Genomic DNA, 101,645 nt, shown 5'->3' with positions numbered 1-101,645 from the left:
TCCCTCCAGGTGTTGAAGGCTTCAAAGATGAATTCAAGCTCATGAGAGAGCTCCAACACCTGTTTCAGAGAGCAGGCTCTGAGGCTTGAGCACACATTAGAACACTGAGAAGGTAAAAGTTAAGACATATGTATATGTCTTAATATACAGAGAAAACTATTTTCTCTCTTGTGTTGGAAAACCCTTCTACCCTATTTTGGATGAGAACATACATGGTATTTCCTAATATTACTTTATTTCAGTTGCTAAGGCCATAACTGTCTGATAATATCAGTATTTATTACTAGCAATTTTTCCACTATGGTGTTTATTCACTTCAGTAAGGGTGAACTGTAAGATTTTCTTCCCCATTGTAACATCTATCATATCTTTAAACGTTATGTCAGTATTTGAAACAATGCCAGAAAACTCTTCAAGACGGTTGTCATTCCATGTCTATCTAATGCATATTTCTTAGCATGTTCACTATGATATTTATACACTTTCTGTTCATTTTACTCTGGCTCTGACTACAAAAAGGCAAGGAAAATCTGAATTGCTGCACTCATTCAGATGGCAATATTACAGATCCAAAACTGGGTAGTACGGAGATCTCCTTCTTGTCCTTGTGATCCACATGTGCAACCGGTTTTTATCATCTAAAGTGAATCTCTAATGGAATCATTCATTCAATACTGTAATGGCTTACCTGGGCCTTCATGTATATACTGATACTTATTTTTCTCTACCCTATCTCCTACTTGTGAATATAAAACATCCAGGGCAATGTGGTATCTATTATTAAAAAACCCCAATTGTTACTTTTCCTCTAAGTAAGTAAATATGTAAACTTCTTTTTTCTACTTCAGATACCTTAATTGTTTTACAGATAAATGTAATGGAAACAGAACACATGTCTAAAAAAAGTTTAATACTGGCCTAAATCTATTTATGAATGTGCATGGACAGAATATATAAATGTATCCTCAGAATATATCAATAAATTCTAGCAAGGCAGGGTGATAAAAGAATCACCTGAATAAAGTATACCACATATTTTAGTCCTCCACAAATAGTGCATTATGCAAGAAATTTCTTGTTCAGTTCTTTTCCCCTGAGAGGACTAGGTAGAAAGAAAATGTAGGTTGAGCCTTGATACTTTTAACAAAACCAATTTGGTAACTTCTCTGCTGTGTACGAAGTTTGTTAATTTTTAAGTGTGATGCTGAAAATAGCATTTTGATTTTAGTGCCCTTTGGCTACATGGGAAAGAAGAATTTATTTTTCTTTGTAATTTCCCATTACTAACAACCAGGAAAAATACGGCAAACCAGAAATTTATCAGCTACCTTGTAACAATCAAGAAGGAACAGATGACAACAAATTTCCTTACATAATACTGCTGAGTTAGGTAAAATAACTACTGAATTAGAGAAAGAAATGTTGCCTATTGTCTTACAATAAAAATACAACATGATGAAGCAGTAGTAGTTCCAAATTATTCATTTTTTCACTTCAGCTCCTCATGAGATATCTGCAGGTTTTTACCATATGTAAAAAAGTGGTCTTTACGTATCTTCTACCAGCTTGCACTTCTTCCAGCCAAGGATCCACAACTGTTCTCAGCTACCCTAGGTTAGTGTTGTGGTCTAGACCCAGCTGGCATTAAGCCCACGAACCATTTGCTCACTCCCCTCCAGAGGGATGCAGGAGAGGGTGAAAGGGTAAAAGTGAGAAAACTTGTAGGCTGAGATAAAGACAATTTAACAGGGAAAGCATCAGCCAGCCACCACAAAGTGAACAAGGCATTCATTCATAGGCAGGCAGGTGTTCGGCCAACCCCAGGAAAGCTGGGCTTCATCATGTGCAGCAGAGACTTGGGAAGACAAACACGTGTCACCCCAAATGTCCCCCCCTTCCTCCTTTCTCCCCCAGCTCTACATGTGAGCATGATGCTGTATGGTGTGGGATATCCCTGTGGCCACTTGGGGTTGGCTGTCCCAGCTGTCCCCTCCCAAACCTTGTGCACCCCTATCCTCTCGTTGGTGGGGGGGTGAGAAGAGGAAAATACCTTGATACTGTGTAAGCCCTGCTCAGCAATAACCAAAACATCTCTATATTATCAACACTAACCTAAGCCACAGCACAAAACAGTGCCCTTTTCACTGCAAACACCGAGTTCAGAACGTAAGGACCTTCCCAACAAGACAAAGATTTCACACAAAGTCAAAGCGTTCAGACAAAGTTGATGTTCTTTTACAGTATCACTGAACAGTACCATCTAGATTAGGAAATGTCATTAATTATCTCCCTAACTGCATTGGGAAGCCTAAACCTAAGTCTGCAAAACAAGGTCATCAGGGACTGTTTTCCCCCACAGGGATTGTTATAAAGCAGGGTAACTCATCACAACAAAGCAGAAGGTGGGTCTTATCAAGAGCTTGCCTTTAAAAATGCCACGGGAGAGTAGACATAGAACAGGAAGAAGTAGAAAGCATTGGAGAAAAGACTGCACAAGCAGCAAAAAGAGTAAGGAGCATTCAGAAGTTATGGCAATGGGAGTAATACTAGGAAGACTGAAGTATAGTATAGCAAGCAAGAGAGCAGGAAAGAAAAGGAAACTACCCAGTGAGTGGCACATCTGTGTTCTCTGAAAAACTGTGCAGCTCCATGGAAGAGCCTTATGAGGTTTCCATGAAGTACAAAAGTAATTCCTTTAACATAATGTAGCTTACGGACAGATAGAAATACTGTCCAGACCTCACTGGAGAAGGAATTTCCCACAATCAAATGTAAAAACAGCTCTGGATGCTGAATTTTTTTTTTTGTTTCTATTACTGAAAAAAAAAATAGAGATCAGATGTGAGAGTTAAAGGAAACTGAGACAGTAACAGTAAAAGTGAGCTGCCTCTCAGCCAGCCTGACCTGCACAGCTGATGGTGGCCACATGAAGCAAGACTGTGAGTCAGAAGAACAAGAAATGATGTGACATTTGACACCTGGCAAGACGAAAAGAAGAATCCTGGAGGACCCGTGCATCCATCACTTATTCATGACACTGTGCCTACTGAAAACCATCCCTAACATGGAAACTGCAGCAGGACTTTCACGTGTACTGGGATTTACTCCACATAACTAGCAGCCATTGTGCTAAACTTCTCCTGAGGGAAAGGAAAAGGTAAGATTAAGACAATTACATAATTTCAGCATATTTTAACGCTCTGCCATGGTACATAGTTAGCTGAGATTCCAGTATGATCAAGCATGGGAGGTAAATACTTATTATTTATAAATGATACGCAGAACAGCATATTCCTATGGACTATTTGCAAGATATAGTTTAGGATACAAAAATGAGTGGCACATAGCTCCTGATAATTTCTATTGCATGTAGCTAGTTTTAAGCATGGCAGAAAATCCACAAATCTTGAAAGAACTGCTGCATCCACGAGATTATAAAGGTTAAGGAAAATATGTAGTAAATGGAAACAGTCACATGACTGGAATTTGCAAACTTTTACTTCATTTATTTTAAAGGTATTTGCACTTACATTGTGTATTTCAGTATTTCTGCAGCACCCTTGCTGTTGTGTTGCAACATTGGTTCATTGTTAGGTCAAAGCTTATGTATCAGCACAGCAAATGAAAGCAGAATTGAATTTCTAGTTTGTTCCTTTTCCTTTCTAACTGGGATTTTTTTCCCAAGATATGTCAGTTTCTTTTCTTCTTGCTAGGCAGCTGTTCACATACTTTTCTCTGTATGCAAAGAAATTGCTCTGAAGTCTTATGCAAACAGTGTAAATACAGAGGCCTAAGCATTCACAGCAGTACAAAGGGTGAAGAATGCCACTCTAAACTTCTTCATTCTTTTGTCAGTGAACAGCTTTGAGTTAGCTCTTACCAGATAACTGAAATTAACTGTTTCTGCACTGCCAGGCCCTGACACTGCAATATTTATATGTATTCTTAATGTTACCAAGGTGAGCTGTCACATTGTCTTCAGTGGAGTCACTCAGGTATTTAAATCTACACAAAGAATATTTCAGGGATAAAGCCCTATTTGCAGAAACCTGGGTAGCTAATAAGCTCAGCAGCTACAGAACATCTGCCTGCTCTGCTGTCTGCAGTGAATTTCCTAGCTGATACATTTTTAATTCAAGCTGGAAGGCAGAGACAGGACTTCCACCAACTCTTTTCCATTTGCACTGCTCTGTGTAAAGTGAGTGATGCCCGTCCTGCCAGCAGAGCAGCAAAGTTTAAGAAACACAACAACAGAAATAACAGACTTGGTATTCTTTTTGTCAACTGCTTTTGTCTTTTTGAGCCTTTGAGCTGATGTCATCAAGCTTCTCTTTAAACTCTACAGGCTGGAGTCTTAGCAGCACACAAAAGGGATTCTTGGGTAACCAGATCTGGAACTTTCAGGAATCCACTGAAGGTTAAAGCAAAAGACAAAGAATTGACAATAATCCATTATGTTGTAGTAGAAAACTGCAGCGGCCAATAGCATTTGCTCAATCCCTTTTATTAATCCTTTTTCTGAAGTTTCTCACCCCCTTCTGGAGCTGCTGGTGGTGTTTGTGCAGATATGCAGTGAGCCAGGTAAGTCAGGTGACAGGTAGAGCTGCAAACTTGCACTAAACAATCAGAGCAGTATGTCAGCTTTCAGCCAGAGCAGCACCTACAGCCAGCTGACTGCCCTGCTGCAGAACTAATGCTACCATAAATGTGGTTGTATTCGAGAGAAAAGAGAGCAAAAGGAGATCACAGCAGCCTGGAATCAGGCTGAACTGCCAGAGAGGCAGGTCTTCAGTGCTATCTCATTCTTGTGGATGCTAGGGAATGGGGAAAGAAAAACTATTTCAGTTGTCGGCCTTTTTCAGGGTTTTTTTTTTTTTTTGTGCAAATGGCTTTAGAAAAGCATTCATAATTAGAGAACAGGATTTCTTCACACAAGACAGCTGTCTGTTTAATGAGTGTAATTTTTAATTTTCTTTCTCTCTCCCATCCTTATGCCTCTTACTACTCTCAAAGGTGCTTTCCTTCTTAACTGCACTTTCATAAAAATTTACTGCTAATTAATGACCTCTTTTGAATCTTTATGTTGCAGTTAAAATTTGCTAAATTCTGGAAATAATTACACAAGCTCCGGGCTGGATCCCTTTTCTCTTTAGGCAAGGAGGCAGTGGAGGTAGGACAGTGTGTGTTCCACTTCCTCCTGACAAGGCTGCTGCCTTGTGCAAGCCTCCCCTCCTGCCCTCTGTTTGAAATGGGGGTAATTTCTACACCACACCAGCTTCCCTGCTGCAGTAATCATTGCTGCAGCTAGACAACCAACCACATCACTGTCATTGCCTCCTCAGTCTTCATCCCCAATAGGTCTACTTTCCTCATCTCTCACAGGATTTCACTACACATTTCAAAACACTTATTTAAAACCCCACTTAACGTTTTCCAAACAGCACTTCTTTGACTCAACCACCAAGCCACAGAATCACAGAATGGTTCAGGTCAGGAAGGAGCACAGTGGGACATCTGGTCCGAGCACTCTGCTCAGGTAGGGTCGTCCCACAGCACATGGCACGGGATTGTGTCCAGATGGTTTTTGAGTGTCTCCAGTGAGGGAGACTCCACACCTTCTCTGGGTAACCTCTGCTGCACCGCGTGGTTACCCGCACAGTAAAGAAGTTCTTCCCCATGTTGAGCTGGAATTTCCTGTACATCAGTTTCTGTCCGTTGTCTCTTGTCCTATTGCCTGGCTCCATCACGGAGAGCCTGGAAACATCCTCTTGTCACTCCCGCTTAGGACACTTATCGACAGTGACGAGGTCTCTTCTCCAGGCCCAGCTCCCTCAGCCTGTCCTTGCTGAGAGCCGCTCCGGTCCCTTAATCTTTGCTGCCGTCCGCCGGACATGCTCCGGGACACTCCAACCCACCGGCAGCGCGCCCCACGGGCCGAGCCCCCGCGCACCTCAGCGGGCCGGGCAGCAGCCCCGGGGTCAGGGGGCCGCGGTGGGGTGGCGGTGTCGCGGTGCGGCAGTGCGGTTGGGTGGCGGTGTCGCGGTGGGGTGGCGGTGCGGCGGGCTGCCGGGGCGGCGGTGTGACAGTGTGGTGGGGTGGCGGTGCGGCGGGCTGCCGGGGCGGCGGTGTGACAGTGTGGTGGGGTGGCGGTGCGGCGGGCTGCCGGGGTGGCGGTGTGACAGTGTGGTGGGGTGGCGGTGCGGCTGTCTGCCAGGGTGGCGGTGTCGCGGTGTCACCGCCCGGGCCGCGGGGGGATGCGGGGACCCCACCGGGGGGGAGGGCGCGTCACGTGAGCGCCGTGCCCGCACATGGCGGCGGTCACATGACCGGGGCGGGCGCGCGCGGCGGTCACATGACGCGCGGCCGGCGCCGCCTGACGTCTCGGGGCAGCCCGGCCCATGGCGCCCATGGCCTCGCTGCTGCTCGGCGCTCTCCTGGCGCTGCTCCCGCTCTCCGGGGCGGCCGCCGCGGCGCTCCCCGACTCCTACAAGGACCTGTGCAGGTGGGCGGCCGCTGGGACGCGATGGGGCGGCTGGGGAAGGGCTGTGCGGGGGGTCCGGGGAGGGCGGGGGTGTCTCTCGGTGCCCGTGCCGCTCCTGCCGTCCGCGGGAGCGCAGCAGCGGGGCTCGGCAGCGCGGGCCCGGCCGCCCGGGCTATTGGTCACCGGTTCCGGGAAGGGTCAGGCCGGAGATGTCCGGGAGAAGCGGCGGCCGTGTCCCCGGGCGTGAGGCCCAGGCTGGTCCGTGGCGAACGCGCGGCAGGGCTGGGAGCCTGGAGGGGCGGCGGAGGGGCCGGTGCCCTCCGCGGGCTTTCTGCATGGATCTCTGCAGACACGGGAAATGTGCGGGTGAGAGGATGAGTAGACTTGCTCTGGGCAAGTTGGCTGTGGTCGGTCTAGTCTGAAAAACACAAAGTGTTGTTGGTTTGGAAGGGATGTCGCTTGAGAGTTGGCTTTTTGCTAAGGATACCACCATGTCCCATTCAGTTACTTACAAGTGAGTTAAGAAAGCTTTGGGAAACTTAGCACGTGGAGATTATCACCATTATTCATGTCTTGACATTTTTCTACTCTAATTTCAGCCGTGAATTTAATGTAGCTGCAATATCTTGCCAGTCTTAATTTCTTAATTATTTAGACAGACTATGCAGGGTACATACGAGAACACATTATTTTAATGAATGTCACCGCAAAGGCACCAGTGTAGCAGAGTGAATGCAGCACTAAGGGCAGAGGTTGGAGTAACTGGGAGAATGGGCTGTCCACCTGGTAGAATCTGGGATGTGCTATTGTTAAATGATGAAAAAAGGGGGGGGAAAGTGGGTTGGCTTGCAAGAATAACCCATGAGGGTGGCAAAAATTGGTTTCGTGGTTTTGTCAGATGACCACCCTAATTGCAAAGTTGACACAGAAATGAGAAACTATTGTGTAGCGTCTGGAAGGAATGTAGCTGCTCTGATGAGTGAATTTTGTTGGTGGTGTTTTTTGTTTTTTCTTTTTCTTAAAAAAACCCCTCTCCCTAAATTATTTGACTGTCAAGCAGTTCCTACTCTGAGGGTAATGTTAAATCCTGTCAGTGTCTGTCTTGGCTTTGTTGTGTGTCTATGACTAGAGGAATATTTGAGAGTGCTATGGAGAGAGCTGCAGTCTTATTTCAGATGCAAATTACTTAAACTGGTTTCGTTATGTTATTGGCAAATGAAAATGGTTTGCACATAGATAGCACAATCAGTAGGTTTCCTTTTAAGATGGACTGCTTCAAAAACATATTTGCTGTTGTGCCTTGGTGGGGAAAAAATTGCTTTGAAGGACTTATGTCCACTAATCCATGATGGATAAAAGAAAAAATACGAACTTGAGGTCGGATAGATGGGAAGTCCCCATGGAGTTCAGTGGTAAAGTTTCTTCTTGGGTGCAGTTGCCAAAAAGCTATACCAAGTGAAGAATGATGCAGGCAATGCAAATATACTACTGGTGGATTTCTTAGCCAAAAGTTACAATATCAGTGTGCAGAACAAGGCCCTGACTAACCTATTTTTGTACTGGCTTAAAACAAGGTTTTTATTTGTTTTATAGCTGTTAGGAAAACAGTGTCCTGGGTTTTGTGTGCTGTAGTAGTGCCGGTGAAACTGCAGCAGCTGTTGTGCCTGGTGTGTCAATGTCAAAAGGTGGGCAAAGAAAGAAATTGCTGGGCATTAGAAGAGGCACTGGCTCTCCTTGAAGTAAGAGCAGGAAGGCTGTTTTGCAGGGAGAAGGAAAGGTGTCAAAACTGTTTTGCGCAAGAACTGTGGCATGAGGCTACTTAAAATGGAGTTGGAGGTTTTCATTGTTTGTTTTGTGTAGCCTTACTGCTGGTATGCTTGGATGGTCTCATGAAAGAAGAAAACCTTTCATTGTCTGAAACTTTGTCTAATGGCATGGTTTCAGTCACTGATTTTGTTATGCTTTCTTCTTTGTTCTTGTGTGCTCCGACAGCTGACTGTGGCTGTCATGTGACTTGCAGTTTGAGTTCTTTTTTTATCTTCTGTGTAGAGGTTTCTCTGGGATTGCTGCTGTATGAGTACCTGGAAAACAATACAGGGAACTGGTTGGATATGGGAAATTACTGGCCAGTTTGGTCTTTCTCAGTTGTTCTTCTCCTAGTATCTTTCATGTTACAATACAAGAAAAAATCTGGAATTAGAGTTAATTTTGCGACACGTTATTTAAGTCCATCTACTTCAAAAGAAATTCTGACAGTTTGTGTTCACCTTCCACATAACACTGCAAAAGTTGCTGTGTAACTTTCTTTCTAAAAAAATGCAGAATATGTTTTGAGTGTGATGGCAGAGCAGCAAATACAAACTGTCTCCTTTGTGGGCTGTTTTACCTGAAAATCTATGCTGGATGAGAGGTAATTTAATGACCGGTGATGTTTTTGCCTCTGGCAAGAATAGGAGCTGGTGTGTAACTTCAGTGATTTTTAAACTTTTAGATGTAAGGGAATCTCAAACTGCTGTACAACATAGGATTGCTGTTACACAGACTTCAAATTTTAGGGTTGTAAGTCAACTCTATTTTATGTTAAATGGATAGTTTTTAATAACACAACTCCTACAGCTGACTGTACCTACACTTCTGTTCATTCAAAACTGTATTTTCAGCCTTTGTTGTGAAACCACAACTGTGCTCATCTGTGCTTCTTGAAACCATTGAAACACCAAGTGTTCTGCTTGGCCTTGGTGAAGAAGCACATGCTGAGTAGAGAGAGGTGACCTTTGGATGCAGTCATTCAGCTCTGTTAGGTGCTTTGACATATTTAAGTGGGAGATGTCATAAATAAGATCTTGCTGGACTTATACACCGATGTGAATGGTTGTGTCACGTGCCTGGGAAGCTGCCACTGTAATGTATGAATGTGGTTTTTCAGCACATGAGCCACCTCCTACAGCTCTTGCGTACTTAAAGTTCAGATTGCTACCCCTTTTCTTAAGCATTCTGTAAAATGGTGTAGTAGATGTGGTTTAGAGTGCAGCATGAAAGACCAAATGTCTTCTGGATGCAAAAAGCAGAAGAGCTTGTCTTGTAGCTGTAAGGCTGTCATGCATGATGCACACGCAAGAAAACTTGCCTAAAGATACTCAGTGTGCGTGGTAGTTGGAAAAGGGGACGGGTGAGCTAGAGCAGAATTAAGCATTAGTAGGGATGCATTAAAAAGCTCTTGAGGCATAGTGATGGCTATACTGTATGCCTTTCAAACTCTCATTTTCTGTAAGGAGGGCTTGCTTTGTCATAGAGATTTCTTTACCATACACATTCGTGTGAAAAAGGTGGTCACATCTAGTAGTGATTTCAGTGGTAAGTGATGTGCAAGCTTCAAATTTACAGTGGCCATCCTGGAAATTGTTCCTGATCTTGTCTGCATGAGATTGTGCTGGTTGAAACTGCTGGTAAAGAGCTTTGGGTGCTTGTTTAATCTCTGCAGTGTTGTGATAGCTGAGAAGCATCTGGGCACAAAATCATGTGGATGCATAATCACATGTGCATCTGCTTTCCAGCTCTGTGGTTGTAGGTTGCCTTGTCTCTCTGCCAGGTCATCTGTATAACACCCCCTCAGCAAAATGAGCTATTTCAGTGCATTCCCCAGAGAGGAAAGGCGACTGTGCTTTACAGCTGTTTGGAGCAGGGTGCACTGTTCTTCCCAGCAGTCATCCCTCGGCTAACAGTCTGAGAACCAAAAAGCCTGAACTATTGTTGGAGATTGGTGACAGTAGTCTCTCTGGCACTGCTGATTTGAAGTGGTTCCCTAGTGCTCAGACCTCAAAGAGGCTCTGACGTTGGGATGTGCTTGCTGTGATGGGAGTTAGCCTGCTGCACCTTGCTTGACTTCAGTGCCTCAGCTTCTCATCACAAAGTAAACTAGGCTTGCTTTTCCCTTTCTGATGTTATTTTTTTCATATTGCTTCTTCACTTTGTTAAAAAAACCCCCCAGAGTTCTCATCTGATGTTACAGCTTGCTGAAAAGTAGATTCATTTTCTTTTTTGTGTGATTGCTGGGTAGCTGGAAAGGCTGACCTGCAGGCAAGGTTATTGCCAATGACTCGTTTGGACCTTGCTTGCACAACTGTGTTTGACAGTGGTCTGAGCTGGCCCTGCCTCCTTCTGTGCCTCCCATTGCTGGTGCATGGCCAGAAACCACTGTGAGCCAGACAGGGAACTGGCCAGGCTCAGTCTCCCCTCCACACACATGCACATGCACCTGTTGTTTTTGCTGAGTTAATTTTGAGAGAGGACAGTCCCTGGGCCCAGCTTGTGTCAGGTGCTTGGGCCGGCAACCGAAGACAGGCAGAAGACAGGAGAGCCTGCCCTGAGGGGATTGATGTGGGTGTATTTCACCCCTCTAATTGTGGGATAGTTCACAGTTTGTTTATCAGAAAATAAGCCTCATGTTGTGGTTTCAGCAAAAATAACTCTTTGACAGTTTTATTCAGGGCAGACAGTGTATTTGAGCCCTGACCTTGAACTGCTCCAGAAATGGCTGTTTGAATGGTTTAATCTTTGAGGTCATACCTGTACTGAGCCCCCTGGATCAGAGGATGCATCACACCCCACCTCATGATCGTGGTTGTTACTTTTTAAAGATGCTGATATAACAGCTCCCTAAACTAGCTCAACTGCACTGAAGCAGGATAACTTAAGCCCTTCAAACAAGATAACTTCATCTGGCCCTGGCAAAGAGATGATTACATCAGGCATCACCACTGGTGGAGGTGAGTGCTGAGCAAGCTGGAAGAAGCCAGTCCATGTGACTCACATGGTCAGGATGGGCAATGTGATTACCAACAGATTGTTTCCATTATGGATTGCAATAGAGGTGAGCTTGTATCTTACTGGAAAGTAGAGCACATGCAACTTGAAGGTACTGATTTAATGCCAGGAGTCTTACTTGTTGAGAAATAATTCTTGCTTTTACTGTGAAAGTACTTTGCATCTCTCTGAGAACAGCTGCTTAAGGCTACATCCAGGCTGCTGTTACTCACAATGAATAAATCCCACCTTGCTCCTCCCACACATTAAAAAAAAATAGTCTCTGTAACATCCATGAAAGTAGTACTACTCTGAAACTGCACTAGATTTTTCACTTCTGTGTGCCCCTGAAGTTGCGGTTTGGAACATGATTGAACATATTTCTTTTGTGCAGACTGTTTTGAAGGATTCCTCAACCTTCCCTGTCCAGGGGCCTGTGGCAGGGCAGAGGGAAGGTCTGGCTTCAGTGGCTGCTTTGCTTCTGTTCTGTAAGCTGCTCATCTTGTTTCTCTTTTGCATCTGGCCTGTGGGTGAACTGACTTGAAGATGCTGATTTCCTCTGTTTCATAACATGGAACTGGGAAAGCAAAACCTTAATCTCTGAGTGATAATTCTGTTGTGTGAAGGACTTAAATTCTTGTCCCATTCACAAATAGATTTTAACTTGTAAGGTCTCTATAAAAACCAGCAACATACTGAAGAACTCCCCAGCTTTATCAAAAACTTGTTCCATAGCACTGTATGTTACCTTTGTCATCTTCCAAAACCAGTCAAAAAAAAGCCCTTGAGAAATTTTCAGTTCTCAGTTTGAGAAATGCTAACTTTCTGTGGCTTCATTGTGAAGAAATTTGGTTTGAATTGAAATGCATTTTCTCCTGGATGTAAAATCAGCTTTAGTTTTAATCTCATTCTGTTTTCAGAGCCCTTGAAGATAGTCAAGTTCTTCTAACTTATATTTTGTATGTTGAGAACCTTTATTCCATTGCTGAACTTTGGTTATTGTACTGTAGCTAAATTCTCATCATCCTCCTGCATGGATATTGCCTTTATCTACTTCAGAAATGCAACAGACTGAGAGAATTAATCATTATGATTGTAAAAGGTCATGTCTACCTGCTTATGAGGAAAGAATAATGGCAAGTATTTGTCTAGGATTGAGACACAGTCCTTGAATACATACTTTTATTGGTGTTTTGGGTATGACTTAATACCTGGCAAGTTATTTTTGACCCTTATATCAGGATATAAAGCCTCAAATATAATAGTATACTAATATATAAAGATTTTCTTTGTTTTTTGAGTTCACAGAGAATGCTCCTGTATTTGTCCCTAACTAGTTCCAGCCATTAGCAGTGTGAAATGAACATAGCTGCTGTAGTACAGGGAATCCAAGAGCCCTGTAGTCAGTAATTAAAATGGAAAAGTATGTGATATCTTACTGCTGGATCTTTCATTGGATGTGGGATGCACTGGGTTTGAGAGGATTCTCTGAGGATTTAAAATTTAAAATAAAGAATAAAGTAGCTGAACTGTTGTTGCCCCTTTCTCATCCATGGACTAGAGTTCAGAGCTGAACAAGAATGGTTTCTTCTCATGGGGGATTTGGAGTATGATAATGCTGAGTGATGCAACACATGTGACCTAGAGACTAAGGCAAACAAACCTGATGGGTGAAGCTTCTTATCAGCTGAGATTTCTACATTAAGACAAATGCTTCTGTGGGCCAGATAGGTGCACTAAATTTTGTGTGAGTTCTAAATAACAGGGATGCCTAGTAAGTCACGGTGGTGTCCTCAGTTTTCTCATGTGTTGATGAGTCTGTATTAATCCTACTGAAGTTTCCACTTGGAACAGAAGAGCAGCTGGGGAATCTGTTATGTTGCAAAAATCAAGTCCAGAGGATGCAGGCTGCTGCCAGTGCCAGAAGAGGGGTAGCTGAGCCAAGGTAACAGCAAACATTTATTGAGTTGTGCTTTTTTAGCAGAGCTTGGCCAGAGCACCCTGATAGTAAGCCAGGCTGTCTAAAGAGCTCCTGGCTCTAAACTAGATGACCCGGGCCTGCCTCAGAACTGAGCAGTGCTGTGTCATGCGACTGACCACATTTCACTGCAGTCATACTGCCTGCTGTGAGGGGAAGGAATCCTTGCTCTGCCTCTGAACTGTGCTGCATTTGGTTTTTTTCTGCTGTTACTCAGATTTATGCCCGGTTATATTTCACCTGAGCTTCGTGTTCCTTTTCCAGTTTTTAGACAGCTGGCTTTCTGATATGCCTGTAGCTAGGTAGTGTGATCTTTCACTGAGTGCCTTGAGGATAGCTCTGCTTGGTTTCCAGCTTTTCACATAATGTATAATGCCTAAAGGTGCAGCCAGGCCCTAAAAAGCAGTGTCAGCATTTTTTGGTCTTCACTTCTGCCACTGTTGTTGGGCAGAACATTAAGGTGCAGTAGTGTCCAGCCTGCCAAAGACATCTGAGAAATTTATCAGGCTTTATCAAGGATAACATATCACAGGTGATGATCCTTAGGGTGGCCTTCACAGAGGTTTGATGGGGAAGAATGGATAATTAGATGTTCAAGAAAGGGGAAAAATGGACTCAATCTTACATTCCACAAGTGGTTAAATCTGTTTTGCTCTTAGTCCCAACGAAAAAGAAAGTATTTCTGGTATTTACAAATACAGAACATGAATAGGAATTTGAGTTTGTGGTGTTCTTAGCCTTAAACTTGGTTATTTCAGGGACTGGTGTCTAGATGATATGAAATTGAGATAACTTGAATACCAACTGACAGGCATTTTTGTCTTTTCAGTTACACTTGGGAAGCAATTGATGCAGACAAAGAGGTGCTTTATAAAATAAATTTCTGTTCTGGTGTTGAAGAGTGTGAAAGGACAAGTGCAGTCTGTGCATATGACATCAAGAAGAATACCAGCGTGTCTGTAGGTAAGTAAACAAGTGTCTTATATGTAGTTCAGAGCCATGTTAATGGAAGATCTTATAACTATTGCAAAGTTTGATGTGTTGGAAAGATTCCCCTCCCCCCCTTCTTGGAACTGTGTAAAACTTTATTTTGTTGCAGATTTACCAGGGAAATTTGGTAAAACATGATCTGGTTGTAGGTAATGACTTTACAGGACAGTGAAATGTGTCGTATGCTCTAGGTAACTGTAATCTAGTGTGAAAGTATGCAAGGCTACCTCCAGTAGAATAAGTGCATTTACTTGTGGCAGGGTATGGACTGTGCACAACTTGGTGAATACTGAACACAGGCTAGAGCTTGAAATACAGCTGTAAAGTATACTCAGCCTAGCTTGATGTAATATCAGGTCTTTGTTAAGAGCGGGTTACTCTCTGTAATGCAATCTTGGGAGTAGTGTCTGGGGTGTCATCTTCAAGTTGTTCCACACAGAAAGGAAGCTAATTACATGCAGTTCTCTGGTTATGGTTACACTTGTCAAATCTGATGATGGCTTCAGTTGTTCACAGATGTCCTTGGTATTCTGAGGGGAGGCGGACTTGTGCATGCTGATCTAAATATGAAACTGGCATATTCCTATACACATACACACGATTTCATTGGTCAGAAGCACTTTGTGCTCTGAACAGTATTTTTTCATGAGTTCATGTTATTTATTTTCATGGATGTTCGTTGCTTTCAAGGTTACTTATGTGTTTTGGCTAACAAAACAATAATATATGAGTACTGTTCAAGAGGCTTTCTCATAGTTGACTGTAACTTCTAATAGAGTAAAGTAATAATGTTCTGAAGAGCAATGTCTCTTCAGACTGCTTCATAGTATCTGCAGATCTGAAGTCTGATTTAATATGCTTGCCAATCTTGGCAACCATTGACAGACAACTCTTAAAAGAATCTATGAGTCTTCATTGAATTGCTTGAGCTTGAACTTCCAGAATATGGTGAGGAGGAAGGTGTTTCTCATCTGTATGTCAATGCACAGAAGTTAGCTTCCATTCTCCCCACACCTTTCTATTAACAGTAGAAATACTTTCGTTTCAGTCTGTGGTCAATCGGTGCTTTTCAAACAAACAGTTAATGTTGGGACCCAGGCTTACAGAATCACTGAGTGCATGGATAAAGGTATATTGACGCTCCAGAGTTCTCTGGGATGACTGGTTAGATTGCATTTGTATCCAAACTGCAACCGCATGGAGTGTAGCATCTTCTCTGAGGAGTTTGGCATGTTAGAGCACTTGATGCTGTTATTCTTGTTGTACATTTCAGGAATGAAACACATTTTTATTTCCTGCTGATGAGGGTCTCGGCTCATATGCCATTGACGCTTCAGCTGCCTGTGGATTAGAAAAGAAAGCAGCATCTGAGCGTCTGTTTTAACATGCTGCTTTGGGTGAGACTGAAATGTGGCAGGTGGAGTGAGATTGAGGAAGTCTGTTCTCCCCAGGGAAGTGTGAGAACTAGAGGATTTTTGTAGGTTTTGTTCCACACGTCTTGTGGAAAGAGGAAGGGAGAAAAGAGCTGGGTGATGACTGAGCAGCATCAAATATTCCTCTATATGCAAACCTTGAGTTCCTGAGTGCCTCCGTGCTACTGAGTGGAAGATGATTTAGCAACAGATACACAGTGGTCTTGCTGAGGCAATTTGAAATGACTTTCAAAGGTTAAGCCATGAATCTTGTTCAAGTGGGATATGTTTTTAACTATCCTGCAATAAAGTGAGAAATCAAGATGAGCAGTTAACATTGTCACTGAATTTTGCTTTGTTCTGCTGGTCAAAATTTCTAAGTTTTGTTCTTGCTCATGCTTCTAAATGCCGTGGAGCTTCATCACCATCACACTGAGTTTAGATCATGCCAATGGGTTATCAAGCTTGTTTGTTAAAAAATTTTTTAAAAAATTGCTCCTAGTGAGAAAAGAGGAATCTCTCTGATCCAGTTCTAGGCAGGCGTAGACTCCTGGTTACCTAAACCAGCTAAACCGCATCCTTGTCTTCAAGCAATCCAAATGACATGAGGTTACCTGTATGCCAAAGCTGTGGGCAGATGAAGGACTTTTATTTGGGGGAAGAAGGGCAGTTTGTCAACTGATAAATTTTGTTAAGTTGTAAGCTTTCTTCATATATGGGCTTAATCAGTTCTCTTCTTCATTCTTGCAGAAAAAATAAATCAATGCAAGCAATTGTGTTGTGTTTTAAATATTAGCTGTGCAAGGCATGACAGCTGTTGGACTGCTTGTTGCTCCCAGCTTTGATGGGTGTTAAGGCCATATGCTCTGTGGCATAATCAGTCTGTATCCCAGGGAAGCCTTGTGGCTAATCTTAGCTTTGTGTCAGTGGTGTACCAGGGTTTGCGTGGAGACCCCAAAGGCCTCTACTCTGCACTCTTATTGATTAATCCTAGAAATTTTCTAGGGTAGGCAAATGTTTAGCTCATGAACATCAGTGAGGATGGAAATGACATGGTAGTTAGTTAACTTTTTAACTTACTGTGATACCAGGTGACTCGTGTGCCATGTGCTTGGACTGCTCCTAGAAAATGGAAATATTACTTTAAGTGTCTGTTAACCTGATGATGAAATGTGCCCTTTGTCCAGCTGCTGTAGGATGAGTGGACATGAAATGATAGCTGCCACCTAAGCTAAAGTTTCAAGTTCTCACGCTTTCCTGGGGAAGTGTGAGAAGACAAAAGTCTCTAGTTCTCACACTTCCCTGGAGGCAACAGACTTCCTCAATCTCACTCCACCTAAATGCCGCTTTCTTCTGGACAACTGATTAGGTATCTTCCATGATTGCCTTTTTCCTGCTCAGTAACTAAACAGATGGAGTCAATGAGCAGAAGGTGTTGTGGACAGTGCCTTTGATACTGATTTAGCACAACTGTGTAATATGAAGTATTTGGTGCTAATTTTTGTGAACAGTACCAGCTGATACGTAGCGTGTTGCTTTGTGGAAGCAACATGTCTCTGAAGTCATGAGGAAACGTGAGTGATGATTGTAGAGGGAGCTTGATGTTACAGCGAAAGTGGTTGCAGCTCTGGAAGGAAGCTGATCGATCATGTGAGGGGTTGACATTCCTTGCCCTGTGAGCAAGGGTGTGATGAGGTATGTGCCACTGAAGAGACTCTTACTAAAACTTTTAGCAAGTTCCCAAATTAATTGTAAGCATGCAAGGGGGAAGAGAGCATATGTGTTGGCCTGTAGTAAACTAGATATACTGGCTGAACTTATTTCTTCTTGGATATTACTTTAACTTAGAAAATTGGAATCAGCTCACAAGTGCCTTTAACGCAATGTACTGTTTTTAGCACAGAGAGAAGCTAGTGCTTACAGAGCACTAAGTCTTCAGATGGTGCTGCCATAAGTTCCCTGCTAAATGGGAGCTTGTAGTTGTATACGTTTATAACTGGAGAGGTTTTAAGGCATGTGCATACTGTTACTATATACATCTCTTGCCTAGAAAGTTGGGTTGGCTTCCTTCTGCTAATCTGGAAGAAAAAAGGACACCTTGACAATATCTTTTAAGCAATCATGTGATAAGTAACAGTGGTGCTCTCAAAGCAGTATATAGTTCTTAGCTGTAAGACAGCTGCATGGCACTTTGGTTAGCATCAGTGCTGGAAGCTGTAGAACCTGAAGATGGCCTTTTGATAACACAGGAAATAAAAAAGGCACAAATCATGTATCATCTTTCTCCCCAGTTTTTTGACTTCTGTTCCTCTTCTGTTTTCTAGGCTATATTACATGGGTGCCAGTGTAGTTTTGCTTGCCTTGAGTAAGGAGGTAACAGGTGGGCAAAGTTCCTACAAACGTGTTTTTTAAAATGTAACAATATTTGGCCTAGGTGCAAAGCTGCTATTATCTGGAATGATTACAGATTTGACTTGCTTTCTGCCTAGTGTAGACTAGGCAGAAAGCAAGTCAAAGACTTGCTAGAAAGTCCAGAAGACTATAAACTAAAATGGAAAGGGGGAAGCTGATCCATGCTCACACTCTATAGCATTTTCTGTAGTTCAAATTAAACTCCTTGGAGAATTAAAATCTACTTCTCAGAAAACAAAACAAACAAAACAGGCTGGAGTTATCGTGTAAGATCTAAAAGCAATTGGTGTTTAATATTAACCAAAATGGGCTTGAGTAGGAACATTTCCATGGCCTGAGCTGGTGCTCATTGTGACTTGAAATGTGTTCCACCTTTCCCCTTCATGTCAAGTGCTGGGGAGGAGAACAGTGTGCAGTGACAAAGCACTGACCCTACTCTTCATGCAGCATGTGAGCTGTGCTAAAGGGGATGGGAGATGTGGGGGATTTGCACTGAGGCAGTGGATCTGTGCTGAGTTTGTCTGCAGACAGTGCCAGTGCATAGGCAGCAGTGTGTTCTTCATTAAGTAGATTAAAGCTGAAGTGGAGCCAGCAATGTGCACCTGCAGCCCAGAAAGCCAGCTTTATCAAAAGCAATGGGGCCAGCAGGTCGAGGGAGGTGATTTTGCTCCTCCTTTCCCTCTGGTGAGACTGCACCTGGACTGCTGCTTCCAGTTTGGGTGTCCTCAGCACAGGAAGGATATGGACCTGTTGGAGCAGGTCCAGAGGAGGGGCACAAAAATGCTCACAGGGCTGGAGCACCTCTCCTATGAAGACAGAGTGAGAGAGTTGAGGTTGGTTAGCTTGGGGAAGAAAAGACTCCAGGGAGACCTTATTGCAGCATTCCAGTGCCCAACGAGCTTATAAGAAAAATGAGGACAGACTTTGCAGGGCCTGTAGTTCTCAGACAAGAGGTAATAATTTTAAACCAAAGGAGGGTAGATTCAGACTAGATACAAGGAATAAATTTCTTTATGATAGTGGTGATGAGGCACTGTAATAAGTTGTCCAGAGGGGTTGTAGATACCCCTTCCTGAAAACGTTCAAGGTCAGGCTGAACAGGGCTCTGATCAACTAATGTATTTGAAGATGTCCCTGCTTGTTGCAGAGGGGCCCCTTCTAAGCAAAATTATTCTATGATAGACTCTCTCTCATCTTGTGCTGCTGCTATTATTATAAATGGTATAAAGGCTGAGAAACTGATAAATAGAAGCTGGTAGGAGGAAGGAGTGAATTGTGACTGAAACTAGTTGGTAACAGCTTTCCTTGTTCCTAAGGAGGTGACTAGGTTGTAGTAGCACCTGCTGTTTTATTTTTATTTTAAAAAGTGTTTGCTAAAACCCTTTAAGAAAGTAGAAGTGTGATTAAAGATGTCAAACACTATCTTAACTTGGATCTGCTCTTCCAAATCAGAAAAATCCACAAAGATCTTCAGTTATACTGTCTTCAGGTGGACTGGTATGTCTTGTGCTGCTCAGTGGTTGAAACTAGACCCTGTCGAGTTTCGATGAAGGTGTTGTATTATAACACCCTTTTTCCCCCCTCCCTTCTCATTTTTAAACCCTAGGTGACTTAGCCTTGCAAAAAGTCTCTGAAAGTCTTCTGGAGCTCAACACTACACGTAACTGCTTGCAGCAAGGTAGCGAACACCGCGTTCAAAGCAATATTAACTTCCTGTGTGGGAAGACACTGGTAAGTCTAAATAACGTGCTGTTGTCTTAAATGGAAATGACAAGTAGTTCTGACTTGCTTTTTGAGGAGACTTGCTGTACTTTTGGGTGTACTTATTACTGAGCTTCATAGCTTAAAGAAGAACCAGTTACTTTTACTGTTAAGTTAAGGTCATGATTTATCGTGGCTTTCAAAATTCAGTCCTGGTAGAAAATTGTTGCAGGTCTGCAGCTTAGCTCTGGTTGTTGGATTCTTCTTTCTCTTTAATGTTTTTACATGATTGTCATTGTAGTATTTTATTAGCTCAATAAGGAGGAATGAGTCAACAGTGTACAGGGTACCATAACAGTGCAAGCTGTTGTTTAATTGTTGGCTGTGCCTTAGCTGTGGAGCTGGCATGACTGTTTAATAGAACAGTGTTGAGGAAAATGACTGACCTCTGTAATGGGGCAGCATAGTTGACAACAGCAAGCCTTAGGCTTGACCTGCTCATTGTTGAACTAACAGTGCTTATACAGCCAGCTGGGCTTCTGAGGAAATAGTTGTTTGTGAGAATGTGTTTGAAGTGTGATTGGAGATCCCCGAAAAGTTTCTGGGGGCCTGTGTGCATGCAGTTCACTTCAAAGTGCTTTTGGAGTTACACCCTCCCAACACTTAACAGATGCGAGAGCTCAGTACAGGCTGTGATCGGTTCACGTGTTTGTATCTGGGAGAGTATTTATTGGTGCTGCTGTTGGCACTGACAATGCTATTGCACACCCCCTCTTGGAAATCCAGCCAAATCAAAACAGAGTGCCAGTGCAGCAGAGATTGGAATGCTTCTTGTTCTATTTCAGCAGATGATAAAACTAGATCTTTAAACTGAAACAGATCTTTAAATTAAAAATTATTGCTGAACTTCAACTGTAACACCAGATCATAGTGATCTTCAGACTTCTTCTGGTTAGCTCAGTTCTAATACCTGTTCATCTCATGACATAGTAAAAGGATTTTGTAATAGTGTCTGGAACAACTTGTTTCGTCCCCTTTTATGGCAGCTTTAAATGAGAGAGGGAGTCAGTTTAAGTATGCTAAGCTGCTTCTAGCTGCGGTGATGGAGGGCTAAGTAAAAAATTGTTGTGTGAGAGACATACAGTTGAACATCCAGTTCTGAACCATGGTAGAACCCCCATCTTGAAATATATAGAAATGTGTATAACATGAGCCTGTGAAAAAAGGTGGCTAAGGTCAGGGATGTTCTTTCTGTGTAGCAGAAGAGGCTGCTAATCAGTTGGTTCTGTAGGATAAAAGGGAACTGATAAACCATATTGCCTCACTGTGTTAACCTATTTATATGCTTTTCTGTCAGTGTCTTCCTTTGTAGTAAGCGGATATAACTGGTGCTTCTGTCATTATCAGCTGGCATAGTGAGCACTTCTAAAAGATGGAATACAGTTACTACAGCTTAGTACTGGCACATGTTAAATATTGGTGCATATGCAGACTAAGGATTTGGCATCCTGCCTCTTCCTGAGTTACCCAACAATGCTGTTATATAACGATCTTGCTGTTAACAAGTGCCATTAAGAAACTGTATGCCCTTGTTCTGTGATGTGCTGTATTTTGTTTTTATTAATCTCTTGAATAAACTTCTTAATATCTGCAGGTGTAAAATAAAACCAGTCTATTTTTCAAAGCATTATTTTTTCTTACTTAAATAGGGTACCCCTGAATTTGTAACAGCAACAGAGTGTGTGCACTATTTTGAGTGGAGGACCTTTGTGGCTTGCAAGAAAGACTTGTTTAAACCTGTGAAAGAGGTAATCTATGTACTATGCATGAAGAAATTACTGTTCACATACATGACAATTTTACTCTAATTACCTGCCCCCACCCCAAATTAATCTGAACAACGTCCATAAAACCTATGTTTTTCATAGGTATGTAAACCATAAATGGTAGAAGTTGGTGGAGCTGAGAATTTTAAATAACTCTTGAAACTTTTCTGTGCATTGGGTAATAAAGTTTATAGTAAAACTCTTCTAAAACCTGGAGCAGAAGAGTCTAACTTTGGATGCCTCCTTTTAATCAGCATGTCTAGCTTTGAGCTTCCAAAAGTAAAAAAACTTTTCCACATACTAACTGGGCTTCATATATGCCTATTCATAATTTCCCCCTACTTTTGTATCATGGTTTGCATGTAATTCTTTTGTTGTTGTTCTAGGTCCCTTGCTATGTGTTTGATGATGATTTCAAGAAACATGACTTGAATCCGCTCATCCAAGTTTCAGGACAGTACTTGGTGGATGATTCTGATGATGATTCATTGTTCATAAATGTCTGCAGGGACATAGGTTTGCATTGTTGCTTACATCACCTGTCAGTGTGTAAATTTCTCGTAGTGTGGTTCTTTGCTACTGTCTCCATTAAAGTTGTCCTATGTCCAAAGATGAGTATTTCAAGACTTGGATAATTATTTCAAACTCCCTACCTTCCAAGTATTGAGGCATTCAGAGGTTTGCCCCTTCTGGATGCACCGGTACAGTTTAAGTCACATTTTCTAAATGAGAGAGTGCAACTTGTCTTGTATCTGTGTTTGCTTGCTGCCAAGTAGGATCAATATTGTTGTCACAGGGCTTCATGTGCTCTAAATTTATTACTTTGGACTCCAGGTGGTTGCCCAGTTCCTGATGAATGTCCTGAGGTGCATCTAAAATACTGTTTAAGTGCTTGCCTCAGTACTGGTGCATAGCTGGCACTTTCCTCTCAGCAGAGAGCTGTATGTATAAGGAATTAAACCAGCCAAATCATATATTGAACCATGCTGAAAAGCTTCGTTTAGCTGTATACTCTCACTGTGATTTTTACTCTGCAGTTAAATATGTGTTTTGTGCCCCTGTTAAGGGTTTAATACTTGTAGTTTTAGTGAGAGGTCTATTCTTTTAAACAGCTCACTAGTATAAAAGTTTCTGCTGACAGCTTTGAATTAAATGGTTAATAAGAAACAAAGTTACGTGGTTGTGGGGAAAAAAAAGAAATATTTGGCACACTTTCAGAAGTTTTCAAAGCCCTATGTATCCAGGAGCTGTACTATCAACTAGGAGCAGCTGCTTTGTCAGGAAGGATGAATTTGCTGTCCCCAGCTAGGGCAGCACGAATTACCACAAGCACTCCACGTTTTGTCTTGTCAGTTTGACATTCAAATGTAGCCTGCTTTTGAGAACTATTTTTGAAGAACCAAGAGATAAAATGGCAAGATACTTCAGGTAGATCAGGGCTTAGAAACTGAGTCCTATAACTTCTTTTCTATGTGCTATAACCAGGAAGTTCAAGTGGAGAGACCAGAAAGTGCCCTGCTGGCAGTGCTGCTTGCTTGCTACATGACGGTCTGGCATATGATGTTGGCCGTCCAAAGGAGCAGCTGAAGCTTCAAGACAAAGACAGGTATGCAATTTTTGTGGTAATACTTCTGTGGACACTCCAGTCATCTGGCCTGGAAGCAAAGCTCTTGGTAACAGATGAGTCTCCTAAGACTTAACATTAATACCTCTTCAGTGTTGAAGTGTTAGCAGACAGCTCTTCAAAAATACTGTCAGAGCAGTCTGTCAGCATTCTGTGGTACTCCATAATAGATCAAATTTTCTCCTTTGTTGTGAGAGGCTCCTTTTTACAGAATTGCAGAACTCTTAGAAGCAAGGGGTGATTGGTGCTCTGGGCCCACAAGCAGTAGAGTAAGATTTGGTACTGTCTGCCTGCTGTCTGAGGGCCCACAGGGTAAATGCATTTGGCTCACTGTGGGTTTGTGCACTGCTTTTGGCTCACTCTACTCTCCAGAAGTACTTTAAAAGTTGAGAATAGGACCAGATGTTTTTGTTTGTTTGTTTGTTGTTTTTTGTGTGTGTTTTGTTGTTGTTGGGGTGGTTTTTTGGTGGTTTTTTTGTTTGTTTGTTTTTTTGGTTTTTTTTTTGGTGTTTTTTTTGGTGGGTTTTTTTGTTTTGGTTTGGGTTTTTTTGCATTAATGAGTTCTTAACAGAAGAAATAGATAAGCAATTCAAGACATAGTGTTCCTTGTGCCTTGTGGTGGTAAAGCTGGAGTTATTAGAAACTTTTCTTGATGATGCTCCTGATGCCTTTTGTGTTGTAAGTATAGCTTGATGTAAAAAAACCCCAAACCAATAAAACAACAAAATACCCCCTAAACAAATAATAAAAAAAAAAAAGAACAAACCAACCAAAAATCCCCCTAAAAACCACCCCACCACCAAAAGCTCTACCACGAACAAAACCATAAACAAACAAAAAACCATGTTAAAACACCATCCAAACAAATGTGGCTCAGGGAACTTACTTAACATGCTGATATTTGTGAGCTTCAGATCATCTGAGCCTGCTTGCCTTGTCTGTAGCATCAATAGCACCCGTGTTGATTTCTGCAGTTCTCTTATTTCAGATGCCAGCTGAAGAAAACAAGCAGAATAAGTTAATAACAGGGAGGATCTAACCTATCTGTGGTGAAGTTGAGGGTTTAATTTCAGTTTACAAATGAAATTTAGTCCCTTGTTGCAGGGCTTATCCCCAATGTGAAACAAGTGACTGAGGTGTTCTGTACCAGGGCAGTAGCTTACATCTGAGGAAACACAAGCTTATTTTCACACTGAAGTGCAACTATTAGTACTCTAGAAAAGTGCTAGGCAAGCAAGCTTACCCCTGCTAGGATTGAAGAGCTCTTTGGTGCTTCAGGAATAATCACTGTATGTGTTCTATCCGACTAGGGTGGCCTGGGAAGGAGTAAGGTGATGGGATATCTGTGTCCTGAGGTACAGAGAGGCCAGCTAGAGGTGTGGCTCATCTGAAGCCAGAATGTCACTGCCCTGGGAGCTATTGTCTTATGCATGTTAAACTGCATAGAATAATAATGCTTAGCTGGAAGTTGTGATCTTCAGTTCTCTCATCCAAGTCATCTTGCTATTTGTCTCTCCCTGTCACATAGTGTTTCATTCTTCTGCTTCACCTGATCTGACCCAGTGCCTTGCTTCTGTCAGTTTGCTGATGAGTTCATTTTGCTGTTAATTCTGGGGGCAGAATGGAAAGAGTTTATATGCAGAGATGATAAAGTACAGGAATGTGGCAAAACCTGAGTGGGTATTGCTTTCAAAAGTTGCAAGAACATTTGCCACATCTGCTCTCCAGCAGTAGTTTTGAGAGCAAAGCTGCAATTATCCTGTGTTCCTGTGATTATCAGCTAAATTCTCGCTACAACATGAGTCATAAGGCATTCAGCATAGTCTTAAGTAGAAGACCAGAAGATACTGTATTAAGTAATTTTGCTGGGACTATTTTAATTTCTTTTTTTAAATTAACTCTAAGATTAAAGGAATGAGGATCCCCATAAAAGCTGCTTTCGGGGGTAGGGCTACCTTGGTGTGTTCTGCCTGTCTAGCAAAGATTGAACGTTTAAAGAATATCCTTCTTCTGTATAGTGTGGTGTCTTACTTGTCTTTGTGGTTTACTGTTTTCTATTTCTAGGCTTGTATTGAGTTATGAGGGAGAATACAAGTATGATGAAGAAAGGCCAGGCTTCTGCCTAGGCCACAATCCAGCAGTGACAATCACTTTTGTTTGCCCATCAAAGAGGGGAGAAGAGGTAACTTCAATATTTCACTTCGTGTTAACTGGTTGGACTTTAACTTTTGTGTGCATTTTCTTTCATTTTAAGATTTGAAGAGAGCATAAGTGTTCCTGGCTTGTAGCTTGTGAAGAGTGTGAGATTCTAGATATACTCTTAAAGTCTTCTAGAATTTAAGAAATAACAGGAACTTGAATAAAATTGTACTGTCTCTTGTATTGGTGGATTTGGTTGTCCCTTCATGGGTTCAAGGCTTTTCTCTAAGCATAGGATGGGCTTAATGTGGAGTTAATCCTTGGCATCTTGGCACGGAGCTTTGCTTGCTAATGAGCACTTTTCCTCTTAGTTAAGATGGATGTCCTTGTAGTTGTTGCCTATAGTTTTTGGTTTCTTTATTAATCTGTTCTTCCTCAGGGGAAAAAAGTAGCTAGTAAGTGTCATTGCATGGCAAGAGTCTGTCACTTACTAAGCAGGCTCATGAGTTCTTTTTAACTTTAAGTAAAATCTGTAGCGTTCAGCAGCAACTCAGTTTATGCAGGACACTGTTTTAGCCTAACTTGAGTGTAGTGCTATGGTCACTTCAGTGTGATGCTGGGTAATTTCAGCAACCTACACTCCTTGAATTGGGCAGTTGCTAGTCACCTGCCATTTCAAATAGTGATGCTTTTTGTTGCAGATTAGTGAAGAGGGAACTCTTTGTCTGGCTGATTCTTGGTTTAATGTTTAGTCCCTCATCTGACCTAGATAGGTACCTCACTTCACTGTCGTTGCAGCAGAAACAAACCCAGCTTTTGTCTACTGTCATTTTGTACTACCTTGCAATAGCTGTGCACTCTTGTAGTATGAGTAATATTACTGATGATACTTGTGCCTGGAACTTACCCGATACCTGTGTATCTGCCAGTTGTTCCAGTGGATGGCAGAAATACAGATTTCTGAAACAATTTGAATTTCTAATGTTTCACTTTAAAGTGAGGAAAACCAAGACTACTTCTCCCAGACATGCAAAAATACATCACTACAGAAAACTCATCTAACAGAAGTCTTGGCGAAAGAGTTCTCAAATTGTCTGTATGTTGATTTGGACAGAGAGAATCCAAGTTGCTAAAACATCACTGTCTAAAAGTCTGCTTTACCTTCAGGGAACATTTGACCTCTATTCCCTGCATTAAGGACTTCTCTGAGGCAAACAATCCAAGCTTATGCCATTTGGGCTCACATCTTTGGTTCTTCCAAAACATTAAATAAAATGTACTTTTAAAAGTACTATTACTTCTGCTGTCTTTTTGCTAATGTCTGATGCTAATTACTGCTAATTACTTCTGCTTAGACTTGTAATAGTTTGCCACATCATTTATAAGACCTGTTTTATTTCTTCTCAACCCCTTTTTCTGAGGGGCCAGAAACAATGTTTGCACATTTTAAGTAATTTAGAGGTGAAGTAGTTGTTACTTATCTTAAAGGAATGTGATGCTGTTGCTTTAAAGATTATATTTCAAGTAAGTCTACTTATAATTTAAATTCTGTTCCCCTCTGTTTTAGAGTGCAGGTCCCAAACTTACAGCAAAAACAAATTGCCGGTATGAAATTGAGTGGGTTACTGAGTATGCCTGTCACAGGGATTACCTGGAGAGTAAGAACTGTCGTCTGACTAATGAGGAACATGATATCTCTATTGATTTAAGTCCTCTTAATCAATTTCCAGGTAAGCTCAGTATTTTTCTTTTATTTTTTGTGGTTTTTACTAGCCTGTTTTGCAGTTCCTTATTTAGGGACAGAAAAAATATCCTCTGTTGATATTTAGAGTTTCACGTCTGTCATGATGTGTGTTAAAATGCTTTTTTGTTTCTTATTCATTCAGAATATGTCACACCATATTTAGCCAAAGATGACAAAGAGGAGTATTTCTATTACTTGAATGTGTGTGGGCAAACCGCTGCAGGTAACTGCAAGGATGATACAGGATACATTTCATCTTGCCAAGTAAAACCTTCAAGTAACCAGCAAAAAGTGGCGGGAAGATTTGCAAACCAAACCCTAAGGTGTGTAAATGCTCTTTAGCCCCTCTAACTGGTCTGATTGGTCTTTGTTTCCTGCTTTGATGCTTACTTACTTGTCATGTAATCAACAATTGATACAAAATGCAAGTGTTTTTGCTCGCTTTTTTGTTAGGAAAGCTGTAATAGTATACCAGGATGGCATTAGCAAACAGAGGAGCCAGAGAGATTGGCAGAGGCCGTTGTCTAGACAGAAAGACTTCCACTGACTTGCTTGTCCCAGTTGCAGGTTGTGCTGCACTGCCTGTTGTCCTCCTTTTTACATATTTTACATGTAAAGCAGTATCAGAAGAAGCTGATTCCCAAGTGGCATATAGGGACAATAGTTTGCATGAGATTGTAAAGCAGAGATTAATTCATGTAGATACAATCTACCATTTTGTCTGTAATTGGTTTGTTGTAGTGATTTTCCAGGAGGTATGGCTTCCTCCTCTTGCAGAAAGAGCCACACAATAAACTAGTGGGAATAGATATCCTACCATACCTAGGGGAGCTTTACAGCGTTCTTTAATCTCTGTAGAAATTAATGAAAAGTGACCAAAAAAGTCAGTGCATGCAAGCCTTTGTTACTGTAGAATTGAATATTGATGTTGAACTAGCATTTGTTTTCCCTTGGAGGGAGACAGTTAATAAATGAACAAGAATGTGGCTTCTGTTTTGTGAAGAGCACTGTGTGATTGTCTGACCCCACATTTCTATCTAAAACTGACTTCTTACTCAGATACTCTGATGGGGATCTCACTTTAATTTATCCGAATGGGGAAGCGTGTAGTTCGGGCTTTCAGAGAATGACTGTCATAAACTTCGAGTGCAATGAAACAGCAGGTGAGTGTAACAAGCTGTGACAGCTCTGCTCAGGGTTTGACTCCCGTGCTTGCTAGTAGACCTTATGCTCAAATGAATGCTTGCTTTGAGCCACAGCTAACACAAGAAATAAATATTATGTTAAGCAGTAATTTCAATGGCTGGCAGGATGTGCTGTGTAGTAACACTGGTGTTTTACACTGTTGATTGAGAAGATGGAAGTATAAAAGAGCCTTTTTTTCTTAGTCAATGGTAAAAAACCAGAAACACAAGTCCTCTGCAGCAAAAGGACCTTTTATCTTCCTTGCTCATTGTTAATGCTCATGTCTCTGTTTTTTTCCCTTCGCCCACTAGAAACCTCATATCTGTTCATCTGTTTTCCATGTTAAGGTAATGATGGTAGAGGAACTCCAGTATTCACCGGTGAAGTTGACTGCACCTATTTTTTTACTTGGGATACAAAATATGCATGTGTTAAAGAGAAAAAGGATCTCCTTTGTAGAGTTACTGATAAGAGAAAACACTATGACTTGTCACCTCTTATCCGCAGTTCAGGTATGGCAATAGAAACTAGCTTACAGTTACTTTTACAGTCCTGAGTTTACATGCCATCTCCAGTGTAAGTCTTCAGCTGAATATTAGTCAGCTTTTGTTTTTCTTAATGAATTTCTGGGATGCTTCCCTCATTGTTTGCTTCCCTCATTGCAAACAGACTGAGTGCCTTATGAAAGTTGCCATGTCCATGACTGCCTTGGTTGCTGCCATCATCGGTGGTTTTAAGCCACAGAATCACAGTTTGGGTTGGAAGGGACTATTAAAGGTCATCTAGCCTGACTCCTCTGTCGTGGGCAGGCACACCATCTACTAGACCAGTTTGCTCAAAGCCCCATGCAGCCTGGCCTTGAACACTTCCAGGAAGGGAGCATCCACCATTTCTCTGGGCAACCTGTGCCAGTCAGGATCCACCAGGGCTCAGCAGCTTCCACCAAGTGACTTGTGCAAAGGGGATACCTTTGCATCCATCCAAAAATGGCAGGATCTGGCAGGATATGGCTTCATGGGACAGATGCAGGTGGTAATCTCAGCTGGTGGGGCAATGGAGCTGAAATCTGAGTTTCTGTGTGCTGAGGGATGCTCTGAAGGAGAGGTGATCACAAAAATGTGGGGTACTCTGTAATAAAAGGCATTTTGGCATGGAGATGCTGAAACCATTTAGCCAGATGACATGTTCTTACTGACCCTTTATATTTCAGAGTCAGCCCAGAACTGGGAAGCTGTGGACAGTAGCTTTTCGGATGTAGGAAGGAAACATTACTACATCAATGTCTGCCATAAAGTGTTGAAGAGAGGAGGAGCTTCCAGCTGTTCAGATGATGCTGCTATTTGCTCTGTAGGTGAGTCAGGGGGTTTTGTTGGTGGTGTTTCTGGAGTTTTTTTGGTTCATAGTTTTTTTTAAGCCTCTGAAGGCTTGGCACTTCCTGTGCAAATGGAGTTGGTTGTCCTGAGTGCCTTCATTTATTTGAGGAAACAGAAGTTAGGAGCATGTTTCTCTTGTGATCTCAGAGACACTTGAAGAAAGAATGCGAACAGTTTTTTCTAACTAAAGAAGCATAGGCTTTGTAGCATGGTTTGGTAAGATGAAATCAAACCCCTAATGATCTTTTCTCATTAACTAGACAAGTGGAAAGTCTTAGTATCTAACAGAAGCTTCACTTCTTTTCAGAGAAACAAAAGTTCTGTATTTACTGTCTTTACAGATAAGCAGAACAACAGTAAGAACCTTGGAACATTTGTATCGTCTCCAAAAAAGGTTGGAGAAAATATTCAACTTACCTATTCAAATGGAGACAGCTGTCCTTCTAAAGAAAAATTAAAAATCCAAACAGTCATCACTTTAATATGCAGACCAGGTGAGAACATCCACACCCTATTCATTGATCCAGTTAAAGGTCACTTTATAGGCCCAGACATGAGGGCTAAATATTGGCACGTGCTTTTGTGTTCTGTCTCTTTCTATGCAACCGCTTGAAGCATTGGGGTTTGTTTACTAGGATGATGGCAGTATAATTTCAGGTATTTAGTTCTGTTTACCTTTTATGCAAGTACTCTTTAAAAGGTCTTGAAATAAGTCTCTTGAAAGATTCTTCCAAACAGGATTAAAGTATGCTTAAGTGTTAAAAACTCCACAAATATCTGGAAGCTATACAAGGCACTTTCTTTCTCTAGATTGTCTTGATGGGAAAGAGTAGTTCTGAACTAAGATCGGATACTTTAGCCTTCTTTTCCAGTAAATATGGTTTGTATCTAAACTGCTGGCAGTTTATGAAAGGTAGAAGCATTTGCATAAGTGAATATTGTTCATGTTGATTATAATAGCCTGTTAGTTAACTATCTCCCAGGAAAATAGAGAACCTGTGTTCCTCTACCTCAGCCTGAGGAAGCTGAAACTTCCAAGTGTGCTGGCTGTTAGGATCAGATTATGCATTGTTTGCTAATACAGCTATTGTTTTGTAATAAAGCAGTAATTTTGTATGTAGACATTTTTTCAAATGTTGTGATAGTTCTCGGGAGCAGATTGAGCCCTGCATCTTTACTTCTGGGGTAAACTTTTATTTTGGGGAAGAGGATGCAAAGACTTTGTGAAAGATAATTTTAGTTCCATTTTCAAAGAAGAGGCACTTTAACAGTTGTCTTGGTCTGCTTTTGAAGAGAAATTAGCTTCTTAATTAGTTTCTTAGGTGTGGATTCCTAGTTCCTGTTGGCAGCCTGGCTATCTGTACGTTTAACACGCTGCTCTTGTGATACCAGGTGATCTCGAAAGTGCTCCAATCTTGATGGCCGAGCGTGAGTGTTCGTATGCGTTTGACTGGTACACTGCTGCTGCGTGTGTCCTGTCTAAAACTGAAGGAGATGACTGTCAGGTGTCTGATCCTCAGGCAGGTATGTATTTCTGTTCAGCAAATCAAAAAGTCTTTAGGGATAAAATGTATGCCACAACAAGTAAATCCGTATGATACTCAAGAGCAAAGTGAGTTCAGCTTAATGCTAAGCACCCACAGTTTTAACTACGTGCAAATGGAAGATCAGAACAGCATGAGCTTCATACTCCCCTAGTGAATGTAGGAAAATAGATGTAATGTGTATTTTACTGAAGTAAATCTCTGTATAAGAAACCAGGCTTTTATTTTGTCCATTTTGTTTCTGGAACAGTAATTACATAGAAGGAGACTTACTCAGGGGTAGGTGAACTAGCTGTGTGACTGACTGAATCAAAACCTGTGAGAGATATCAGGACAAAATGGAACTGATAAAATTTATTCCTTCCCGATTAGGCTTCTCTTTTGACTTGTCACCTCTGGCCAAGGCAAAAAGTTTCTATACAGTTAGCACTGTGGAGTACTTATTTTACATAAGTGTCTGTGGCAGTGTGCCTGAGGAGCAGTGTCATACAAAATCGGCAGCTTGCCAGGTAACACAAAGGTGAGTAACTAACTCTGTTGTCTGTAAGAGAAGATATCTTGTTGCATGATGTGTTGTTGTCTGTGTGCAACAATGAGTAATTTACATGTAAAGTAATTACTAAAATACCTGTAATTGATTCAGGTAAGTAGCACATAATTTGCAGTAATTACACTGCCAGCTGTTTCAAGCCAAATGCACATATATGTAATCTTGCTTACAGCTAATTTGTGAGATGGAATGTGCCCATTGCTCTCCCTTTTGCTATCCATAGGAACTGTAAACTCTAGATTAACTGTTGCAGCTGTATTAAGGCAGCAATCCAGAGACTGAGGATTAGCTATATTTCAAGAGGTGGCCTAAAGAATGTGAGCTTGCTGCACTTGGGATGAACAGGGGCTGCCTTAGGTAGAGGTGAAGTCCAGAGCTTGGATGTTGTACCATATGGTCTCAGACTGTGCCAGTGGAGGTTTAGATTATATAGTAAGAAAAGTTTCTTTGTGGAAAGGGTTGTCAAGCATTCAAACAGCCTGCCCAAGGAAGTGGTGGAATTGCCATCCCTGGAAGTGTTAAAAAAATGTGTGGATATGGACTTGAGGACATGGTTCAGTGGTAAAGATGTGGTGGTGGTGCTAAGTGGATACTTGGACTTGATGATCTGGGAGGTCTTTTCCAACCTTAACAATTCCATGATCTCCCTTACTGCATGGGCTGTGGCAGGTGTGGTGCCAGTGTGTACTGCTACTCTGACAGCATCATTGCTTTTGCCTCCTACAAACTAGGTCTGAGGTTGTATCTGTGAATTTCAGGTTCCAGGTCAGCCTGCTGCCAGAGATGGGGTACAGTGCAAACACTTGCAGCTGTATTTGAGCTGGCTCTGAGTTACTCTCTAGCCAAGGAGAGTTCACTGCAGACCCTAAAAATCTTCTTCAGAGGAAGATGATCAAGCTTGGTCTGATAGAGTCAATGTTAAGTCAGAGTGAAGAAGTGTTCCTGAACCAAAGCTGATACCTAGCAGAGAGCTGTTGTGCCATGCCAAGTCTTCACTGCCCATATGTAATTGGATGAGGCCAGTTTGACCACAAGATGCGAGTGTCTGCAATTTGAGGGTGTCTACAGTTTGACTTCTGCTTTGGAGAATGAGAAATTGATGGTATTGTCACCCTTTTAGAAAGGAAGTTATAAAGTTTTCTGGATATCTAAGCAATATGTAACTTTCCTTTTCAAAGGAGGACATCTGTTCATGTTTTAAGAACGTTCCTTTTGGCAACGTTCTTTATATTCCAGCGCACTGAGGTCTAATCAACCTTATCTAATTGTTATGTCTTATTACAGTGTCTTGTATAAACTTACATGGTTACTATTTGTAAGACTTCTCTTAGAGACAATTAATTTTGCATTCTCAAAACTCACTTTTTCTTTTCCAGTGGGGATCAGTCTTGGAGTCTTGGACTGCCTAGTTCCAAACTTTCCTATTATGATGGCCTGATTCAGTTGACCTACAAAAATGGTACAGCATACAACAATGAGAATAAAACACAGCGCTCTACCCTTATAACCTTCCTGTGTGACCATAGTGCTGGAATAGGTCAGCCTGAGTATCAGGTAAGAAGTTCTATGTGAAGAAAGGAGGGATCTCCATCCTAAAATACTGACAATTGCTACTAGGTCTGTACAAGCAGAGTGTTATGTGTGGAAATATTCAGTATCTATAAAGCAGACTAAAAGAAATAGTTATTACTCTTGGTATCTTTGACTCTTGTTGCAGCCATAAAACTTTCCTTGACCAGTGAACAGTAGTAAACTGTTATCTGGATCCAGATTCTTACCTCACTCTCTTCTAGTCCCTGGGCTATGTAATTATGAGTGCTTTTGATCATCTTGTATTTCTCGCTGGAAAAAAACCCAAACTGGCTGAGAAGTAACAAATGGTAGGACTGTCTAGACAGCAGACAGCAATTTAACAGAACCAGATTAGGTTTTTATGGGCAAGAGCATTTTTGGTGACCCAGGGAATGACAAGATCTATAACAGGACAGACCAAAACAAATCAGTCTGAGAAGGTATATCCTAAAACCAAGGGGAGATAAAAGCTTGACATATAAAGGAGGAGCTGTGAGGCACAAAGTTGTCAGTGTGGAAAGCCTCTCTGAGGCTCTGTTCTTCTCATTTGTAGAAAGAAGATAACTATACCTACAACTTCAGGTGGTACACTGAACATGCTTGTCCAGAAATTCCGCTGGAATGCGTTGTGACGGATCCTAACACCATGGACCAATATGACTTGTCAAGGTAGGAAAATGACACATGCAGTGTAACTTAGCTGTTGTATTTTGGTGTTCTGGCTGAGGTTGGTTTCCTTTGTAGACAGCACCAGAAGGTTCACCTGTTGTGATGGTCTTGACTGCAAGTATGTTGAAATCTTTCTAGTATGTTGACTTGACTCCTAGGATGCCAACTGACTTTTTGGGATTGTAAAAACATAGTACCTTGTCAACGGTGCCCTATATCCCAGGAGTATTCTTTCTAATTGCAGCACTTAAAAATGAAGGGGAAGAGTTAGTTGGGAATGCCTTAGTGTTGCTCTGTTTCTTGAGACTGAGAAAGCATAGAAGGAGTCTACGAAGAATGTGTGTTCTTAGAGCAGAACTTTCTCTTTGTGCTCAGATTAGCAAAATCTGAGAAGAGAGGTGAAAACTGGTATGCCATGGATAATTCAAGACCAAATGAGCGCAAGAAGTACTACATAAATGTCTGCCGACCCCTGATTGCCGTCCCGGGATGTGACCGACGAGCATCTGTCTGTCAGATGAAATATAGGCATGCTTCTGTGAGTACCCTTTCCATCCCAGCTCAGAGCTGCTTTGTCACATGAGTGAGATTAAGACAGCCGCGTGAATTCTGACTCCTTGCGCAGAGGGATATTCTGTGTGCCATAATGGTTGCATAACGGTAGCAAAATGGTAGAGCTCCTGTCCACCTCTTCAAAGACCAAAGCTTTAGTTTTTACAAGTGTACCGATGTCTTGTTTGACACTCATGATTTTTTGCCCTATGTTTCAGAGGCAGACAAAGTGCATCTCTTCTCTATGAATTGCTAGAATCTGAGACTGCTAGGAATACACATTTCTTTAGGAACAGGCTGTCCTCCTGGATATTTTGTCTGGCATTAGATTGAGCTGTGGAAAAAATTTGTTTAAAGATGGTTGTGCCCCTACCCTCCCTGAGCTTTCTTTGGATCTGAGGAATAGATTAGGCAGATGTTGCCAAGCGAATTAAAAAGAAAAACAAAAAACTGGTGGGTGTTAAGGGCTTCTACTTCTGTATTGGCCTGAAGCATAACGATTTATCATTGAAGTGATAACAGCTGACAGGCTGAATCGACCCATTTCCCACTGACTTCATTGCTGCTCACAGCTGTAGGGAAAGCTGAACTAGAGACTCACCAAGCTGTCCTAATTCCTTCTATAAAGCAGAGAAAACACCTTCCCTCCTTACTGTTAAAGGGGGGATGTGTTAGTGACTAAACCAGTTATTGCCACCACAGCACTCAAGAGATAATTATTACTCCCTGTGCTTGCAATAGTCCTTGTTGTGCAAGGTTGCTTGCTTCATGTAGAGACACTTTAGGGATTCATTACTTCACTGCCTAAGATAGTGGAGTAAAAAGCGAGCACATTGTGTCAATCTAAATGCAGAGTTGTTAAAAAGAACTTAAAAGGGCAGAAGTCTGTGGACAGCTGTTTTGGAGGTTTGTTGCTGCTGTTGACTTAAAGTAATTTTTTAAAACTAGGAAACAGCACTTATGTTGAAGTGACAATGACTTTACAGTTTGGTAGTAGCACCTACTGTCTATCTAGTGCTCAGTTTCTGTTGGTGATTTTTAGCCTTTGCTAAGCATGGCAGATCTCTGAATTAAATGCTGAGAACACCTGGAGGCTTCCACATACTGTTTTAAAGATATCTACAATAAATTCTACCTACTGCAGAAGATATAGGCCTCCCTAAATTGCTAAGCTATGTAGCCTGGGAGATGCAGGTGGATATTCTAAGGTCCTACAAGCACCTTATCGTACTAAAAATACAAACAACAAAAATGAAATCATACTTGGTTGTTGATGTTATCTGTTAAATAAGTGAAACTTGAATCCAGAATAGGAGACAAATGTAGAGGTATCTTAATACCTTTGCTATCTTCAAAACTCTTGACCTGTGTACCAAAGTATTGTAGTAGTTCTCTTCTTTTTGGTTGTGTCTATTTTTTAAAAAGTTGTTGACATGCTTTTCTTTATTTCTAGGCTTCTTTTTCCGAAGTCACCTCTATTAGTAATCTTGGTGTTGCCAGCAAAGAACTAGTAATTGAAAGGCCTGGACACGTTTCTCTAACCTATGCAAATGGCTCTGTGTGCATCAATGCTGATGGAAAGACGACTACTTACACCACCACCATCCACTTTGTCTGTTCCAGGGGCACTCTTGTAAGGACAAATGATCTTCCAGTTGTTATTTCATCATAGTAGGTTTCTCATGCTGTAACATGAAGCCACATGAACATGTGTAGTGTATAGCAGATCCGTGGCAAGGGAGACTTCTTGAGAGTTTAAAACAGATGTGTAAAAACAAAGCTGATCTAGATGCTAAAGAAGCATGTGTCTGAGTATTTTATCATAAACAAAAACTAGATAAAATCTAACAGCCTTGATGGACAATAATATTTCAGACTAGTCTAATTAGCTTGAAAAATACATGAGTACTTAAAACTGCAAACATTGTGGACACACTTAAGTGGAAAAATATTGTAATGTTTATCTTCAGGTTTAGGTTCTGCATTATCTGTAGATTGTTGATTCTAGAATTCTTAAATCTGTAGAGCTTTTGGGGATACAACTCCACATACTGAAGTTTAGACGGAAGGGATTATTAGACTTAAGGTTGTTAGATGTGTTCTTCCTGGGTGAATCTGCAGGTCTTACTCTCCCCTCACCCACATGATCTTTAGCCCAAGAGGTGTGGTGAAAAATCTGTGACATGGAGCAGTTACAAACGGCTTTGCTTTTGTCTGAAAACACTGATGTGAAGTGTGTATAATTAATATTCCTGTTACCTTGTTACCTCACCTAGCAGACTTCTGTTGCTTTACTTCTGCTTTTTTTTTTCTTTTTAATTATGGACTTTGTATTATACCCCAAAAATCCTCAAAGCTTAGACCGAGACAAGATCTAGTTATACATGTCTAGATTAAATATGTAATTTAATCTGAATATTTGGATGTCAGATTCAGTTCTTGGCTAATGCTTGGTGACATGTTAAGTGTTTAACTAGACAAAGTTTCCAGTGATGACTTTCATAATAAATCAGGGAGAGGAAAGTGGGGTGGGAATTGTGTGCCTTTGTAGTGAAGTCTTTTAGGAGAACCTGACAGTTTCTCATAAGGTGGAAAATCTCAAACATGACAAAGTGTTAGCTATTACACTTACTCTGGTCTTCCTCTGCAATTTGTTTCCAGAGTAGCAGCCCTCGGTTCATAGCTATTCTGGATTGTGTGGCCACTTTCTTATGGGAAACTGAGGCTGCTTGCCCAATCAAGGAAACAAAAGATGATTCTCAGGTGAGAAAGGAGAATGTAAATTGTGTTTATAGTCTCAACGTAGAACGTTTTTTTCTAGCAGTCTTGGTTGCTGTGTTTAGATGGCTTTTGAAGAAAACTAACTAAAGTGAAGTCTTAAGTTGGTCATGATATAGTCTTGTGATATTGCTTTATTTTGAAGTGTTTTTGAAATATCTAACTTCTGACCCAAGTATTCAGGTGCTGTCTCTTGAGAAGACTTGCTCTTGAATGCTTCATTTAATGTTTCATTCCCTTGCTATGTTGCTAGTAAAACGGAGTTTGTATGTAAGGATATGTATTATCCTTGTTTTGTGCAGATCATCAGATGAGACACTTATTTTTTCACACTAAACCCTGAGATTAGCTCAGTTCGTTGGAGCATGGTGCTAATAACACCATGGTTGAGGATTTGATCCCAGTTTGATCCTCATACGAGTTTGATCCTCATTAAAGAGTTGGACTCAGTGATCCTTGTGGGTCCCTTCCAATGCAGAATATTCTCTGAAATCTACTCAGTTGCCTCTAGTTTTCAGGTCTCAACATAAATACATTAGTGTGAAGACAACCCTTAGTTAAAATTTCCTTGCTTTTTGCTCATATGATAGAAGCCATCTGTAAATTCCACTTCAATATATTGGTGCGGCTGATGTCAGTGGACATAAAGAATTGAACAAATGTAGAAAAGAATTAAATAAAGCTACTGCCAGAGCTGTTTTCTGGTGTTCTGGTATGCAGGCTGGGAATATGTCTAAATCACTGCTTTGGTTCTTGAAACAAGTTAGAGTTAAAATCTAAACGGAAGAAATGCAGAAGGAGAAAATAATTTTGTTGTATTTTTTTTCCAGTCCTGCTCTGTGCGAGATCCAAACACGGGCTTTCTGTTCAACCTGCAGCCTTTAGCTTCTGAGGAAGGCTACACAGTTACTGGCAATGGGAAGACTTTCTCAGTAAGGATTTTGACTGTACAGTCTGTTGTTTATGAGCGCTGTTGTTGCATTTTTTTTTTTTTGTCTTGCCTAGTGATCTTGCCTGGAGCTTTCACTCAGTCCTCTTAGGAAGTATGAGTAGGCAGGAAAGCACTGCGGTTGAGAGACGGAATGAAAGATAACTTCATTCATCTTAGACGGTCTTAGAAGCATTAAACTTGTGGTTCTTGGCAAATATAGGGTAGCAACACTTTTGAGGCTGCCTTTTTGAGGTGGTTTTCCCCTTAGACTCTGTTGTGTACTACCAATTGATCTGCTGATTCTGAAGAAATTGACAGGGAAAGCCTAGAAAGGGATTGAGTCTGTCCATATCAGTGTAGGTAATGTAATCTGCATGTGTCAGTAATTTTAGGCTGTCACAGATAATACCGTAGTGGTATCTTCAGGCCAAGAATAAACTTGCTGAACCACATCCTTAACTTCTAGGGGGGAGAATTTGTGGACCCTGTAATCTGAAGATTGGGGATATTCTTACTGTGTTATAGTTGAATTATAGTCTGTCATTTCCATTCTGCAAGACAACTGTGTTGTTTGAAATAGTTCTCGACCAGGGTTTTACTGATGTAGAAATGGCTGTGTGGACCTTGTTTTTCTGGTGCGGTTCATACTATGAACTTCTTCTAAAACATCTATGTGTTTTCAACACTTCTAGCTAAACATTTGTGGACACTTGCCGTATTGTGGTAAAATCAATGGCAAAACAGCTGCTGCATGTGAAAGAGAAAATCTGATGCCTGTGAGTCCACTGGAATTGGACAAAACCCTTTATCTATCCAGTGAAGGGTTTCTGACTCTTACCTACAGAGGTCCTCTTCGTATGGAATCAGGTGAGTTCAGGAAATACACAGTGTATTGTAAAAACTTAGTGTGAGTAGTCTTCATTGCTTCTTTTGTTCATGTATTGAAGTCCATTTGGCTTGGTATTAATTACTTAAATGAGCTGGCTCATATGGCAATTTTAGGAAGAAATAAAGTTATGCAGAAGGTAATGGCTCAGTTTTCAATAATCCATGTGCTCTAGGAAGGTGAATCAATGCTAAGGGTTTTTCCCTTAGCAGATGAAAAATAGTGGTCCTTGCATGGAGAAATGGATAGTCAAATTGGGAAAACAAAATGAACACAGGTTCTTTTTTAAGTGAAGTAATAGCTTTTAGCTTCAGTTTCATGGATTCATGGATAAAGGTGTTTCATATCTGAAAGGTCAGTTTTCACAAAGCTTGTACTCTCCTGTATATAATTTTTTGAATTAGTGCTCTAATACTTCATGTACACCTACTTCATGAATTTAAGTCTCTTTTGCAGATAAAATGAATGAAACTGTGTATCTAAGTTATTAATACTAGATGCTCTCCAGTTATACTGAAACTGAACTTCATAGAAAGGAATATGACATCTTAACAACAAAGGACCTTGGGAAAACTAGGTTTTGGATTCAGGAACCTCAAATGCTTTGGTGTGCTTGTCCTCTGTACAAATTGCTGAGGTGCTATCTCTTATTTTCTTAGTTGTGACATTTTTGTACATAATATCAAATATTTTGTACATATAATCACTGTTACCAGTGATTAAGCTCTTACATGTTTTGTTTTGAGAGGTTTTACAATTTTAATAACACTACTAAGCATTTTGATGGCAAGCACTACTCCCTGACATAATTCTTTCACTTCTTGAGGACTAAACAGAACTTAACATATACTGCTTTGATAGGATCAGTATTATTTGTTCTGCAGTCATTACACTGAACTTCTTACAAACAAACAGAACCCCCAAACCCAAAACTTTGTGTGATGTAATTTAAAAGCTGCTGTTACCACTGGTGATATTTTAAGGTTTTTTTTTTTTTTTTCATATATGTCAAAGAACATAGGGAACAGAGATCAGTGAAGGTAATTTTGTTCTTGAAATGTGTCAAGGCGTTTTGGTCTCTTAATTGTAGAGGTAGTGGTGGCTGCTAGGCAATTTTTCATAGCTCTCTAAAGAAGGCTTGCATATTTACAACTAAAACCCCATAAGCAGTAAGGTAGTGTTATCCTCGAAGCAGTTAGTAATAAGAAACTGTTAAAAAATTTTTAAGTCAAGTATTAGTTTGAGCTTAAATTCAAATGTTCCAAAAAGAACCATCAGTAGATAAATGTTTGTTTTATAGGCGCATCAGACACGTTCAGAGTGACTTTCATTTGTAATGATTCATATCCTGGAGAGCTCAAGTTTGTGCGTGAGGAGATAAACAGCGTGCTGCAAGTCCATGATACTTTCTTTGAGTTCCACACAGCTCTGGCTTGTGCTCCTGCTCCTGTAGATTGTCAGGTTACAGGTAAGTACCTGCAATTTAGGTGGGCTCTGTCCCATGCTGGAAGGATTAACTAAACAGCAAACTTCTGCTCAGTGGAGGGCTTTAAGAATACCTATTGTGGTGACATTTGTAAGACTTAAAATCTCTGTAGAAGTTGTAGGGTGGGAGAAGGAGGTAAGTTGTTTGAAGCAAGCTTAACTTACAATAACAGGGAAAGAAGCTAATTTAAAACACTGTGGTATACATAAGAAAGCTGAAAATTACTTTGAAAACATTTAACTGTTATTGTGACTGATGCTGCTTCAGCCCAACTCTGAAGGAAATCAGTTAATTTAGAATTGACGTCTGTAAAAATGCACCTGTGAATTGTGGAGAAGTTACATTTGGAAGTAATAGTCAGGGGAAGTATGTTCTGCATTTGGCATGGTGAGGATTTTGTGGCAACAGTCTTAATACATATCTAATGTGATTCTGAAAGTTATTTTGATTGTGTATTCCTCAGTGAAACTGGTATCATTTCAAATCCATTTCTGCTGCAAGTATGAAGTTCTCTCAGCTTACTGCATTTCTTCCAGATGCTGCTGGCAATGAGTATGACTTAAGTGATTTGAGCAAAGAGAGTGAGCCGTGGGTTGCTATAGACACGTCAAAGGAAGCAAAAAAGCGAACGTTTTTCTTGAATGTCTGCAAGCCCCTGCCCTACGTGACTGGATGTCCTGGTAAGCCAAGTGGCAAGCACTTCTTAACTTGTGTCTTCTGATACAAGAACTTAGAGTCAGAACAATGTCCCTGGGTATTTCAGTGAGATTTATTGCCTCCTGTCCATTTAATCGCAGAAATAGCATAGACCTGGGTGACATATGTCAGGAGTATTAATAAACAGATTACTTCAAAGCTCTCTTAAAACTACTCTTGTATTGTATTACTTTACAATCAATTTAACTCTAGTTGTCAAAGCTTTGAACTAAAACCCAGTTCTTTTCCTGTAGGTGGTGCCATAGGGTCTTGTGTGAAGTTCAGTGATAAAAGCAAGAACCTTGGAGTCATTCAGATAAACCCCCAGGCTGCCACTGATGGGTCGTTAAGCATTATCTACTTGAATGGTGACACGTGCAAAGACAATCAGCGTTATTCTACACGTATAATCTTCCAGTGTGATCAAACAACGGTAATTCTCTGTTCTGCTTGCTGGTAATGAGGATTTTAGTGCTTGTACCAAAATAGACTGTGTTTACTCCTCTTAAAATGGGGAGACTGGTTCTAAAAAGTAAAATCTTACATACTGGATTTTTCTTTGTCTCCTCTTAATAAAGCTCTGTCTGTTCTACTGAACCTGTAGAGCACACTAGTGAATTATCATGGAATCCTGTGAGCCACCAAAAGCAGCTCTTTGCTCAACACGAATACTGAAATTTGATAATGGAGACTTTAAACTGTGCAACTGCAGTAGAAAAAATCCATGCATGTATGTTTTGAGACTTATTCGTAATTATTAGTAAGCTTCCTTTGTATGGCTCTTTTATGTAGGGATCACCAGTGTTGGAGCAAGAGAATGACTGTGAGTTTGTCTTTGTTTGGAGGACCTTGGCAGCATGTCCTGTTCACAAAGCAGAAGGTAAGTGTGGCTATTTGAGCATTAAAGTGTCAATCAAACTGTACAAGTAATAAATATTTAAATTAAGCTATGTTGGTTTCTTCCCCTGTGAATCTTTCTGTAAAAGGTGCCGGCTTGTGGAGGAATATCTATTCTGAACTTTAAACTAACTACAAATCCTATCTAACTTTAAAAGTACAAAGCAGATGTACTTGCCTATCTACGGAAAGAAGATAGAGTAATAATGCTGTTTTGAAAAAGCATTGTCTGCTTTGTTAAATCACAGACACACTTGCTAGTAAATATTAAAATATCAGGTTTCATGAGAGCAGAGTTGATTCTGTGCCTGGCAGGTCATTCCCTGTCTCTCACTAAAGATTGGAAGCAAGACTAAACTTGACCCTAGTTAGACAATGGAGAAGAGGCCAGTGGGGGAGTTTCAGTTTGTATTTGCCCCCAGGATGTGCAACAAGACATCACAAGTTCTAGTTCTGGTACTTGATTGTCTCTTAAATGGAAGATTGAATGCGTAGGCATCTTCTCTTCCTTTTCAGGCTTTGTTTTGCAGCTTGTAGATAATTCCATATAAAACATCTGGACTTCCTGTAAAAGATCCATTGCAATGGTCCTAGACATTATTGAAACTGCCAATGATCTGACATGGCATGAGGAATGTTCACAAGCTACTGCTTTGTAGCATGTAATTATTGTGCAGGACCCTGGTGACTGAATGGTGGTTTTGAAGGGAGGAAAATTGATGTCTTTAGCTTGGTACCAGCTTGGATGATTGAGAAGAGCATAATGTTCAAGTGATACACTCTGACTTTTTTAAAAAGCTTCGGAGTATTCAGCAAAGTGTCACTTTAAAACTTAAGACTTGATCAACAGCAGAGTCACTGATGTACATCAGCTAATGAGACTCATGAAACTAGAATTTTCCTAAACCTTCTTTTATGTGCATCTTTGTAGATTTGTAAGCTGGAGTAAATATTTCCTATGACAAATTATTTTCTTAACTTGGCAAACTCCAGAGCTGTTAAAAGGAGATACAAGACTGGCATCTAGGACACCTTTTGCTTTGATCTTGTGACCTTGCTGTTCTTTCCAGATAATTAAGCAAGTTCTGGACTTAGTGTGCTTCACTAAGCACAGCTGAAGGAAGAACTTCAGACCACTCTGAGGCAGTTTTTGAACTACGGTGTGACTTTTGCATCTTGCTGTAGTGGCAGTTATAAAAAAATGTGCCATTTATATATGGTCACATAGTTCTAGATATTGTTGACTTCCTGAAAGGAGTTGCTTAGCTGAACTAAGATGGTTCTTCAGTGTCACTGCCCTCAAGTAGCTACTCATTCTTGTGGCCTTATTTGTCCAGTAAGCTTTAACTGTCCCCTGTGTATTTGGCAAGGCTATTATCTCTTCAGTTGTATTTTAAATTCTTAACTTCTCTTTAAAGGAAACGATTGCCAGGTGAAAGATCCAAGGTATGGTCATGTTTTTAACCTGAAGCCACTTTCCAATAAAGACATCAAAGTGAGTACAGATGAGTATGACTACTACTTCAGAGTTTGTGGAGAACTAACAGAGCCTTGCAATGCACAGCATCACAGTGTTGGATCATGTCAAGTAAAGAAGATGGACCATACTTTCCAAAAAGTAGCAGGTATTGCACTTGCCTGAACAAACCTAGGGAGCGGGAAGATTACCCAGGGTGTGATAGAAGAAGGGTTCTTGCTAATCTAGTACATCTCATGAGATAAAGCACCTCACTGCTTTTGCTCTGTGTGCAGATAAAATGTCATACGTGTAGTTACCATGACACTCAATAATGAATGAGCTCAGCCTTACTGTGCTGGGATAGTAGTCCATCAATAACTGGATTGCAGGTTTTAGAGGAAGGTTGAGTAAATCAAAGATAGTAAATCTGTCCATCTATTCTTTAATTGTGCATTTTATTGCTCTTTATGTGACCCCATTGTCAGAGGCCTTACTGCAGTTGTGTGTTTACTGTAGCTGTTGACTTTTCTCAACTCTTTGCTTCTAGGCTTACGTACAGACAAACTGACTTTCAAAAATGGTTTAATAATGATTAATTACACCAGTGGAGAAAAATGTCATAAAATATACGAACGATCGACTGCTATATTATTCTATTGTGACAAGACTACATCTGAGGTTAGTTTCAAAACATGCTTCCTGTACATACTATCTTCCAGAGTTCCCTTCTTTTTTTAAAGTATGGAAGGTTAGAGTGAAGAACATGAACATGCCTCATGATTTACAGATTAGACAGGCTATTCAAAGGTCCTGTGACAGGACAAAAAAATGAAGAATGTTTTGAATCTCCTTTTTATGGATGGTACCTTTATCATTGCCCAGGAAGATCAGTGCATGTTGTTCCTTTAAGGGATGTCTATCATGACCAAAGCTCTTGGAGAAGTTGGGAAGGAATGTTCTTCCACAAATAACAGCTGCTTCTTTGTAAGAAATAAAAGGTAGAAGGTTGAATGTGCACGAAAGCAGTTATTACATGGCCAGGCTAAATAAGCTGGTTACTTGCTTTTAGTGTCTGTCTATATTTGTGCTTCCTTTATTGTTCTTAAACAATGGTATCTAGAATTACTTTTGCTCTTCTTCTTCATGGGAGAGACAGCAATTCCTAACGGGTGCCCTTTTATCAGAAATATGCATGTGGATAAACTCAGGTTTGGGAGAAGCAATGCTTTTTAGTTGGTCAGAGGCATAGTGTGGCTCTGAGATAATGTGTTCCTAGATCTTCCTGAAGCACAACTGAGGAATTTCATAGTTTCAATGCGTCTAAATGAGAAACCAAATTAATTTTGTATGGTGTTCTTTCAGCCTGTATTTTTGAAGGAAACTCCAGACTGCACCTACATGTTTGAATGGCATACTCAGTATGCTTGCCCACCTGTTAAATCTACTGAGTGCTCCTACAAGTAAGTTGTTCCCACAAAATTAAAATGGAGCTGTATGTTGAGAGAGAAAAATACAGCCTTCTTGCAGTTCAGTGCAACACTGCCCCTTTAGCTGTTGTTTGGACCAGCTAATGTAGCATTCAATGCCAATGCTAATATTTTAAATAACTTCCGCAATTTGTGCTTCTGAAAATTAATCTCATTGGAAAAAAAACCAACTTGGAGATTCTTCTGGGGAATAATAAAAGGGAACTGTTTGGTGTATATTTATTGATGGTTGAATGCTGAGTATGTTAGGTCATTGCAAGTGTCTAGTTGTTATTTAACAATAGCTAATTTAAATAAGACTACAGCTGTCTGTTTGGAACTTCCACCAAAAATGCTTCAGGAAAAGTGTCATTTATATCTGTCACAACCAAATATTAGCTTATTAAGATTGGATATGGGGGTCATATGTGGCTAGAATTTGAACATCTGGCCTCATTATCGGCCTCTGCCCTAAGGTGAAACAGTGCACTGTAACAGTGGGTATGCTTGCCATGCACTGAAAGCCAACATGCTTGAATTAAAAGTTGGAATTACTCTTGCACTGGCTGAAAGCTGTGTGGATGTGGACAGTTTCTGTGGGGATAGCTGGTGCAGTGATACATCCCCTCTACTGAATTGGAAGTTTCTGGGGACCACGGTGTCTGATGCAGACTGCTTTTCCAGTATAATACTCTGCTTAGAGTTAACAGGTTAAAATTACTGTAGTAACTTGAGAATTGCAGCTTCAAAATGCTTAATTATTTTGCATGCCTTTAATCTTTTGTACAGGGATGACGAAGGAAAATTCTATGACTTTTCATCCCTGACACGACACAGAGACAACTGGGAGGCCATTGCTATATCTTCTACTGCCCAGAAATACTACCTTAATGTCTGCAAGGCCTTAGTACCGTATGGTGCTACACGTAAGTGCAAAATACAAATATGTTCTTCCTATAGCTAGGGGAGGCAAGTAGTAGGACAATACTGCTGGGGGCTGTTCTGAGTGAAATAAATCACAAAGCAAAGTATGTGCAGACAGGGGTGTGATTTTAGCACCAGAGGGAAAGGTAGACTGTAAGCCTGATTCCCTTCTGCTTAGCGGGTGAGATTCACTAGCAGCTCTTCTCGTGATAACTTTGGCACTATAGCTCTGCTGTCCTTATCCGAAGTTTGCTATAGCTCTTAAAGATCAAAATAATCAATTCAGAATTTCCCTATGGCATCTTCTGACTGACTCTGTGTTTTGTGCAGTGCAAGGCCAGACTTCCACTCTGTAGCAGTCTACTTCGCCTGTGGTAGCTGCCACTACTTTTTGCATGACCTTAAAGGATGTGAGACCATTGCTGCTAGTTGTGATTTTTGGGGAAAATACAGCCCGATGAGTATGGTTTGGGCAATGGCTTGGAGATAGATCAGTCATGATACACCTGGAAGTAGAGTAGTGGACTTTTATTCCAGGCAAGTACACCTTATTAACATTTGGAGTAATAATGCAGTTTTTGTTTATCTGTATAGGTTCCTGCCCTTCTGATGCTGCTGCCTCCCTCATTGAGGGTACAAAATGTACCAGTCTTGGGGAAGTGGCCGATGGTCCTCGTTGGGAAAATGTCACTTTTGTCCTGAAATACATTAATGGAGATCAGTGTCCAGATAAAATTCGGAAGAAAACAACAATATTGCGCCTCAAGTGTGATGAAAACAGAATTGTAAGTGGGTTCCTTTTGCTAGGATTTTATGTGTTCATGGAAGCAGAAGGACTTACAAGTACTTGCATTTTAGATACTGAGCAATTTTTAAGAGATCATTTTGTATGCTCTGTTAGCAATAATTTTGTCATCTGTAATAGCTTCACATCATCTGCTTATGTCTTGAAGATGAATGTAGTGCAGACTGGGAAGTGTTTCAAGTAGTAAATAATGCTATTGGCTGTATAACTCTTCACTCTTGCACATCTGTATGCCTTGCCATCGAGTACTCTTCCATTTGATGAGATTTGAATCGCCTTTTGGATTTTCTATTGCCCTAGGCTACCTTTAGCTCTCCTCTCATTAATTTTATTTCTCCTGATAATGATTCTGTACTGTTATGTATTTGAAATAATCACAGTTAAATACTCTGTCCTTGAATTAATTCACTGGACCATGATGCTCTGTCAGATTTTAGGACTGGTGTTTGAACTGAGCTCAGCTACAGGCTGCAGGAATAAATTGGTTGGCATGGAATCTTACACTATCACTGTATAGAGACGTCACTCTCTCCACTCTTTTGTGTTTAGGAATCAAAGCCAGAACTTATAACTGCCATTGAAGATTGTGAATATACCTTCTTATGGTTCACTGCTGCTGCATGTCCTCTTAAAAGCAACGTGCAAAATGACTGTCGGGTAACCAATCCTGCAACAGGTAAGAAAGAGGCCTCAGGATTTTGTATGTGGAAGAGGCTGCTGGAAGCAGCACTACTGTGTTTGTGTTCTTGAGGGACTGTGTTAGAAAAGGGCAGTGTGACATCCTCTGGATAGTGACTAACAAGCTTACTGATCGTAGAAATCTCTTGTACTGCAATGTCCCTTGGAACATAAATAGTTGATAGTTCAAAACTAGTTTTTCCTCTGTTAATGTGAATAAGTAACTATTTGCCTTTCTAAGCTAGCAGGCAAATAGGGTCTGGTTAACCTTCCTACTAAATTAAGTTACTGAAAGCTTATAATACTTAAAGTTTAAAGAAATGTTTTGATTTTGAATCTGAAAAAGAGATGAAATTGTTCTCTGATCTCCCTATAGGCCACCTCTTTGATTTGACACCATTAAAACAAGAGTCTGGCTATACCATCAGCGGTTCACACAACAGAATAATTGAGCTGAATGTTTGTGCTGAAGCTAAAAGTTCATGTGCTAATGGAGCTGGTAAGCAACTTATCCTCTCTGGTACTGTAATCATTGACTACAGGGCAACTAAAAGAAATGCTTATGCTCAAGTTCACTATAAAATGTGATGTTTTACTGCAGATACAGAAGGAATGAAGGGAACAGCTGATGGCAGTACTGACTAGGAAAAGAACCTAAAACTGTTTTAGGAAATGAGGCCATATGTTTTTACCCAACACCATTCACATGGGCTCACGTCAAATCCCAGTCCCTTCGATTCCTAATGAACTAAATGGGTATTTCTCTGAACATGAGGACAGGAAATGTAGGTGCTTCTGCTGCATGTCTTTAATGCTGGGAAAATGGAGACATTACAGTTCTCCCAGCTAGAGTGAACTTGATAGTGATGCATTGCTGTAATGCGTCTGCACTTCAAACCTTTGCCAGTCCTTTTTCTAGCTTTCTTTTCTGTTCTGGGTACTTCTGAAACATTGGAAGAAGTTAACTTTCTGCTTAATTTACTGGTTTTAAAGCTGCTTAATTGCAGGTTGAATTACTAGCTCTTCTGTCAAATTGAATATGAAATAATACTTCAGCGTCTCAGATGCTAAAATAGGAGTATTGCTTGTTGTGAAAATTATTTTTGTGGAGTTAGAAGAAAATATTGGATTGATTTGGTTTTTAAGAGGCATATTAATAAAATGATACATAATCTGTCTGACATTTTGTGTTAATTGCTTGGTTTTCAGAGAAGTGATAACCAAACATTGCTCTGTAGCTGCTTAAGCATATATAGGTGCAGTACATTCAGCGGGTTGATGAAGTAATAAAGGCAATATTTGGTCTTTGTATCAGTGCAGTTCAGCTCAGTTTAATGGCAACTCCGGATGGTGTGGCAAAGCCACTCTTTCTTAGCAAAAAAAATCTTAAGTTTCCTGCTGTTTATGTTGTGTGGTGCAATTTTTCAGGGCAGTTGCATCAGGCTTGATCTGTTTTTTTAATTTTTCTTTTTTTTCACTTTTAGCTGTCTGCATCACAGGTGGCCAAAAAACAGTTAATGCTGGAAAACAGAGTAAAACTTTAAGTTACGAAGATCAGGTGTTAAAGCTTGTCTATGAAGATGGGGATCCTTGCCCTGCAGACCCTGCACTGAAGCATAAAAGCTATTTTAGCTTTGTATGCAAGTCTGATGCTGGAGATGAGAGCCGACCTGTTTTTGTGTCTTTTGACGAGCAGACATGCACTAGTTACTTCTCTTGGCATACTTCCTTGGCTTGTGAAGAAGAGGTAAGAGTTACTTGTGCAGAAAACACTCATGGGACTTAAAATTTCTGAGGGGGGTTAGATATAATAGCAGTATATTTTAAATTCCTTGAGGGAAAGGTTTCTTCCTGTAGTACAGAACCCAAGTTCTTATAGGAGTTCTTGAATGCTTTCCGTTTTGACATTTTCAGCAGGGGTGAGCAATACTTGACAAACTCCTGCTTTGCATGTTGAGCCAAGTTAAAACCTCTAACACTTGAGAATAACCCCTTTGTGGAAGCTGCTTAGCTGCTTCTGTGTACAGTTCAAATGGAGGCAGAGGGTGTCATGTTGGGAAGTGATGGTGAAGATGCTCCAGTGCTCAGGCCAGCAGAGCTGAGGTTGAGGGTGGATAGCATCTCTGTGCATGTGGATAGCCTTTGTTCCTAGGCAGGTGACTAGAGGCCAGGCAAGTGCATGATCAGTTTTGCTCAGTGCAAAACCCAATAAACCTTGATAGTGTGAATTTAGAATCTGCTTCTGATGTACAACACGTGCTGCAATAACATAATCTTGTCAGTTGAGTTGAACTGGTGCTACAGACAATGCTTTGAGGTAGTCCTTAGGTAATTTTTAAATCTACTTAAAAATGACCAGTAGAGGGTAGGTGCATGGAGTAAAGGGCAGCACTAGGAATAGAAGGCTAAATTCATATTGGATGAATTTAGATATTTTCTTAATACTTGAATATTTTCTTTTGTGAGTCTGCCTAATCATTCTTTTTGCTGCTTTGATTACCTCCAGTGTGACCATCGTTCTCTGCAACAAGTTGCTTTTCCTCCTTATCACTGTTTCTAAAATACTAAAATACCTCTCACTTCCATTAGGAAAACATCTTCCAGTTTTTCTTTATTCAGCAGGAACTGTCACATCCTCTCCTTCAGCTACACACAGTTGTGGTGTCCCCTTCGGTAATATGTACCATGCTGCAATACAAATCAACAATACCCAACCCCACTGTGTTTTCTAGCCTGTTAATTTCATTTGGTGATCCTTGGTGCACTTCTGATCCCTTTTTTTACAGTGATCCATGCAATTTCAGTGTGATGATATCTAGGTAGCAACAATGATTATTTGTCCTGAAATTTAATGGTAATTTTGTTAGTTGCTCCTTTTCTAATATCTAAGCAAGAATAGATTTCTCAAATTCCTCATAGACTCTCAGTAGGTTTATACACGTTAAGAGTGTGTGAAATTGTACTCAAGCCATCAGCTTGCAATACACTAACTTCACATTGTTATAATGTTGTTATAACCAAGCGTGTTTGTTGGAGGTGGTGGAGATGAGGAGAGGAAGTCACAGGCCCTGATCCTACAAAGTCATAGTGACTGTGTATGCTGGAATATGTGTGCCAGAGCTTTGTCTTGGTATTGTTCTGATAGGGACTCCATTCTATAAGAATGTTTAAATGATCAAGGCTTTTCATATGCTGCTTGTAGGTGTTTAGTATCTATAGACAAACAAAAATAGTAACAAATTCTGCTTTTGAAACTTTTCAAATGCCTACATTTGAAACTCTTGAATGTAGCCGTGATTCTGGCCCCAAGAAGGGTAAGATGTTTGTCAATTAATCAAAGCAAGTAATAAAAGAATAAGAGCAATAAATGTGCCTTCTTGTAGGTGAAGTGCTCAGTAGTGAATGACAGTTCCATTATTGACCTGTCTCCTCTGATCCATCGCACTGGGTATTATGAGGCATTTGTGGATGAAGGTAGTACAGATGTTTCTCCAGACTTCTACATCAACATTTGTGAGCCTCTCAATCCTATCAAAGATGTCAACTGCCCACCTGGAGCAGCTGTTTGCATGGTTCCTGTTAATGGGCCGCCAATAGTAAGTACCAGGAATCACTGAAATGTGCATTGCCTTAGTAGTTTAATATAGTATCCCTGCCTGGGGACCTGATTTGAACCAGAGGCTTGACAGTGGATTAAAGAAATGGAATGCAGAATTAAAATCTCTTCTGCAAAGTTCCCTTTTATTGCTTTTCCCTATGAAGTATTTTCCTTTACTGAACCCCAGTGATCTTTTTGGATGTCAGAACATTGAATACAGTGATAAATATGCAAATTGCTACAGAGACTTTTTTTCAAGTAGTGAAAAAATTGTGTGCCGAAATGCTGTGTGCCAAATATGGATACTGGGAAGCAGAATGTCTTAGCCATTCTGTGGCTTAGTTGATCTTGTGGCAGCCTGTTGCAGTTGGAAGCAGTCTAGGTGCTAGTGTGCTTCAAAATGCACTTAGGCCTTTCATGTAAGAACTTGACAGCTACATATATAGCAAGGTTGTTACAGAGGATTGACTAACTTATCTGTGTCATTACCTTGAGAGTTCTTGGCTTTTGCTTTTGAAGACTTGTTTGCAGGCTCTAGAAGACAGACATAAAAAGCTGTGACTGTTTTCCACAAATTTCCATATTCATCTAGGAACCTTACTCCATTGTTAATGTTGTTTTAAGTGATGTGTTGGTAATTCGGCACATAAATGTAAAGAAGAATCTACCTCTAAGAGGCAGAAACTCCCTGGCTTTTGTAAAGTTTAGTCAAAATCTGTTTTGAGTTGCTCAACTTGTATTGTCAGGATTGAAACATAATGGCTGTTCTTTGAGTATAGAATGCAGTTTTCAAAAGTGCAATAGTTGTGCTCCCGTGTAAACCAAGCAGATGAATCTGAATTGATCTGAATCTCTGGGCAGATCTGGAATCTAGGTATGTCCTGTAATTCTATTAATACATGTTTTTGCTTGTGTAGGATATTGGTCGTGTTACTGAACCTCCCCAGTTCAATAAGGCAGTAAATGAAGTTTATATCACTTACAACAGCGCTACTCCTTGTCAGATAAACAACAGGTTGAACTATACTTCTGTTATTGTATTTCACTGCAGCCAAGGAACTAGTCTGGTAAGGCATCTATTAAACTTACGTTGATATTGGAGTGTAATGGAAAGTGGGTAGTAACCAGATGAGCTTTGTTTAAAACTAGGTCAAGGATTTGTTTCTATAACGTATAGATGGACTCAATTCAAGAAGTATCATATTTGTTTTCTTGACTGGCCAAAGTTTTATTGAGTGCATGAACTTTAGGCTTGTGAGTAACAAGTTCTGATGAAGTCAAGGATCAGATTCCACAGAAGTCATGCAATGATAACTTACTGACATTAAACTTACTGCAGTATTGCACCTTGTTTAGATCCTAAAGTTTGTACTTGTACCTCAAGCTAACACAAGAACTAGTGTAACTGTACAGGTGTTACTGTGAAGTGTTCCCCATATGCTTTTGCATAATCACACACAACTTTAAAAATTTGCATTTAGTTACTTATGTTTTTATTTTGTGTCAACACCTGAACACTAAATTGAGTTTGCATGGTGATATAAATCTACCATTTCTTGAATTTTTTTAATGCTTCAACAAACTGTAGGGAAACACTTAGATATGTTTGTCAAACTAGAGCTTGTTGAAGATCATGAAACTGTTTTCCATCAACACAGGGCAGGAGCTGAAACTTGAAGCAGCTCTGAATATTACACTAATATTTAAGATTAAAACATGGTAAAGTAAAATAAACTTTTAAACTCTTTAAACCTTAACTCAGTGAAATTTCTTAATGTCCTCTGCCATCAAGAAGCACAGCTCTCAGACTTTTGCTGCTTGCAACTGAGCTGAACATCAAAATCCCAACCTTAATTAAGAAGAAAGCTTGTTACTTTAATTGTTTTCTAGAGCTAGGTAGAAGGCACTTCCCTTGAAAGTTTTTTTGGTATTGGTTATAAATACAGTGTTTGTCCTACAATCAATGAAGTCTAGCCATGGTAGTAACTGAGGTTAACTATTGGGGAAGGGGGAAAGTGCGGAGACAACAAACTCTCCAAAAGTTAAACGTGTCTTCCTGTGTTCTTTGGTAACAGGGTAAGCCAAAGATGATAAGGAAAGTTGACTGCACATTTGTGTTTGAGTGGGAAACTCCACTTGTGTGTCCTGATAAAGTGAAAACTTTAGGCTGCTCTGTGATTGATGAACAGCTACACTATACATTTAACCTGACCAGCCTTTCTGGAAGATCATTCGAGGTAATGCCTTCTTGTGGTGTGACATTTATTTATTTATTTATAATTGCCTATGGCTAGCAACATTTTAAAACTGCAGGAAGGGTTTCTTTCAAGCATTCTGTGTGAGAAAAGGCTGAAACGTGCTGTGGTCAGTAATGATACTTGTTTGGCTTCTGACAGAGGGAATAATAGTAGAGGGTATAACATTTTAATGTTTTTGAGAGTGAAGTTAATGGACACAGTGATGGTAAAGGAATGAGAAATCTCCACCTTTGACAGAATCTTGAATGAGAAAGCAGGTCTGCTGAACATATTTTATCTGTAGTCCTGTGTGCTTTATCTGCAGTTTTGTCATATTAAGAAAGGCCAGACTTCCAAAATTATCTATCTTTTCCTCCTGCATTGGACAAGTGCCTGCTGGGACTTGTTTTACGAAGCACTTGTGTGATTTTGTAAGTATTGCCTCTAGACTTGCTGTGATGCTTCTGGTTGTCTACACAGGTATTTGCTGGATCCAACAATTACCACATTGGTGTGTGCAGTGTAGGCTTGCCCCAGGGAAAATGCAGAGATGGGGCAGTGTGTCTGACATCTAAAAGTGGCATGTCATCTTTTGGAAACATAAAGGAGATGAGAATGGACTACAGCCATCAGGATGAAACAGTCATCTTGCGATACACAGGAGGTGATCGGTGCCCTCCAGGTGAGATCAGAGCAGACCCCTTCTTTATGTTCAAAACTTGTCCCTTAAAATATGAGGTTCTGTTCTGATGGGAGGAAGCAACAAAGATTTTACATATAGCAATAGAAACATGTAGTTTTGCTAAATCACAAGTGTCATACTAATCTAAGACATCAACATGTATCTCCCTGGAAGAGACAGTGCAACTTCTCTGTAGGGATGATTGTAGCTAATTGTATGCTACCTCTGGTTTTCTAATTGGGTTTAAATTCAATGTTTCAGTATTTGTTCTCTGCCACTGATCTTTCTATAGTATTGAAGTACAGGCTTTGAATAACATTCTGAATACGGATATGCCCCCTACTCTACTGTGTGTAGTTATGAGATTATACCTTTCCTTCTCAGTGACTGAAAAGGGAGAGGTCTGTGTGATCCCCTTCAAGTACAAAGGGAAGACCTATGAGGAATGTATTACAGAAGGGAAGAATAGGCCATGGTGTGCTACAACTGAAAACTACCAGGGAGATGAAAAGTGGGGATTCTGTAGCAGCAGTAAGTACTTCCTATACTTTATGTACAAGGGTCTTAGCTAACACAGAGATTTAGCTGCACTAAAATCTTTACATGCTTGCAGACCTCTTGTAAAATATGCTTTTTCTTTTTTTTCTGACCTTTCCCCTTATAGCAACTGCAAGAAAGGAATCTACTGTTATCTTTACATGTGATGAAAATGCTGGTGTTGGGAGTCCATACCTTCTCAGTGAGACTCTTGGTTGTGCTGTGACATTTGAATGGAAGACTCAAGCTGTTTGTCCTCCCAAGAAAATGGAGTGCAAGTTTGTCCAAAAACACAGAACATATGACTTGAGAATGCTGTCTTCCCTGACAGGATCATGGATCTTCGTCCACAATGGGAACTCGTAAGTAATGAGCAACTCAGAGAGCAGCTTGCTTATCAGTACAACTGTGATGTGGCAGAGTATTTCTGTTTAGTCCCTGCTCAGTGTCTTAAAACTGTCAGTGCTTAACACTTCATATAAATAAAAAAAATGGAGAAAGGAACCTGAGTAATCACATTCTCACCCTTTCCCTCTGTTGGTAAACCCTTTTTAAAGGATGAAAATGTCTAATCTGAAAGCTGTTTCAAAACTTCCTATTTAAACTGCTATCTTAAAAATGTAATTTTGTTGTTTAAATGCTATTTTTTGATTCTTAATCTTGTTAAAGAAAAGTCTTAATTACTTAACTGTCTTTTTTGACTCAAATTTATAACTTATTTTCGGGCATTTAACTGAGGCTGTTCACCCCTATTCCTCAATATATTAGCATAGTGGAAATACAGATGTCAGGAGGTTGACGTCTCCAGCCTCCCTCCTCCAGTTAGGAAATGAACTGGCAAGGATGACAGCATCTAATTCTAAACTTATGATAAACTGTGGGGTAACAAAACTCTTCATTCACCACCTTGCTAGCAGTTCTCTGCTCTAACATATCTGAGCTGGTATAACTCCAAGGAGATGCTGAATTTAGGGTAGCACTACAACTTTTATAAATGAAAAAACTATAGGATAATTCTTGACTCTCTTCTAATTTCTAGTTTGGACCTAGGTCAAAATTAACTAGTGACCTAATCTGGAAAATGATCAATTTTTTTTTTTTTTTGCAGTCTTTCATCTGAAAATGATAGTTAGAGGTGATCTGCCAAACCTTAGTACATGTTTCATTCTGTCAGCTGATTTGAGATTTAGTTTCTTGCAAACCTGTCTAGCTTCCCATAAAGATTCTAAAGTTTGTGTATCACTTCTTCAGTTTAGCCTAAATGAATTTTAAAGAGAGGTTTTTGTCTACTATGTTCTGTATAGGTACTACGTGAACCTCTGTCAGAGGGTACACGAGGGACCCACAGGCTGCCCTGAAAGAGCCAGTATTTGCAGGAAAAGCCACAATGGAGATGTTCAAGTTCTTGGACTCGTTCATACACAGAAGCTGAATGTGACAGGTAGAGTTACTTTTTGTTCCTGTAAAGAGCTAGAGATTAAAGGTTTAAATCTTACAGCCTGGCTGTAGCAGTTCTTAAATTATGCTGAAACCTTTATTTTGAAATATTTTTATCTGTAAATCTTCTGTTTAAAAATGAAAACAGAATGTGACATTCAAGCCATGAGAAAACATTGAAGCAAATAAACAGCATTGTCATTAAAGCTGTAAGAAATTATCTATCTGAACATCAAGAAACTCTTTTATTACAGTCAGGATACCCAAACACTGGCACAGATTGTCAAGGAGGTTGTGGAATTTCCTACCTTGGAGGTATTCAAAGGCTGTCTGAACATAGTCCTGGACAGCTGGCTCCAAGTGATCCAGCTTGAGCAAGGGGTTTGGACCAGATGACCTCCAGGGGTCCCTTCCAACCTCAGCCCATCTGTGGTTCTGTAGTTGTGAGAGGGAAAGTAATTTTGTTCATCCAGTTTGAAAAGACTTACTCTGCATCTACTAACTTCTTCAAGCAGAACAGCATATGAAGGATGATTAATTGGCTCCACTCTTAGGAAAATGAATGAAAACCAATAATCTCAATTTTACTCAAGCTTCTAGTTTAAGGAATATTTTTCAAATTCGTGCTCAGGGAAATTTTCCATCCCTTTAAAAAAGTACTGACATGTATTGCCTGTGTTTTTTAAATGATCACAAGTGTGAATGGCTCAAATTATTATAACTGATATATGGTGGATGCTGGGGAAAAGAATGCTGTAAGTAAGGAGGTTCTAGGGGATGAGCAAAGGAAATTTCTTACAGCTGCTTATGAAAACCTTTCATCACCATTTTTTCTTCTAGGTGATACAGTGTATATTAGTTATTCCAGTGGACAAGAATGTAGGAAAAATAAGAAAGTAACAACAATTATAGAACTGAAATGTGCAAAAACAGTTGGCATGCCTATGCTGCAGAGGTGAGTAATAAATTGATCACTGATCTTCATGGCTGATTCTTTTGTACCTCTCTAGTAAACCCTTAAATCTCTCAACAGGGACTGTCTGCTCTGTTGGGTAGTCCCTAAAATAATCTGTGGTCTGTACTTTCAAGATATAGGGTCTTCTGGAGTTTGTGCAATTGTCAATTTCCATAAACATTGTATTTTGTATTTATCTTAAAAATTCTTGGAAAAAATTTAAGCATTCTTCTTTCAAATTAGATCTAACAATGACTTGGATGCTGTTGGTTTCACTGTCAGTTGCCAGTGTCATTGTACAACCACTTTTAACTCTTTTCAAAAACTGTTTATTAAAGAACATTTTCTGTAGGTAAGTGATTGAGCTAATAAAGCAGGGTTTGTTTCTGCCTTAATACAGTGTATTTAATCAGAAGTGGAGACACAAAAGGCAAAGATCATGTCTTGATATAACAATTTACTGGAAACAGAAATGAGATAAGAAGAGAAACAGTAACAGCAGCAATACCAGTGACAGAGGATACGAGAAGGAGCTGAATGATTCAAACAAGACAATGATACATGACTGGAGTCCCTCTGCCATGCTGTGTTGGCCCAGGAGGGACCCCTTCTCCCTAGAAAAGATGTCCTTCCCTCTGTCCCTAGCAATGATGTGAGCTGGTATAGAATAACCTCTGGGTGTTGGCCATGGCCCTTCCTGGCTACTGCAAAGATATTACCTTGTTGTGGCCAAAACCAGGATATTAGCTTATACCTCTTCTCCTGCTTAAATAAAAGGCAAGTTTAACATCCTGCAGAAAAGCAGCCTGATATGTTTGCTAGCGAAAATATATTAATAACACCCCTTGGTACACTGTGGGAATTCTGGAATTTTCAACAGGAAGTTCAGCCAGGTCGTCTAAAATCATGCAGCTGCAGAAAAATCCAATGTAATTTTTCAGGTAGCTTTTTTTGAGTGCTACTTGACTATTTTAGCTTACTCTAGGTGTGATGATTAGGCAGGACATTGTCACGTGTGGGTTGGCAGTTGTCTTTTCTTTTTCTCAAGATGCTAAAAAACTTGTCACACTTTCCTGGAATCATCAGCTCTCTCTTTCATTTGGCAGGTTTGATGAAGAAAACTGTGCTTACTACATCACGTGGGACACACGTGCAGCTTGTGCTGTGAAGCAGCAGGAGGTAGAGGTGGTGAATGGAACAGTCATTAATCCTGCAACTGGGAAAAACTTTTCTTTAGGGGATGTTTATTCCAAGTGAGTAAACAACTCAGACAACCCCCAAAACAACAGAACAGTAGAACTAGTTAGCTTTCTGGAGAAGATTGCTAAATTGTGCCATTTTTCATAGCTACAGAGCACAACATATGGTTCTCACAGTCAGTAGTGTGTTTGAGCCACTGAATCATATTGTTGTCTTCATACTATCTTAAACCTTTGGAGGGATTTACACACTGAGGGCCATATAGCTGGAAAAATCTGCTTTCAGTGCTTGCTAAGGATTGTATTTATGCTATATATCACTCAGCTTGCTCTGGAATCAGCCAGTGGTAGCATCTACTACTGTTGCCAGTCTTTTGTTTTGGGAATAACCCAACCCGTGAGTTTGGACTTAAGAACAGATTTTTCCTTTGTTTCCTCAGGTTGTACACAGCTTCTGGTGATGTACGGATAAATGGTGATAAATATGTGTATCAAATTCAACTTTCTGGTATAACAAACTCAAGTTTCCCAGAGTGCTTTGGAGCAAACATCTGCCAGGTGAAAACTAATGAACGGCGCGTTCGGAGAGTCGGTTCTGCCAGAAACGCCAAATACTACGTTGATGGTAAGTGCTCACCAGATAGAATTGCTTGATACTCTGTGAATTGCTTCCTCAGAAAATGGTTCTTGGTTCCTAACATCTATGCTAATCCATTTCTGTAAAGCTATCCAAAGTCTGTCTAGCATAATTTAGATTTCTTTTTTTTTTTTTTCCTTTTTTTTTTTTTCTGTGTAAGCTCAGTTGCAAATATGGCTTAATAGGGGTTAGGGCTTGATACTTGAAGACTGAAAGACTTGAAGTTGAAAGACTTTGGTAAAAACGATGCAAAATAGAAGACTTTAATCTCCTGTTTTCTGTGCTTGTGCTGCATAAGCAATGATTTCCTTTAGTTACTTTTTTTCCCCAGAGTCTAGTGTTTACAGACTGTTCTTAAGAAAGTAGTAATCTACAATTTTTTCTTCTCATTGTAGATGATGATTTGGATGTCATATTTTCATCTGACTCCAGATGTGGTAAAGATAAATCCAAGTTTGTGTCTTCAACCATTTTCTTCCACTGCAATCCAGAAGTGAAGGAAGGCATCCCTGAATTCCTTCACGAGACAGCAGATTGTCAGTATTTATTTACCTGGTACACATCTGCTGTGTGTCCATTAATGTGAGTACTTGACTGTTTTCTGAGAGCAGCTTTTGTCAGCACTTCTCAGTGAAAGGATTTTTTCGAAGTGATTGGGAGAAGGGGAAAAGCTAAAAAAGCAGTAGGGTTATAGATAAATTGATGATCATGTATGCAGTGTTTGGCACATGACTACTAAATTAACACTTGCCAAACTGATCTGGTGCTGGAGAGGCACAGTGGAACTGATATCATTGTTTTCACTAAGTAAAACCTACTGTAGCTGACAGAACATGCTGTTTCATGTTACTGAGAGGAGCAAACAATTTGTGGATGAGGTGTTTGGTCCCCCTTGCCTTACTGTCTGGAAAACTGAAGCTGTGACAAAGACTGCCCTTCCCCTCTATCTGCCCAATTCTTTAGCCTGGAATGGAAAATCATTACAGGTCTTCAAGGAACAATGGAGTATTTCTGCAACTAAATATGATCAGCTCATCTACTGATGAGTGAGGGGACAGTGTCGAAAGCAGAGTGTCTGTATCTAGGTGCTTACAGTGTTCTTGACAGGTAGGCAGCCTCACTGTGAAAAATGGAGTGACTGCTCCTGGGAGCGTTTGCTTCCTGGCTGCTAGCTTGAAAGCACAGGCAAACTCTTGATTCTGATTTAAACCTATTGAGGGAGTTTGGTGTGTGCAGTGCCATAGTGAGATGAAAGGTGGATAATTTCTGTAGCTGTTGCAACTTGCTCAAGTGCAGATTTGATTCTAAAACAGCAGCTTTGTATGGAATAACTGCTGCTGTATAAACTCCAGAGTGCTTAATTGTGCTCTGTGGTCTTGACTGTAGTTTCATGCACTGTTTGATAGCACACTGGGATGTAGGCACAGTACATATATTTGTGTTTTTCAAGTTGTTTTTATTTAGATGAAATCCCCTAAATTCAGTTCGTACAGCTATTAGGTTAGAATGACAGGATGGAATGTCATGTCTTCTTTTAATCTGCTGTTTCTAATCCAGTCTAACAAAAATTACCAATAGAATTTATCTTTTCAATTTGCATTGCTAGATCAACCAGTGATCCAGGAAACAGTCAGCACCAGACAGATGAGGAGACCCAAATACATAAAGGTCTTTCAAGGAGAAGCCAGGCTGTTGGTGCTGTGCTTAGTATCCTCCTGGTTGTTCTCACTGTGTGTCTCATAATCTTGCTGTTCTACAAAAAAGAGAGGAGGTAAGAAATTAAGAAGCTTCAGAAGTTTCCTTGTCAGGACTTGTTTTTCTGCCAGAAATGAAAGTAAAATAGTAAACATGAGAGATTTGCATGCTGGTTTTTAGCTGTCAGCATCAACTGTCAAATTGCTGGTTCCTTGAAATTCTCCATTATTGTCTGAAGGCCCATGTAAAGAGGGCTGGGATGTACAACTGAGTTGGTCTAGCCTCTCTTGTGGGCAACTGCTAATTAAAGAGCATAGAACAGTATGATAATATTTGTTAGGATTTGATATCCCTGTCCTTTCATGGAGTCAGGCTAGATCCATATAACAGTGTCAAGGAAAAAGTGCAAGTCCTGCTGTTCCTCTGCTTTCCAGACAACTTTTGGGGCGTCTTTCCCTTAGATATGACGGCCACAGGGGTTTCAGAACAGTTGGCCTCAAGCTGTAGCAAGGGGGAAGATATAAATCATCCCAGACTGGGTTTTGATAGAGTGATTCAGCGTCAGTGTGATAGGTTGAAGCTCATTTGTTGACATGCTTTGTGTTGATGTTGTTAAAAATCCAGTGAAGAAAAGTGAGGGCTAATAAGTGGATATAGTGTTCCTAATGTAGTATTCTTTCCTTTGTTTAGGGAAATTGTAATAAACAAGATAACAAACTGCTGCAGAAGATCATCTGGTGTTTCCTACAAATACACAAAGGTAATACAGTGACAAAAGCAAATTTGTTTCTTGTCAAGATTTCTTAATTTGAAGCTTTTGTTAATAAATAAATAACCTCCTTAATTCCTAGTTCCTTTAGTGCATGGAAACCATACGGTGTGGCATCAGGAAAGCCTCATAGCTGATGTATATATATGTATATATATTTTTATATTGTGAAATGGGAAAGGGAGATAGAGTTGAGGAAATGAAAAGCAGTCCATAAATCACCAAATAATATGTAAATGTGCAAGAAGAGAACAAAGTCTGTTTCAGCCCAGTGGAAAGTGATGCTCTTGCTGTGTTTGCTCTCTCACAGCTACCTTAACGCAAGGTGTGCGTGCTGTGGGGCCTGGCGAGCGGGGAGATCAGTGTGCGTGTGTCGGTCTAGAGTGGCAGATGCAGTCTCCGCTTTTCTTGCAGATAAACAGTGAAGAAGAAGCTAATGAGAATGAGACAGAGTGGCTTATGGAGGAAGTCGCAGCAACAAATCCAAGAACAGGAAAAGGCGGGCAGGAGAATGGTCACATTGCTACCAAGTCTGTTACATCTGAAGCCCTTACCTCTCTCCATGTGGATGACCTGGACAGTGAGGATGAAGTGTTAACCATTCCAGATGTAAAGATTCAAACAGGAAGAGGACTAGACAAGAGCAAGCACCCACAAAAGAAGCCACACAGTTTTGGCAGTGATAACAAATCATATTTACTGAATGGAGGACAGGAAAGGAAAGCAATAGCCAAGCCAGGCCAGCAGCAGGCACAGAACTCTACAAATACAGCATCGTTTCATGATGATAGTGATGAGGACCTGTTGAATATTTAATAAGCCCTCTTGTGCCTAATCAAATATATATAGAGATATTATATATAATGGGACAACATTTCCAACCAAATACGAGGACTTCAGCCTGAAAGATTTTTCTGAATTTTGCCTTTAACAAGAAACCATTGAAAAGGGAAAAAGAGAAAGATTTCTTGGTTGTTTACAATGATCTGTTCAGTAATGACTGGATTTCAGACATCCAGTTGGCTGAGTTAGTTGACTCTCTCTAGCCAGGACACTTTTTGTTTTTTAAGTCTCAGCATAGATGTTAAATGCTTGCTTAAAAAAGAGAAACCTTTGAAAGGAAAGGATTAAGGCTCCATGAAGCCCCTGGCTTCTGAGACTCAAGTTGTCTGACTACTATTGTTTTAACTCCTTGTATTTATTGATCCTCACTACTCAGGTTTGCTTAATAGTAACGTGTTCTTCCTGCCGGCAGGGTATTCTTCTATGGGCTCACCCATTGTGAGACAAGGAAAAGTATAACTTTAGTGTGTTGGGATGATTTGATGTAAATTTTGGAACTGGTCTAATTTATCCTGTAAATTTGAATATCCATTCTAATTTAAACAGATCATTGGTTCGAAGGTGTGGACTGAAAGGTACAATTTTGTATAGCTTTAGCCTGAAGTGGTTGCTGTTCTTCGCATGGACTTTTTTTTTTTTTGGTACTGGTCATATGACTGACTGCATCAGTATTTGCCTAAGCAGCTGACAAGCACCCAAAGATTTATTTTTTTTTCCTTGATTATGGCTGGACTAGGCCAACTGCACAGAGAACCAGCGTTTTCAATGGCATAGAGGCAGAGTTCCTGAGTACAATCTGCACTGCCCAGTTTGTCATCACCAAGAAAAACCCAAGGACTAGAGGAGCCCTAGTCTGCATAATGCTTTTCCCTGGTATTAATTTCAAGAAAATAAATTTGGGCCAATATTTACTGATAGCCTAATTTCTAGTCCGTGTTCTATGATCCTGGCCATGGTCATTGATTTGAAATGTTGCTGGTAATAAATGCAAGTCAGTTTTTCTCTAGCAGTCTTGCTCTTCTCCAGGTGTTTCCTAAATAAATTTATGGACAATGATAGGGTTTCAAAGCACTGTACAAGAAAATGCATTGGTCAGAATTTTTTGAAACTTTTTGTTGTTCCTTTTGGCTGGCTTAGTTTCAACAATGGTTTCTTTTTATAAAAACTCCATTTTGAATCAAAATAGTGTAATATAAAGTATTCAGCAATTTCAATAAAAGATATGAAGTGGGTATTCCAAATCCCACATCTCACGTCTGGAATCTTTCTTACACTATTCTGTATGCTGCTCACCAGCCTGGTGAGACCCTTTCCTGCTGTGATGGTTAATACCTCAGTCGTGTCACTCAAAATTAGAACCAATGTTTGATGACAAAGATCAGAATACATAGGTAGACCCTGGTGGTGTGTTCTTTCTTTAATCACACTTGGGTTTTCTTTCTCTTGTATTGTTACCAGTGGAGCTGTAGGTCAGTTTGGCTTAAGCTCCATCTTTTCAAACTTAAATCGGCCTTTTTCATATTTATAATTAGGAGAGCTTGGAGAAGTGAGAGACTTGATGATGGTGTATTTTCAATACTTTCTCTTATCATTACAACAGTTCTGTCAATGCATGTTGGAGGGCTCTGCTTCCCTTCCCCAGGTCATCAAGGCTGCCATTTTGGAGTTGTTTGATCCATGAACCACCAACATGAAATTATTTCTCCTGTGTAAATTCAGATGGTCTCTTTGTTTGGGCTGTGCCTAACAGGGTTAGGTGGAACAGGGCTACCTGTCTGGGGGTGCCTTTCTGAGCAATATCAGTGATATGATCTGCATCTGACAGCAGTGAGTGACTTCAGTGCCTGCTCTTGAAACTATTGCCCACTTTTAACCCAGGCATTTGTAGGCTGCCTGAATCTTACCTCATAGAGAGCTGGATGCATAACCAGCTTCAACAGACTATATTTCCCTGAAGAATACTCAGCTGTGTGGAGGGAAGGGGTATGAGAGTGGCAAGGCCCAGATGTGTATGTACAAATAGCTGGGCCAGTCAGCAGCACAACTCCTTGGGAAGTGTCCCTAAGAAACCCACCTGCCTGGCGCAGCTCCCTCTGGGCTGGCTGCAGAGGGAATGGTGGGAAATGGGGGAAACGGAAAATGGGACTGGCCCAGTCTGGATCAAACTTCTGTAGTGCAAGGGAAACTTTCGTACACCATTACCAACTGTTTAAATAAAACTGTTCGAAAAGGAGTGATGTTTTGGGGGTTTAGGGTGTGTTTTTAAGATGCAGCCTAATGCCTTACACTCAGTTCCCAGGCAGGCTTTGACCTCAGTTCCCTTGGCCCCAGCTGACTGCACACATCCTCCTGCTGAGGAGGGTTTGTGAGGGCTGGCTCTGAGCATGGTGACTGCTGTGCACTTTGGTGTCCCTGTTCCCCTCCCAGCTCCATGTGGGACTCCTGCAGCCAGGAGGCAAAGTGGGGTGTGGGGTGGTGCTGTGCTTGGCCGAGGGTGACACAGCTGTGAGTGGCCAGGAAAGGTGTTCTTGCTAATTTGGTGTAGATGTTCCTGACACAGAAAGATGAAGCAGGAAAGGAGAAAGCACATCTGTGAGATGTGGGGAATGATCTTGAGGTGTTGGACTGCAAAGCAGCTTTCACTGCTGCTCAGGCCACTTGTGGTCTGTAGCTGATGAGCAGTGAGGCCAAGTTGTGTTTCAATGCCGGGTCTGGAATGGCCACCTAAGCTGGTTTGGGTTTTTTTTGGAGTGTATTGTGTCTTTAATTTTTTTCCTTGTTGCCCAAGCTATTCCAATTGCTTTCCAGACACTTTTTTGTCTTTTAAACATTACCTTCACTTATGCTTTTCTTTCTGATGGAAGGCTGCTGTTGTCAGCAAAAGATAAGGGAGTAGTTGGTATCTATCCATAGGCAGGACAGTGTACCACTGGAGCCTATTAAAACTGCGTTTATCTGAGATGTTTGCAATGAAGTCTAGTTAAAGTCCTATAGGTCGTCTGTGGTAAAAAAAAATAGCTGTTTTGGCCATAGATACTGTATATTTTGGCTTTACACAGCTATTCCCAGTCCGTAATTCTGTAGTGAATGCTTTTTTTCTTTTGTATCACTGCAAAAATATGGCCTGGTGAAAACCGTGTTCCCTGATAAAGGTGGGGGGAGGGTTTCCTTGGGAATGGAAGAGTGTGGAGGATGAGGGACACACGTGGTCACCCATGATACAGGAGTTTTCAGGAAAGCTGTTCCTTTACTGCTATATGGCTCAATGTACAGACACTCCTTTTTCAGTGTACCAACCTGTTTTTCACAGATCCTGGTTAAGAAGCTTTGTTCATCTGTGATGCCCAGCCATTCTGCACTAAACCCATGTGTTGCTTGTATGTTGGTAGAATTTTCCATCTATGTTTGCTCCTTAAAAATGCCTGTTATTTGAGGAGCTGATGTGCCTAATTAAAAAAATAATCCCAAAACCCCCAACAAAAACGGAAGGGCTGTGGCCATAGGGGCTTTTTCAGAGAACAGGAATGTTTAAATACTCTGATGGGGTTAAAGGCAAATTCTCTGTGGGTGAATTAAGGTCTGATTTCAAATGAAACCTCAAAAATAGAGCTTGCAACATGTAGTTTAATAATTTATAGAGTTAGTCTTGACTTTTGGTCAAACATCTTTGTCACTTAAGTAGCTTTGCTGCCAACTAAAAATATCAGTACTGCACAGAGGACCTAGCTGAGGTTTTTGAGGTGGTTTTGATGCCGAAATGCCAACCCTAGATGACATTTTAGAGCATGTTGGAGAATTTGATAGGTTCCAGAAGCAAACCTTTTTTGTCCTGTGTTTGTTATCTGCTGCCTTCACCCCAGTGTACGTGGGGGTCGTCTTCTTTGGGTTCACCCCTGAGCATCGCTGCTCCAGCCCCGGGGTGGCCGAGCTGAGCCAGCGCTGTGGCTGGAGCCTGGAGGAGCAGCTGAATCACACGGTCCCCGAGTGGGATGGCCACGGGGCCAGCTTCAGCAGCCGCTGCAGGAGGTACGAGGTGGACTGGAACGCCACAGGCATCAGCTGCACTGACCCCCTGGGCAGCCTGGTGGGCAGTGGGAGCACCGTGCCCCTGGGTCCCTGCCGGGATGGCTGGGTCTACGACTCCCCAGGGAGCTCGCTCGTGACAGAGGTAAAACCAGCCCCCTTTGCCCTGTCCTCTCTGTTACAGACAAGGTGAGGGTTGGGGGAGAGAGTCGGTGGAGCCTTGGCTGTGTTAAAATATCCCCTGCTTACCTGGAGAAGGGATTGTCTCTTACTGTGAACTTGCGCTTAGGGGTTTACAAGTCATCTTCCCTCTGTCCTTGCTGTGAAATGTTGCTTTGGCTGCTCAGGAGGCTTATATCTCCAGCTGGGGAGCAAAGCATATTTCAGCAAATAAATCCTCAGGTAGATAAAGTCCAGTTGTGAATGAAATTCCTGTCACATGAGAGATCCGATTGGTGAAGGTGTGTAAACACTGCAGCTAGCAGTCCTGCAAATAAAACAGGCCAATGCAAAGGTCTTCTTTCTCCCACCCCCTTTTTTTTTTTTTTTAATGAAGAAAGCCTTTTAAGGTTGGTATTAAATAAAAACAAATGGCAGTTAGTGTAGGGAAAGGTAGTCCTTTTGAGGAACTGAGGCCTCCCACAATTATACAGCTAAAGTCAGGAATAACCTGTAGAAAAGCCAGTGACTTTTGTGTTCTCAGAAGGAGTGTGAATAAACTGAAAATGGTACTTAAGCTACTTGCTGTACTTTAGCAGTTTAGGTGCTTTAACTTTAGGAATAAACCCATAACTGGGATGACAAGCTTGAGGTCATCACAGGAAGTTCCACCAAATGTTTAGAGGTGGTCAGGATTCTTTCCTCCATATGTCTAACACACGAGCAGTTAAAATCTGTGCTCTGCATCTTCATAGTTGTGTAAGAGATTGGTCCTGGATGTAAGGGGGTGCACTCTAAATGTATTTCTTTCAGCAAGTTACAGGCTGTGACATATGAAGCAAGGCACCTCAAATGCAGAGTGACCCAGGACTCCCACACAGCAGCAGGTCAGCAGGCACATCCCACTGGAAAAGGCTCCAGCAGATCCTGTGGTCCAGATGCCCCCACCATCATCTCCTGAGGCTGTGGGGAGTTGAGCACTTGCAGTCTGTGTGGCTCATGCAGTTGTGCTCTCACATCAGTTGTCTCCCTGTTCCTGCTGAAGGGGGTGCAAGGCCAGGCCCATGGGCTGCTTCCTTCATGGGATAACCAGATATGTCACATAACTGCATTTTGTCAAGGAGTTCCTGGTTGTGACTGTTTCTGTGAAACTTCTCAGGCTCTGTTACGTTGTCCCCTGCTCTGATAGCTAAGAAAAGGAAAAGACAGTGCAGTATAAGCCATGTTATTTCAGAGGAAAAGTTTGCATATGGAGGAACATCCTCATGGGAAGTCCCACAGAGCATCAGAAGAAATATTTGGTTTTGTGTTAATTATGGATGCATAGATTCAATTAAACCCAGCTACCAGGAGGAAGGGGAGCGATTCTGTCATATTAGGAGAGGTTTTTGCAATAACTTTTTCTCCAGTAGCTTTTATGTATTTCTACAAGTGAGATAGGACAAGACTAGATGGCAAATATATGTGGGTACCCATGTGGTATAAAGCTTGGCCCCGGATAAAAAATAGCTGCTCTCCAGATGCATACAACAACATAGCTGAGCTGAAGACCAGAGCAGAGAGAAAATGCTGTGGCCTCAGGGCAGATGCAGGTACTTCCACCCTCCTCCAGCAGGCCAGTGTTCCATGGGATGCAGGACAAGGCAGGCTCCTGAAGGCATCTAGGATGCTTTCAGTAAGGGCATCACACTTAGTCCTGAGTGGTCTGTGGGGACTGCTGTGTCATGCCTGGGTATGAGGCAACAAGAACTGCTTAGAAATGTTCACCATCAGCACAAAAAGAGCTGTTTGAATAACTCAGAGTGATCATCAGATCCATGTTGATTTCATCAATGAGGACCAACACAGGTGTGGGTGGCAGATTTGACAGCTAATAACTCACTTATGCTCTTTCCAGAAAAGAGACATGAGACATGAAGGGGAAATGCCAAGAAACTGCTCAAGGGCTTGTTCCTTTTTTTAAGGTTGGACAATTAGTTAAGTTAGTAGGATTTCCGTGTGCTTACGAAATAGGCATTGACCCAGAAACAAAATTTAAATCTTTAACTGAAGAGAAGGAGAGTTGTGGACATGAGCCAGCTCCTCATTTCACACTTTTGTCTCTAACTGTGGTTGCTCCTTTAGTTTGACCTGGTGTGTGAGGACTCCTGGAAGTTGGATCTCTTTCAGTCTTCTGTGAATGCTGGGTTTTTTATTGGCTCCATAAACATTGGCTACATTGCAGACAGGTACGCTCTGACCTCCCTTATCAATGTCCAGCACCCAAACTTAGATAAAGGTTGTGCAATAGATACCATCTCTGCTCTTCTGAAAATAAGGTCATCCCCCTGGATGTCCAGTCGCAGCATGAGTCAGTGTCCTGCCTTTCAGGTTGTACCTGGGGTTAGTGCAGATCTGCTCAGCGAGCCCTGCAGGGCCCACGAGGACTATTTTAGAACTGTAAACCCCAAACTTCCTACTGTGCCACATCAGAGCCCTTGGGAGTTAACCAAAGCCAGGAAATGCTGCTGGTTTGGATCTCCCACTTAATCTGTCACACTCAGTGTGGCTGCAGCTTGGAAACATTTTTTTTCTTTTGGAGAGGCTTAGAAATAGTTGGCACAGATTGCCAGATGTGTACAGCAGCAGTCACTGTGAAAAAAGCAGATACTCCCTCTAGCCCGCTGTTCAGAGCCAGCAGAGTCAGACTCCCTGGCTCAGACACCTGGGGTTAAAGAGAAACAAATACCTGTACTGGAGAGTCCATTTCCCCCCTTGCTCCCCTTCTGCCTAGGACTGTTAGTACAGCAGGCTCTGAGTTGCTCCAGCTGCGAAATGCAGGCCACTCACAGGTAGATCCATACATTACTAGTGTTTTAAAGGTTAAGGTTGTGGTAAATAAATCCCCTATAAATCTGATGCATGTGGAAATATCAGAATAATTGTATTAACCCACACTTATCTTTCAGTCCCAATGTAATATATGTAAACATGGGACTATACTTTTTTTCCTGAAAGTTTTTGTGGAATTGCTGAGGAACTGGCACAGTAACTTTTCATGGCATAGACAAGCAGGTAAGAAATGGGCAAAGAAAAAAAGCATGTCTCTATTTTACAGAGCAAAATTGGATTTTTTTTCCTCTTGAAGATACACAAAACTCTTACTAGTTTAAAATGCTTCCATGACTAGTGGTTAGCTTCATACCTATCATTTTCCAATCCAGGTTTGGCCGTAAATTTTGCCTTTTAACAACAATTCTTGCAAATATTGTGTGTGGAATCCTTCTGGTCTTCGTGCCCACCTACCTGTGGATCGTCATCATCCGCTTCATGCAAGGGCTGGTCAGCAAGGGCTGCTGGACTGCAGGCTACATCCTGGGTGAGTTCAGGACCTTCTCCCAGGAGAGCAAGACTAGCTGCAGAGGATGAAGGAACAAAACTCAACTCCAAAAAACTTGAAAAAAAAGCCATTTAAAAAAATGCCTCCCATGGTGTCCCATTAAGGAGCTTTCTCCCTCTTCGACTTCTCAGGATGTTTTCAAGCACTGTCATTAGGGAGAAACAACATTAGCCTTCAGAGCTCGAGCAAGTGGTGGCATATCAGGGCTCTTACCTCGAGTTAGGCTTTCCCCTATGGTACAGCTCACCTTTGCAGATTTGTCTGGGCTCCATGGCTCTTCTTCCTTCCCTCTGGCTGGGGAAGGTGACCAGGCAGACACAGCCCCTCCAGCCCAGGTACAGACAGGATGGCGACAGAGGAGACCATTAAAGAAGCAGACAGAGGGTGGGGAAAACTTGAGACATTTTTATGACACAAAGAGCATTAAAGGGCAAACAGAGGCTTCAGAACCCAAACTGAAGAACAGCATGTATTTGCTGATAAAAAGACAAGGTGTTTGTGTACCTGTGAGTATCCCCTGGGCTGAGCAGAGGCTGTGGAGTAGGCAGCCTTTGTGGGTGCCTCTCCCAGTGCCCTGCACCAGCTGTGGCTGCTGGTGAGGCACAGCTGTGCGGCCAGGCTGGGTCTGGGGCCACCTCAGGACCACTTTCTGGTCCAGGGTGGAGCTGGCTGGGCCTTCTCTGATTTTTCTGGAGTGGAGTTCAGTCTCTTGTCCAAAATATCCAGCTACAAGCATAACTATTTTAATAGCTGACCAACAGAACCTTAACTGGGTTAGGGTGGCAGGTGGCTCTACCAAATATCTCTGAGACTTGCAGGTCACTGTGACAGTGGTAAAAATGTAGAAGTCGGTGCCCTAAACTTCCATCAAGTCTTTCACTGTGGGCATCTTGCTAATTAAGTTATCCAAATGTCTGATAAAATAAAATAAAAGCATCTATCCCATGGTCTAGACTGTTTTCTGCTAAGACATGTTTAATCCTTCCTGTGCATTTCTGGATGCTTGCTTGTCCTCTCAAATCTTTCCCTGGCACATATGAAAGCTCCATCCCCTTTTCTGGGGAACTTTAAGCCGTTTTAGAGCATGAAGTCCTTTTCAGGACAATGATTTGCCCCATCCTGATATTTTCTCTCTGTTATATTTCATTACTCCTGAATTCACTTGAAACTGTCTTATGAGAAAGATCCTGAACCAGCCCCAAAGCTCCCTTAAATTTGTATCTTCTCCCTAAGGGTGGCCAATACTGAATGTCCAGGGAAGGACTGTAGGGCAGCCTTGTTATCCTGCTCTGCTAGGGGCACTTGTCTATCCTTCAGCTGCTTCTGGCTCAGTCCTGCTGAGCCTGAGGAGATGTTTCTGTGCATTATTTCACTGAGCAGTGATCTATGGTTCAAAACTCAGCAGTTCATTTGGCTGCTAAAAAGTTCCTTACTGTTCTTTTTGTAATGAGTTTGCTTTCTTGAAGTCACACAACTGGATGCGAATTGTTGGGTGTGCTTGTGCCTATGTGCTGGAGTAGTTATTTTTAGCTCTGTATGAACGAGACTCAATGTGTGGGTCTATGCTGTGGAGTTACAAAGTGCAGAGGAACAGTGATCCCACCCTGGCCTGGGAGCTCTGGGCCATCCTGTGATACAGGTTTTCCTTATGTACATGGAGTGAGATGCAGGCTGGAAACAAAATATTTCTTTGGAAACAAAATATTCAACTTTGTTGTTGGGTTGGAGGTGTGACATAAGTTGGTGTTTAGTTTCTCAACAAAATCCGCCTGTGCACTTTGACAAATGCTTGAGTTACTCTGAGATCTCCGCAGCAGCGGACATTCCTGGATGTCTTAGGCCAGTGCACGGCCAGCAGCAGTGTTTTCTTCTCTGCTGGAGTTTGGGGGCCAGAAAAGAGAACCAGGGGGTTTTGTCTGGAGGCATCGTGCCGGGAAGGTTTCTCCAAGGCGTTACCATGGTGCTGGTGCTGCAGCATCCCCGCAGCGGGTTTCTGCTGCGTGGGCAGCCACGGCTCTCACCTGTCCCTGTGCCCCTCGCAGTGACGGAAGTGGTGGGCCCGGAGTACCGCCGGACGGTGGGCATCCTCTACCAGGCCGCTTTCTCCGTCGGGCTCCTGGTCTTAGACGCCATCGCCTACGCCATCCCTCACTGGCGGTGGCTGCAGCTCACGGTCACCCTGCCCACCTGCTTCCTCCTGCTCTACTACTGGTGAGTGCCCGTTCGTGGTGCCTCTGCCTGTGACCCAAAACCTGGCTTCTCCTGCTTCCCAGGGCTTGATACTGAGAGAGACCGGCCGCTCCTTTCTGGCGTGCACACCGCTTGGTGCAAAGAGGAGGTTCCCAGCAAAAAGGAGAGGGAAATTGGACCCCTCAGCAACTGAGATCTTGTTGAACCCTAGCCTGTGCACCTCACCTGACCTTGTGTTTAAAAAACAGACCACTTGGAAAAACACTGGCGGAAAATTGGATTAGAATAATTTAGTATTTTCTTTAAGTAATTCATAAATTAAAACAGGTGCCTTGGCATAACTTAGTTTGTCTTGCACTGAAAGTATGGTTATTGACAGATCATCTAATGCTAACACAACTGTGTAGAACTGTATGTTCTTTTAAGGCAGAAATTTGCAGTTTTTTGTGGTCCAACCGGACAGCACTTGGGTTCTCCTTCATTTTAGTTTCTTTCCTCTCTTTTTAATCAATACATTTTGGTTTGAGTGCTTTGGGTTTGAGAAATTGTCTGTATGGATCAAGAGATTAGGAATAGTAGAAAGAAATTTGTTGCCTTCATTTTTCCATGTTTTTGAATTGGTAACCAGTTCTAACTTAATTAGTACTTCTTAACTTGTGTTGGCAGAAGTGAAAAATGGCTCCCTAAGAGGAGCTGGTTTGTGGTGAATGGGCTGGATGAGAGCACTATTCTCACTCAAAGCTCCTCCCTGATTTATCTTTAGTAAACTCCTCTTTGACTAAAGCTACTACCTCAAATGTTCCTCCTCCAATCGCAGCCATGGGATATACTACTTTTTCTGACTGGGGGAGTAGGAAGTAGCACACAAAATCTCGCCCATCCCCCTCCCCCCCAAAAAAAAAAAAAAAAAAAAAAAAAATCCATCTACCTCTATTGAATCCCTCCAAAGTCTCCAATATGCAGGCTTTATGTTCTGCTGTATAATGGCATCCACTTGCATTGTAGGTGCCTCCCAGAGTCTCCCAGGTGGCTGATATCTCAAGGAAAAAATGACAAAGCTATGAAAATTGTCAGCGATATAGCTAAAAAAAATCGGAAAAAGATGCCTTCCCATTTTAAGGTAAGCTCAGGGTTTGATTGTGCTTGTAAGTAAGCATCGTGGCAGTACCTTGCATCAGTTCCTCCCACAGGAATTTAATGTACTATGTACTGGCTCTTCTATAGGATATTAAATTTGAAGAGGAAGATTGTGGAAAGCAGAATCCCTCACTGATGGACCTTTTCAGGACACCACAGATACGAAAAAACACACTCATTTTGATGTACAACTGGTAAGAATATAACACTAGAGAGCTGGTTTTGGAGCTCTGGATGTGAAAACTCCATCAGGATATGGACGACTGTTCTCCTACTAGCTAACAAATCCAGGATGCTCTTCTCTGCCCAGGTTCACGAGCTCCATCCTTTACCAGGGGCTCATCATGCACATGGGAATGGCTGCTGACAACATGTACCTGGATTTCCTCTACTCTGCCCTTGTTGAGTTCCCAGCTGCCTTCTTCATCATCGTCACTATTGACCGTGTTGGGCGGCGCTACCCCTGGGCCGTGTCAAACCTGGTGGCTGGGGCTGCCTGCCTTGCCACAGCCCTCATCCCAGAGGGTAAGTCACCTGAATGAAGCCCTGTGGGGGCTTCCCACCCTGTCCTCTGGAGCCTACAGCCTGGAGCCTCCACCCTGCTTTGTGAGGGTCCCTTTGCCACTGCTCACTGTCCCTTTGCTGTTCCTGTCACCTCACTCACACGGGTGAAACAAGGTCTCTTAAAAACATCAACTGACATGGGATCAGAGGTCCCACAAAATAACACTGTTGAATTAATTGACACCTGCTAAATCATTGGGATGCTTTTTAAATGTGTTGAATGTATTTTCTCTGCAGATATACATTGGTTAAAAGTGATTACTGCTTGCATTGGGAGAATGGGAATTACAATGGCTTTTGAAATGGTTTGCTTTGTAAACACAGAACTGTATCCAACTTATATCAGGTAGGTGCATCCTCTCCCCAGCTGGCATTTGGCCTGGAAACAAATAGTTGAGGCTGATGTGTATGCTGTGTTTTATGCTAAGTTATCTTTAAACATGTCAAAACTACACAGGTACTGTTGAACAAAAATAGATGAAGCACAATTAAAATGCTTTAAAAAGGTAGCTTGATAAAGAAAAGAAATATACTTTTAGACAAGGGGAAACTCACATGACTGAAATAAAAGGAAAATTTGGGAGAACCAGGGTGGGTGAGGGATCTGAAGTTCCACACAGTGCCTGGATCTGTCCTGTGTGAGAGTGAGAGCTGTGATCCACTTCCAACTGCAGTACTCTGACACTAACATGACGCCTTTGCTGCCAAACCAGGAATCTCGGGGTGATGGTTTGCTCCTCTTTGTGTGATATTGGTGGAGTCATCGTCCCGTTCATTGTCTACAGGCTGGCGGAGATCTGGCACGATCTGCCACTGATTGTCTTCAGTAAGTGCCACCTCACCTCCTTGCCAGCTCCTTCCAGGGTGCAGTGTAGGACACAAGTTCCAAAGGGAGGGAAAAGCCACCAATGCAGCTGCTTTAAGTTCAGCAGAAGCCCCGTGCTCCCTACAAGGCCTTCAGTTCATGACAAGCTGGAACTTCTTTATGCACTCATGTCTCCCTTGCTCCTATGATTTCTCTTTGCATTATAAAAAGAAGTTAGAGTCGAATATATGTTTGACAGATGGCAAAGAGCTCAGAAAAAATTCAATGAACGTAATATTTAATGGATTTAAAGGTGATTTACTACACTTCTGTGAGTTATATTGTCTCTGTCCAGCAGTCAAACTGTAGAATTTCATGTAATTACCTGTTTAATGGAGTACAAGTACGGCTGTTATGCTTCAACTTTTCCAACACTTTGTCAACTGGCTCTTCTCCAGCTATTTGGAAAGTGGCTGGTAAATAAATGAAAGATAAGTTTTGAAGACTAGCGACCTGAACTCTCAGGTCAGGGCCTGTAACACTTTTAAGAATCTTTAGGTCAGCATGGTATTTATAGAAAAATATCTTGAATGGCAATATACAGATTTTAACAGACACAACATATAGAATGGCGCTTAGTAGATTTAAAGTACATGCCAAACACGTACTAACTGAATAAAAGAAATTATCAGAGGAGAATTTGATCATGTTGCTTAGAAGATAATACATTGTGTATGCTCATTCTAGTATTATGTGAATAGCATAAAGATGGAATGTGATTCCTGTCATGTTCTACCACTAAAAAGAGTTCTTTCCTTTGTTAAGGAAGGATCTGTCCAGTTTGAGGTGTCCTAGTTCATGCATAACTCACAAGAGGACTTGGCTTGGTGCTGTCTCCACAGAGCAGCCACATTCTCCATTCTTGCACCAGCACTGCACTTTTGCATACAGAGGCATGAGGTGCACATCTTGTATGAAGAACAAAACAAAATGCCATTGACAATTCAGCTCTGTCTGGCAGTAGCAAGTGGTGGATAAATGCTTACAAGTCTTTGTGCCTCTGTTTTGAAGCTGTGCTTGGTTTGATTGCGGGCGGATTGGTGCTGCTTCTGCCTGAAACTAAAGGAAGAGTTTTGCCTGAGACTGTGGAAGATGTTGAAAACTTTCACAGGTGAGTGATGATGATGAACTTGTAGCAGTTTTCACTTCAAACTGGGCAAAATCCCTGTCCAGAAGGGATCCCTGGGGTTTCCTGGCTGCCTTATTTTTTTCATAAGGAGTTGCTGGGTAATTTCCAGACTCACTGAACAAGATTCCAGACTCCTTTTACCCCATGTCTACCTAGGCATCTTGAAAACAAGTAGCTTAGGCCTTTACTGGCCTGTGAATAGCTGCACTAGTCTCTAAAATGTGCATCAACACCATTATAAATGACATTTGTGTTAAAAAAACCCCTTAATAACTGAAGAGAAAAAGGGCAGCCTTGATAGCAGCTTCACATGTGGTGCATGTAGCACCAGTGTCTGCTGAAGAGCCAGAGCACACCTAAGGGAATACACATGATCATTTTCTTGGGGCCAACGCAGAGCAGGTGAAGAACTGGAAGTTAGGTGCTCCCTGAACCACTTCATTCCTGATTGATGTTCATGTCTTATTACTCTTGCAGACAGAGTGCTCCAAAGGCCAAAAAAATCTATCTCTATGTCCAAGGATCAGAAGTAGCACGTGGCTGAAGAAGGTGTAACTCTTGCTGGGTACTCTGCTCTAGGGCAGTAGCATGGAAATGCCACTCAGAATAAATACCCTCTCAAAAGTCTTGCCTCTCTTATTTCAATTTCTATGCCTATCCTTTATTTACAGTTTTTAGGGTGTTCTGGTGGGATTGTCCCTATTGCTGCATAGCTGCTTCCCCCTCTGTACACTAAGAGAAACATATTTTAGGGCTAGGAAATCTGTGTATCAGCTGTGTGGACTTCAACGTGGACTTGAAGAGGTCTTAACTTGAGTATGGTGAGATCCATATCAACAAAACTTTGTAAGTCTCTGTAAAGTCTGACTTTGATTTTGTTGTTTTTTTCTTAAGAAGAGGCAGCACAATATAAGAGATCTATCTCCATTGTAGAACCAAGGTAAATATAAACCTGGTTCAATCATCTGACAATTTGCACAGAGATTTTAGAAAATGGATTTTATTCTCTCCTATTTTATTGGCTACTCGCAAGGATGGATACTGACAAGGATGGGCATGTGGCAACTCCAGGACATGAGAAAGAGCACATAGGAGAAACCCTCATAATCCTTCAGAAGGTAATAGCATTATACATGTGCCCTGCAGGAGCATTCCTTTGGAGTGAGCGGAGATCAGGCTTGGACTTGCAGGACCCTGACCAAGGGTCCTGTGCATCAGGGAGAATCAGGAACAGCACTGGGTCTTCCAGGAAATATCCAGCACCTTCAGAAATTTCCTAGTCCATCCTGTTGAGGGACTGTAGCAGACCTGTTGTTGCAGGGTGAAGCAGGGACAATGGTTCTGTGGCTCCCCTTCCCTCTTCGTGTTGCTGGTCCCTATCTGCTGGAACACACTGGTTTTCCGCAGGGATACTGTGAGCAGGGTACAAGATACCTCTGCCCATTGATAATCAGCTGCAGAGAGAGAACCCTCAGCTAAGCAAGATACTGCTGGACTCCAGCAGGCAGGGTGAAATTCCCCCAGGATTGCACCCCAGGGACCTTGCACCTGCTTTCAACTGACCCGAGCCTCAGTTAATGTTCAGTGTTGCCACGGGGGCTTCCAAGGCAGGGAAGCATGTTGTGCAGCGAGGCAGGGCCATGGCAAGGTCGCCCTGAGAAGAGCAGGGACAGATCAGGAATGACATGACATGACTTTGGCCTGGGCAGTTGCAAAACTAGTATTTGCTTCAGGATCAGAGGGGAATATGCTTGTCCTGAGACACCAAGAGGAACACTGGGGTGTAATTATGTGTCTGGTACAGCTGACCTGGTACAGATGTCCTGCTGTCCTTGCAGACATGTCTCTGCTCTGCATGAAAAAAAAATCTTCAGAACTTCTGACTTACAGTTCTTTGATTTAAAACCTGTTGAAAACTCTGCAGATATAAAATGGGGGCAGGAGTAACAAGTCAAGCAAAGCAAAGACTGAGATGAATAAATGAATATCTACAAAAGCTGAGTCCCAAACCCTTGCCCATCATGCTGGTATTTATTCCCATAAGCACTTCTACTGCCACAGCAGGAGCTACAGAGGTCGCAGGCTTGGCACGCCTTTGCTTTGCAGTCAGCTACATGTGATAGTGGCACCTGCTTCTGGTGGCAGCTTAATAAACACAAGGGCAAATGTCCTTCACTCATTTCTTTGCTGGTGACCTTTGCCCATTCATGGATTGCTTCCTGGAGCTGAGAAGTCAAAGAGATGTAAAAGCTGGCCCAGCTGTACATGGCTGCTCTCAAAATGGGGAGCAGCAGCAGCATTGTGGCCTGGGGGGTGGCAGGAGTGTGTCACCCCCAGGCTATGAGTGAAGCTCACATCCTGCCTCAGGTAACAAGCTTGACAGCTTCCCTTCCCCTAAGGGCAGCTGACACCTGTCTGCTCCTGGGGCTGCTGGAGCATAACCAGTGCCAGGGCTGCCCTGGAGCCTAGGGAGGAGCACTTCAGGACCAAGCACCGTCTGACCCTGGCAAGGAGCCTGGGAGCAAGTACACAGGGCCAGGTTAATGGTACTGGGATTGACCCCTTAAGAAGACCCTGTCCCTCACCTAATTACTTAAACATGGATTTTATCAACTGTGCCTGAGGAAGAACGTAAAAGCTCCATGTTTTGGGATACCCACCAGCCTTCATCAACCAGGTTTTGGCCAAACAACTTTACTTTTATGAATTTTCTGGTGTTCTCTATGGCATCATCTGGTGGGCAGATGATCTTGTGGCCAAGGGCTGCACCTTTCAGTTCTTGACCTCTGCTGTTGCTGTCAGCACCTAAATCCAAATGCCAACATGCAAGCATGGCTGTTGTTTGGACACATTTGTGCTCCTATCCCCTCCCTACTCTACAGCACTGTGTCATCCTACATCCTTAATATTTTAAAATATTAAGAAATTGGGCCTTCTTCCACAATTAGAACTGATCAGAAGGCAAACTCTAATCCAGAGAATAAAATAAGTTGATGAATATGATGTGAATCACAGCTTCCTAAGAGCTGTGGAGATGACTCCTCAAACTCCAAGGGCATTACAGCAGTGATTTTCTACCATGGTATGGAGGAAAAACTACTTTAAAAGCCACATCCTTTTTTGGCTTATCTTTCCCCCCTGCCTCAGTACTTATTTCTGACAGATGTTTGGGAGTTTGGCCATGTAAATAATCAAGCTCAGGGCATTAGGAAAACATTAATACATTAACACAAATTTTAATGTGCTTTAATATGCAGGGCAGAGTGTCCTGTTTTTGTTTGTGCTGGTCTCAGGGGGTGTCTGTGATGGGCCTTTCTGCCCCTTCCCCATCGCTGATCCCGAATGTTGATGCAATTGTACACGGCCCAACAGTCCTGAGGATTCAATGCCTCCAACTCCTCGCTGTCTTTTTTTTTCTTTTTTCATTTTCCAGCTTGCCTAACATCTAGTCAGATTCTGGAATGCCAAATCTTAAAAGCCAGTCTGGGCTTAGAGGTGCTTATTTTTTGTACTTATATCTCTGGAAGAAGAGGAGCAAAACTAGGAGGGAAAAGGGGCTTGTGGATGCCTCTGCTCCCGCAGAGGGCTCCGCAGTGGCAGTGCTCACTGCTGGATCGTGGGAACTGAATTATAGACCAACCAACAACACCAAGATTTTAAGGCAAGTAGAGGGAATTGTGACAGTAAATCAGACACTGCCTCTAGGTTACTTTTGTGCAGGGGCAGGTGTAGCTTGGAGGAAGTGAGTTGGGCTCATGACTGCACTCCTGCTTGCTACAGAAATGAGCTGCAGCTCAAAGAGATTTTTAGTTTTATAAGAAGAAAAAGGAAATGTTCCTACACGAATTTCCCACTTATGCCACATGCGTTGCTGCTGCCAGATGCCCTGGGACACCAAAAACATGAAAGTGTTCAGGAGGCAAATAGAAAAAAAATTGCAGGATGATCCATGAGGGAGTGAAGCAAAAATGCCTCTGGCTCAGGAAGACTGCTCTTTTTACATGCAGTACTTTGAAAATCGGATGGCATCTGTGGGGATCAGCCCTGCTGCTAAAGAGGGGTCCCTGCCCAGAAGGTACAATTGCAAAGTGCATAACTGAGGACACAGCCTGTGAGCCAGCCTCCCTTGGTGGCCAGCCCCTGGATCAGGAGGGATGTCATCATCCAGGCATGGCTCGGTGCAAAGGCCCCTGAAACCGCACTGAAGAGGACTGTGACCAGAAGGCAAAACTGCGCCCAAAACTGTGCAAGGAAAGAAAGAGAAGGAAGAGGCTCAGCCCCTGGAAGGGTAGGGGGCAAACCAAAGGGTTTGAAGAGGCTGGACAGGGTGTCTGGTAATTTTGAATAGGAGTCTATGTCTGCTCTTCCCTTTGCAACATTAACCATGTCTACTGAATTTCAGGGAACTCCCTTGTCTTGTGTTTTCAGGTTATTGCTCCCTTTTGGTTAATGACTTGGCCAGTGAATTCAAGATTGCTCTGATATGGCTTTTCAGCCCATCTTTCAAAGCTGCCATAGCTTTATAATGCGGATTTGTTTGCTAACTGTGATCTTTTCACATTTTCTTATCAACCCTGGCTGACTATTGAGCTCTTCTTGAGTAGGCTTTTGTGCATCGCTGTCATTTGTCATTCCCTTTATCAGTGTGACTCCACTGATACTTAGACATGGAGGGTTTCCAAAAGAAACAAGCTGACTGGAACACTGGAAAGGCATTTGATTTCTAGCTGAGAGAGACACATATGTGGTTAGAAGTATGAATTATAAAAGTCATTAAATTAGTCAACATCCACTAATAAAAATAGCATGATAATAAGTACCAGCCAAAATAAGTGTCTTTTGTTTCCCACAGTAACATCAGCAGATCCGATCACTCAAATTTCTTCCTATCACACAGATATTTTTGACTTGCCCTAAAGTTCAGCCCGTGAGAGCCTCATCAGACCACATTTAAAACTTCTGGTTTTGTTTTTACCCTGAACACAACACATCCTGGTTATGGTATTTTGTGTTGCCCTTGGGTGCTCTCAGTGCAGGAGCAGCAGTGAGCTGGGATTGGGTGGTGTGAGCAGAGTGAAGACCCCTTCACACTCTGACACGTACATGTTTCATCTTAGGAGGAATGATATCCCACTCCCTCATGTCTTTTCATACTGCTGCTTCACAAAAAGCCCTCGTAAAAAGATCCTTCAGTATTTTGACAGAGAGAGATAGAAAAGCATATAAATGGCTATGAATTTGGAAGCTCTGGTTTCTATGGCTCTCACCATCATAAGGTGGCAAGAAATGCCTTTGCTAGGGAATGTGATTGTTTGGGAAGATCTGAAGAGTGGTGCTTCTGACAATCATGGAATCTGCTCTCTGCTATTTCATGTCCTGTTGTGCCTGGATGAGGGTGCATCATCACCCAACCTTCAGTTCTGGGAAAAAGGATGGAATGCTTTCAAGTTTACTAGGAGATTAGTCAGAAAACAAGAAAACAAGAACTTGGATTTAAGGGAATGAGAGGATGAGGGACAATGTTTCTGATTAAAAAAGATTAAAGAAGATTAAAGACAAATGTTTCTGATTAAAAACAAAACAAAGATCTTCCAAAATGCATGTGAAGAAAAGCTGAAATTGTCATAAATCTGTCCACTTTTGTCCTTGAAATCAGACAGAGAACTCCATCCCAGGATGGAAGACTGGATGTAGGATTTTTGTGGTTCTGCTGTAGCCATTTGATGTCTTTCACCTGAGAATTTCTTTTGCCTCACGTGTAGCCACACACAAGATGTGGCCACAAAGAGTTACTTCAATAAATCACTATCTACTGGTGAAAAATTCATTTAAGCAGAAAGCTTAAAAAAGCTGGTCTGGCTCACTGGCAGTGTGGTAATGATTTGATGAGGATGGGAAAGCAAGCTGTTCAATCTGAGCATAGATGGGCTTCTTCACAAGCAGATTTGTGTGCACAACCTAACCGATGGTGTGTTTGCCTGCACTGAAACTAGGGAGCAGGGACCAACAAGACAAGCACAGTCTCATCCTGACTTTGTGACTCTGCAGAAGTACTACAGGGGATGGCTATGCCCCTTCTCATAGACCTTTCCCCTTGGAGGAGAGGGAGAGTGAAAAGAAGGGAACAATTGAAATATTTGTTCAACAGAGACAATATTGGGGCAATCTTGGGAGGAAATGGCTGTTGGGAATTGAAAGTAAAAATAAAAAAAGTTCAAGACAGACTGGATCTCGAGAAGGATTGTTCAGTCCCTGATACCTCCATTTCTTTAAATTCCAGTCTCATCCTCCCTTGTTATTTTACTGAAAATTTTGGTAAATATGCGAAGGCAGATCAGCTACAAAGCACTAAATTTGTTCAGTCTAACCTAATAAAACAGTCCACTGGACAGATATATGGCACAATGATAATTGTGATGGAAAAGAGGAAATGAGGGACAATAATGTCTACAACTGGCTAAATACAGACTCAGCTGAGAAAAATGAGGAACAAATAAAATTTAGGAAGAAACAACTGCTTCCATTTCGGTATCTGAGAAAAACTTTCCTATTTTGAAACTGATTTATGGCCATCTGGATACTGTTAAAATTAATGTGAAACAAATTCATGTCAAAGATGAGCAAATAGTTCTTGGTGCAAGAATTAAAATTTCATCTTGGACCCTCAGCTTGCATTGCAGTTTGCACCTGTGAGAGAAAACAAAGTCTCTTCACTTATGTGAATTCCACAGGGTTGTAAAAGGTAGAATGATACCTTGGCATTTTTGTGGATTCTTGGGTCACAACAGCCCTTGAAAGTAGGAGCTTAGAAACCACCACCCTTCTCCCTTTTAAGACACACAGACCTTTTCAATCGGGTTTTGGTTACATTTATTTTCTTTCTGAATTGTGAATGTTGTTCAATAACATCAGAAAGCAAATAACCAGAGGAAAGAGTTCATCTCACACCTGTCTACACACCACCCACCTGTCTGCTCTGTAGGCAGTGCTCATGGAGCCAATAAAAACCCCAGTGTTCACACACGACTGGAAGAGATCCAGCTTCCAGGAGTCCTCTCACACCAGCTTGAACTGTAAGGGCAAACACATTTAGAAGCTCAGGGGCATTCCCCACAAACCATGGCTATTTGAGAAGGAAGGAAACCAATGGCATCAGCTAGAAAACAGGGGGAAAGAAACCCTCTATCCTCTTAAGCTAACATCTGCAATACATCCTGTTTGGATTTTCCTCAACCTTGTGAAAGTTACACCCGAAAAAATGGTTGCATAATGACACATGAGGAGAGTGAGAAAGGGAGGAAAACTCTGGAAGAACAAATAAAAAAGTACAGAAAAATCTCATTCTCTTGTCATCGCCCATCTGCTTGAAATTTGGAGGACACTTGGAGCATCTTCTCCTTCCCAGATGCCAAGACCTGTGTCAAACCATGTATTTCCTCACTGCAAAACAGTGCCAGGTGAGAGAGATGGAGGTGCTGCCACGAGTCCTGCTGGGGTGGAGCTGGGGCATCCCTCACCTCATTAGCACTGGCAAAAGGCCCAGGATTTGGCTGGCTTTTCTCTGAAGGGAACGGGTACTTGGGAACTTGCCTTTGATTTACAATTAACAGGTTGTCAGGACACACCCAACAAAGGGAGGAGGGCAGATTGATAATAAATTCTCTACAGCTGGAAATATTACACTCAAATGTAATTAGCCTTCAGCCCAGAAAGAAGCATGAAGTATTTGGCTGCTTATTTAATCTTTTTCTAACCCAGACGGGTTTGCTGGGGCCATACCAAACAGCTCAGCTCGGTTTCCCTGGTGTGGAGGACAGCTGGAGTGCTCTTTTCTGTCCCAGCCCATCTGTCCCAAGGGAAAAGGAGATGGACTTGCTTTGTAACAGTGACGATAATGAAGCAAGGAAATACGAATGCCCTACCCACAGAGGCTGTGAAGCATCTAGCAATGCACTTTTTAAAGATCAAGTTACACAAACATCTGCTAGAAACAGTTTAGGTGTAGCTAATACAGATTTGGCAGTGGAGGGGAAATAGAAGAGATCTCTTTGGACGTCATTCCTATACTTCAGCCTCTACACGGCTTTAAGACCATTAGTACTGGTTTGCATTGGTTTTCATATCCTAGATTATCTGTTTTAGATACTGTTAATTGAGATAAAGGAGTACTGCTGTTGCTAAAGCATTATGTGAGAACTGTAGCTCTATCCTCTGCTTCTTGTTCATTATGGATAAGTAGCTGGATTATCACCCAAAAGTGCAGTTCCTCGTTTGGGCTATGGGGTGCTATCCTCAATTTGATGATGGGAATAATAATTACGAGAATAGCCATTGATGACAAGATTACAGTATTATGGTGCCAGGAAAAGCAATCATTTCCCCTTGTTTATATACACGAATTTTTGCCCTAAGTGCCTAGCAGGTTCTGATACTGAGTGTTTATCAGCAGTCAGACTGCACACCAAAAGAAACCTTCATTAACCCAGCGTATTCTATTTTATTAATTAGTTAACTTTGTCAGCTGTCAAATCACATAGCGCAACCTTTGTTTCTCAAATGCCATTTCTAAACACACTTTGGCTCCTCTTTTTGGCTCTGTTGTTAATTTGCTTTATATATCACACACCTGAAATGCAAGATCTGGAGTCTCAGCTTATGGCCGTTTCAGTCTGTCACTGGGAATCTGCCTGTGCACAGTATGGGGCAGGTGGTAATTTCTCTGCCCAGTATTTTCAGAGGCCATAAATACTATTAAAACAATATGATTCTTTTCCTCACATGCATATACAACTGGAGAATCTTAAATTTTTAGGGGCCATACATGGCTGCTTGTATGCTCTTTTGAGGGAATAATAGAAAACAATACAGCAAAAATCACAACAGATTTCTTTCAGCTACTTAATGGTTAAAGAATACTGTTGTGCCTCAAATGGAAGTCACACAGTCACTGCAGTATGAGCTGGGGCCTCTGAGTCAAAGGTGACCAAACTGAACTTGCAGGGGTTTGCATGCAGCTGACACACACTCGGGGAGTGGCCCTGAGATTGGTCACCAGCCCTGGCATGCCCATCCCGCCCTCTGCAGCCTGCCCTGCATCCTGGGGAGGCAGAGGCTGCTGCAAGATACAGCCCCATCTCACAGTTTGCAGCTATTTAATGAGAATTTATTAGACAATGCTAATGCGTTAATGTGTGATTGAGCAATGGAGACATCCCCAGCCTCCTTTACTTGAGAGGTTGATTAATGTCGTGTTCCCATGGCCATGATAGCATAATGTCCTTTCATATTGTTCCTCGTTTCCTCCAATAATGGAGGACTGGGAGAGGTTCAGTGCAGCTGAACATCGAAAGTGTAGATTTGGACAAAAAACACCTATAGGCAACAATATCTGCCTGAAAAATTTCTGCCACCTTTCTGTCATCTGCAAATCTTTCTAGGCCAGACAAAGACTCTGTAGCTTGGTCAGTGCTTCTGAAGGGAACCTCTGAGCAGCCTGCTGTCCCTGTGTTAGTTTTCCCCTGAGGAGCTACTCCATGACCTCTCTGAGTTTTATGAATATGAAACTGGATAATGAGGAAAACGGAGGTGATAAGTAATATAATATTTAAAAGAGCTATTTAAAACAAGGGCTCTTGAGTTAGGAAATGTCATGAATCACAAGTGGGACTGCTCCTTTGCAATAAACATCTTTTGCAGCTAAGAAAGGACCAGCCCTTTGACTGAGTACAACTGAAGAGTTCACCTATCTCTGTTCAGCCTGATTTCAATAGAAGCAGAAAAGGGAATACTCCTCCTGTTAATGTTAAAGGAACTCACTGCACCAGCACCTCCTGCACACAGACTACTGAGCAGTGCACATATTTGATGCTGTGGTTAACAGCTAGAGCCTGTCCCAGCCAAAACTGACTGAAGTGCAACAAGAAATGCATAAACTCTAGAAATCTGCTTTACTCCCTTTCCTGATTCTGCCTACTGTAGTTTCATGCTGCAGAAAGCAAGAAGAGAGCTGCCAGTGTGGAATTCACATGCCAGTTATGTGGGCAGAAGGTTGTATCTCTGATTATGATTAATGTTATTTCTTCTGGAAAAACTTCACTGTCACTTGAGTATTCTCTTTAGTTGCCAGGAAGCAAAGTGTTGTCCTACTGTGGGAATGACCACGAGTAGCTTTACATATTGCAGGATGTCCAGGGGTTTTGGCTACTGTCATCCAAGCTGCCCTTGGATAATACTGACCAGACTCTCTCCTGTGTATGGTCTCACCAGTCTTTGGAGAACTGAGTGGTCCATCTCGCCAATATAAAGACAGAATACTCTTTTATCACCTCAGTATTCCTGAGTATGATGTCTTTAAGACTTTTTAGCGTGGGTTTTTTTCCCACTTTGCTGGGGACAAAGCAGGCAGGGAACATGCATGCAGCTCTGCTGGTGGATCTGAGTGCATGTGAATGGAGGCAGCATCAGAGCTCATCAGGGTGACATCTGTACTGAAAAATTAAACATGACTGTGCATGGGCTCGAGCACTGTCTCATAGCCACAGAGCTTCAGAGTTCCATCTTCACCACCCTCCCCAGTATTATTTTGCCTGATTCCTGTTAGCACCTCACAACACTCAGGCAGGCCTGGGGAGGTGATGTTAGGCAGGCTGCTTCTGGTAGTCAGGAGGGAAGAGATCACCCTGTCTGGGGATGATGTACACAGAGGTGAGCCACTGCATCCAGCCTTCCCATTTATTAGCACAGATGCAGCACAGCATCAATCAGCACACAGCAGGTAATTCAGCCAGATCAGAAAAGGGAAGAAAGCCAAAGCAGCTCTGTTAGCAGAGGGCATCTCTGCCCCTGACAGAAGACCCATATCCCTCTGCAGTGGCAGGTTCATGAAACACTGTCAAGTGTGACAGGTTTGCTGGGTATAATCAGTAATCCCTTCAGTCTGCAGTAGTGAAGCATTACCATGATTGCTTTAAAACAAGTCAGCCTTCAAAAGCTGGGGTAAATGTTCCTGTACTCTGACCTTCCTGAGCTTTAGATGTAGGCTCACAGGGCTGGTGAAATGTGAACAAAGCCAAGCCTACCACACTCCTGTAAAAAAATTACAGATGAAAGGCATACTGATAATGATTGCATAAATAACTGTTGGCTGCCAAACAATAGCGCAAATTCACAGATCTGAAAGCATCTTCTCATGAAATCACTCATGAAGACTGAGAAACTGAGGCAGAGAGGTCTAGCAGGTTAGCTTTTCAGAGAAACTGGTTTTCAGATCTTTGGGAATTTAGGCTAAAACAGATTGCTATGGCTCCCTTACACAGACTGTCCCACTGAGACATTCCCACCTGGAGCATGCTGACATGTTGTCCTACAAACCTTCTTGCATGAGTAACCTTTCTGCACTGATTTTCTTCTAGTGATCATTCTTTCATCCTTGCCACTTAGTGATGATTTTGGTTCAGTCCTTACCTGTGTATTTGGATCTTATCACACTTCTGTTTCCTGTGAATACATCAGAACACAGGCTTATAACAGGGAGCTCTGAGCATGCTGTCTGTCATAATCACATGCTACTGTGCAGGACATGCTTGATTCAGAGGAATGTGATGGAGAATCAGTGGAAACATCTATGCAAACAGCAAATTATGCACCCACTGAGATACATTGCCTGTGCATTGGTGTACAGGTACTTCAGCCAGGCTGAGCCAGTCTGGTTTCTTGGTGCAAAGGCCTCATCCCCTTTCCTACAGCCTGTTGTGGCACTTGTTGGTCCTGTACACCATGAATTGAGTCAACTTGCTAAGTAGACAGAGGCCAATCCTATCTGCAGTAGAAGGTTGTAGGGACTCAGTGAAGGGATGTGGAAAATTCAGCACAAAGGAGGGCACAGGATCACATGGCTCAATCCGCTGGGAGGAGGAAGCTGGAAAGAAGAGGGAAGAAGCAGGATGTCCCTGTGGTGATGGAAAAAACATCTGTCCTGTAGTTTTTGTTAGGTTTCACCTGGGCTAATGTCAGCCATGCAAAAGCTGAACATGTAGCATCTAGTAACCTCTGGATATATATATCCACATGTGAAGCAGGAGCCTACAGTGCTGCTTAATGGCAGATCTGTGCATCCAGAGCTGCTAATAGCAGCTGGAGCTTGGGTCATGGGATCTCAGCTCTTCAGGTCTGCACCAAGTGCTAAATATCAAAGAACTGACTGTAGAGGGAGCCTACACACCTTGTTTTTAGGCTGCTCAAGTTATTTCAAAAGGCTCATGTTTGCACTTGGTATTTATTTGCACCATGAGAACTTATTTTATGACTGAGAGAAACAAAGTGTACTTTATGGTTGGCTCATATACTACTAACACATTTTTCTAGGATGATAATAGCACTATATTTGGCAAAACCCTCCAGTTTAAGATTATTTTGCATCTAGATCCAAAAGTCACAGCTTGAGCTCATTTCTTCCTTGCACATTAATTACCACTTAGTATTGTGCAACGTAGGAATATCTCCCTTGGTGACAAAGACAGCTCAGTGCACAGCTCTTACTCCTCAGCTTTTGCCGTGGCACAGAGCATGACATGTTCATGGAGTTTATCCTCTGAAGGTTTCATTTCTGCAGTCATGAGGTGGCATGGCTTTTGCCAAGATCAGGAGCATGCTGAGCTGCTGTACCACTGGCATTTGGCCTCATGGGCTGCTGGAGTGCTGTGTGAGCACTCTTTAGGCCAGGATGAGGATGCTGGCACTGCCTAGGGAGAGAGAATTGGCCCTGGGGCAGCTTGGCTTGTTGTGAACTTGTGCCACGGTCTGTAGGGTCCTGCTGCTTTGTTCTCACTTCCCAAGGAGATGCAAGGTCACCTCACAGTGAGCTTGGGGTTTGTAGAGCTGCTCTTATCAAAGGGTGCACTGATAACAGGTTACCAGAGTGAGCAAAGGAGTCCAGGCAGCCCTGTAACTCCTGGCACAGAGCCTGGAGGGTGTGCTGGCCGCTTCAGGAAAAACACACAGTTTTTTAATATGCTGACCAGAGAATTTTCCTGAGCCCACCCACCCATCCACTTCACAGAACTCCTCCAAGAGCTGTCTGGAAGGGCTACCTCCATGTATCAGCAGAGTCAAGGGTGGAGCTGTGCAGACCAGCCTTCCCAGCTCTGGGATATCACAGCACAGGTGCACCATACGCCATCCATGGTTCTCCCTGTGTCTCTATCCAGCCTGACACCACAGCCACCAGGACTGGGAAGCCCACAGCTCCCAGGGCTTCAGCTTCCTGTTGAACAGCTCACTGTGACTGCAAAGAACAAGCCCCAGCCCCAAAGGGCTTGCAGTCTAAGCCTTAGACTTGTTATTTCTTTTGCATAGTCGAACTGCTGATACCTGATGCAAAGGTAGCAGGACCTAACTGAGACAAGCAGTGCAAACAGTGTGGGTATTACAGGGCTAGATCCTGCTCAGAGGACTGATAAATAACTGAGGCTGGGCTGAACCGGGGCCTGAGGCTGCATCGTAACATGCTTTTCTGCTGGTGGTGAAGGTGGGCTTTGCTGCCATCACATTGTGGGTAACTGCACCCAAAGCTGCCTGTCAGGGGCTGAGGTGGTGCCTGTTTCACTGTTCTCAGTCTGGACAGGGTCACTCCTGAGTTGGTTTAAGCACATTGACTCCTCCTGTCCCATGTGTAGAAGCTTCTTTTGGACCACCAGCAGGAGTGGGAGCTGCTTCATGCCTGGATAAGAAGGAAGAAGCAAGTTAAGTAGGAGTCATGTGAAGCACAGCTCAAAGAAAGCTTGTGAATTCAAAAGGGAAGAAAGAAAAGAAAATAGGAGAAAGCAAACCAGCAAGTAGCAAACGTTTGCAGTTTGGAACTGGCCCTTTTCCAAGACTTTAGAATGTAGTTAATTACAAGCATTTTATTTTGTAGTAAGGTCTTGGGGGTGTAATTGCTTAATAGGTTCCTAGATTACACACATCGATCATGTACTTACTGCTGTGCTCAGACAGGGTGTGACAGCTGCACAGCCCGAGGTGAAGCATGGGGCCACCCCTGGCACCTCACCTGCTCAGAGCAGCACCAAGAGTGGTGGCAGGGGTTGAGGCTGTCCTGCAGGGGTCAGAGGTGTCCTGTTCCCACCTCTGCAGGTCTCTGCTCCCAGTGCTGCTGCTCTGAGCAGCCTAGGAGGAGTCAAGGTGACAAGGGAGAAGCACATCTTGTAACCATTTCCATCATCGGGGGGCTCCAGATCCCTGCTTTCTGGAGCTCTGTCCTGGCCCACGCCCTTCTCCACCTCCACGGTGGGAATGGCAGCTCTGCAGAGGTGCCCCACTGGGAGGGGAGAAAGGGGTGTTTCTCTGAGGGGTGGGGGGCTGTCTGAAGAAGGTGGTGACCCTCTGTCTCATCAGACAAGACTGCTCTGGAGCAAGGTGTCCTGGCCATGAGAAGATGGACAGGAACAGAGGGGCAGGAGGAGAGACTGTGCTTGTCCTTTGAGACCAAATGCTCCCTGTCAAAGTTCCCTATCTCACCACTCTGCCCTGCCTCAATCTGTGACAGCCCCCTTTGACTCCTCCTGCTGCCCCTGTTTTTGGCCCAACCCCTTCAGAAATCCTGTTTGATACCTGAGGCAGCAAAATGCCATCAACTAGAGGACTGGGTCGTCTAAAACCAGCCCTAACAGAATGAAAGGCGGTATAACACTACGAGAACTGATTTTTCTGAATTTCTGACAGCCTTGCTCCTTGCATATCACCATGTAGCTGTTAGGATTGCTGTGTGAATGCGGTCTAATGAGAGGCAGGCAATTACAGAATTCCCCCAACTACACCATGCCAGAAGATTTCAACTTCAGAGTCATTATGAACAACGTTCTTGGATTCTCCATGTGGTCCTCAGCTAAATCATCATTCTAGCACTTCTGTGAAGCACATAAACACTTACTGGCATGATAAATTGCTCTTTAAATGACAGAGAGCTTGGAATCAAACACAAAACACTTATTAAAAAGAACAATAAAGCAGTTAACACTGACCTAGGAAAATTGTAATTGGTATCAACTCAAATTAAGCAACATATTTAAGGAAAGGCTCCTTGACTCTGGGCTTGAATATTTTTTTCCAAATGCAAAAGGAGTTCAAATATATTTTGCAAGCTTGAATCTTTGGGGAGTTAAGTATCATAAGCACACAGCTGTGATGCAGTTTGTCAGAGTTTGTTTACACAATTGTTATTAGACTGGACACTTGTGTTTCTAAAAGAGCCTTCTGCTCAGCAGGAAATGAAGCTATTTCTTCTGCTCAAATTGCTTTAAAAAACGGCCCTTTTGTAGCTGAGAAATGGCACACTGGTCTGTGAGATTTCATGTCCATGTCTGATGCCTCTGACATCCAAGGTGCTTGGAAGTGACGTTCTGTCCCAGTAGAGGAGGAGGTATCCAACACTATTTGGATATTTGTCATGGCAGGTGCTCCAAAGTCTTCCCTTCAGGACAAGCTAAGAGTTCTTGCTCTCAACTTTTAATTCTATTTCTTAGAGTGTGTTGTAAATGTTTGGGTTTTGTTATATTGTCATTTGGTTTTGTGAACGTTTGGGCACTTATCTGCACTTCTGAGAGATAATGAAATATACCAATGACAGAAATCCACTTGCAGCTACAAGTGAGCTAATACAAACACAATAAACACAGTTTCTCAGGGTCTTCAAGGGTAAAGAAAGCCATCAAGGAGCAATGGCAGGAAGGTGTCAGTAGTTAAGTCCAAAGGGAACGTACAGACCCAACATTCAACTTGTGGTAGAGAATCTGGACTGAGCTCTACCAACCCATCATGAATACAGACAGCCCTGCTTCACTCTAGCCCCAAGACTGCTGAAATTTCAGTGGGACTAGCTAGAAGTACACTAAAAGAGGGTGGCCAGGGAAGTGGGGGGGGGTCAAGCATAAGGACACTACCTAGCAGCCAAGTTTGAATCCAAACACATGCCACAGGGAATAAGAAATAGAGAGCAATATTTTCTGTTTGAGTCTTCCCATGCTAATTGCCTTTCTGTGCTGCCCAATGGGCTTTGGTGCTTCCTTCCCTCTGCAATTAGTGCCTTCATAATGGCCTCCAGGGAAAGAAATGAGACAGTGGGCAGGTATTAGTGGTGGAAGAAGCAATGAGACAGTGATAGTCACCACCAGATCTCCTGTTTGGAGCAGTGGTAGGTGAGAAGAAGCTGCCCACGTGCTTCAGTGAGATGTGACCCTTGAGCACCATAGGGTTGGTCAGCTCTTCAACAAGCATCTTTTGAAGTGAAATACCCATGGGAAAACTGAGCCACGTTACAGCTAAGGGAGTGGGTGGAATGAGATCATTGAACTTGGCACTTTGTACGGATGAAAGATAAACCCAGCACGGGGATACTGCTGAGCCAGAGCAGGTCCACTTTTGACTCAGGAGAAATTGGCTAAGTGGAGGCAGAGGAGCTCACTGTGGAAGAGCCACTCTCAGTGGACTGAAACCAAGGCATGAATTCAAGTTAAGTGGCTGCTGAAGCTCAGCCTGTTAACCAGATCAAGACAAAACCAAGAAGAAAGTGTAGGCAGCATTCACAGAAGGAGCCACAGTGGAACAGCAGCGTGTCCCTGTGTATGCGCATGAGGGGTCTTGCAGGTGATGGACAAACAGACTCCCGTGACCTGCAAGGCCAGCCATGTCCACAGCACTGGTCCCACTCTGCTTTCCTGAGACTGAGGCAGCACAGGAGTTTTACAATGCACAGGCTGTTCTCAAGGGAGGTGTTTTGGACCCTGTAAAATGAATGTCCTGACTCTCCTCTGGAGCAAACTGCCCATTCAGTGCAAGAGATTACTGATAACTTCTGAATTACTGGGCTGCTCCCATAAATACAAGAGTAAGTGGATTATGAGTGTACCAGGAAATTATGAGCCTAAATTGTCATTAAATTGTCTCTCTGAGTCCCTAAGGTTGACAGTGGGTGGGCAGGGTGGTTAGTCATACCTGTGGAGACCACCCAGCAGAATGTCTGTTCTTAGACACAGTGTAAAAAAGTATGTAAAACACAATGTATGTAATACAATTATATAACACACAATGTATGTAATACTGTTGGGCCAGGTCACAGCTATATCACAGCAATGTTAATATTTAACTGCATCTGCCCCTTGGTTAGAGCAGAAGATACTGTGATCTCAGCTTTCCCTCTTTATTTCAGGGTGCGTTTCCTCTGCAACCTGCAGCAGAGTTGTCCCATACCAGTGACACCAGTGCTGGTTCCCAGTTCAGAGAACATTCAAAACTGGCCTGGAGCCCAACTCACGTTTCTGTCGAATGAGTGCACGTGACATAGGATCCATGCCAGCTCTGCTTTACATCAGTTTCAAGGCCAGCCCCACCGTGACAGGTCATACCCAACCCGCAGATAGAGAGGGATCTCCGCTGGGACAGATACTGTTGGGTCCCTTCAACAGCTTCTGGCTAAACCATAATCAGCTGAGCACATTTGTTCATCACTTTTACCCAGCATTGGAGCCTTACAGCCACGCTGACCAGAGACTCTCTGCCTGATTCTGCTGCTGGTAGTGCATGGGCGCTCCTGTGCGTCAATCAGGCACTTCTGGGATACGTGTGGCTTCACTTCTTGTTTTCTTGAGTGCCACAGGCCAAAGGGAGTAGCAGATAGAAATACAGCCATCAAGGACAACACCCAGCAGGAGTTTCAGTGAGTTTGGGATGGTAGAGCTCAGCAAAGGCTCCTTTCCCAGGGTTGATGTACTTTGTGGTGGTTCACACACAGGTGCTCTGCTGGGCTGATCCGCTCTTCCAACAGACAGCAGAGCTATGCCCAGTGCAAAATAAATCTGGCAGCTACTGGACAGAGAGAAATACACTGCAGACTCCCAAACTCTGACCTTATCAAGAACATCCTGTAACACCTGTGTGTGCTCTGAGATAATTAAAGGTGGCAATAGTTAAGAGGAAAGCTTTCAAGTAAGTCACACGATAGCACACAACAACTTTGTTTAAACTTCAGTTTGCACTGTGGTTTTCTTGGAGTTCCCAAGAACAGTGAAATCTATGAAAAAATAATCTTAAGAAATAGCCCCTAGGTCTGCTAAATGAAACTGCTGCACAGCAAGTGAGAAGCTGAAACCTGTCTGAAAATTTTCAGAAGTTCCAAAGGAATGAGCCAAGGTTTTCTAAGAGAGCACCAGGACTGATCAGAGACAAAGGCTGAATGAGAGGCTGCAGGAATGCCATGTCCTTGTAGATGACATATGGAGGTGGTGGCAGTATTAATTCTGCTGTAACAATCAACAGTGCTGAGTTTTAATATTATTTATCTGTACTTGAAAGTGACAGCCACTGGATGAGCAATCGTGCTTCCCCTCACTTCTGTGACCTCCTTAGTCCCCTCCTGCTATTTGGCAGCCCTGTACTATTTTTTTTTTTTTTGGCACACACAGAGTATTTTCTGACAAAAGTGTAAGAAAGCAGAGGTGAACTCAGAGAAACCCAGCTTGCCTTTCCAGGGTAATGGCTTAGCACAGGTAACATAGACTGCTGTTGCTTGAAGCTTTACACAGAAAAAGAAACACAGAATCATCACAGATTGGTTGAGACTGAAAGGCACTTCAGAAGATCACCTGCTCCAGCCCCACCTGCTCAAGCAGGACCACGTAGAATAGGTTGCCCAGGATCACTTCCAGATGGCTTTTGAGTATGTCCATGGATGGAGACTCCACAACTTCTCTGGGCCTCTTGTTCCAGTGCTCAGTCACCCTCATGCTGGACAGATATAAACTGGTGTTCAAAGGGAAAATGCTGTGGTTCAGCCTGTGCCCATTGCCTCCTAAAACATGCTTGTTAAGAATGTGCTTTTAATCCTCTCCTGGCAAAAATTCTGCAGTTTCTGCACACAGAAGTCTGGACACTGCCTGAATCAATGAATCTCTAGAAAATCTTGGCACTGGATGAACTACCAGGAATCACAGCTGGGACTGTGGTTGCAATGTCTGAGATCTCCTTATGTTGGTCACAGGGCTAGAGTTTCCTCCTGGATTGTTGGCTTTATGGAACAGGAGAGCAATGGGAGGAGAATTTCTCATATTGTACAGAGAGGTTTTCAAGTCTCTGGTTTTGTCCAGGAACAAACAGGACTTTTCTGAAAGGTTCATGCTCAGAGAAAGGAAGATTGAACTGGAGCAGAATAATATAAGAACAAAACTTTATGTGATGGGAAAAGCAAGAGAGAAACTTCCGTGGATATAGAAAAGTCAGAGGAGGATTGGCTGGGAGCACCTTTGATTTCCAGAAGATAAACAAGGATCTTCCTTGTTGAAAGCTGACAAATTGCTTAGCAGTGCCACCTGTCTGAGCAAAAGCTGTTACCAGGAAGAATGTGAATGAGGCATTCCTGGTACTTTAGTAGTAATTACCATTTTAATTATGATGCTGAAAGGAAAGAAGAATGATCTTGAAGCGGAAGGAGGTTGGTGAAGTTGCCTTTAAACCTTCCCCATGCTGGGATGAAGGCTGGGAGAGTGACAGCCAGGACCTGCCAGGCATGAGGTGTGTGACAGACAGCCTTCCTCAGCTGCACAAACTGCTCCCATCTGTGTAGCACTGGGCACGCCTGCTCTGCCACCCTGTGCTGCATGGGCAGTGAGTCTGGGATAGGCTCTGCTCCCCCTCACCCCATGGGAAGGTGATGTCTGCAGTCCTGCTGCACATGAGGAGAGGATGAGCTCCATGCTTGTGCCTGCCTGGTAAGCAGGAACAGAAATGTCTCCTTGGCTCTGCTGGCCCAGGAGCAGTTTGCTGTTGTAACACAGCACTGGAGGAGGATAGTAATTTGTGGGGTCAGGAGGGTGCCAGCTGCTGTACTGATGCATATATGGAAACTACACGGTAACGTTGCTCTTTTCATTTATTAAACAAACCCCAAATAAATCCTTTTTGCTTTTCTTCAGCTATCATTTTGCTAAAAATACCATATGAGCTAAGCCTCTAAATAATATTTTCATAAAGTTCATCTCTGAATCAGTCTCCTAAATCCAAGTTTCAAGGAGCTGGCAGTTAGTCCAGGAACTTCTTGTTTACCGAAATTGGTCCATTCCCCATCTCCTCATCTCGGTGCAGAGGAGCAGATATGTGGGACTGGAAACACTGGCTCCCCTGATGGATGGATGGTATATTTGCACCCAAGGAATGCCAGCCACCCTGGCAGCAAATGGCACCATCCCAGACTTTAAACACCTCCCACTTTCCCCTTTCCACTGCAGCTGGCCAGCTCAGAGCTGGGGGAGCAGGGGTGCCATCCTTTGTCCATGGTTGGTAATGTCCCTTCATCATCCAGCAGCCTCAGCTCTTGGCTGCTCCATGTCTGCAAGGGCTGAGTGAAGGGTTGCACTCCTGCTGAGGCCAGCTGCCAGTGGGAGTGACCCTGCAGCAGGAAGAACAGCCCCTTGCAGAGGATGCCTCCCAGTTCCCTGTGCCCAGGGCTTTCCGCCTGCTGCATCGTGGTGACACTGCCAGGGAGCAGCTCCCCAAGTTTCCTGCTCACTGCACTCCCCTTACACAGGGTCCCCTGCCAAGGCCTGGCTGTGGTGACTGAAAGCTCAGCCTAGAAATACAGAACTCATCCTAGGGACTTCCTTTGCCACCTACATTATTTTACCTGGGCCAACACCCCATGATGCAGGTGTTACACTTTCCATCCAGCCACTGCATGGGAAAATGGATAAAACTGCTGCACCCTTCTCAGATACACTCAGCTTGAGTGGCCTTTGCTTCAGTTCATCTATTTACTCAGGATTTGGGGATCTTAGACCAATGTAAACAATTTCTTCATCTTTGAATTTGTTGAATCATTCTTGCTTTGTGCCTCTACATCAGATATTTACATCTTTATGTTTTTTTCTTAAATACTCTCAGATACACTCAGGAACATTTGCTAGGGAAGAGAAACTATAATAAATCCTGTGTAATAAATACACTGACATTTAAAATCAAATAAACTTTAAAACAACTGAGTAACTGAAGTACACTGTGGTAGGGCCACATACCCAAAAAAGTCCATTTTAAGTAGTGTGCTAAGAGCTGGATCATGGACAGAGAGCGTGTTCATCCAGCTAAGCAGCCTGATAAGAGTAGTCTGGTCCCTCTTCCTATTAATAAAACATGCCAATAAAGCAGGAGGTGAGAACCCAGCTGTGAAGAATTCCTTTGGGTTGGTATTGTGCAGTCAGGATAAAGGACACGATGTTATAGCAGAGATAAACTACAAAAACAGAGTGAACTATAAATAGATTGTAACTGCTAAGGGTTTCCAAAAACAGCGACAGGGAGAATAGAGAAAGGCACTGAGAAATTACCAGTTCCCATCCATCCTTCCAGGATGACTTGAGCTTTCTCTGGTCCATTTGGAGTGTGCTGGGTCTCTGCTGCTGCTCTGAACTCACCCTGATCCTGCAGCTTTTTTTAGTTTCTGCAGAGCTGTTTCTCAGTTCTTTTTCAGTGGTGTTAAAAATAATTTGCTATTGTCTTGCAAAGACAGAAAGAAGAAATCTGTTGGGATTAGATAATTTTTCACATAAATACGAAATGTATATTTATTCTCCCATGTGGACTATGATCAACTAAATGTTAAAGCTCATGGGGTATTTTGAACCTGAATTGTCTTCTACCTCAGGTCATACTGTTTCTACCCAAAGCTGCCCATAAGATGGACAGTGGCAGTCTAGGGGAATTTCTCTGTTACTTTCTTCTCATACATATGAATGCTGGCATTTTTGTTACACTGGCCACCTTAGTGGTCTTTTACATTCCTTAGAGTTCCCAACCAAAAAAATGCAATAGAAAGAAAAAGAAAGGAAAAAAAAAGGTAAAAGGTAAAACTGAGAAACAATATGAAATAGATAATAGAGTCCGATGTAAAAAACCCTGCAAGGAATTTCATGTGGGGTTTTTTTCCTCCTTTTTTAAAAAAATGGAATTCCCAATTAAGAAATAGCTAGGGAGGTATATAGCTAGAGAGGGACACTCTCAGAACTCTTCATTGCACCAACACCATCATTGATAAGATTTAAAAAGTTTTATCTTTATTCTCATAAAATGGATCTAGAAACTGTAAAGCAAAGTCCTTGTAATAGTATTTAGAAATGCTGGCTTCCAAGCTTAATGGAAACTGAGTCATAGAGGAGGGATGTGCAACAATAAGGAAATCACAAACAGAACCAATGTGATTTGTTCTGACTTTCCAAGCAGAACTTGAGATGTGCAATTGAGAGAGGAAGAAACCTTGTGACTTACACCTGTCTGATAACAGGAGAGGGAATATTTTTATTTTATTAAGCCTTTACACCCATCTCTGGAAGTATACCTTGTTTATTCCATTGTGTAAAATAGCCTCTGGTGAACTTGGCTTGTCTTATCTTATGGCTGAAATGCTTGCTAACTCTGAGTCATTAGCAAGGATCCTGACAAACATGCTGTGGAATTATGGCATATTTATCTGAACAGAAGGGTAGAGCCTGGTGTAACCTCTTCATTGGACTCCAGGGTGACCATGTGAAAAGAAAAATCATGTGGGAAGCCACGTATAGACTGGGAAAATGGGTATGTAGGAATCCTTTTTTGTCTGGCTGCCTTTCCTTTAGCTGGCCTTGAGGAAACTGGTGAGCCCTTTTGGTTCCCAAGCCTGTCTCAGATCCTGAGTGAAATCCTGGCAAGCAGATGTTCCCACACCTGTGTGCAGAGACATTTCTGCTGCTTTCCCCCAGCAAGCTGAGTCAGGCTATCATCTGTGAGCACCCAAATGTGTGGTACCTGATGTTCTCCAACAGGCAAAGATGAGTGGTACACAACCACCATGGGGGTGAAACAGCCCTGGGTTTGGGTGTTAAAGCACAGGCCCAGCAGGATCCATTTGCCTTGAGCAGAGACTGCTTCATTCCAAGAAAGAGCCTGTGCAAGGAAATGTGTGGGGTGTCAGGAAAGGAGACCTGGTGGCTGCAGGGGGGATGAGCCTGGGAGAGCCCCAGGGTCTGTTGGCATTTAAACCCTATGTGACCTCCACCTTCTGCACCTGGGCAGTGGGAATAAAAGCTGAGGGTGTGAGAATGAGTATATGGTGCAGATTTAGGATGGCTTCCTCAAAATGACAGATATAGTCTGTCCTCAAAGTGGTCGCTACTGGTCTGATGTTTCCTATCCTGTGATGAATGAAACAGTGCTACTGTTTTGCTTTTCCTTTCACTCTCCATGGGGTTTTTTTCCCTCATTTAGATTTTCCCTTCTTTCCCCATGTCTCTATTTTCTTCTGCTGTTTCAGCTGCTGTCTTAGCAATGAGTACAGATTCCCCTGGTGATTGTATTCTACAGTTCCAAGTACTACATTTATTTATATTTGTTCCTGGGATCAAGATGTTAAAAATAGCTTACAGTCCATGGAAATACTGAGGGAGGGGAGTATAATGTATTGTGCATTGCTTTAATGAATTGCCAAAAGGTGGAAACCCCGTTGATTGAAACAGACTTTTCCCATGTCTCAAATTCATTCTACAGCTCACTGAGATGATCTGGAGGCCTGGGAAAGGACATATTTCTTTGAGTACATTTGCCACCTATTAGAAAGAAAAAGAGGAAATCTGGAAGAGGAAGAGGGAGATAAAAGAAGATGAGTGTGGGTGTGGGAGGAAGAAGAAAGGTTAATAAAGTGAAGGGAAAAAAGCCAACAGCAACAAAAGCCAAAATATGGGAACTGTCAGAGAAAAAGCTACATGTAATTTAGTGTCCTGACCTGGAATGTAATTGTACCATGTGTGGGAGAGGGCAGCCTCAGCATCTCTAACTGCCCCATAAAGTGGTCTCACTCTGATCTTTAAAAATCCACTATTTATTTCATTTCCAAAACTGAGCTCTCAAAACTGAGCCTTTCTAATTCTTACCATCTACTGCTGTGAACCAAGCCTTGCCATTAACATCTGTGCAATGCACTTTGAGCTGCCACTGCCTGGTTCCCTGCTGCAGTCTCTGCTGTGGGGTCTGCAGTGAGCAGAGGCTCAAGTAGTCCCCGAATGCAGATAGAACTGTGGAGATCCCCACCCCTTCTCCTGGCATGGAGAGTGGAAGAAAGGGCTGGTGTAGGCAGTCTCCTGGCCTAGGTGTGAAGCTGACTGTTTGCACCTTGCTGCTCAGGGCTATCCAGTCTCAGCAGTTTTGTCTGGGGGACAAATATTTGGTACAATATGATGCTGCATCAAGTGAGATAACAAGCAGGTAGATGTTTGCTGCCCGATCTTGTTCTCAGGCACTCTTTTGTTCAGCAAGAGGCATGTGTCTGTATGGATCTTAAACCTAGGCTGTGGTTTTCTGCAGAACTTTATCGTGGAACTGCATAACCTTATCAGTGCTGTTAAGTAGGATTGTGCCCTCAGGTGCCTGCAAACTGGGTGATGTCACTGCCCCACTGCTGACAGTGTTCCAAGAAGGACTTTGAGGTCTTTAAGTGATTATCTCATACACTGGTAGAGGTTGCAGTAAAGTTTTAACTTTCCAGGATTCATCCAGGGTAGGTATTAATCAAAATGTCTCATGCTGGCGTCCAGGCATGTATAAATGGTGGTCTAGTGCCACATGTGTACAGGGAGTGTATGTGCCTTCCTCTCCAGACTACATGGTTCTCATTCCATGTCCAAAATAGCTGTAACATTTGGGCTGCTAAACAGAGCTCCAAATGAGGATGCCTGTGATTGTAATTTAGTTGTACTTCTACGTCTCTATTTTCTCTGCTCCCCTTTCATCACCATTTCTGTATCTGCTCTTTCCCTAGCTTGCTCCCTTTACATTCTTCCCCCTCCTTCTTTCTGTTTCTGCATCTATTTTTACCGCTTCTGCTCTTCTCAACAGGCAACATCTTCTTTGGCTTTTCCCAGGAACAAAGAGCATAATTTTTTACTGTATGCATAGGATAAAATGTTTTAAATGATGACCCAGAGATCTGTTCTCAAAAATTTAAAGACATTTCTTTCATGAGGTTACAGTTACAGGCTTTGTGTACAATCCCATCATCTTCCTGTCCTTAGATGTGCTCAGCTCCCAGAGCACATGAAGCTGAAGTTCCAAGAAAAGAATGCAGAAGCCAGGAATTGCTTGCTGTAGAATAAATGCAGTGATGCACACTTTCATGCATCTGCCACTGTGATGTTTTAGATTTCTTTGACAAACTGGAGCCTTGCAGTACACTGATATGGTGGCAAATATTGATAACCTGTTTTTGGGCAAAGAACTTAAAACACAGGTTAACACTGAGAAACCGAGGTTGCCATGACATCATGGATGCCAGGTGGTGGAAATGATTTTATTGAATGAATCCTTGCCTCTATGACCAGCAGTGTAGCTGCAGGGATGTTAGGGAGAATCCCAGATGTCCTCTGCCTTGACCTTGGCGTTGGTCTCTCTCAGGCTTTCTGGCTTCTGCTCTGACAGACTGTGATGCATGTGCTGTCCATGACCAGAGCATAACGGACAGGGATGTGGGAAATTTGACAGTGGGTACTAGACTATGTTTTCTTTTAGGGAAGAAAGTAACTCCAGAAGCAAGGTTGCAACAGTGGACTGAATTCTCCGTCAACTGAATCTGGTCTAGCTCCACTGACTAGCAAAGAGGTGGCACAGTAACTACAGCAATGGATTTCTGAAAGAGGAGGAATGCTGGGCACAGTTACATTGGTGCATGGCATTCAGGGGGCTAACCCTCAGGATTCTGAGTTGAGCTAATATTCCCTAGTGTAATAGTGGAATGTGTCCCTGCCCATGGCAGCAGGGTTGGAACAAGATGATCTCCAAGGTCCCTTCCAAACCAAACCTTTCTATGAGTCTATGGTAATATTCAACAGGGACAAAACCAGTATTTCTTTATTGGGGTAAGGCTTGAAGAGCAGTGGGTGTTTAATACACACTTGGACGGATGTGTGAGAGCAGCACACAGTCTGAGTCTCAGGCTCTGTCCCTATTTCTTGTCTTTATGGTATTCCCTACAAGACAATCTCCTATCCAGTC

The 101,645-nt window shown here is 42.2% G+C and overlaps 2 protein-coding genes across 2 annotated transcripts; both read left to right on the top strand.

The window, feature by feature from the left end:
* The first annotated feature begins 6,264 nt into the window (after window positions 1-6,264).
* IGF2R (insulin like growth factor 2 receptor) lies at window positions 6,265-63,412 on the top strand. Its single transcript, XM_063390074.1, has 48 exons — window positions 6,265-6,502; window positions 14,092-14,225; window positions 19,683-19,807; window positions 21,487-21,585; window positions 21,990-22,119; window positions 23,089-23,209; window positions 25,292-25,409; window positions 26,934-27,096; window positions 27,253-27,433; window positions 28,170-28,273; window positions 28,643-28,807; window positions 29,506-29,646; window positions 30,010-30,162; window positions 31,061-31,192; window positions 31,585-31,732; window positions 33,139-33,316; window positions 33,888-34,003; window positions 34,379-34,541; window positions 36,009-36,188; window positions 37,217-37,318; window positions 38,164-38,265; window positions 38,957-39,131; window positions 40,451-40,618; window positions 41,173-41,316; window positions 41,587-41,765; window positions 42,125-42,212; window positions 43,648-43,854; window positions 44,236-44,366; window positions 45,051-45,148; window positions 45,944-46,080; window positions 46,673-46,863; window positions 47,433-47,559; window positions 47,938-48,060; window positions 49,046-49,308; window positions 50,945-51,157; window positions 52,077-52,226; window positions 53,235-53,396; window positions 53,877-54,078; window positions 54,463-54,609; window positions 54,743-54,977; window positions 55,920-56,056; window positions 56,893-57,007; window positions 58,114-58,260; window positions 58,647-58,831; window positions 59,239-59,425; window positions 60,450-60,614; window positions 61,229-61,298; window positions 61,722-63,412. Exons 1-48 carry the CDS (start codon window positions 6,399-6,401, stop codon window positions 62,121-62,123), a joined length of 7,407 nt encoding a protein of 2,468 aa, XP_063246144.1. The 5' UTR covers window positions 6,265-6,398; the 3' UTR covers window positions 62,124-63,412.
* A 2,495-nt stretch (window positions 63,413-65,907) lies between these two features.
* On the top strand, window positions 65,908-76,208 carry LOC134547744 (solute carrier family 22 member 2-like). The gene is made up of 11 exons (XM_063391866.1): window positions 65,908-66,318; window positions 68,457-68,560; window positions 69,536-69,690; window positions 71,754-71,922; window positions 72,907-73,021; window positions 73,126-73,232; window positions 73,349-73,563; window positions 73,840-73,948; window positions 74,316-74,428; window positions 75,479-75,578; window positions 76,074-76,208. Exons 1-11 carry the CDS (start codon window positions 65,908-65,910, stop codon window positions 76,138-76,140), a joined length of 1,665 nt encoding a protein of 554 aa, XP_063247936.1. The 3' UTR covers window positions 76,141-76,208.
* The last annotated feature ends 25,437 nt before the right edge of the window (window positions 76,209-101,645 follow it).

This window comes from Prinia subflava, chromosome 2 (genome assembly GCF_021018805.1).
Source record: "Prinia subflava isolate CZ2003 ecotype Zambia chromosome 2, Cam_Psub_1.2, whole genome shotgun sequence".
NCBI lineage: Eukaryota > Metazoa > Chordata > Aves > Passeriformes > Cisticolidae > Prinia > Prinia subflava.
The sequence above is the reverse complement of the archived record's forward strand: the minus strand, read 5'-3'. Positions and strand labels throughout refer to the sequence as shown.

Coding starts and splice junctions, on each gene's coding strand:
- IGF2R (XM_063390074.1), top strand. CDS start 6,399: ATGGCGCCCATGGCCTCGCTGCTGCTCGGCGCTCTCCTGGCGCTGCTC. Junction 34,004..34,378: donor GACCAATATGACTTGTCAAG/GTAGGAAAATGA, acceptor CTTTGTGCTCAG/ATTAGCAAAATCTGAGAAGA. Junction 34,542..36,008: donor TGAAATATAGGCATGCTTCT/GTGAGTACCCTT, acceptor CTTTATTTCTAG/GCTTCTTTTTCCGAAGTCAC.
- LOC134547744 (XM_063391866.1), top strand. CDS start 65,908: ATGCCAACCCTAGATGACATTTTAGAGCATGTTGGAGAATTTGATAGG. Junction 74,429..75,478: donor TCTGCCACTGATTGTCTTCA/GTAAGTGCCACC, acceptor TCTGTTTTGAAG/CTGTGCTTGGTTTGATTGCG. Junction 75,579..76,073: donor GATGTTGAAAACTTTCACAG/GTGAGTGATGAT, acceptor TTACTCTTGCAG/ACAGAGTGCTCCAAAGGCCA.